A 130,418-nucleotide genomic window follows, 5' to 3' on the forward strand; every position below is an offset into this window, starting at 1 on the left:
TCTGCGTCGATCGCAGAGGGACACAACGCCTCCGCAAAGCCCTCTGCGTCGTAGGTACACAGAAGTATAAACCTTGCTAAATGCTGTGGCATGATTATCTAACCACTGTCAGCTGTGTGACCGTGTATGTGAATGTGATTTGCTCAACTAATGATCACCTAATTATCATCAGGCGTGTAACAAAGGTGTGGCCCATATAACAGGTCAGTGTACCTGTGTCTCTGTGTGATCTTGAAGTCTAGTCTATTGCCAGTGATTAGCGCCTCATTATAATTTTTGGTGTGCGTTACTTTCATATTTTAGATAGGAGCAGGGAGGAGAACTGATTTAAAGTTTGGCAGCAGTGACATAAATGGCTGAAGGAGATCGTGGCAAAGTTTGATTGGCTAACCGGAAGAGGGAACAGTCAGAGTCAGCTGAATGGTGGAAGTGGTGGGAGAGTGATAGAGAGAGAATTGTGAATGGATATCGCATGAAGAAAGTCTTCCTGATTGAACTTACGCTGAGCTGTATTAACACTCCGGTCCCCCTTATAAAAATACTTTTTTTTGCCTAAATCTTTTAACCAACTCATGCTCGGATTATACATACCAAATATTCATTGTGTGTGTCTGTGTGTGTGTGTGTGTGTATGAGAGAGAGAGAGAGAGAGAGAGAGAGAGAGAGAGAGAGAGAGAGAACAGTAATGTAACCTTGCAGCAACCTGCAGCTCATAATTTGCAATTTTTAGCTACACAATTACACACATGCACATGCACACACACACACACACACACACACACACACAATATTTTTTTAGTATCTATACAGCCACAGCCCCCAGATATCCATATAAACACTAACCTAGCATTTATTCTAATTTTTTTTGCAACAATGGCTCCCAAACCTTAATAATGAAAAAATAGGAGAAAAATACAGGCAATTTTACTGCTTATTATTTAGTGTGTGTTTGCTCTGCTGGGGAAGCAGGAGAAAATGTATGATTCAGCTGGATTTTAGTAAAAACTTCCATTTTGATCCCCTAACTCTGGAATGCATGACTAATATCATCAAATTCATGTTTCTAAGTTGCCATGAGGATGTGATGAACAAATACGGAATTTATGATTTTACATTTAGCTATATTTTCACATAGGGATTTGACATTGTGTATTTTGAGTCCATGTACACACACACACACACACACACACACACACACACACACAAAATGCTCTGCATTTGCCCACCCTGTTAGGGGCCTATAGTGCTTCAAGTGGCCAAACCAGGAATCGCATTGAAAAGATAGCAGGGCCCCAAAAATGGAAATTAGCCCCATCTTTTTTACCATTCTTTGGTCTCTCTCTAACCAACCTGACTCAGGAAAATAATCTCATGCTAGGACTCCAAGGGAAATTGTTGAGGTCCTTTATAATCTAAAGTCTGCTCTGGTCAAGTGTGACAGGACCTGGGTCCCTCTCCCTGCTCTGGCTCAGTGGCAAAAACCATTGGCAGCCATTTTGATTGCACACCTGCTGTATGTGCAGAGATGCATTTCCTTTGTGCAATTAAAGAAGAATAAAGGATTCAGAGAGCGGCTGGTGAATCTTGAGGCTGCACCTGATCAGCTTCATCCAACTCTGCTCATCAGTGAACGTGTTCCAACCACCATCAAAGCAGCAGACAATGTACCTTTGAAGTCAACACAGGGGAGAAAGACAGGCAAGCTGTGTTTGATTTCTAGGAAGTCGGTGAGAGCTGCTAGAGATGTACAGCATCGATCGTCTCATCTGACTCCGCCAAAACAGCAAGCAAATGAATTTCCCCAAATGTTAAGCAATACATTGACCCGAGGGCAATAAACCAGAGAGACTTAGATTGATTGTGTGATCTCTGTCAAGTTAATTACTTTGAAACAACATCCACATTAGCCTGTATTGACCTGTAATTAGATCTGTGATGGTAACTTAAGCCATGATTGAGACCATTATGTAACATAGTACCACATCACATGTAGTATACCTTGGCACTGACTTTCCTGAGGGGTATCTGCACCATCTTTGGGGGTCAGATTTAAAATGTTCCAGGAAATGAAGCTTATCAAAAGGTCAGTCGTCCTTGTGATAATTCTACATGATTCAAGACACTGTGTAGAGACAAGAATACACTGCGCTGCTAATAATATAGCACGGTTGCTTGGAGGATTTCGGCTCCACTTCCACCTGGTCTAACGTGTAATTTGTGGCTGAATAATTACATCAGATCCACGGTCCTTTGCGTTACACCTGGCGCTATAAGAGTCCTCATCATCTCAGTTCTGTCTGCACTGTGATTAGATGTCAGTATATGCAAATTCATATGCAAATTTGTCTACAAATGTGGTGCATCTGGGTCAAGGGTAGCAAAGCCAAGGAAAGACTTGGTAGCTACAGCTTTTATTTGTAGCTTTTGCAAGGCAGGAACATGACCTTTCAAGATCTTTTTCTTGTGGTCATACTGATGTGTTTTTACCTTATTCAGATAGGATATCCAAATTCAGATCGCATCTGATTGAATGATAATGATAATAATAATAATAATAATAATAATAACACATTTTCAAAACGCCCAAGGTCACTTTACAGAGCATAAAATAACATTCAGAACAAGAGACACATATTGTTACTGGGATAAAAACAGTAACACTGTTTAAAGGGGAGGGGGGGAGCAGAGGATATACCGAGTACGAGCTGCTGCCCTCTGCTATGAGATTTACAGTGCCTGGACAGACTGAACAGACTTTAAATATTCAGCCATAACTCTGTCTGTAAAGCTTTTAAACAATGGCAGATAAATCCAGAACTGGCACTGGATAATGACAATTTGCTAATTTGCATTTTTATGGTGGTGTTTTCAGTGTATGTTGTTATTTATTTATTTATCTGTTTGTGTTTCTCATCATTAGGTATAACGTTGATTCATCTATACACTATGTTGTATGTTATATTTCTACAGCTGCAGTATGGATGTAGGGCCCAAGACAAATTTCCCACACTTGGAACAATAAAGTTAATCTTGATTTTGATTTTGATCACTGTTAAAGTGCATAAGCCAGTTTGAACAGGTGGGTTTTGAGATGGGATTTGAAGGATATTATGTTGTCAGACTATCGAATGTGTGGAGGTAGGGTGCTCCAGAGCCTGGGGGCAGTGCAGCTAAAAGCCCTGGCACCCATGGTGCTGAGGCGTGAGGTGGGAATGGGCGCAGGGAGCGGGAGGGGGTGTACTCCTGGAGGAGGTCGGAGAGATAGGTTGTGGAGCACTTTGAAGGTGAGCAGAAGATCTGTGATCAATCTGGTGCGGAACAGGGAGCCAGTGCAGTTGGATGAGAATGGGGGTTAATGTGGTTGGATAATTGGTGCAGGTAATGATCCGAGCAGCAGTCAATGATTTGAGGCTGTTAAGGAGTTTGGTGGGGAGATCAGAGAGAACTGCGTTTCAGTAGTCAATACAGGATGGTACAAATGTATGGACCAAGACCTCAGTGCTGGACTGGGACAGTGATGGGCGGAGTCTGGAGATGTTGTGGAGATGGAAGGAAGCAGTCCAAGTAATGTTTTAATGTGTGGTTCGAATGAAAGAGTGCTGTCAAGAATGACTCTTGACTTGGCTGGAGGAAGGTACAGATAAGTTATCAGTGATGATGTGTGGGACCTGGGTGCTTTGGATTTTGGACAGGGTGCTTTTTGAACCAATAAGCAGGGCCTCAGTTTTGCTTCCGTTGAGCTTCAGGAAGTTCCTGCTCATTCAGCTCCCGATGTCCTCAAGGCAGGTGGTGAGGGAGGTGGGAGGAAGGGCAGTGAAGGGTTTAGTAGAGATGCATCCTGAGAGAGAGTGAGTGATGAAATAACGTCATTGGTCATTAGTTGTTGTTTAAATTAATAGGTGCAGCAGTGTTTCAGCTGGCAACGTCTCTGCCTCTGCAATCAATCATCTGATCCACAGAAAGGGTTTTGCAGGTTGCTACTTGCTGTAGCTCTGGTTGAGGGTGAGAGACTGTCTGCAAATAGTTTGTTGGGCGCAGGGAAACAGATCTGTGTGGGTACATGAGACCCTAAAAAAGAGGGTGGATCATGGGGAGCACCACCAGTTGGTCCAGGAGCTTTGCCTCCATGATGGATGTTTCCAGGCATATTTTAGGATGACGCAGTTTGACAACCTGCTGTCTATCGTCGGGCTGTATAGCTCTGGGTATCCAGCAACCACTACAGTTTCTCCTCCATTTTTTACCATCTGTAAACTTGTTGTCGTGACCACCACAGAAGGCCCACTGCCTCTCAAATCATTAAATTGGACAAATGGAAAAAAAGATGATGAAAAAAGAGACAACATGGGGCGCTTTCTGTGTGATCAGGGCCTTACTCAGTTCACACATGGTTGCTGTTGCTGTGATGGCACTGTTTTTTCTATATAAATGTATATTTTCTTGTATTTGTGTTTCAAACGTGGTTAAAGCAGTTATCACTTACTGGACTCAAACATGGCCTAACCATGTCACATGATATGCTACCTCAGTAAACCTTATGAGCAAATATTTCTGGAACCACTACAGAAAATCGCAGATGAGCATTTAAAATCCAGGATTTCACATTATAGATATTACAACTGACTATCTGTGTAACATCTGGCCACAGTTCAACTCACTGACAATACACATTAAATAGGATTCCACCTAATCTCGTTACATAACAGTCCATACAGTATGTACTGTCATTAAGTATCTGTCTCCAGAGAGCTAATACCCCTTTTCCATCAACATTCTCAGCTAAAGCCAACAGTAGGTTTTCCTTGACCTGAGAGTTTTGCACATACAACACCTTCTCATCCTAATGTGTGAAATACCAATGCTTGGTCATCAAAATATGATGCGCTAGACACCTTCCAGCATCACTTTTGGATGTTCAGGGATGGCTGGTCAATTTGTACTTGTTACATGCATCGTGTCATTTCAAAATACACCCCGTTCACAGTATGTACTGTGGAAAATCCTCCCGCTGTTTCAGTTTGCAGTGATGCAGGTGGAGTGCCTATAGTAAAATAAGGGGATCAGGGAACACAGATTGATGCTTCAATCGAGCCCTTCTTTATTGAGCAGGCCTGGAGAGAGTGTTCTGGCATGCTGACAGCAGCACAGAAGAATCTCTGACGGGAGTGTTTGCTATTTTTATACTTTAGCAGAGTCCCTTCAACAAACAAGTCCTCCCTCACATCAACTTCCTCTTTCACTTCCTCATGTATCTTAAGGTCAAGGACTGGTCCTGTCTGAAACACCACATACACACTAACAGGTGACCTATATATAATCCTTAAAATACGGAAATGAACACATAGGATGACGTCTTGATTATCATGTCTCACAAATGTCTTCTTTTGCTGACTGCTAGGAGACGGTCACCATGAGGACACTACATACACACTGAATCAAATGATAATTTAACCCTATGGGCCCTAGGGGTTTTGGGATATTTTTACTGCCTTTACTTTTAAGCTCAAATCACAGTCATTATAAAGGCTACATACACATGCTATATCTTGGGGTTTTTTTCAGGACAATCTGGGCTAACCAGATTTGCCATTATTTCATGTCCTTCTATGTGCCTGTATTTTATATTAATTATTATATCAATGAAAAAAAAACAAATCTGTGTTACTAAATTCTTACATTTTTACATGTATCTCAGCATAGCAAGATGGAAGTTGACATATTCTACCATATATGAAGAGACTCTCTGGAATCTGGCAATATAAGAACCATGATGGTGGGACATTCTGTCACTTCACAGTTGTCCAAAACATGTGGTTTGTGCCAGGCAGAAATGATTGCCAGTATTTTTCCATTATTGCAAGAAATTCCATTGACTCATTCACAAGTCAAAAATNTCTGTCACTTCACAGTTGTCCAAAACATGTGGTTTGTGCCAGGCGGAAAATGATTGCCAGTATTTTTCCATTATTGCAAGAAATTCCATTGACTCATTCACAAGTCAAAAATGTGTTTTATCTGAAAGAAACATATTTACATCTAAGATAACAGAAAAATAGTCAACCAAGTGCAATAATGTCCTCCAAGATAATATTTGTTTTTCAGTTTCAGTTATATACTGGGGGGACATTTTGGGCATTGGGGGGGACACATGTCTCTCTCAATGTATATGGTGACTACGGCCCTGTCATGCNCATTCGCGAGTAATCCATCCAAGAGTAATGCATGTGCAAAGCTGTATGAAAGCTCTGTTATACATAATTTTAGTGTAACTTTATCATTTTTTTTCTCTGTGAAAACATTGGACTACCGACAAGTTCTTGGTCTTGTCGGAAAGCTACAATTCCGCTGTTTCACGTGATAAGGCTTCTCGCTATGACGCACGGTCACGGAGAAAAACTATAGAGAAGAACAGGTGTGAATCTGGATGCACTATGCATCGTTCGGGCCCATAGGGTTAAAATGTGACAGCCGTTATATCTGATAAGTTTTAATCTTACAGTCCTTGTTTTCTTAAATATAATTCCATCATCTGCAAAAAATCGTAACGCACAGGCCCCTTGCACTCTAAATCGTTTTTTTTTTTTTCTACGTGTGGCAAAAATTCACAATATGAGATAAAATGGAAAGATGCATTTCCTCTCGTCCTGCTTCTCTCCACTGGAATTATTTATCTGTCACCACTCTCTCTCTCTCTCTCTGTCTGGCATTTGGCTGCATGGAGGGGCAGAGCTGTCCTCCGTCTGTGTCTACACACTGTCCCTCTCTCTCTCTGTCTGTGTGCGGTCCAGATCCTCCTCCCTGTCATCATCATCCACCTGAAGATTACTGTCTGACCTATAAAATGTGAACCGTCTGAGTTATGGAATGATGCTGTGCGCCCTGTTCCTCTGTCTTCTCGCAGCTGAGTCCCTCTGCCACGTTTTCTTCACTGATTCTTGGTCATACGTCTCAAAAGGCTCTTACTGATGTGAAAACCACAGAAAATTGAACCTGTTCCAAACACCTTAATGACAGACTAAAGTTTTGCAATCAGTGTGCAAGCGTGATTGACACAATGTGAGGTTGTGTTTATTCTTAGATGTGCAACAAAAATGGACTCAGTGTGTCTGCCTCCAACAGCTACTGACCAAGTGTTGATATTTGACGAGTTGGGAGTGAAACAGGTTTGCCACGTAATTGTTTTCTACTTGTTTTTGTCATTATTAGTTGGTCCATGCTTGTTTTGGGGATAAAAAGAAATATCTGTAATAGCAGACAAAATGCTCACAGGTAATCAATGTGTTCCACCACAGTGCTGCTACTGATAACTTACATTGTGCATAGTGCATCGCCTTGTGTTGATAACACATCCTTGATTACAAGGGCTCTACTCAACACAGGTGGAAACTGGCCCGTTTGATGTAGCACCAAGGTTCCAGGAAGCCTAAATGGAACCACTTGAAAAACGAGAGCTTATTTGGTGGAAGAGTGGTATCAGTCAGCTCCACAGCAAATATCAAGGCTAATAACAGCAGCTCAGACTGCCTCTCAGACTGAGGTCTCAAGGAGCCACTTTAGATTGGCATCACGACAAACATTAATCTCACTGCTCTCTAGTGCTACATCTCCAAAACGTTTTCCAAGGTCAGTGTATAAGATGAATAACCACAGACCAAAGCCTACACAGCAACGTGCTATATCTTTTGTATTTCATCCCTAAGCACCAGGCAGAGAGAGGGTTTGCTGAGAAAAGGTCAGGAGGAGAGGTGGTAGACTGGTTTTAAGTACTTCTTGAGAGTTGAAAACCTCGAAGAACTTTACTTCCTTGACTTCTTATACAACTGCTGTTTAGTGAGGTCATGTCGTTTGCAGAATAAGAAGTTATAAACATGACATGCACTTAAAGGAAAGGGAGCACGTCTTGCTCAGGAGTCAAAAATGTATTAATTCAGTCCACTTTTCTATTAGAAAATGAAAAACATATCCAAGAGAGGAATATGAAACAAGCACAATACAATGAGAGGGTCAAATCCAAAATGAGAACGAGAGATTAATAAGTAATCAAGAAGAAGAAGAGAAGTTAGTATTGCCTTCACTCTCTGATGAAAGGTTTGATGTATACCAAGCTTAGATGTATCTGCTGTGGTTTTCTGTAAAGACACAGAACTATAGAGTGAAAAAGAAGCAGACCTCCTCTCATTTATTCTGTATTTCATCTCCACCTACACTCAACACGTTGGCTGATGTAAGAGCAGTTAGATTTTCTATCACAGGGTAAACAGACACAAATATCTATCAGGAACTAATTAGCATTTAAAACCTAATTTGAGTGTCCTTCTTCTTCTACTCCCAACAGGATTACAGTGCCTGCTTTGATACAGCTCAGAGCAGTGAAGCAATGAATCACTTTGAACTGTTTTGTATTTCTGTTGTTTCGTCATTACCACTGACATTTTAGCTGTGCTGGCAACATGGCTCTAGAGGTGGCATTGTCAGGGTCTGAACTACTCTCGGATGGATTGTAATTAAATTTGGTGAAGATATTCATGGTTATGAGAGGCTGAATCTTTGGAGATACCCTGAATTTTCCTGGATGGTCACCATGAGGTTGATATTTGTGAGGGAAATGTCTGACAGATGTCATGTTGTCAGGTTAATAGTAATGAAGCCCGACAGCGAAAGTTCAGTGCTTAGGTCTGTTATTTATTTCTCATACCATCTGCCATTCACTTCTCATATGCATGCTCATGCATAAGTTCTTGCTGTCATTGTTGGGGCCTGTCAGTTGAGACATAAGCTGATCTGTCAGCTGATCACAGATGACTAATATCCCTTTTTAGATAGGAGTTGTGCAAATGTGCAGGAAAGCCCAATCAGTCTTCTTTCAGCATTGGCAGTATAAAAACAAAATCGGGGAGTGCAGCAAAATGCCGCCTACCTAATTTTGTTTATACAGAATGCGCCTTTTTCGGGGCAATGGGGGGCGTGAGCAAGTAACCAAATGTGTAGCTCAGTAAACAGTGACATGGGAGGGAAGCCACGGCTGGTCAGTCCTTTGGCGATTCTCTCGTAAGTTGGCCCGTTCTTCACTGTCTCTGTCATCTGACGGTTAATGGCCTCTTCGTTTGCGAGGACAAGGAGGGCACGCAATTCCTTGTCTCCCCAGTTGCTCATCTTTACAGTGTCTGTCAGGTTTGCGTTTCCCTCTTGCTACTAGCTGCTCACTAACTCCTGCTATCAGCTGTTTCCTGTTTATCCACCGCCAGTGGCTCGCACGTGCGGCATCATCAACAGCTCCTCCCACAAGTCTTCAACAGCCCCTCCCGTTGCGGAAGGCCGCCTCGGCCTTTTCAAACTAAAAGGGTTCCATCAATATGTCTACCCTACGAGGCGGAAAATTGGGCACCTCGGATCAACTCGCCAATTCAGCTCTGTGTGTCTAAACACTCGCAGCTTGACGGCAAAGCGGCCCAACATTCGCAGAAAATCTGGCAGTGTAAAAGGGGCTAATAACACAGCACACACCTTCTCTGTTAGCATATCATCTTACTGCTTCTTGTTTTAAGTATGGTTCTCTCTCTGCCTGTAGTTCTTTCATGCTTCCACCTTCTTAGTCTTCATAGATTCATCAGCCTCATCAGCCATCAGTCTTTGAGTCATCAGCCACCACCACCACCACCATCACCAGTGTCTGGACTTCATGGGTGATTCATCTTGCTGCTGCTCAGCTGCCCCTCAATTACAAATCCCTTTGACTTTCTGTCAGATCTTGGTTGGTTGGTTCTGACCAACCTACAGTGTGTTGGGTTTCCTCCTGTGTACACCTGGTGTCGGATCCTCTGCCCTTCTGACATCGCCTCCTGTCTGCTTTCTCACAGTACCGCTGAACATTATTGAACTGTTTGCTGTTTGTGTGCATCCAGCGGACACCAGAGACTCTTCGGCATGGCTCACCGAAGCTTCTAGACTAAACCTGCGCCCTGGGAAGCCTCAAGCCTGGGAGCTGATCTTGCTCACTGTTTCACTTGCCTGTTTGTTTTGTGTGTTGCAAGAGGTTTCATTGAAGACTATTACAAAGTGTCCTTCTGTCTTTGGTGCTGCAAACACTTGTGACATTATTGACATTGATAGGATGTGACTGTATTTAATGATTATAAGTACATCACAAACTAATACAAAAAAATGGAATGGAAATTTAATAATAATCCATGCATGAGCTAAAGTAGTGCAACAGTTCCAGTAAGTGGAATAAAAATGCAAGAAAGAAGGCATTGCTAATGGATTCTCTCTGTAAAAACAAAATCACTTTTAGAGAACACTATCAATGTGTTAAGCACCGTCCCAGTCTGACTGTATGCACAACTTTAAGCTTCATTCTTAAATGGAATCTACAATTCAATCATTCGATTTAAGGACTGGAGCTTTACAAATTTACCTTGGAGGATGCAGGACGAATTGATCTTTTGATTCTGTTGATAAACAGCTTAAATTAACTATATTTGTGTACTCAAATATGAAAAAGGCACAAATCACTTGCAAGTAGCTTTGGGCTCTGAGAGAACTTATTTAATTTAGTCTGTGTTGTTTGTTTCCTATTAGTCCTGCTGCAGTATTATGAGTCAGAATGGATTGAAAAGCATTTATATAGCAGAGGATTCACTGATGCAGCACCAGTGACAGGAGCACTGTCATCTTCAGTTTTAACATGAGAGGAATTTAGTGGAAAGAAAAACCAAAGAAGAATAAATACTGGACATTTATCAGTCATCTGGAACATGACTCCAAATCAATGCAAACGTTGCTCTGTGTCTGCTGGATGTGCTATGAGGCAATTGTTTGCTTTCAATTTTTGCTTTTATAAAGTAATAGCATGTCAAAATTGTGTGAGCAGCTTGTTGTTCTGCCCTCAAGTGTTGCAGCTGTAAATGGAATTGAACTATGAGAGGACTAAGCGATTGCTGTTGCCTGGATGTAAACTATCAACAGTGCTCATGGGAATAAAACTCTTTAAAGCCCCTTAAAGTTCTTTAAAGCCCCTTAGACCATGCTATATATTTTACATATATCCCCATAACATTAAATATTCAAAGCACTTTTCCATTTCATGTATTTGCATTCATTATCCAGCCATTGAAGTTGTTCATACTTCCTACTGGTCTTATAGAGGTGATAAATTACTTACTACCACTTAAAAAGTTTCCTCTTCCTTCATACAGAGGATATGGCTCAGTCTGTGAACTTTGCAAAGACTTAAGTTGGACTACAGACTGTATAACCATTAACATGCTGGCAACACCTGGAGCTGTACACAGACGTGTGTTCCTGTTTCCTTTAATAATCGCCTCCTGCAGCTCAGACCTGTCTTCCTGCCATCATCTACAGTGGAGCACACCTCCCTGTGCTGGCTGCAGGGGCTCTTTGGGAAGTTCTGGGCAGACTGGAAAGCCATTAACTGGGATGTCCTGCACGTGCCTGCGCTGAGTCAGCCATCCTGTGGAAACTCCTACTGTATCTGTGTCAAGAGTGATGGCTGAAAGAGACGAGCTGTATGTTGATGTTGTCTCTTGTTGTAGCAATTTTCCACGGAAGTCCAGCGTCAGATTCTTCCACTGTTGTGCCCTGGAACCTCCATGTTAAAACATGGTAACACTTGAGAAAACATGGTGGAGTACTCTATTGATTTCCCTTCTAAGTGAGAAAATGTGATGAAGTGCTCTCTAGGGTTCTCCTTCATTGAGCCAAGTTCAGACCAAAGACTCACAAAGAGGTGAACTGAGACAAGCAACTACTTGCAGTGCAACGTTATAGTGTGCCTTTGTAAAAATCTGCCGGTACCAACAGAGGGCGGACGGAGCACCTGCCCCAGCAAGGAAACAAGCTGTCTGCTGTCATTTTGACTTGACCAGTGGACTTCACTATGCGCCGATTGACTGTTGAAAGGTGACCAAACCCGGCTGCCTGCAGTTTGACCAACTGAGTTGCAGCCATCAGCCAACTTGAGCTCAGACAGGCCAGTTCACACCACTGCAACTTTTCTCTGCAACGTTCTAAAATGGATTTGTCTTGTCGCAAATCTTAGGTTTGAACTGTGCTTTAGAGAAAACACAATGAAGCGATCATTAGGATGCTTAGGAAGCGTGGTAAGGTGCACTTGGTGCCACCATGTTAAAAAATAACAAAACTTGGGGCGTCGGTGGCTTAGTTTTAGAGCAGGCGCCCCATGTACAAGGCTGTTGCCGCAGCAGCCCGGGTTCGACTCCAGCCTGTGGCCCTTTGCTGCATGTCACTCCCTCTCTCTCTCTGTCCCTTTCACACTTGTCTGTCCTGTCAAATAAAGGCTAAAAAATGCCCCAAAAAATATCTTAAAAAAAAATAAAAAATAAAAAATAACAAAACTTGAGAAACGTAATGATATGCTCTTTGGGGGGCCATTCCACGTGAGAAAATGTGATGAAAGGCTCTCTTGGGTTTTCTTCCATTAGATTAAAAAAAAAAAAAAAGTAGTGTACCTCAGGGCCCCTAAAATGGAGAAAACGTGATGGAGTGCCCTTTGGGGTGCCCTTCAGCTAGAGAACATGTGATGAAGTGCTCTCTAGGGTTCTCTTCCATTAGAGAAAACACAATGAAGCGATCTTAGGGTGCCCATAAATGGGGAAAACCTGATGGAGTGCCCTCCAGCATGCCCTTCCATTAGAGAAAATGTAGTGATGCCCTTACATGGAGAAAGCTCGGTGTGCTGCCTTTGGTGCGTTGGTGCCCCCATGTTAAAACCATTGTAAAACTTGAGAAACGCGATGAAGTACTCTTTAGGGTGCCCTTCCACTGGTGAAAATGTGATGAAGTACTCCTTAGGGCTCTCCTGCATTAGAGAAAATGCAATGAAGTTATCTTTAAATGAAGAAAACATGATGGAGTGCCCTCTGGGATGCCCTTCCACTAGAGAAAACATGATAAAGTGCACTTTAGGATGTGCCCCAATGTTAAAACATGATAAAACTTTAAAGAACGTGATAAAATACTCGTAAGGGTGCCCTTTTACTTGAGAAAATGTGATGAAATACCCTCTGGGTGTCCCTCCAGTGAAGGGGGGGGGGGTCTGTAAATGCTAGGTCTGGTGCCCCTCAGACAGTATGAGTACACCACTAGATTCTTCACTTTTTAAAATGATGATCTTTACCCTTAGCATATATTTTCCTGTTCTCTAATTCTATACTCAACTGTAATTAAGGGTAACCAAGTGTCTTTTGTTTGTTGATTGCATTTGATAAAGAAAATCATTTCTGTTTGTGCTGAACACCCTGAGACGCCTGCTAATGTTGCTATTTGCACTGATTCTGCAATTAGCACAGTGGGAAAAGGCGATACAATCAGTGTCTCTATTCAAACCTTGACAATGGCCACAGAGGGGAAGAATACATTGTTTTTAGACCGAGTTAAGGCCATGTTAAAATAGCACAAAATGTGCGACCCAGGAATAACAACACCGCCTAAACCTGCTTTTTTAGGCTTTATCAAACCTCTTATAAACAGCTTTCAACAAGAGTGTTAATCTCAAACAATGGGGGAAGCCGTGACTCAGGCGGCTAAAAATAATAAGAAAAAAATATCTGGACACAATCTGGACATGTGTGTGTGTGTGTGTGTGTGTGTGTGTGTCAGTAGGCCTACATGTAAATTCATTTTCTTGAGGGGAAAGGTCAGTGGAGAAAAGCTGCAAAAGGAGGAAGCACCTGTTCTCCCTCCATCCACACACACACACACACATACACACACACAAAACGAGCACCATGTTATTTTAAGCAAGATTAAGAGTTTATAGTCCTGCTCGTGGATCTGTAAGGCTGTACATTGAGCTTTAAGCAATGTTAACGTTAGCATGCTAACATGCTAAACAGGTGATGTTTACAGTGTTCCAGAGGCGGGACCAAGTCATAGTTTTGTGTCCTAAACATGACAATAATGCACTCTTTAATAAACGTTAGCTAATGCTGTTTAAATTTGCATTTATTTGTTAAAAAGTTCCATTGCTGTTAAGCTAACGTTAGCTAAGCATTAACTCGCTAACTATTTTAGTCTCGACTTACCATTCTATGTGCAACTTCAGCTGTCAAACAAATAGGAAAGTTGTTGCTTCTTCATCTGTAATTTTCAACCTGCATGTATATTGCAATTAATTATTTTGTTTACCATCACATAATTTGTGTAGTTTGTTAAGTGAATTATCTTTGGGGTCTTTTTTCCAACTGGCACTCAGTTACGTAACCTTAGTTCTTCATGATTGTCTCCTGCAACTTTGCGGACAGATTCAAACAAATGGATCATCTGGGAAATTAAGTGTCGACTTGCTGGGAACAAATAGCCTCATGTTGATGTTAGTTGATTCAGGAAATGAAGGAAAATTATTTGATTTGCGGCACACTTTATAAATAACATACTTTATAATCTTAGGACTTAAGTGAGTATTTTCAAGTCAAAAGGCTAAAATAATTCAGTCAGACTTGAGTTCAAATCATGTGGTTTGAGTCCACACCTCTGCGATGTTCACCATGTTATTGTCCTACTAATGGACCCTAATGTTGCGTTCACACCAAATGCAATGCGAAATTTCGCGTTGCGTTACTCGCGCAAGTTTGGACGCTAGAATATTTTGTGTTGACTCTACTTCATATGTGTGAGTAACTCGTGTCATACATGTGTGACATTGCTGAAGTGATGAATGAATTTCCACCGGTACGTCCTCAGTGTCATGTCCCCGGACAATCTCAATTCTCATTGGCTCAAGTTCAGATTTTTCAACTCTTATGATGTAAATCGCACTACTCGCTTCATTTGCGCCACTTAATTTGTGTAGCCTTTTTCACATTGTGTCCATCCATTGTGCTGCCCGGCAGGAATTCTTCTTTAATCACGTCTATTGACTTTACATGTAATTCACTCGCTTGAATTGTTTTAATAATATAACATTTGTAGGAACATTCATCAGGCTGAGATACTCCAACTACAAAACAGTGATAACCTGAAGGCGGCTTGGAAAACAGTAGTTAATTATCATCTGCTCTGATGTTATTAACTGTTACTTCCTGGCCTTTAGGGGTTGTTTTCTGACTTTTTACTCTTACCTATGACAGAGCATCTTTTGTTCGTATGTAGAGCCCAGAGTCATTAATGTGTTCTTCATTAAAGATGAATTTGCACACGTCTAAACATACTCACCGCAGCATGCCGTCAGGGAGGAAAAGCAAACACTCACCAGGGGAGCAGTCATATCGAGCCATTGCTGGATCTCACTCTGTTTTGTGAGTGTTCACCGCTTCACTGCAAATGGAAATAATTGGATTTATAAGCAAACCACAAAATGCTGCTTATGATTAATTTGCAAACACAAGCGAAGCTTTTCCATTCTAGCTGTTGCTGCCACGAGCACAGTTCTGTTTAGGAGACTTTTACTTTTGTGGGAAAATGTGTTAATAAGTGATACACTCCTGTTGAGGGAGCTGAGAGGCAGTTTTGACAGAGTTGTGTCTTTCCTCCACACGATCCACGTTAGGCACAAAGCCTGAGTGCTCCAGAGCAAGTAAGTTAATCCCTTCCAGCCTTGGAAGTGTTGTTCCACAGATGATAATGTTATACTTGAGAGGGGCAAAGCAAAGACAAATTTCCTTTCAGGGAGCATTAAAGAAGAACTGTTATTAGTCATCCTCAAGCTCAGATTGGTTTCCGTTGTGCTCGCCCCGAGGAAAACAATTTCCACCCATCTTGAAGAATGCACAACTTTTCCCTGCGGTGAAATAAGGGTCCAGACTCGATACATAAGTAATCGACCTGCCACTTCCATTGAAAAGTGTCAGCCTTCAGTCTCAACGTGCAATTCTCAGCCGACTGCTTGTTTGCTTGGGGCCAGTGTGGTGGAAAGGATGGAGGCTGCCTAGGTTTGGTGCAAACCATTCTGAACACTGGTGCACACCAAACATACCAAGTTAATAAGCTCTTGTCATCAAACAGACACAGGCAATAACATTCATCTGATCATTGTAAAAATGCCTTCAAGTTCCCGCTCGCTCACAACCAATGAAACCAATTTCCACTCTGAATAAACTATTAAATAAATCAGAATAAATGCATTCACCTCAACATAAAGCTGATACTTTGACTGTAAATTCAATCCGCTTAAATATTCAAGACATCACACCTGGCTGGCCACGTTCATTTATCAGCCAAAAAACCCATCAGTGAGTTGTTCTAAAAAACATAATGACTTGTCGGTAGCTGTTTAAGGAAGTGGTAACGAAGACCCTTGGAGGCCGCTTTGTTTACTGCCGGATATTTGTTTGCATTCAATTACGTTCTGGTGGAAAAGAGGAAGGCTTTGCCTAATGAAGCCTTGATTCCTGTCGGGCTTCTGCTTAAATGAATTATAATAACGAGACAAACAGGCAGCCGTCTCAGACAGGCTTCTTGTGGTTCAGTGATGATGTTTGTGTGTGTGCACGAGTGTGAGCGTTTGACTCTGTTTGTGCAATCACCCTCTTGTCGGGATTCATATGGACAAAAAACTTCTTGTTCTAATTGCATACACCTCCACCTGTGACGCACATGCACAAACACACATACACAAGCACCTTCCAGAATGATTACAGGCTTCTTGAAATAGTTTTGCCAGCTATGATTACATCGATGTATACATTTAATTTACATTTAAAAGAGACATCACTTAAAGTCAGATTAGCTACTGTTCTTATAGCTTCTGGCTCTCAGTGGAGGATGTTATGCTGCAGATAGCATCTTTAAACGAAAGAGCTGAGACATGACTCTTCTCTGTCCATATTCTGTGCTTAACTGTGCTGGGCAGTGCTGTTATATCTACTGAACACTGGAACCAAGATGAAACAGTTATTTCTCTGCATTCAACAACTATAGCGTCTATAAATAAAGGTCTGATAGACACCTGCTAACCTTTGTTAGGCTGGAATTTAGACACTGTCTTCAGCTATAGGGACAGTTATCATATAAACACACTGGCTGTTTGGGATGTTATGCCCAGTTCAGACCAAAGATTTGCATTGAGATGAGTTGAAACAGGCAACTACTCGCAATGTGCCATTCTGCAACGTTCTAAAAACCTGCCAGTTCACACCAATGCAACTAGATGAGATGGTGTATCATCTCTATGCAACAACTCTCTGTACTTCTGTTCTGATTTCCAGCTTTTCAGGTTTATTTTGTGGCTGAATATTATTTGTAGCTTCTTAAAATATGAATGAGGATAGTGATAGTGAGATACTGGAGGGGGGGCATAAGCACGTACAGCAATGACCCTCTGTCTGACAGCGCTGTCTGCGGTCATTGCGACTCAACCAGCGGACTTTACTACAAGCCGATTAGCTGTAGTGTAGAAACAGGTGACATGCTTTATGTTCTAAAACCAGCCAACGGCGATTTGACCAGCTGAGTGGCAGGCGACGCCATCAACCAGCTTGAGTTGAGCTCAGACCGGCCAGTTTACACCGCTGCAACTTTTCTCTGCAACGTTCTAAAACAGTTTTGTCTCGTCGCGAATCTTCGGTCTGAATTGAGCTCATTTGAGCTGCTCAATTGAGCTGCTCCTCAGCTCCATCAGGGCTCGATAGGCTCCCTGAATGTTGTTGTCGCTTGAAGGTTATCTGCGCTCCAAATGTGCTCGCAGCTCGCTGTTACTCCAAAATTAGGTTAGAGGTACGCGAAGCTTTGCAAAAATAGAGCCAGGGTGTGCATTTTTACAAGCAAGTGACATGTTGCAGCAGGTCAGGGCATCTTTGTTGGGAAAAACTGAAAGAATCTGATGTTCGCTGGTTTGCATTGGGTCCGGTAAGGAAGAGGTTTGATAGTGTGTTCACACCAAATGTGAAGCACGCATTTCAGAGGCCAGATTGCAAACAAAATCAATGCTGTGACGACCCTTCTCAAATACTCCAGATGGCCCTTTTGCTGGCTCTTGTTTGTTGTGTCGCAGGAGCTGAGAGGACGGTCTGTGGTTGATTGAGCCACCCCTGGGCCCAGTGTGTGTTTCAGCATAAACACTTCGCTCCATTGTTAATCTCTCTCTCTTGGCCTGAAGACAGCTCTGGGTTCTTTGTTATCCAGACACACACTGCCATGCGCCCACACATGCACTTCATCACTGATTGCTGATGATACATATTGTATTGTTTGATTTAACTTGTGCTTTTGTGAATAGATTATCATTGCTGTCAGCCAGTTCGTTTGTCTCTGGCTTTGTGTGATACTGTGTTAATACAAGCCTATCAGCTTTTAGATCTAATTAAGATTCTCCTGACATTACAGGGAATCAGAGAGGAGGATAAACCTATTGACAAACCTGTGGGCACCTGCAGCCATGACTCAACCCCAGTACTGTAGTGCGTCAATACTACGGAGACAGATCAAGGGCTTTGAGATTAGTGAAGCTATAGGACTACATGGTAAGTCCTGAAAATATGTATTTGTTACTTGTGTACGTTATTTTGTTGAGTTGCTTCTTTGCAAAATACTCATAGTCATTTAAGTTAAGCTTTTATTGTGGAAGGTAAATAGCCTCCCTGTTTTGCACGTTCACATCACTTGATTCCTTTTGGTTGTACTTTACTGCCAAACAAGTTAGCTGTTAGCTGCTTTCCATAGTTAGTTAGCAAAGCTGTTAGCAGAATAGTTGAGCACACCATAAAACAGCCAGGAAAAAATGTTGTTGTTTTTTTCAATTAGATTAAGCAGGCATTGTCATGATTTGATAATGAGTAAAAAATGCACTAGTTTAGGCCAATATAACTTCACTTCTTGTCGAGGTCATCATTTGATCTGTCATTGATAATTCTGAGCTGGCTTGGTTTTAACCACCCTGCTGCTGGCTTTCAGCATTTTTACTATGTAGCCCACACGTATCAGACGATGATGATGACCATTCCCAAGGAGCTTATCTCTTCGTACAGCAGCACATTCTCCCTTTCAACAAATGGCCAGCTGAGATGAAAACCAGAATGATTGGGTCACCAGGCGGTTTGAAGCGAGACAAAGAGAGGGGAAACAGGCAGACAGACAGCTGGATAACAGGCAAAGAAGACAGATAACAGCGAGGCAGAGAGCAAACAGACAGATGGAGGAAGTGTAGATACAGTAGGTAAAGATTGACAGGCTCTTAGAGGAGCTGTTGGCTTCGTATCCTTTATAAACAAAAAGGTAAATAATGAAAGAAAAGGCACATCAGTGTTCATTCAGTTATTCTCTTTAACCCGAAGTGAGACGCAAAAATAAAACAAGCAAAGCGAGGAAAGAAGTGAAACAGCGTCATTAATGGAAGCTGCGTGTCACCTCAAACCACAGACGGCACACTGTGCTGTCACTCTCAGATGATGAGGAAGTTGGGAGAATAAAGACACGCAAGGGAAAGAGAGAAATGAGCCGACTGTGCTGGAGAGTCAGAGATATCAGAGAGGCTGCAGAAAAAACAAAGATGAAAGAAAACACAATATAAAAAGAGCGAACAATAAAGCCAGTGAGGAAGAAAGAGAATGAAAGGACATCTTACTGCAACCTTACTGCATGTCCTCCGCCTCCGCCCCTCCTACGTCTATTATTAGTTTTATTGGAAGAAGCTCAGTGTATCGTCCCACTTATTGATTTAAGTGTTTAAGTGCCAAGGTGCTCTGATGAAGTAGAGTGCACCGCTTTATTGTTTGTGTCTGTACAACTGTACATCTTAAAGGTCAGTACAGGAGCACTTCATCTGTTTCCTGTCATTTTGATGTACAGTCTGCCAACATAGACATAAATCATAAAGTTTGAGGGACAAGTCTCCAACCAGTTCTAACATGAACCGAGCTGATTTATTGCAGGTTGTCAATGATGAAGTGTATACACGCAGTACTAAAGCAATTTTTCTAACACCTACAACATTTGTTGCAGCCAAATGTCGACATGTCTTTGAATGAATAAAAATCTACTCCAGACCTCCTGCTGTCTGCCATTGTGAGCACATATACTTATTTGCAGATTGAAGTTCAGTAAATGAGCTCAGAAAGAATGAATAAATGTTTAAAAATCATTCCATAACATGTAAAAGTGTGAAGAATTATGGCCTTGGGCTGAAAATGGGCACTATTCAGACTGAAACCTCCCAATTTATGAACACCAAACAAGATAATTGGCACTTTCTGTAGACGCTCTGCATGCTGTCTTTGTTTTCTTTTGTAAAACTGTCTTTTTTGTAAAGAATGTTGTTGAAGTCAAGATCAAAAGGAGAAATAGTTTTGAGCTTGGAAAAAGCATGTTGCATTGTAAATTCTTCTTATAGAAAAATATACTTGACCTTCTGCTTTGCTGCAAAACCACAGTTCACATTATTTGATACATAAAACAACTAATAGCTGTGTGTTTGTCCCTCCAAAACAGCTGTTCCTGGCAGATTTGAAGTACATCTGCCATATAAAATGAGGCGGCAGACAATTACGGAAATGATGAGTACTGGGGCGGGAATGTAAATGGAGTTCTTTAATGCTGCTATAATGGGTTTTTTTTAATGACAGTGGATCACATGACTACCTATGTAGAAAGAGGACAAACTCTCAGAGAATTAGCACCTGAATCTGCAGCTCTACGTAGCCAGTGGCGCCCCTAAAAGTGGGGCCAAGGGGGACCATGGCTCCACTGGTACATTTGCTGCCCCCACCCACTGCCCCCCCTGACAAAAATACTCGGAGGTCGGCATTATTGTCTTTAAGAGGCTGTGGCATGGCAACACATTCTCACTCTGACCTCGTCACATATTGATGTTTGGTCATGGACTTTCCACATTCACATACAGCGTGCAAGGTACCCTGGGTGCGTTGGTTGTCGTTCTGGGACACCGTGTCAAGTTCTGCCTGTTACATGCATTGTCTTCTTTCAAGATACACTTCTGTTTTCACGGGAAATTTACTGTTTACATACACGGCTCTCCCAGGTAAAAGTGTTTGTTGGACCCACCAACGCTAATTGGACTTTTGCCGCCTTAACTTTCATTCTTGTCCCGCCGTGTTTCCACCTGACACCACCAGCCCCCATTAAACTATAACAGTGACCAGCTGCATATCATGCCGACCTTTTTCGTCACTGCCCAAACGCCAGATTTCAACAACTTCGGAGCTCTCCTGAAGGTAGTGGTCTGCTGTGAAGCTTGACAATCAAAGATATCCATTGTCATCCATCATGTGGACATAACTTGTCAGGGAAATTTAGTCAAATTTTGACAAGGAAACAACTGGCATGGCCTTTTTCAAAGAGACACGTGTACAGATACATATTAGAACTTGAACATTAAATGTACCTATATTAGACTCTGCACATCAGATAAATAGCAATATTAACTGTAAAATATATAGTATAATAGTATATTAGTGTGCAATGCACTGGCCCCATCTGGCCACCCGTTTGAAAACTTTATGGGGGCACCACTGTTTATCACATCTTTCAGCCTAACACTGTTTTGGTTCACTCTCACCGCTCCTATTAGCGTCGTTTTCAGCTACAGCAGGCAGCTGTTTTCAGTTAAAAAGCTCTGAAGATCTATTGTGCAGCACCAAAAGGCAGACAAGGAGAGTTAATGGGTAGCTGGTGGAGCATTTAGCAGCTAAAGAAACAGATATTTCTCTCAGATATTTCTCTCAGGCTCTGGGGGAAAGCAAAACAGAGCTAAAAGGAGAATTAATGCTGGACTTCCATTTGTCAGGTGGACACAAAAAATGCTAATGTTGGACGATCTATTTCTTTAGAAGTGCTGCCATTTTAAGTTGTATTTTTTCTTTGAAATATTGATTGAGGGTTTCATATGTTAATGTCACTCAATAATACACCTTCAGTATTTTTACGTATGTGTGTGTGTGAGAGAGGTAAAAGGCTGAGAAAAAAGCATCCGGAAGACAGAATAAACGAACAAGAGTAAAAGGTCATTTGGCAGTTTAAGCCATGCTGCTAGATGTGAAAGGAGCGGGTGATGAAGTGATGGATGTTGTCATGGTGATGCTGGCTGTGATCTGTGATTGGGAGCTTTGGCCTGGAGTCAGACCAGTTTGATAATCACGTACAAACAGGGCAAGATGATTGGAAAACAAAATGCCTGTGTTATTATGTGCAGTACAGTATGACTATACACACCGTGTACAGCTGCACACACACAGATTCAGGTGATGGCCCCTGTGCATACATGAACGTGTCATACCTACACACAGGCAATCCCATGGAGCCCTGTTCGCTGTTACCACTGTTTTCTGCATTATTTATGTTAACTGCATTATTGAATATCGTCTTGCCTTCTGGTTTAAAGTCCCTCACAGTTTTTATTCTAATTTAGGATTCATTCTTTAGGTTTGCTTATACGAGTGTTTTGAGCCGGATTCATCAAACTCTCTTAAGCCTCCTACAGACTGTGAGATTTTAACAGTCATATAAGTTTAGTGCAGCTACACTGTGCAACATGGATCTAATGTACTTGGGTACTACATCAAGTTTGATGTATGGAGACAGCGCCTACTGAATCACAGGCTACGACATACGTTGCAATAACTTCCCACACTGAGCAAACAAGGATGCTGCACGGGTTATTACTTCTCCAGCTGTGAAGGACAAGCTAGAAGGTCACATTATTAAGTAACCTAAGTTTTGTGGGCACTACATACTGCGGTGTGTTTGCTAGCTGCTTGGTTGCTCACTTGGCAGCAGCAACTCTGCCTCTATTTCCTGTCATGCTTCGTCCTTCTTTGCACAGTCATAGAAAGAGCTGGAGGACACATCGTACAGGCAAGACTTCTGTTGCCACAACTCCACAAGGTGTTCCTCTTTGCTGGGATCTCGCACATTTGTGAAAGTGTGTTTTGCCTCCATAGGGAGCTGCTATCAGTCTGTTTGTTTGGGTTTAGCGGCAGTGCGTCATTTCATGCTACATTTCTGCTGACATAGGTTGTGTTTGATTGCAAGATCGTGACAACGGCCATCCTAATACCTCTCTTACTTTGCGACATAGGACTGTTTTAGAGCCATGACCAAATATATCGCCAGGTTTCTTTCACATTGGTCATCTTTTATCTGGGACAGCCCAAAATCTTACAGTGTATACCGGGCTTTAGGCCCCTGACACACCAAGCCAGTGGTCAGCCGTTGGTCAATGTTGGTCCATCAGTGAGCTTCTGTCACTCTAGTTTTTGTGTCCAGTACTGTTTGCACTTGGCAAACGTTGCCAATTTAGCAGGTAGAATCGGCGTTGGACACAACACTGCTGGTCGATGCTCAGTGCTCAGTGCACAAGAAGAGAAACAGAAGTGAGGAACGTAAACAAACAGCTAAAGTCAAGAGGGCGTGAGACTGAAACAAACTTATTATAGCAGGTAAGATTATTTTTTTAGGCACTGAGCTCTTTAACAGAAACGGTTGGTAATTGTTTCTAAGTTATTGTTCACTGGCGCACAGAAATATCCATTGTTCTTTCAACATCATGTTGTGTTGTTAATGTGCTAACCGGCTAGCTAGAGTCTTGAATCCATCCTTTGGTCTTCTAGTTTTGCTTTTTTAATGATGAATACAAATTACCACCGCCTGCTGGCATGGAAACTTAATTCCTCTAATGTTGGTGCAGAACGTACATAATACTTGGCCATTGGCTGTAGTCTTGGCGGTGCGTTCAAGCGCAACTTTTTGACTGATACATAGGCAAAGTGAGGTGACGCAACAGTCAGCCTTTGTCGCTACTAGTTTTTTGACGTCGCTTTTGTGTGTCTGGGCCTTCCAACTGGGCAGAAACTGTAATTTCCTGCCAGATCAGTTGTCATTAGATGTGCAGTTTGAGGGTCTGTTTAACAGACTATTGATTTCTGGGTAAGGCATTGTGATTCCAGGTTATCAATGAGGATAAAGGCAGATACAGTACGTACATAAAATGCTCAAATTCTCTTGAATCACTTGTACAAGCTACATGAAAACAAATCTGTTCGCACAAATGGCATTTGCATGAAGCCCAGTGGAGGTAATTAAGCATTTAATGTGAAAAGCAAGAATTGAAAAAGGATTTTTGAATCTGTGTTCATCTGTAGCACTGAACAGGGGAGAAGCTGCTTCTACTCGCGAGTATGTAATTCACAGTTGACTCTGGGCAGCGCTCAGGACACTTTAATAATAAATGTTCCTGCCAGCATCCATGATCTTGTTTGGACTTGTAATTAGTGTTGGAGGCAGTGAGCTTAAGGTATCACATGTCTATATATGTGTGTAGGTCAAAAGTATCGATGTGTAAGTCCTATAAAATGTCATGTTTCGATGCCAACATAGCTGTTGAATCTCTCTCACAGGTTTGGGCTGATGAATCAACACCAGAACTACTCACAAGCTGCACTGTAGCTCCATCAGCACGCTGCGTAGAGCACTGAGTCATAGACCTCCACTGTGTAAACACAGTGCTTGTACCCATGAGGAGCTGCAATGAGTGTGCAGGAAAGGGTCAGTGTGATGGCCATGACTTTGATTTTGGAGGGCACTTGTAAAACTTGAGACACTCAGTTTAACCTCAAGGCCACCTGGCTGCTGTGTCTCAGCATCCTTTGCATATTTTCCATCTATTTATTGTCTGCAAAGGTGCATTAAGGGAAAGGATCATTAGTCCTGCAGCGACTGAAGAAGTCTTTATTCACTCTATGACGACTCAGTTTATTCAATTTAAGGATGATATTTCAGAATATTTATTGATCCGCTCTGGGAGTCCAGCAGTTCATAACCCTTTATGTCTGATGTAACCCCACAGATCTATAAGATGAGCTCAAGCACATTCATCATGTTCCAAATGTGTTCAACTGAAAGGATTTTAAGATGAAGGTTATTAGATGTACACTTTTCATTTTTTAGGTAGTTTTGCTCAAGCTGACTTTATGCGGTAACCTTTTGCAGAAGCTGAATGTTTCGACCATTCATTTATTTTAAGCCATGTTTACACACCCATCCATCCATCCATCCATCCATCCATCCATCCATCCATCCATTTTCATCCACTTGTCCAAGGCCATGTCGCAGGGGCAGCAGGCCAAGCAAAGCACCCTAGACGTCCCACTCCCCAGTAATGCTATCCAGCTCCTCCTGGGGGACCCCAGGGCATTCCCAGGTCAGCTTAGATATCCCTCCAGCATGTTCTTGGTCTGTCCCGGGGCCTCCTACCTATGGGATGTGCCTGGAACACTTCTAACAGGTCACGTCCAGGAGGATCCTGATCTGATGCCTGAACCACCTCAACTGACCCTTTTGACGCGAAGGAGCAGCGGCTCTACTCCGAGCTCCCTCCGGCTGTCTGAGCTCCTCACACTATCTCTAAGGCTGAGCCCAGACACCCTTCGGAAGAAACTCATTTTGGTCGCCTGTATCCGCAATCTCATTCTTTCGGTCACTTCCCAGAGCTCATGACCATAGGTGAGGGTTGGGACGTAGATGGACCAGTACATTGAAAGCTTCGCCTTCTGGCTCAGACTGAGTATTTTTACTGTGTATTTATGTTATAGATGTTTATCATTTATGTTTTCTGGACTAAGTGTTGTATCATGTGCCCTGTATTTTATGTGTGCTAAATGTATGGATCCTACTGCTGCACAAACAACAAATAATATTATTAATTGATTTATATTTGTGGGTCTTTTTTCTCCTAACTACATATGTAGACATATCGACAGTATGTATTTACCAAATCATATTTTCTGTGGTTTCAAATTAGCAGATCTACTCCACAGTCTTTTGCTCACTCCCTGGTAACTGCAGAAATACCTTTTGAGGCAGGCGTCACCTTGGTTTGAAAATACTGGTCTATTCTATGTAGAAATAATGATAGTAATTTTTCTTTTTACAAGCTCTCTTTGCACCAACATCCATAATTGCAAGGATGCTGCTGTATTAATCACATCTAAATAGAAGGTCCAATTTAAAACCATTATTGTGATCTCCGACACACAGTATTATCATCTTTCTGCTTTTGCTTTTTGGTTTTATTGTCATCATAGATCATAAATAACAGAGAGATGTAATGTGTCAATCTACCACTAAACCAACTACACATAACAAATTCAACTGTGCCAGATATGTCAGTAATGGTAATGGTAGTTAAGTATGCATGATCATATCCAAAAATGATCTGGTTTATTGCACATGCTGATGTTATGACCTGGTACTGGATAGTAGGTGTTGACATGTTGAGTTGTTGCATCATGGGTTTTATCATTCAAAAACACAAATGTAAACCAGTATTTTGTAATCTATATATTTCAAAATATTCTTGTACACTGTTGTTTTCCCAGGTGTCTTTAACCTTTATAACATGTGCATTAGTCTTACACTGCCCCCTACTGTTAAAGGTACAAACAGTCCCCTCTCCTTTTTGTGAATGGAACAATTTGCCCTGCAGCAGGAACAAACTGCCCTGAGGAATGCTCTGGGGGGGGGTCGGATTGTTGAAGCCAAGATTCTGACGTAAATGCTGTAATATCTGTGAAAGACTTCAGCTCTCCTTTGGCTGTTTGAATTCCATAAAGTGATTGATGTTGTGTTTGTGCTTGTGTCATTTTGACGAGTGTCTGCGAAGACAAAGGGTCTCCATTTTAGAGAGAGAGAGACCATCTCTCCTGAGATCTGACGTAAAAGCCATTTACATGAGTGCAGAAATACCCCTAACAATCACACATCAAAGGAAGTAAATAACTTACAGTGTGAGGCTGATGAGGAGTAAGACATCATTCAGTGGCACACAGGCTGTCTAAATTTGGCACACCTAGTTAACATGCAGGGTTGATATGAAAATAGGGACACCCATGGCAACGGTATGAATATGAATTTTGTCCTTGTGTCACAAGGACATAGAACGTTTTTCTTCCTTTCTTCTTGTCGGTGGGTGTACAGGGACAGGTCAAGGAAAAATTATACACAGCACAATGACATCTTTACATTATTTTATATTCCACACACACAAAGATAATTTTCAATGGGGCTGGGTGTTGATACAAACTTACAACATTACTACCAATACTAGTAGCCTTAAAGTGATACCGATACCCGTAGAGCAATGGTTCCCAGTTGGTGGGTCGCGGTCTAAAAGTGGGTCACAGATCCATTCTGAATGGACCACAATAGACTCACAGATGCGTCAAGTTTGCAAAAAGCAAATTTGATTTTTAAGTACAGTGACTATCTGGAACAGAGCTTTTATTTTAAATTGCCGTTTCTGTCTAATGGACAGGTACTTGACAGAGACAGGCTGCAAACTAGCTTGATGACGCAAGTAGGACGCTTAATAAATTAAACTGTGTGGACCTTGAACTAATGATGAAGGAGAAATCTGGACGCCATGGCTGGAACAGTTGGGAACCACTGCTTTAGAGTACTTCATTTAATATATCCTTTGTACTTCATTCAGGACCCGTCATGTAAATGGAAGCATTCAGTTGTGTACAATACTACCAGATGCCATAGGCGTGTATTATTACCATATCTTTGAACATTTTGGTAGCATCTCAGCACGCTGACCTGCCAACGTTGCCAAATACACTGAGCTCGACTTCACCACACCATAGACTGTATGTAGCTGCTGCAGGAGTGGGTCAATCACACGTAGCATTAAAGCAAAGAACATTTGCTGTGATTGGCTGCGAGCAAAACCATACAAATGTTTTTCTAGATCTGGGTACCAAGAGGATTGAATGCAGGTATCATTTGACTGGAGAGGTTTCAATAGTTCTTAGTACTGGTTATTTTGGTTGATGAAATAGGCATAGATTTGCCTGGGAGGGTATGTCCTCCTCAATATTAAGAACATGTGCATCTGTCCCACTCAATAGAAAACAAAGTGAAAGTAGCAGAGGACAAAAGGCAGCAAAATGATACACAAGATAATCACATCCTTAAATTAATCAGAACCTATATTTTTTATTCCACACATACAAAGATAATTTTTATTAGGGCTGGGTGTTGTTCACAAAATTAAAGTACCACTACCAATACTAGGCAGCACGGTGGTGTGGTGGTTAGCACCGTCGCCTCACCCTGGTTCAATCCAGGGTGTAGGAGCCCTTCTGTGCGGAGTCTGCATGTTCTCCCCATGTCGGCGTGGGTTTTCTCCAGGTACTCCAGCTTCCTCTGTGAGTGTGAATGGTTGTCTGTCTCTACAGTATGTGTCAGCCCTGTGTTAGTCTGGTGACCTGTCCAGGGTGTACCCCGCCTTTTGCCCAATGTCAGCTGGGACAGGCTCTAGCCCCCCCGCGACCCCCAAGAGGATAAGCAGTTAGTAAATGGATGGATGGACTACCAGTACCAGTAGCCTTAAAGTGATACCAATACCTGTTGTACTTTATTTGATACAACCTTTTCTACTTTATTCTGCAACCATCAAGTAAATGGAAGCATTCGGTCAAGTAAAATGCTGCCACCACACGTGTATAACATTAACGTTTTTGGTTGATACAATAGGCATAGATTTTCCCCCTCAAAATTAAGAATAGATAGATAGATAGATAGATAGATAGATAGATAGATAGATAGATAGATAGATAGATAGATAGTTTATTGCCCCCGAAGGGAAATTTGTCTTGGACTCCATGAGCTGAGACAAGCTCATGGAGTCCAAGACAAATTTCCCTTCGGGGACAATAAGGGGAAATTTGTCTTGGACTCCATGAGCTTGTCTCATGTGCATCTGTCCCACCCAATAAAAACAAAGTGAGAGTAGCAGCTGTAGTAGCTGTTTTGACAAAATTAAAGACATTTACACCATAAAATTCAACACAATGTAGTAAATTAAGTGTTTGACACTTTTCTGGTTGAGGACCCCCAAATCCACCATTTCATATGTGTCTCCTCAAATGCTGAAACAACACCTACACCCTTTGATACCTCAGGAACTGACGACTGATACCTAGCCCATTTTTTGCTACAGACTACTCACTGGAGAATGCTGAGGCGCTGAAGTGAATTAGATATTATATTGGATTCTCATCACCTCTCCCTCCATCTGCTCAGATATAATCTAAGGTGAAGTTTAAAGTAACCTCTTATTCTTTTCATCAGGCCCCCATGACTCACCCCCCCTCTGTGCTCTCTCAGTAGTTGTCAATAATGTGGTTTACTGTTGATTTTGGCAGCAAACTCCAAACTAATTAAAACACGAAGCCATCAACAAATTAGCAGAGCTGTAATTTCTCTAATCACACAGGACAAAACTGTCAGCTGTATCAACAGCAAACCTAATACGCAAAACCAATTCAATTTCACACTCATTACACTTTTATAGAACTGATTTGTATCGCACACTCGGATATGAATTGTATTGTGGGTAACTGGGTCCAATAACAGCTCTTCTCTCCTCTCTATACAGCACAAATTACGAGTTGAACGTTTAACCAGGTGGTCAATTCAAGGGTCTACAACATATTCAGATATCTAATTTCAGTTAAAAGTATTTCAAGAGTATGGACCAATGAAATATTTTCCGCTATGGGAAGTCTGGGAACCAAGCTGATACAAATGTGTGTCCTTGTTAGGAGTCAAGATGACAGAGCGTTCCCTCCAGAGACAAGAGAAAACAAACAGATTGAAAGAAGAGAAAGACTTCTGCTTTGAAGAAACATGGATTGAGTTTTGTTACATGCCTGCAGGCTTTGGTGAGGAAATGCATTCTGTGGATATTTGCATAACGGGCATCTGTCTAGTTAGCTATTCACATCAGCAAGCGTTCAGCAAGCGTGGTTCAGAATTATGAGCACAATTTGTTTGGAGAGCAAACAGAACGATCGCCTGCGTTATCTGTGAGCCACAAAAATGTTCATTTGAATATCCAGAAGCTCATAAATACACAGAGAGTTCCTCATTGTGCATTCACTTTACTGTCAATTTCAGTGTGGAGTGTGAGACCGTCACAGCTGAAAGGGCAGAAATTGAGACTTCTATTTTTGTATGTGACTGAATTCAGCTTTAACTGGGTTGATTCAGTTGGGTTTGGCACACATGCTTGGTTGGTGACAAGTTAGTGTCTGGCCTTAATAACATTTAATCCGCTGAAAACATGAAGCAGCAGACTTTATGTTGCCAGGAAACACATCTGGCATGTGTTGGCCTTTGAAGGGCTGGTACCATGAGAAATGATATTGTGTGTTTAATTATTTCCTTCACTGTCGGACCTTTTGTTGCAAATGATTGCAATGTCACTGCCATTACAACTCATTGTGAAAATGGGAAAAATAAGCAAAACTGTGATTGTGGTTTGTGTGAACAGGATTTTATGTGTGCGTGCATATCAATATGTGTCCTTTAGGGTGTTTCTTTTCTCTCTATAAGACTCTCTCTATAAGAGTCTTTTAGACACATGAAATCACTTCAGTCACATCAACAGGTCTAATTTTCAGCATTTGCTTACAACAACAGTTATCTCACACACACACACACACACACACACACACACACACACGCACACACAGCCTGGTGATGACACTGCATGACACTGTCTGACAGACTAACTGGGAGAGTGGATTGGGGCCAGAGGGCCTGGCTACTCATTACAGATTTTACAAAGATCCTTACAGATGTGATGTATGTGTCGCACGCATGCATAAGCTCAACAGCATGTGCAATGTGTGAGTGGTAGTAAAGCCAAAAAAAAAAGCTGCTTGCTAAAGAGCTCCATCTAATGTCCAACACATGGAAGTGTCTTTTTATTCACCTTGACCTGCACTACAGATAAATCAGGTCTGTGTTCCTCTCAGAAGCTAAGTGAGCTGTTTTTAATTAAATTATTGCTCAGTACAATTGATTTAGTTGTCTGGCAACAGAGTTTCGTTTTTTCCATAAATAATAAACTTCATTTTCAGCTTTTAAGATACAGTAAGAGTGGAAACATATAGAAACAGAAAAATACAAATACAAATGGAGCATTTAGAAAACAAAAAACAATACCAAACAGAAAAGGACAACAAAAGTTAAACAAATGTAACATAAATTGAAGTGGATGTCAAAGAAGGTTCACTTGAGAATTTTAAAGATTTTCCAAACATTTATCATTTTGGCAGGTTTTTTGTTTTATGAGGAAGAAATTGTTGAGTGGGTCCATCTTCTTCATAAAATAAAATTAGATTAATAAATAAAAAAGAAGTATTATCTTTGTGACAGTCATCATAGCACCCAAATATACCAACACAGTTTAGTGTGTAAAGTCTGAATCTGCTACCTGATCTCAGATGACTTTGACTTCAAAATAAAAGCATATGTGTTTGGATCAGACATCATATGAGACAATGAGAAGTTGTCATTAGAAAAATAAGCATTTATATAAATATCACAAAGGTGTTATACTCCGTTGTTTCCACTCATGAGCAGGTATTTGACGAAATTGACCACCATTTTCAACACCTACTTTTGTTTTGAAAGCACTTCCGGAAAAAGGTACGCTGATTGACACGCTAGGTTGCTAGGTAACCTGTTAATGAAATAGTCAACTGTCGTTAGCAGGCTGCGTCTAATTACAGCGGAAGTCATGAGGTGATTTTATTGTTTGCTTGTTGTTTGACTAACTTATTTGCGTGTGTGTGAAACATAGTAAAGTTTTTTGATTAGGGCAAGATGTTAAATCCAGTGTGTAGTCTGTTTAATGTAGTTTTCAACTGTTTTATCACGACTAAGCTAGCTAACATTAATTTAATTAGAGTTAGCTTAGCTGTTAGCCTGCTCCAGTCATGGTGCCACTTAGAGTTTTATTCCTTGAAAAACGAGCATAGCATATTTCTGAAGGACTTCAGTGACGGATGAACAATTTGACATTGTTTATTGGAGTATATATCACAGCAAATAGTTATGAATTTATCAGTCTTTGACTTCTCTTGTGATCCTAATGGCATTTCATGTGATCCCATGGTGGGTTCACACCCTATCAAGCCCTGTCATATATTCAGTGTGAAACAGCCTTTAAATCCTGCAATAAGAGGGGTTTTCAGATCTTTAAAGGTGGATTCAGGTGCTGTATTTATGTACAAATAGTAAAAGTTTAATAATACTCAATTTCAATAAAACACATTAGTTGCATCAGCAAAATGTACACCTGCTTACTATATAGCATTAAACTACCTTTACCACCTACTTACTTTTTTTGACGACACCTACTAGATATTTGTATAGAGCATGCACAATAAAAATTCTCACATAGGCCGTTGAAGGGTCAATCCTGAATTTTACGTGCATATATTAAACAAATCAAACCTTTCAATCACAGCCTGTATTAGCTGAGATGATGATATTTGTATGAGTGTGCAGTTCATAAATGAGTTCGTCAAGTCCTTGTGTCATGAACAAAAGTCCTGCAGAGTGCTCCTGTAAAGCCCCATGGAGGTAAAGTACCCTTCTAGTGTACGCTACTGAACTGGTGCAGTAAGGGATATTCAAACATACCTCACTCTGGAGTGTGTGCCCAAGAGACCCTGGAATATTTACTGTAGGGATGTAACTCTGAAACTGTTGTCAGACATGATTCTGTGCCATTGTGTCATCTTTAAATTGAGCTGGACACAAAGGTTTTATTTTTTTCGGTGGCTCACACTGTATGTGTTATCTTTAAAGGAACAGCTCACCCATAAATCAAAAATACATATTTTAACTCTTACATGTAATGCTATTTATTAATCTGGATTGTTTTGGTGTGAGTTGCAGAGTGTTGGAGATGTCTGCCCTCACTCTAATATTGTGGTCTGGTAGTCTGGCGATAGTCTGGCGACCCGTCCAGGGTGTGTCCTGGGATAGGCTCCAGCCCCCTCGTGACCCTCGAGAGGATAAGTGGTTATGGAAATGAATGTAGTGGAATAAAAAGTGTGACAATGAAGTGGAGAAGAAGTTAAAGTCTAGATTGTATTTGAATACAGTGCTGGAGTAAATGTAGTTGCCCTCGACTGTCTGCCTTCTCTTTTCCTCATCATTTCTTCTGTTCTCATTTTTAAATATGCATCCAGCTTACAGGAGGAGGGTCCCCAGGAGCCCCACCAGGAGACACTGCAGCAGATATCAGCCAGAATAATTCAGAAGGCCTGGCGAAGATATGTGGTGGGCACACACACTCTTGAAAATGCACAAATTAAAGTCAACAGGCATAAACTAAAACTTTTCTTTTCCTCCCCAAACTGTAGTACAGGGAGGTCTTCAAGTATTTCAAAGAGCTTATCAGCCGTTGCAACCAGGGGGATCCACACACAATCCTCAAAACTGTCAATCCTCGAGAGGTAACAGAAACAATGATCTATAAAATGAAAACAACAAATTAAACAGTAACAGTAAGATCTGATCCTCCTGTGGCAGGCAGAGTTACTGGATGCTGCTGCTGGCGTGTTCATCCGATTTCGACTCGGAGGGGTGAGAGCTAAATATACATAAGCCGTGGTGACTCACTCAGCAGCTGTGTGAATATGATAATTCAGACATACCTGCTGACATCAAGTACCTTTGCCTTCAGATTACCTTTCCTCCCAACATCTATTATAAGATCTTCACCTATCGACCCGTCATGGACGTGTGTGCCAGCAGCCCAAAGGACTACACCCAGCCTGGCCTTAAGAGGCCTGTGGCCCGGCAGGCCAACAACAGCTGGCCTCTTGTGCAGGAGGACCGATCAGGATGGTACCAGCGCATGGAGAACAACAGCTGGAGGCTCTTCTGTTGCAAGGTGAATAACTTGTCAAGGAAAATGTTCTGTTCTGCCTGTTATATGTACAAATACAGGTGCAAAACTGCCAAAGTATGATGTAATTTAGCCTTTTATGACACGATAACATGCTCACATTTAATGAAGAACAAAGTCAGATATAATATCAACTGTTAGTCACTTAAATCAGATGTTATAAAGTCTGTTTACGTGCTCCTTCTTCTCTCTGATAGGGGCTTCCCATGGGTGAGCCCATTGAGATCAGTGCCAACACGAAAATGGACTTTCACTATTCCAGGTTGCAGCGGCAGCAGGATGTAGACAAGTGGCGGAAGAAGAGGAAAATTGAATGGCTGAAGCAGATGTAAGTTTTTAATATTTGTTTGTCCTTTGCCGTGCAACAGCCACTGCGGCCTTGAGTGGCGATTACAGATTAACAGTAAATGTCAGTCTCAGACCAGAGGATCCACTCTCTGCTAGCTAGCTGTCACTGTACCCTGGACGAGATGCAGAAGTGCACATTCAACCAAAATTGGCTATTTGTTTTGGCAGTATGGCTGAAACTGTCCAAGGGGATGCGTAGGAGGCTCTGTGTATGTTATGCTAAAAGTTTTTCAGGGTCAGCACAATGGGAATCCAGGCAGTGGAATCCCAAGTGCAGAGTGAGAAACACAAGTCGCCAAGGAGACTCGCCAACAAATGCGATGTGTTTATTTCACTGTTCTGTTCTACCCTCACCTCTGCCATGAGACAAAAATGTCACGTTTTATGTTACAGTTAATATTTGGGCCACATTTTCCCTTGACCCTTGATTTTTTGTTAGTTTGGTTTTCTTTGTTTCTTTTTGGTTATCATAAAATTGGTCATAAACTTCATTTTGAATGGCATTTAAAAAGTCTTAAAACATCTTAAATCTAAACTACTTCAAGCTGTAGAAACCGTGTTGTGTCTGTTGTGTGTTATGATTATATTCCATTCACAGAGTTGAAAGATCCCAAAGATAACTTCCTGTTAACCTTTGATAACCCTAGGTCGCTTAACAGAACACTGCTACAGTATTTTGATGATAAATTAAAAGTTGTGACTCTTTAATCCACGTAGCCAGAAATGACATATTTCCTTTTTTATATATGACACTAAACTAAAAATGGCGTATTTTGTATGAAGGTATCAAGTAATGAACAATGATTGATAAAGACAAATTGACAAGTGTTACAAAGGACCTGATGGGTTTATGTGTGCTAGTGGAGCGGCTGTAGGGAGGACAATGTTGGCCAGCACACTGTTGGATGGATTATGAAATTTTGGTCTTTAGAGGATGAATCCTGCCAACTTTAGTGATTCTCTGACTTTTCCTCTGGCGCCACCATGTGGTTGAAAATTATGGTGAGTGAATTGAACAATTAGTTTCCCTTTGGACTGTTTTTTTTTAATACTCTGCACAATTCCCCGTCATCAGATCTTCTGTCCCTTACACACAGGTATAACCAGGGTCGTGTGCAGACTCATCCCGTGCATGGACACATGGTGACATTGGTGGGGAATTCAGCCCAGGAAGTGATGGACATCACTGAAAATATGGGGGAGGATGAGATACTAGAATGGGAGCTGGATGAGCTGCTGGCTTGGACCAACACTCTCAGCTTTGAGGAGTAAGATCCTCTGCTCACTGTCAGCCAGGAATAATGATTGTAAACTTAATTTATGTTGCACCCTTTAAAACACAGTGTAGACTAAGAGCCAAACACTCAGCACACAGTAAAAACAGGGTGAATTAAAGTAAAGCACAGGTAAAACCACCAAAAAGCTGTTTAAGACATGGGTTTTAAGAAGTGATTTAAAAGATGAGACAAAGTTTGCAACCTTGATCTCCTCAGGCAGGTCATTCCAAAGTCCAGGAGTACTGACCGCAAAGGCTTTATCATCTTTCTGAATTAATCTGGACCTGGAAATGTCAAGGAGCGACGCATCTTAGAATCTCACGGAGCTTTGTGAATACAGCCCCAGATAATTATCTTGAAGCAGGGCCTCTCAGGGCTTTGTAAGTAAACAATAACACCTTAAAATCTATCCTAAAAGCAACAGGTAGCCGGTGTAAGGAAGCTCAGACCAATAAAATGTGGTCATGTTTCTGTGCCCAAGGCAAAATCCTGGCAGCAGAATTTTGGATGAGCTGAAGACAGTAAAACTTTGGGACACTGTGATGCTTCCTGTTGAATAGACGGGTACATATTTTGATATATTGCTGTTTTGCCTGTGCAGGTATATGCGTGAGTGGAGAGGTTTGGCCTGCAGCTGCTCCTCTGAGCCAAGCAAAGGTGAAAACAATCTTTTTTCATTCACAGGAATGACTTGTTACCTATTTAATGCCTCACAGGGTAGGCTGTACTGCCATGTGCTGTTTCAGTTTGAGGCTGTAGCTCCTCTGTTCTAATCCAAACCCTACTGACACTAAGCTGCTCTCATTTATTCGGTCTTCTCTCCCTTTGACCTTTGTCTTCTCTCTCTTTTCTTGTCCTCTTCTTCTTCTTACAGATGTTCCTTCATGTCCCCCCAGGTTAGATCCACATGAGTCTGCTGCTGTGGCTGATGAGGACAGTTAAGTAAAACAGAATCAAAGTATCTGTGCTGTACACAATTAGCATTCTCTAAAGTCACACTTTATCTCCACAACAGTAGGGAACACTAGTGTGTCTGTAAGATGGGACACAAACCTGTAATCATTGTTTCCTGTTCCTGTCCAAAGAACTACAGACTTATTATCTATGCAATGAAGTTATCATCGATGCAGTAATCATTTAAAAACAATAAAGTATCATCAATGTGATTATCTCATGGTGATGTGTGTTATTGCAGCAGTTAAGTAGATTTTGTTCATGTAACTATTTTTTATGACTCATTAAAATGAGTGTTTGAACTTCTGTGACCTGAAATCAGCAGATGTATTATTGAATCTCAGTGACGTCACACCGGGTCAAACTGATTATAAGCGGAGACATCTGGCTGCTCCCACAGAGTGGAGTTAATATGTCTCACAGTTCCTCTGGTTATCACAAGACCCACGGGTGTCATTTGAATGTTTTGCCTGGCTCTTATATACATAAATACAAATTCAGGTAAAGGTATCAGCAGGTGTCCTGGACTCTTCATACCAACTGTGTATGCAAAATGAGTCCTCAAAAAGCCTGTGTCCTTACCTGCCTTATGTACTGTAGATGTGATCTTGTGCCTCGTGGTTCAGTCACTGCAGCTTACTGTGAGGACAGTGTACAGTTTATCCCCATGGAGAGAGACTCTCAAATGAGGTGCAGACTTCCCTGTGTGTCACTGATAATGAGGAAATACAGCGAGTGCTGGATGGAGCAGTGAGTGACAACAACTCCGCCCACATTTAAGGGTACTTTTTGTGGTGGAAACACTAGAGTCTAGGTCTTTGGTTCTAAAGGTACCATACCGAAAGTGTTTGGTAGAGACGGGGTTGAATGAGAATGAGTCGTTATTTCTACAGATGGAGTCCACGGTATCTGCCATATTGTTTCTCCAGTAGTCCAGTGCAGACAAACCAAACCCGGCTCTACAAAGGGCCACCTGCATGTTTGCATCGGCCACTTTAGTTCTACACACTTGGCACACAAGAGAGGTTTCACTTCTGTAACCTCACCGGTAGATGCGACTGAATCCTACACACTGGACCTTTAAACAAAATTAATAGACATTCAAAAAAGCAGCACAACATCATAATGTTGATTTAGAATGCTAAAAACATTACGAATGAAGCCTCAAACTATTTGGTACAGCTGTTGTTTATGTATTGGTGTATTTGTTTTGTAATTCTCTGATAATCTACCTCTTCATTGCATTTGTTTTCATGTGTCAGTGTATCTCTATAGAGGTGTCCCAAGCATGGCCCACTGGTAGGAGGCCCCGGGGCAGACCCAGAACATGCTGGAGGGATTACATATCTCATCTGGCCTGGGAATGCCTTGGTGTCCCCCAGGAGGAGCTGTCACTTGGGAGAGGGATGTCTGGGGTGCTTTGCTTGGCCTGCTGCCCCTGCGACCCAGCCATGGATAAGCGGATGAAAACGGATGGATGAATGTATCTCTATACATCCTTGAGGGATAATCATAGGCTAATTGTATTTTTTAGAAGCCTATAGTTATGAAAGAGAAGGGAAAATGTAATTGACTGAAATAATAAGACACAAACTGAACTCAAAGATGTCTGTGGCTCGAGTTTGGGCTAAAAAAAAGTTATAAATTACACAGTACATACAGTGCTACAATATAGTTATTTTAATCATTTCAGTTATGAGCCGTTAGAATTACGGTTGGGGTTAGATCAAACGGATCGTGACCTCAAACGACTGACTTCACCCAGAGAATTGGCTCCTGGTGAAATTTGACTCTTTTGCATTGCTGTTACCCAAATCTGTCACGCAAATGTGTGGTAATTTTACTGTATTTAAACTGCCATTGACTTCACTCCTTTCACACCTGCACAGGTAAGGTAAAGCTGGGTTACAACACTTGATTAATTCATCTGGCTATAGCTTAACTAAATTAACTGTAAATGTATAAATGTTTAAAAAGCCTGATACAGCCTGATAAATAGCATCTCTCAAAGTATTGTCTCCACTAACTAATCTCCTCCCTCCATCATCCTTCCAGAAACAGCAGCTGAAACCCGGCAGCACTGAACCAAAGCAGCTGAAATGGCAAACCTGAAGACTGGAGACGCAGCCGACTGGATCAAATCTCTGATTCAAGAGTCCCACAAGGCCAAAGAGTTCTCCTACTGTCCTTACAGCCAGCTCCGAGTGGGATCAGCCCTGCTCACAGAGGATGGAAGAATCTTCTCAGGTAAAACATGATCTACACTCGAAATAGTATGAGTGAGAGAAGCTGGTAATCTGGTTGTTGAAATAAGTAAAAACTGAAGGTGATATTCTTGGTTTTTCTGACAGGTTGCAATGTTGAGAACGCGTGCTTCTACCTGGGTCTGTGTGCAGAGAGGACGGCCATAAACAAGGCTGTCTCTGAAGGATACAAGAAATTCAAGGCCATCGCTGTGTCTAGGTGCCGTATTTATGTTTTTGTTTTGGGCATTTTTACAGCTTTTAAGTGGACATGTTGACACGGAGAAAATATTTTTAACTAGAATGGCTTCAATAAAATGAAATGTCAAATTTGTTGCTAAGTGAGGAGCCAGACTTTCATTAAGAAGTCTCTTTCTACAGTGACCTGGAGGACCGGGTGATCCCTCCTTGTGGCGCCTGCCGACAGGTCATAAGAGAGGTAAAGCAGCTCTAGCCCTTATGTGAAAACAACACTTGCTTGTGGTGTTGCCTTCATCTTCCAAACCCCGTCTCTCCCCTCTCAGTTTGGTGATATACCCGTCTTCATGACCAAGGTGGACGGATCCTACACCATGATGTCACTGGAGGAGCTGCTTCCTCTGTCATGGGGCGCCGAGTACCTGAAGAAGTAGGAGATGGACTCTCTGAAACATTAAAGCATTTACTAGATGTCATCAAGTATGAAGTGATGAGCACTGTTTGATTTTTGTGACACCTAGTTTTGAATCTTAGAAGTGTATAACCAGTCAGTCATTTGATTTGAAATAAAGACTTGTATTTTTAAAGGCTCGTGTCCGGAGATTTTGTCTTGTGACAGAGAGTCTAGCTGCCTATCTGACATTATCTTGGATTACTTTACATAATACATTACTTAGTATATTTCCACCTCTGTAACATTTGAATGTTCCTTTCTATATAATAAGATAATAACAACTACTACAAGCTTAAATATGTTGGGTGCGTGCTGTAAATATGTGAAGGAATCATAAGGTAACAAGCTGTGGTAAAATGATTGCTCATAATAATACAAGTAAAATAGGGAGATAGTTTAAACCCAGAATAAACTATACTTTTCTTTTTGTCAGTATCACAATTTAGTTATTTTCTACCGCTAACACAACATGAACTGTCACACACAGCCTATTTCCTGTAAGACACTGTACAGATATTATTCACATTTGCAGGATTTAGTATTTACAGGTTTATACTGGAACTACAAAAGTATAACACAGTGCAAAAGTTGTACGAAAAGAGGGGGCACCCGGATTTGAACCGGGGACCTCTTGATCTGCAGTCAAATGCTCTACCACTGAGCTATACCCCCGTGTTCAGTACATTAACTTCGCAGACATTTTAAAGATAACTACGAGTACAGTGTACGCTATTTATTTGTTAATATATAATGTAACTAAGATATATTGTAGTCATTAATAAATAAACATACTCCGCGTACAGTTTTTCGTAATACAACGTTTTTTCAAAATGGTAAATTGGACAACGGCTTTGTACCGGATGTGTCGTCATGAAAACCCGACTCAACCGGATATTCAATTGAAGGGAAAAGAAAGTGGAAGAAACGGCATCATAATGGTGAGGCTACACTCTTATCTCACATCATTTATCACATCTTAACGATATTGATTATCGTGTAGTTGTTTTCTAGGTGAACCCATATATATATTTCACCCACTCGCATCTTTGTCCTCTGTGTTTTACCCTCTGAAATCCAGCAGTTGTGAATTTGATTAGTCACCGAAGCTAATGCTAACAGCGGCTAGCTATCAGGCTCCTAACCTAGCTAAAGATGAATGTAGCTTTCAGTCTTTGTAGCTGACGGTTGTTAACTCAGTATTAACAATAGTAGAGGGTAAATGTGAATTGTTTTGTGTGTGTTACAGAATACTCGAGGACTCCGCTCTCAGCTGAAAGACAGCGTGCCTGTGGCAGGATTATCTCCGCAGGGAGCTTATGGTGTGCAGGACACTCTGCGGAGCGGGTGAGACACAAACATAATGAATCAGGTTTAACCTAACTCTGTATTTATAAACCTTCTCCAACCTGCTGGTTGTAGTTGTATTTTGACACTACATTGATGTGGACACCTGTCAAAACATGATTTAACATCATCTATTAACATTTACATTTCATTTATGTTTCAGTGTTTATTCTTTTGCTTTAAATAAAAAATAGTTTGGACACACATGAACACAAACTGTTCTACTAATTTGGGCAGGTAGTCCAGTAGCTCGCTGAAATTTCTGAGTTTGTCAGTGTGGTCTGGTGGCTTTGACCAGAGCATATATGGGGAACTAAGCACCTCATACAACCCCACTTCCAAAGATCCAAACTATTCCTTTAAGTTGCCTGATTATCCGTTTCATTTACAGCAGTAATCCAGTGTGTTGTTGAGCCAGACTGATGAATCACTCAGGCCGATATTAGTTTATCACCGATATGAACTAATATGTGTAGTGTTAAGTAAGAAGAAAATTCCATACATGTTTGAAATCATTTTGAAACACCACACAACAGTTTGTCAACCAAAGAGAGCTGAGCTTATTTTTCAACTGTGAAATATCCTCTTCACGTGACTTGATATTAATATCTGTGTCTGTAGTTATTGGTCTCAAAGATTCATTTTGTTCAGGCTATGCTGGATATTTGATTGTAGAGCGACCTCTGCGTAAAAGCTACGGAAGTTTACTGTTTTTCATCATAACTTTTAATTGTCCCACCTCTTTAAAACCAAATTACAGGCACATAATACTGATGTTCATCTGCTTGTTGTATTTCTTCTTCTGCTTCGCAGCTTCACCAGCGTAAAGAATGAGCTCATTCCAAGCCACCCGCTGGAGCTGTCAGAGAAAAATGTGAGTAATATGAAATGTACTGGAAGAAATGAGCATGAGTCATTTCAAACATGGTGCACTGTGGACTTTTTGAGAATGGTCCTTTTGACTTGTTATAAAAGGAGAAGCACAGCTGCTCAGTTACATGTAGGTGTCCCAGTGAGAAAGGCAAACCTGACCTGAAACACACAATGAAACAGAATTACCTGTAGTATTACGTTAACATAGCTCCTAACTACACAACAGATCGCCCTGTTTTATTAGTCAGAAGCTGATCAGTAGCCTGGCCCATCTTACTCCAGATTAATCAGAGCAAACAAAGGAACAAGTGAGAGTTTAATGTCGTATATGATGCTTGTTGTTGTCAGTGAGGGTCTGAACATTTTTGTGTGTTTCTGTGTTGTGCAGTTCACGCTGAACCAGGACAAGATGAACTTCTCTACTCTTAGAAACATCCAGGGTCTTCATGCTCCACTCAAACTACAGATGGAGTACAGAGCAGCCAGACAGGTAACACAGAAACTTCATGTCCCAGTAAATCATCCCCAGTTCTGTTGCCCTCCTCCTTTCTCTCCCCTCTCCATAACTCCGCGTCTCTCCCTCCGTCTTCCAGATCCAGCGTCTGCCCTTCTTACCGAGTTCAAACCTGGCTCTGGATACACTGCGAGGCAGCGACGACTCCATCGGCTTCGAGGACGTCCTCTGCGGTGAGTGACCTCGTCCCGTTATCACAGAATCATTCACTCCACCGTCTGACTGTGATGTCTAACCAACACGCTGTGTTTGTGTCCTGTCACCTTGCAGATCCAGCTCAGAGTGAGATGATGGGCGAGCCACACCTGATGGTGGAATACAAACTGGGTCTATTGTGAAACAAGATGGACACACACATATAATACACAGCTGCACACATAGGTTTAGGTTTGTTATTTGTCTGCATACATTCATCGTTCATTAGCTCAACAACCAAAATCACCATCTGAGGTGTCTGGTTTGTGAAGAACTGAGTCGACCATCCTCGGGCAAAGGAAGGGTGGGGCGTGTGTGCGTGGGGTTGTCTTGTACACGATGAAATAAATCTGGAGTGTGACCGGGTCATTCAGACGAGCATTCAGTGCTGCTTTTATATGATTCCAACCCATCTGGTATTTCTAATAAAATTCATAACCTTCCTCATCACGTGGGTGCATGTGTTTTGGGATTTAGCTTCCTGTGTCGTCACCTTTTCTGTAACAGCTATCAAAATAATGTAAAATACTTGTGTGGCATCATAGCATAACCTTTGATCAGGTTACAGAATGTCATCTAGAATCTTGATGCAACAAATTTTGGGTCGTCTGAAGATGAAGCCAGTGTTATTTAGTAGCTTCTCTTTCTACTATTTGATGCTACACTGTAATACTGTAACACTGTAGCTGCTGCAGGTCTGTGTTTACACTACTGTAATAAGGAGCCACTTAGAAGCCGAACATAATTAGTTTTTCTGTCCATAATTATTTTGGTTTCTGATCATCTACATGAATCCATTACTAGTCCATTACTCTACATTACGTCCATGGGATAGGTTGTTAAACTACAAGATAACTGCTGATTGGTCATTTTTAAATTGCCACATACTTATATTTTCCAGTAGGAGTTGATTCAACATGTCATTTCTTAGAAACTAATGAAAATCACAGAAAGAAAAAAAGTAACTTTGTTTTTTTGTTATTTTTGATGGGACAGTTATACCTCCTATAAAGGATGGTAAATAGGCTACTGCTGATTGAAGTGTATTATGTTTTACTGCTCATTGTCACATTTGATCATGTGAGAGGATTCATGTTTTTCTTCCTCCTCTGGCCTAAGTAGACAGGAAATAGTCAACTGAATGAGTCTGCATAGTGACTGATATGGCCAGATAGCAAGGTGTCAGGGTCTCAGTGGTAGACTTCTTCATAGATTCATAGATTCTTCACCTTAGATAGTATTAAAATTACATACAGAACAAGAGACATGAATTGGGCAAACAAAAGGGGCGGTGGGGTTAGATGCTGTCAGACTGTGAGATGTACGGGAGCAGGGAGTTCCAGAGCCTGGGTGCAGTGCAGCTGAAAGCCCTGGCACCCATGGTGCTGAGGCATGAGGTGGGGATGGTCAGGTCATCAACATGTCCATGGAGGACAGTTGAGATTCTCCAGGTGAGATACATCTGTCAGGAGTAAAGTAGTTACAATGGGCCCCAGTGTACGCTGTTGTGCACATATCTTGTCACATGATCAGAGACTTGACATTGGATAACATCAACATACATATTACCCAGCAATCATCACTGCATATATGTATGTAACAAAAAATACCAACAAAATTAAAAAAATATTGATTTAATTTAACAATTTAATAGTTGATTTACAGTTATAGAATAAGCATATTATTATGTTATAGGTGCTACTGACTGACAGAGATGGGTTTGCCTTTTTCAAGGTTATATAGCTAATGGTACTATTTTTAATTTAATGAGAGTTGTTCTTTAAACACAGACATATTTTTTAAACACAGACATATTTTCAAGGTGACATGAGGGCACATTCTCCACCCAACACATTGTTGGAGGGCCAACAATCTCCATGGGCCCCTCCACCTCACAGGCCCCAGTACAACTGCACTCCCATATTTCTCCACTGTCTATATTTAGGCCCCTGTCTGAAGCATTTAACAACTAACACAAATGCACCAAGAGTGCAAAATATTTCTTGTGTTTTCAAAATTTCAGCTTCAGTTTAACCCGTGTAAAAACATAGATAGATAGATAGATAGATAGATAGATAGATTTAAATCATTAGGTTTACCTAAGTACTCAGGGATCTTTCATCTCAAGGGGGAAATTAAATGACCTATGACGTCATCATGGGTTGATTAATGATTGAGATGGGCATCAGTGCATCTGAGTATACTGCTGTAAACACATCTACCTTGTCACAGATGCACTGCACCACCCGGCCAACATGCCAGCAAGTGTCCCAAATCAAACACACCCACGTGTAGCAAGAGGTGCATGCTGGGTGCAGCTGAAGTATCAATTGAGGACGACGGATCCGCGGGGCCTGTTGCTGCTCCAATGTTTCTGAATTTGAGGCGTGAAGTGATACAGAACAACTGGTGCTGAACTGACTGGTTATACTGGGACACAGAGGCCGAGTGGACTGGTTATATTTTGCACTGAGCAGAGAAAGTGAACCTGGAGCAGATTGTGGAGGAGGTCGAGGTGCATTGGACTCAGAGAGACTTCAGCCAGGTGAGAACAACAACACAGTCTGACTCTGGTGATGTTCAATCTGCTGTAAAGCTGCAGGACATTTAAATGATGTGACCTTTGTTGGTATTAATTGTTAGTTGTGTCTTCTTCTCTGGTTAATTGTAGTGAGGCTGTAGTGTCAAAGAGTTAACCAGTGCATTTTACTGACCTACTTTCACTTACATCTGACTCAAATTTCACCCAAGTAGTTTTACTTTTTTGTTTTTGTTGATTTAAAAAAAAAAAAAGTCCGCGTTTGTTTTGACTATATAAAAAAAACCACTAAAGCTCACACAGTCAAAAGGCTAGTCAAGGCCGGCAGTGAGGGAGGGGAGAGAAGAAACGTAGAGGTTCTGTAACTCACTGTAGCAATCAATTGAAATCTCACTGCCTTCGGACCAACCGATGGAGAGTAGTGGGACTTCTGGTATTTATAGCACTGCCACAGTAATTGTGTCTAAGTCAGGGTGTTATACTTCTTCTAATGTTTGTCTATACACATGTATGGATTGTACAGACATTGCTGAACAATATTAGTGGCAATGCAATAATCGATTGATGTTAATAACACAGATTTTGCCATATAAAGAGAAAACATCCTGGGTTGCGCAGCATGCTGGGAAAATACGTCATGCGGAAGTAGTTTAGTTTAAACAAAGCTTATTTACTAATGAGCAGCAAGAGTTATATTTTAAATAAACTGTAAGCGAATACGATGTGATCTAAACTATGGTATGATTAAAAAAATCGATATATTTGGCCTCTGTGTGACGATAAAAAGATAATTCCGTTGCGAGCGCGGCTGACTGGATCTCAAAGATGATTTAAGTGTCGAGAGAGAAATCGGTCTGCTTACAGTTTACAAGGATTGTACAACAACAGAGTCAAAATAACAGTCGTTACGCTACAGCTAAACATAATAGTCAATAGTAGTAATAGTAAGCTGATGGTGTCTTTGTCCAGTATGCTGGAGGTTCGCTAGTTTAATTTTATACAGCACAAAGCAGTGGGCAGCTACACGACGCATGCGCAAGGTAACGACTCTAAAACCGGAAATTGTTTTGCCCGATTCTTTAAAGTAAACAATAAGTTGCAAGAGAAACATGTACCACTGTTATGAGACAAACAAAACAAGCACTTTAAAGGATATTTATGTTAAGTTTTATGAATTCCTGCACTGCTGGCTGATACAGAGGCTGTCTTGTCCACCGTTACCGAGTTTACTCTCACTCTCTCTTCCTCTTTGAGCGAGGCGTATTTAAAGGGACAGTTCACCCTTAAATCAAAAATATACATTTTCCCTCTCAGCTGTAGAGCTATTAATCGATCTAGATTGTTTTGGTGTGAGTGACTGAATGGCGGCCATAGAGATGTCTGCCCTGTCTTGAATATAATAGTGTTGGAGCCACAGTAACATTCTTTGTATTTGTTTTGATTCATGTTTAAATAATAGTGACTATATGTACATAGATGCAGTTTTGTTGTTTGTACACGGGGTGGCGCACTAGAACAGGAAAACACAGGCAATATAGGTAACCGTGTTGAGTGTGGCAGCATGAGTGTTGAAACTGAAATTGATGAATGGAAACTTACCTTTAACGTACACTTAACTGTTGAATAGACACTTACCTGTGATGCACTCTGAAACTGTTAAGTGGAAACCTACCTGAGATGAACTATGGACATACAGTGTTTTACCTGTGTGAAGGTGAGCATGTGTTAAAATAAATGGGTCACCACACTCTAATAAACCTGATGAATTGGACGTTGGTTTATTGTTGTTGCCCAGAACACGTGTCCAAACAAGTTCTCCTTGTTCGTCTCTCAGAGGCCTTTATCTTAACATTTTTTATTGAAAGACTCCACACAGATAAGATAAGATATATAAAGCCTTGATGATTCTGCACTTCTCTCAACAATTCACACCGAGATGACGAAACCTAAAAACTCAGACACCAGCGATGTCCACCCTCCCCCTACCTGCATTCCTTTCCATCCATGTTGTTTATTCAAACCCATTTACTGCCTTCTTTATAACTTGGCGTATTGCTTCAGTGGTTTTAATGACGAACCAGTAACGGATCCATTTCAGACCCAAACTGTTTGCTGATGCAAGTCTGATGCAGCATGTCTATAAGGAAGCTTCAAACCCGGTGATAGGATTTGTTTTTGGGGGAATATATGTGAAACTTTCCCACTGATTAAAAATTCATATAACACACTTCCCCTGGGAAACGCTGAATCAGTATTTTCCGACATAAACAACTCACACTTTAAAGCTACTTTGATCATGTCAGCAAACAGCCTGGAGAAGATGCACCACAGCCAGCAAAGATTAGGATGTGATTTGTGTGCAGTGTAAGGAGTTCCTGAAACAGTATTTCTTTATAGGCTTCATATTTGTTGTGTGATAATGTGATGATTAAAAGTAAAGCAGTTGACCTTATTGTGGTAAAATGTTGTTGTTGCTTTTTAATACGGACTCAAGAATCAACAGTTTTGTGAAGTCCAACCCTCTTACTTTGTTTCATGCAGGCCATTAATACTAAACATAACTTACGCCAGTTTCGTTGATAGGCCCATGACACCTCCAGAGGGCTCACAGGCGACACTTGGTGTCCCAGGTGTGCTCTCCTCCACTTTTACCCCTCATGTTGGACATCTTGCAGACCAGTTGGGGTCTGTCCTCTTCCTCCAAAGCCAATTGCTGCTTTGCTCAGCAGCCTCTGATAGTGACTTCCTGGCTTGTCTTAAGGCCTGTCCTCAAACCCCCATACTCTTCAGGGAGCCCCTGGGTACGCCAGCCATGTTGTTCTGCGTCAGCTGCTAGGTCTGTGTACTTCAGGCTTTTGATTTCATAAGCCTCCCCAACTGCAGCCACCCATGGTACAGTTAGTTCCACGAAGTACAAGGACTTCTGTGAGGTTGACCACAAGATCAGGTCCGGCCTGAGATTAGTTGTTTCAGTCTCTGGTTGAAAGTCTCTGATCCAGGTCAACCTGCATTTTCTAGTCTCAGACAGTATCCAGGAGGGATGTTTCCACTCTTGCACTTCCACTCTCTTATGAAGGGGATGGTGTTTCGGAGTCCAGGCAAAGGGGGGTTGGGGCATTGGTGATAGTTCCCCTTCCTTCCTTCCAGGACGATTGCCAGTTGATGAAGGACCTGATTGTGCCTCCATGTGCCACGGCCTTGAGATAGACTGGTTTTGCAGCTGGTAAGGATGTGCCTTAACGTTGCCTTTCAAAGGAGTTTGCCTTTCAAACTCCATCATCTGAAATTGGCATTGTAGGCTTTCTCTTAAAATATCGTAGTATCCAAGTATCTAAGGTTGAGCCGAATACTTGGATGAAACAAGTATCCAGATAATGTACTTCATACAAGCACGAAAATCATACAAGTAAATTGTGTCATTATCTGTACTCCTACTCTTTTGATTAAGAAAGTGATCTGAAGCTCAATTCTGAGGCTGTTCTGTAAATACTTTTCTCATAGGTTAAATATTGCAACTTCTGAACAATCCATATACATTTACAACCTCTGATTAGGCCCAACGTAGTTTTGATTTAAACTCCACCCACTTCTGGCATAAACCCCGCCCATTCGGAGTACAGATACAGATAATTCAGTGACGTGAACAAATACAGACACAGATACAGATAATAGTCGCTCATCCCTAGTATCCAAGACAAAGCCAAGAAAACCTTGGTGACATTCATTCATTCATTCATTCATTCATTCAAACCTTTATTTAAGACTCAAGACACTCCAAGGGTGGTAGAGTGTCAAAGTCTTCCAAGTCTTTTGCAGATTATTCCACGTATAAGAAGCACTGTAAGGGAATGACATTCATCCTAGTTCTGCTCTGATCAAGGGAGTGTGAAGCAGTAACCTCTTCTGTGAACGAGTGCCAAGATTTTTTGAGGTCGGAGTTAAAAGGGATGAAATATAGGGTGGAAGCATCTGCATCAAAGCTTTATAAATGAACAAATACCAGTGCTGTTCTGGCCGCACAGCCAAATCATTATGACATCATCAGGGTTGAAGACATTATAAAACTGTATTTACAAGCTGAGCAAACTGATCCTCATGTGTAAAACTGATTATCCCTTTAATACAACAAGACTATTATATAAATTACAGACATCAGCGGATGTTACCACGCCTCATCTTTGACTTTCAAGAGTTCAGAATACGAACAAAACATGTCTCTTATTTTGTTCAGATTAAAATAAAAATAAGCCTATAAATGGTTCTCATTAATGTCCTGATTTCACGTCCACTATTTAACCACAAGATGGCAGTATTAATCCACACGGCGCTGCTCACTTTGGCCCACACAGTTCATTGCTAACCCACTTTCTGATCCAGCACACAATTTAAACAGGTCCAGTGTTTGTAAAGGCTCAGCTATGGACATTTAGTCTTGGTGCCTGAGGGGACTCAGCTGAGAGCCTGATGTCACTTTCATACATGGCTGGACTGAGCCCGAGGCTGTTTAAGACTCATGATGCTGTCTTTGACAACAAATAACACTCCCTGTAGGTCAGTTCAGGGCAGCCGCTAGCTATGACACATACTGTAATACACTAGAGCCGTTTGCACCCACACGTCAAGTAATATTGCATGTACTGTAATGGAGCAGATCCAGATCATACGGCATTACTGAAAGTACACAGCATGCAGAACACAGTGCACAGGCCCAGTGATGTATACCAAAGTAAAAATATATGTGCAAGACAGAATTTAAAAATAGAAGTCCAGGTCCTTGAGCTTAGAAGTGATTAACATCAGGATGTTTTAGCAAACCGTCACTGGCGAACGTTAATGAACACAGTTTACAGACTTCGACAGAGTAATTAGAACTAGTTATGAGCTTGTGGGCGAGGTTTGAAAAGAAAGAAGTCAACTGAGGTGATTCCTTCGAGTGAGTCATATGTAATGGGTTCTTACTAAACATGTGAAGACATTAAAGTAATAGATGTGTATTTGATTAATTATGATGCAGAGACAAGTGTTTATGCAAAGATCTGTACCTCCGAGTTATTTTTCTCAACACCTACAGGATCTCTATATCGAACATGCACAAGGTTTGTGGATTATCTTCAGTAACCAGATCGTGATTTCTTAAGAGACATTGCTGTTGAGTTTTTTAAACTTGTTTTTTTGGCGCTTTTAGAGCTGATGCCATCTAGTCCAATTATATTCAAGAGAAGGCAGACATCCCTACAGCTGATATCTCCAACACATGGCAACTTGAACCAAAACAATCTAGACTGATAAATATCACTACAGGTAAGAGGAAAAATTTAAATGAATATGAACTGTCCCTTTAAGTAGTTGCGCTGTGGTTGCAGCATCCAAGAGTGGTGTTTTAAACACACATGACTGGAGGAATGGCCGTGTTGATAGATTGTTCGGTTCCCAACATTGGTCCACACTGAAGTAAATGGTTTTGTTGCCATGGCATTGGGCCCAGGCATTCATTGTCGCCGTAGGATGAATCTTTTTGACTTGAGGTTGACATTTTTCCTTTTTAGTTAAATGTTTGACAGTTGTCAGATGGATTACCATTAGCACTGCCACATTAAAAGGTACATTATAACAACCTTCTTCACCATCGCCACGTTTTGTTGTCAGAAACTTTTGACTCTGCCCTCTAGTGGCAGCCCTCTGTGGCAGTTGTGGCTCAGAGGTAGAACCGGTCTGTGGTTCGATCCCTGGCTTCTCCAGCCCGCATGTCGTAGTATCCTTCGGCAAGATACTGAACCTCAAATTGCTCCCGATGGCTGTTCCATCGGTGTGTGAGTGTAAGTAAATGGCACCATTTATGTCCTAATACCCCCCCTTGGCCCTACCCCTAGCCCTTGGCCCTACCCCTTGGCCCTCAAAATGAAGCAACGAGGGGGTAGGGGTAGAAATCTTTCCCTAGGAATTGGGACACCACTTACTACGTCACTGCGTCGGTTACGTTCATGCATACATAACTATTTTAAACAGGAAGCTGCGAGCCATCTACATTTCCAACCGGCATCTACAATGGAGTCTCATTCATCCTACCGATCGCGTTTGCCGCATTCATCATGCTTCATTTGATGAACGACAGATAATAGGGGACTTCTGCTAGCTAGCTAGCCAGCTAACATTACGAGGCAGCATAGTTATAGCAGCTGGCGTGTTATCGTAATGTGAAAAGTCCGACAATTTTGCAGAACAGGACAGATGCCAGACGCCGGATAGTGCGAGCTAGCTAGCTAGCTAACAAGCAACCTGACGACGGTAACGTTAGCTATGTATGAACTTTTTTCCCCGTCTCTTGCTCGGTGGTAGACATGGCGACGTCTACCCCTCGCTGGCAAGTCAGCATCTGAAATCCCTCGCTCTGAAAGGCTAGTTTCATACCCACTACCCCTCGTTATGCCCCCTACCCCTACACGCAAAAAGGAATTGAGACACCACTACCCCTTCGCGGGAACGCGCAAATGTAGGGGTAGGGCCAAGGGGGGGTATTGGGACAGGCTCTTAGTGCCATCTAGTGGATGCGTCTACGCCAACATAAAGGACACATGGAAGTATGAGGGCAGTGACGGTCACAACATTTGAAATGAATCTATCTAATTACATATGTAAAAGGAGTATAGATAAACCTTTGGCTGCAGTTTGTACGTACTGGCAAATGTTAGCATGCTACCAAAATAAACTACGCTAATACCGGCCATACCTGCAAACAGAGTACCACAGTGCCAAGTACAGCCTCACAGAGCCACTTGTTTGGCTTTGGACTCTTGTTTGGGTACAATGCAACCCTGGAGATACTGTGTAACCACAAGAATTTCATTTGACATAATTAGTTCAGTGAATAAGGTGTTAACTTTGTAGGAACAGAAGAAAAAGAGAAATGAAACCACAACATCAACAGTGTATAAAATATCAGACTATGACTGTAATATAACCTCAAGACATTACTATTAAGTATTCATCCTATAACTAGTCAGTCTCAGGGTGGACACTGATCAGTTTGAGTTTATTTTTATTAGCAGCAGTTACCCACCTCATCCCTGCAGTGACAGATCATGAGAATAAAGGACGGCAGTTTAGACATAGTTATGATGATGTAGGGAGATATGTTTATTGGGAGGGATTTCGACTGAAACACAGTTTGTTCAGAGGGTAAAAATAAACCTTGATTTCCCACACACTGCCACTCTGATTTGGCTATTGTTCCAGGGCACTGTACACTGAGCTGCGGTGCTATTTTTAAATCCCAGTTAGTAAACCAACTCACTCTCAGCTTGACTTTCATTTTGTATCTCAGCTTCGGTGCCCTTCTTCTCAGGACACTCGTCAAACAATGCCTTTTAACCCAAAGCAAAGCTCCTCCATCTCTTTCCAGCTTCAACTGACACATAACATGTGGTTTAATTTCCACTCCAGACTCAGGTCCTTGCCATCATGAGTGAGTGCGCATGCTAGCAGACACCGTGAGTATGTCACGCATTAGGCGGGACACCGACTTGTCTCGCTGAAGTGCTCCTTCTCCTCTAGCTGTGTGGTAATTGCTCCACAAATCACAATGACTGCCGGAGGAAGTGGAGAGACAGCGGGCCTCACCGCCACTCACCATTTGGGAGGGAGTGGGTTGCCATGGCCACAGATGCACTTAAACTTGCTGGGAATGAGATTAGTCTTAATTAATGTTAACGATCAGCCGACACGCATGCATTTCACTCGATACAGCCACGCCAAAGCACACACATTCTTTTTCTTCTTAGCAGTATATCAATACTCTTCCTTAGTATTTAAGATTTAGATTTAAAAGCAGAAAAAGAAGCTTTTTCATTTCTATGTGTGACTAAAAATCACCCATTATCCTTGTTTTTTAAATTTACAACAACATGCACGTTCAGTCCTGTGCAGCAAACAACAATCAAATGTTTTTTCCAACTGTCTTGTTTCACAAAGGCTTGAACCCACACTCTGTACGCTACCGTCTTTAAATAGCTGTTGATTGGAGCTGTTGCACCAGAATGGCTGCGTTCCTGCGGAGCCTCAGTGGGTGGTAGATGCTATTCTCCACGCTGGCTCTCTCAGCCTCTTTATTGACGGCCTGCGCCTCAGCAGCACCCACTGACAGGAAAACTGGAGGCTTTTTTCCTCCTCTTGTGGGCAATATGATCATATAAAAAGCTGCTTGAGCTGACTATTTCCAACATCTGAAATCGAAGTGTCAATAAGCAGAAAAACAAAGGTCACAGTGCAAATGCTTTGTGATGGGAATGTTGTTTCAAGGCATACAGGACGTGTGCGGTCAGAATGGGCAACTTCCTGTCTTCCTTTCATGGGATTTTGACTGATGGTGCGCAGCCTAACATCAATTTGTTGTGGGTGGTAAACTCTCCCTCCTTCTCTCTCTTCATCTCTCCCTCTTAGTGGGTGGTGGACGTCTCTCCATCAATCCCAGTGCAGTAACACAATTTGAACCTGCATCCCACACCTTGTAAAGGACAGCCTCCCCCCTCTCACTCTATCATCAAATGCCAGACACCCTCGCAGCCTTGCTTTGGCTTCCATGCTGCTTCCGTCTGCCGCTTTGGCCACATCTCGCAGATGGATAAAATGTCACGCTATTTGTCTCTCACCTGCCCCTTCTTTTCTTTTCCTATTTCCTCCTTTATCTTGTCAAATGCCATTTCACGTCAGACGGGTCCTGTCTTGTACAGACTGCAGAAATGGTCCAAAGTGAGTAGAGACCATGGGCGACCCATCTCCACTTACCCCCACTGTACAGAGGCGTAGCTAAAATATCCCAGATACAGCTGCTGCTGTCGAGCCGGAGTCTGCACAGTAGCAATCTCCGCAGAATCAAGTTTCCACCTATACACCTGTCGGACCAATTGCAAGCAGCGCCACCCAGCCAGCATTTGTATGTGGGTTCCATGTGGGTCGTAAATGGGCTGAAAAATGGGTCCCCAATGGAACTGTCTCGTACCCTCTTGGTACCCAGGTAGCACTAGCATAACCCATGTGAGGCCAACTTGGGTAAACCCACCCATGTGGGCAATTGTTCTTGGGCCAATATGAAACCAGTGGACAATCCCATAGGGGGGCCATTTTCAGCCCATTTACTACCCACATGGAACCTACATACAACTGTTGGCTGGGCACTGAGTGCTAGCCCATCGATTGGCTCACACCGTTGTCAGTCATGGTGAAAAATCCCAGTTTTATAGCATTCAATAACTAATCAAAACCAAACTTATCTGAAAAATGAAAAACTACCCTGAATGACAGAAACCATCTTTGGGGAAAATTCATTTGATGTATACACTGAGTTTTTAGTTTGGCTCATGTTCCATTCTCCAACATGGAGAGGACAGGCCTTTTGTCCCATACTGCAGCCAGCCACCAGGGGGCGATCGAGATGTTTTGGCTTCACTTCTGGGGAGCGGTCATGTCTTCCATCTTTAGATACCGTCTATGGTACAGACCAACTCAAACCCTATAGAAAAACAGGTCGAGTTGCGTTACTGACTACGATGCTGACCGACAAAGTGACTACATATTTGTGACTTACATATTTATACATACCACCCAAACTGGTCTGCAATCCATTTTGTTAGCTGGTTGGTCACAGGTAGACTTACTCAGTTTACGTCTGAACGCCTGGGTGAGTGTGGCTTGACAAGTCAGACTGCTAGCACTTGCGTCTCGTCTCCCTCCATCATGTGACAAAGCCACTGTGGCCTTCAATGACCAACCAACATCAAATTCTAGCAGATGTCCATGGCGAAAGTTTTTCTTTAAAAATGAAGGTTATCTTATTTTGTATATTCCTGTTCCGACTCTAAGGGCCAAGAAGACATTTTAATTCTGGGTAAATCAATCGTTTCTCTCTGGTGTCCGCTGTTTTTCTCCATTCACCATTATGCGCACGCAACTGCTGTGACGAAACTGTGACGTCCACTTAAAATTGGTCTGTAATTATTAGTATCAGAAAGAGCATAACAGATTTTTATGAGCTACGGACAAAATGTGAAATAAAGCTAATATTAGCCTCTAAGACCAGACTCAAACACTGCAGTGCGTCTTACGTCTTTTCATAATTGGTTTGACTATTTCTTAATTATGACAGTTTCTCTGTCACATTATACGGCATGCAAACCAGTAGAGTTGTAAAGGCGTGTTCATTCATCATGACAGATATTGCTCTGCTTCACTTGCTGACACTAGAAAAGGAGACACGTGAATGTGTGCCACACGCAAAAGTGTGCTTTTAATAAAATATATACACAGAAATTAATTTGGGGCAGCAGTAGTGCCATGACCACTGTGCCGCGTGACTCCAAGCCTTCATATAAAACACAGTTAGGAGATGAATAACCCAACATGAATCTCCGTGACACTGGAGGATGTTCCTATTCTCATCGAATGTTGTCTTTTTAATGAGATGGAGAAGAGAACTGCTTTGCCTAATGTTATGTGCTGATCCATCTTTATCAAGCACGACATCGAGAGCCACACCGGCATCCTCCACGACTGAACCGCTGCCAATAAAACCAATCAGAGCGTGGAGAGACCCCCCTCCGGCGGCCGCGAGATGGTGGGAGGCGGAGAGAAGACAGGAGGGAGAAAGAGAGAGATGGAGAGAGAGAAGAATCGCATAGAGAGACATAGAGGGGAGGAGGAGGGGTGAAATGAGGGAGCGGAGGAGGAATAAAAAGTCTTTAAGTTACACTCCATGATGCCTCTCAAGGACACAAGGAGAATTCCTCCGAGGCACAGCACTTGTTTGGAGAAACTTCTTACTTTATTCTCTTTACTACCCACCTCACATAAATGCAGCTCAGCAAATCACAATCAGCCTCCATAAGTCGAACACTGAGGGGAGGGGAAAAAGTGCTGTTGCATACGTTAGAAACACCAGTCTTTGATATATTGCGTTCTGTTGGGAGTGTGTTCAATTTTGAGGAAGTGTAATGGTTCACTTGGGGGCCTTTGTACTTTCTAATGTCTTTACATTTTGTAATTCAAGGCAACTCTATTTTGATCTGTATGGATTTTCAAAGGCAGATAAAGTCTTTGAACTCACCATTTTAATACCAAAGCCTTTTTCACTTTTATACATTTATTTAACATTAAAAATTGACCACTGTAATAAAGAACAGCACACTCTGCAATAAACCTTTAACCAATAAACTTTGTGTCTTGATTCTAAAGGGGTCGGCGGTAAGCAGGGGTCGCGCTAACCGGATATTCTCGGTCATTGACCGGTTTTTTACAACAATGACCGGAAAATCTGAAAGCCGTCGGTCATTTGACCGGTTGCAATTACCACCCCTGCCCACTTGGTGGCGGAGTGCACAGTCAGTGGTTTAAGTGGCTGCCGTTTTCACAGAAAAAGTCATTCATCTGCTTCATGTAGCGTTGTTAACATAACGGCCTGGACGCACCAGATGCATTAGTGCCGCAGAAATCCTGCGAGTATACTCGCAGGCGCTTGACTGTCCACACAGGCAGCGCTTTTCTTCTGCGCTCTCCGCGCCGGTTAAACATCGACTCCACTCGTCTGTTCCCGTCAGTACTCGTTTTTTATAACGTAATAAGTTAATGACAATTTGTCATTGCATGTCCATGTATTGAGCGTGTTGGATAAACACTGAATGAATAGGGCATATTGTTCTGACCATTTTATTTATGTAGTCTGTAGGCTCAGTGACACAAAATTAAAATTGTAATGAAGTGATTAGGGTATTGAAAAATGTGTTCGATTATGCACTGTTGTGTTATTTTAAATTATAAACATGGTATTCCCTCAAGTTCCACAGTGCTTGCTGTTGTTATTTTATTTTGAAAATTGGCCGGATTCTCTCGTCTTTTCTGTGTCCGACTTCCTGTTTGGTACGATCCTCTCTATCCAGCTTGACAGAAGCGCTCGCGGCTTGCGTGTAGACCAGACGCCGAACTGAAGCACTGCGGTGTGTGGATGTCTGTTCATCTTTTCGTTCATGTCCTTATTAATGCACACGTTATAACTTGCTTGTTGGATTTATTAAAAACGAACGAATGAAAACTAAATGTCTTTGAATATCTTTATTATCATTTAAAAACGAAAATTAAAATGACTGGTAAAAATAGATTATGACCGGATTTTTACGACCCTGACGGTCAAAATGACCGGCGACGAAAAAGTCTAGCGCAACCTCTGGCGGTAAGTCACTTGAGTTGAGGCACAGGATTAAGAAGGGGTTTGCAGTTAGCTGATAAAGTAAAATCACTTGACTAGAGTAAGAAAAAGATTGTGGTTGACGTTAGTAACATTAGTCAACTCATAGACTAAGGACTGACATGACAGAATAACTCAACATTGACATTTAGTTTGGGACATGAACACAGGTCTCCTTGGTCAAAGTCCTGTGCTTGTTAGATCCATCCACGCTCAGTGGACTTATGCTCTCTGAAATCTACATCTGTTGCTCTGAACGCCTGATAATATTGACTTTATTGAATTGAATATATCTTTATTGTCCATCATAGGTGGAAATTTGTCTTCGGCTCACCAAGATACAAAAGACAACTTAAAAAAACACAGACGAATAGTCGGTAAAACAAAGTCATTACAAAACACTTCACACATTAAATCAGCTCGTTGTCTGTCTGTGGTTTAAAACTCATCAGTCACGTTATTGAGTTCAGGATATCGATGCCACTTGGGATGAAGGACTTCTTGAATACATTTTTTGGATACCAGAGGGACTCTATAGCGCCTCCCGGAGCTCTGTAAGACCTATCTGCCAAGATACTCCTCTTGTAAAGAGTTTGAGACTTTTGAGGCTTGCCAACTATTTTAGGTGCCATTGTCACAATCCTAGAAAGTATATTCTTGGATGTACAGTTAAGGGACCGTACCAGACAGGAAGGTGACATGTTAAAACACTCTCAACCATAGTTTCTAAGAAGATAAAGTCACTGTGAGCATCTCTTGAAAATATCCTCAGTATTTCCAGAGAAGCTGACATGGGAGTTCAGAGTCATACCAAGGTATTTAAAATTTTCCACAGTTTCAACACATGTTCCGCTTTCTCTGCTTTTTTCTTTGATCTGTTCTTTCCACATTCACCTGTTGGTTTTGGCCCCTCTTTGGCTCTTTCTTCAGATCTTGTTTCATGCAAATGATCAATTCTTTAGTGTTGTCCATATTAATTTCCAACTTGCTGATGTGACACCATGTGGGAAGGGCCTTAGTATGGACTAGGTAGGCAGCTTCACCTGATGGATTTGCTGTAAAAGACCAACTAAGGCCATGTCATCAGCATATTTAAACAATCTAATCTTTAATTTGGAGCTGCTTAAAAGCCTGGTGCGTCACATACAGACGCTAAAGGGTGCCACTTAGTGTCCCTGGTGTCACTATACAGGCTGTTCTCATGCACTGTTTGCATGTTTTCCTATGAAAAGTAATACACCACAATTGTTTCATATGCCATGTAATAATGAGCCGGTAATTCGAGCATACTCCACAAATGTTGGAAGGGTACAATCATGTGACCAGTGTGCTGACGGGAGTAAAGAAGGAAGTGGTCCTGAGCGATTAGGAGGCAGGTTGGGGTGGTGGAAGGGTCACAAAACACAGGACTTTCCCCAGGAGACTAGTTTTCGGAACCATGTGAACTCTGAGTGAACTTTAAATCATTTAAGGTACGTCCTCATCATATTTTTCTTCCTAAACCTAGCCTCCGTAACTTTATGATAAGGTGCTGTTGTTGTATAACGATAGGTTGCACTAACATGACTCTGGGGACACCCACCAAGCAGCGAATTTTGACACCCTGGGAGTGAGTCCTGGCTGAATAAACAAACTGCAGCTTATCCATTATACAGCATAGATCAGAGGTTTTCAAAGTCTGACTCTGTGAACTGTATTTCTGAAGTTGTGGATTCCTGTGAGAGTTGACTAGAACCAACATTTTTTAGATCGCAGCAGGAGATGTGTACCTGGCCCCCCTCCCTGGGCTCCCCTCTGCTATCTGTCCTCCTGACAGAGTCTGAAGGACACAAAGCAGTCCCCAGACTTCACGGGGAAGTCTGTTCGCGAGGAGGAACTTTTATCACAGTCAGAGTACACGGTCCCACAACCTCCCTGTGGATCTCCACGATAACTTTTCACCTGATATGAATTGTGCATCCGCAGAACTTTTGGAATTCTTTCACAGGTCATCCCATCACACATGTACAAGAATAACACGTGCATGAAAACATTTATGGAAATAAACTTATCATATAAGAGACAATCATTCAAACCTTAGAGCTATATACAAACAGTATTTTATTTGTGTCCTCTTTTTTGGCTCTCTTACTCCTTGAGTATCCTAAAACATCACTGGAGTAATGAAATTTTACTGTGCTTAAATTTCGACTTGCTTCGTCTATGCAAAACTGCAGAATGTCCACTCAATGACGTGCGCATGGCTACATCAGTGCTTGATTTCATGGGACTTAAAGGTACAGGTCTCGTCTAGTGGTTGAAGTAGTGTTATTGAGCTCAAATATAGAAGTTATTGTGTCATTAAAGAGAATTATTATGCAAAACCAGAGTTACACTGCATAAACCAGTTTTCTTTTGTACATTAAGAAGGGAAAGCCGTATGCTTTATTGTAGAAAACTGCAAAAGGCACAACAAACAAACAAACAAAATTAATTGCTAACTTAAGTTAATTTAACAATGTAAATAACATTTTCCCCCTGCAGAGCATCATTAGCCCACTCCATGTCATTGTCTCTGCATGTGTTAGGAGCAAACACAGATTTTTCTCTGTCAAAGATTTATTAAATAAGGTATAAGCAGCCTAAATATGGTTTCCACAGACTCATTGCTGCTTGCTAGACAGAGTCTGTTGCCAAAGCTGCTGCGCTGAATAAAGCTGCTAGTAAGATGGTTTCCCTTTCAGAATTGTCTAATGTTTTACCATTCATTGCCTAGTAGCATTTCTTGAGATGCTGACCTCAACCTGTTTGATATAGCAAGACAACAAAAACACCTGTCAGCACATTAAAACGTGTTTTTTAAGCCAATTTTGGTAAGTTATATTAAATTAAAAAAACAAAAAAATGTCTGTAACTGTATTTGCTTAAAATGTATTGAAGGAGAACTATTATGCTTTTCCTCTTTTTTGACCTATAAATGTTGTACAATGTTGCATACTCGTGTTAAACGATGCCAACGCGTCAAATAATGAGGTTCGTGCATTTGGAAGTGAGCCCTGCAAGCTGTTTTGGATGGCTCTGCACGCTGTGTTTTACAGTCTTTTTTTAAACAGTGTAGACCATGTGACGTTAATGCGTGCCGGACTTACTTATATGGGCATGCCCAGGCATGCCGGCAGCGCTTGGCAGCCCTTCGGAAGTCCTCGGGAGTGTGACCAATCACAGCGGAGTGGGCTCGGCGGGAGGCGAGAGTAAATTGCACAGACCGTTTTCGCGGGATGCAGGAAATACAAGGAAGCAGTGCAGCGAGAGGCACAGCATCCTGAAGATCTACAAAGCTTTGTGTGCAGGTAATCGTGTGTAGCTGCTCTATAGGAGTCCAGACATCAAATACAAAGGCCCGAAAATGAGTATAATAGGTCCTCTTTAAAGAGTGATTAGGGCCATGTTAAGGAAAAGACAAATCTTAGATTTCGAGAATTAAGTTGTAAATCTACGAGAATAAGGTTGAGCCCAGCCACCCTGCGAGGAAACTCATTTCGGCCGCTTGTACTTGCGATCTCGTTCTTTCGGTCACTACCCAGAGCTCGTGATCGTAGGTGAGGGTTGGAACGTAGATCGGCCGATAAATCGAGAGCTTCGCTTTCTGGCTAAGCTCCCTTTTCACCACAACGGACCGGTTCAGCGCCTGCATCACTGCTGACGCCGCCCCAATCCGCCGGTCAATCTCCCGCTCCATCCTACCCTCACTCGTGAACAAGATCCCGAGGTACTTAAACTCCTCCACCTGAGGCAGGACCTCCCCCCCGACCTGGAGTGGGCAATCCACCCTTTTCCGGCTGAGGACCATGGCCTCAGACTTGGAGGTGCTGATTCTAGATTTACATTTTACTCATGAAATCTAAGTTTTTCTTTTCTTTAACATGTCCCTATTCCTCCTTCGTAAAATTGTCATGACATCCATACAATAGTACATAAGTTGTTCCTCAAAATAAACAATCAGAGCCGGTGAGTCTCTTAACTCAGCTGTCAATCATGTCAGTCACTGCTTTTGAAATCCTGTCAAACTCCCAAATTAGGAGGTGCTGTTTAGTTGTAAACTGTGAAAGTTTGCTGCGGCCAGTGCTTAGTTTTGGCTCAGCTGTTTTCAACATGGCGGCGGAGTCACAGACTTTCTCATTTTACAGCTAAATGATGAACAGTGCAGTAACAGAATCTTTATTCATATTTGATCAGCGCTGCCTAGTTCAACAGTTTGACTACAGTTCAGTTCAGTTCAGTTCAGTTCAGTATACTGTGTGGTAGGGATGCATGATAATATCTGCACATTATCGTTATCAGCTGATATGGGTTTCAAAATGAGCTATCGGAATCCGTCAACATGCTTTTTCTTATTTTGCACAATGAATGAATATTTCATACATTGAAAGTAATGTATGTCATGTCTCCATCTGCTGGTGTGTCATCACGATGAGAGCATGCATGCATAATATGATGTTAATTCCACCACAGAAGAGACTTGATGATCACTGAAATTAGGCAAGGAAAAATGTGTATATCTACATCAGTTATCGGTCAAATGAGTTGTTACATATCAGCATACTGGCGAAATATCCAATATCATGTATCCCACTGTGTGCATATAGTGACAGTTTCAGCAAATATGATAAAAAGTTATTTTTATAAAAGATACCAACAGCTTTAAGGACACTTGCACTCTGCTTTCTAAAATCAAACACTTCCTCACTGTCACTCACACATAATGGTTAAAATGACTCTGCAGTAGTTTTTCCTTTTGCTAAAGCTCCTCACAGCTGCTGCGTCATCAGACCATTCCTGCACGTGGCTCGCTTTACTGTTATGGATGAAGCCATTAAATTATACAGAATAAAAAGAGGAGACTGTGCTGCTCTAAATGTGGTCAGAGTTTAATGAGCCCTGTCCATAAGACTGCCCGACATCTGTGTTGTCATGTCAGGGTTAAATTGTAACTCCATCATGTTCTGTTCCATCACATTGAATCAGTCTTTTCTTTCAGCATCTGTTCCAGTGTCTCAGCCTCGCTCTGTGTTTAGAGCAGGGTATTAACCCACTCTACATACTGATCAGTTTGTACTGCACGCTGTGAGCTCAAGTGCTGATTCATCAGTATATGATTACCAGAAGATCTCAGCATAACATGAGTCACCTTTAACTACAATAATTCCTGCTCACATACCAGTAAGATTATCTGACTCTCCTCGCTCAGCTGTTCGTACATCATATTATAATTGCCCCGGAGGAATAAATCTCAAATGTGTTCCTTATCAGTTCACATATAAATATGCAAATAAAAATCAAGAGGACACAGAATTATTCCTGTTAATATCTTTCTATGAACATTTGTAATGTAAATGTAATCAGCAGATTTTTTTGCTGTGGAAACTAGAAAAGAAACTCTTTAACAACCCTGCTCTCACCTGAGGCTTGGCTGCAGAATTAAAAACAATGTATAGACTCACGACTAGTGAGTTATCCCTCTAAAGCATCACTTATGATCCATCAGTAGTGTGAGGGCGGTGTATTTTCCTCTTATTTTGTCACATTTAGGACATCACTGGGCCCAGGAGGTGAGGTCAGGACTTTATAATGACTGTATCAGGGAACACTACTGTTTAATAAGATGTGCTCTCTTTTATTGTTTATATTATGTTTTGCTCCTACCTGCCTCTTTACACTGTTGTATAAATTATATGTTTTTAATGGTGTATAGTGTGATGTGTCTGTATGTACCTTTGATGTGTTTGAGAGAAGACAAGGAAAAATATCCACAGAGATGGACTATACACCTACCTACTTACCAACTGATCCGCCCACCCACTGATCGACCTACTGACTGACCTACCTACCTACCGACCGCCCGGCTGACCGACCGATCCACCCCCCCACTTACCTACCTACCCACCCACTTACCGACCAATCCACCCACCCGGCTATCTACCTACCGACCAACCCACCCACCTTCCTATTGACCTACTGATTCACCTACCTACCTACCGACCCCACCCACCTACCGCCCAATCCACCCACCTACCGACCAATCCACCCACCTACCTTCCTACTGACCCACCCTCCTACCTACCTACCTACCTACTGACCTACCTACTGAACAACTGACTGAACCACGCAGCCACTTACCTACCAACCAATCCACCCACCTACCTACATAACTACCTACCTTCCTACTGACCCACCCACCTACTTACCTACTGAACAACTGACCAAACCACGCAGCCACTTACCTACCAACCTACCGACCAATCCACCCACCCACCTACATAACTACCTACCTTCCTACTGACCCACCCACCTACCCACCGAACTGACAGATCCACGCATCCACTTACCTACTGACCAAACCCCCCACCCACCTACCTACCGGCCATCCACCCACCCACCTACCTATCGACCTACTGACTGACCCACCTACCTAACTACAAAACAACTGACCAATCCACCCACTCACTTACCTACCGACCCATTGACTGACCCGCCCACCTACCTACCTATTTACCAACCTACCTACCAACTTACAGACCCACCCACCTACCTACCTACCGATTGACTGACGGACCAACCGATCGACCGATCTACCCTCCTACCTGCCTACTGTTTGCAAACAGCAGTCGACAATTCGTGCATAGTATACCTTTAATATAAGTTTATAGTTTAAAGTTTTAATGTATGTAAATCAACCAGCTCAGCTATAACACAACTGTCTTCAGTAGTCCGAGCACTGTGGACCATGGTGGGTCTGTGTGTGTTTAACTGGTCCTATCAGGGGGATGTTGGCAGCTCTGGTGAACAGCTCAGCTCGGAGTGTATGGAGCCTTCACTGATTACAGACTGATTAACACTGATATTAGCGTCAGCTCCTTTATTAAAAAATGCCTTTTAATATGCATGCCAAGAGAGAGAGAGTGCTTAAATGAGCAGCACTTTCCTTAATTTCATTGATTGCCTTTAATATGTGTGGTAAGTCAAAGACGAGGAGAGAGTAGGTGGAGGTTAATGCATGCGATCTGGTCTCACTCCCAGGGCGTCAAAAAATGCTGCTTGGGCAGTGAAGCCACATCAGGTATGAACGCAAAATGCACCCTGTCGTCTGTATGAGATGCACCAGGTTTTCATCCAACTCCAATATAAACCCATCCGCATCATTATGGCAGTTATTAGGGGCGGCAGTAGCTCAGTCCATAAGGAGTTGGGCTGGGAACAGGAAGGTCACCAGTTCAAGTCTCCATCCGGATAAAATGTGGAGCGTGGACTGGTAGTTGGAGAGGTGCCAGTTCACCTCCTGGGCACCACCAAGGTGTCCCTGAGCAAAGAACCAAACCCTCAACCGCTCAGGGCACCCATCCATGGACAGCCCCTCACTCTGACATCTCTCCATTCGATGCATGTATAGGTCCTGTTTGTGCATGTGTGTGTGTGTATTTCAGGCCTGTGTGTATATGACAACAGAGTGAACAAAAATGAATTTCCCCTCAGGGATTAATAAAGTATACCTTCTATTTCCTCTTCTTTATAAGATGTTCAGAGTAACAGATGTAGTATAAAGAGCGGAAAAGTCTGTTTAGGGTCGGTGGAATGTGGATGGGTCCAACAAGCACTGGACCCATCATGACCCCTTAGCGGCTTGCGGACATTTCCTCTTCACCCTGTATTGTTTCTTATCTGTAAAATGAAAGAAAATAAAAGCTTAATTTCCACTGAGGGAAATGGCTTTCAGCTTGTGCGTCAGCTCCATGCAGAGCCTATGCCACAGCCTAAGCACGTGGCCTACGGCGTTCTTAGCATTTACTTGTGTGGTGGTGTGTCTGTGTCACTCTGCAGGTAGGCTACACCTCCAGTGCACTAGTCTGTGGCGGGGTTTCTGAGAAGTGCTGTAAAGTTTAGTTGATTCAAAACACACATTAAACACACATTAACACACAGTAAACAGCTTAATAGAGACAATTGTGCTGGACACATTTTCCCCACAAATACAACATGCTAATGTTTTTAGCACAAGCCTATGGCATTTTACATTGTATAAATTAGCCTAGCAGCTAGCAGACTTTTCCTCTACTCATATAAAGCCAGGGACAACAGCAACATTTAACAAAGGTAACTTTACAAAATTCGGCTCCATTACAACTCACAAGGTTCACTGACAAAACAACTGTCTTATACTAAACACATTGTATAAATTAGCCTAGCGACAAAGGGAGATTTCCTCTGCTCATATGAAGCCAGGATAAATCACACACAAGACATAAAATTCTATTTTTGTGGAGACTTTATTGTCTTCACAATTCATTGTTTCTTATCTGTGAAATTAAAGTAAAGTAAGACTCACGACTAGACTAAGATAAGACTCAATTGAATTTCATTAAAATGTCTTTCAGACAGTTACAACCATGTTTAAAAAGGTCCTTTTATGCTAATTTTCAGGGTCATATTTGTAATAATTGAGCCTAGTGGACTAGATTTAGGTGCTTTAATGTTCACCTAATTTTTGTTATGCTGCCCACTTCTGCAGCTAGATAACAGTTAACTAGATAACAGTTGACAGTGTCTTAGCAATATTCTTAATAACAGGGACTCCACCTGTTATAATATGAGATAGATGAGAGAGGTTATAATAAACATGTTTCCTTTAGTTTACAGAGATGTTGTAGCAACTGGTGAGATCTGAGTGGCTGTTACCAAAATCTCGTCCAGTATCCAGGCTGAATTATTGTTCACAATCTGACAGCCAATTGCCGGGAAAAGTTCAGTTGAGGCAAACTATTCAGTTGACAGGCCTGACATCGACTGCCGTTCCCCCCAGTCCCTCGGCTCTGTAGGAAATTAATGAACTTCCTGTGAATTGTTGATCGTGTTTCTCACAGTGCAAATGCACAGCTAGGGTTTAATGATTTGTCACTCCTGTTTGAATCAATGCTGCTTCTGCATCCTTGCCCCATACTTCAGATGTGTTGTGTTGCCCTGTGTGTCTCCAGCATGTAGTGAGCTCTCTTTACTTGTGCTCTGTTTGTTTTTCTTCTCTCCTCTCAGGTATGGTGTCTGTGTTTGTCCCCCTTTGGGTAGCTGTGGGTGTTGAGCCGTTATTCTTATCACATTCTTGCTCTGAAGTGTCCCCAAAACTTGCCATCTCTCCAGGCCCTGCAACGTCCTCACCTGATTTCACACCGGCCCACACTGTGAGGGGCCTCGGTCAGTTCTTTTAATTCTGGCTCTTTCTGTCAGTCCGTCACTCCTTCCCTTCCTAATTACTGTTCGACAGTGGTGTTTAATAGTCAACACAATGCTGTTACAAATGTTTTTGACAAACCATGTAACAATAAACATTTGACAAGGCCTTTATTATTTCGTTACGTTAACAATGCTCCTTTCACACAGCTGATTTGCTTGTCAACATGAGCTGTTTTTATTAGCGTCACTCATCCCCGTGTGCGACACCTTTTAATAACCCGCCGCATTTGACACTCTCAACATCTATTAAGGGAACAACCTGCCGTTTCTGATGACGCGACATGTGAAAACAAACTCCAGCATGCAGGCTGAGGAGTCGAGGTGTGCGTCGGGGGAGGGAGGGCGAAATCGACCCCCTACTGTACACTTTAGTGATTCACGTCTGCTGTCGCCCTGACCTTTTATGCAAATGTGTAATTAACTCATCAAAGACGTCAATAACAACATTTTGAGTCAGTGTATCAGTACATCTAATCTGGCTGAGCTGGAGAAGAAAAAAAAAACTCTAAATGAAAAGGGGAAAGGAATGAGCCAGCACGCTGGAAATGCCAGCATGTTCCTGAAACTGCGGAGGCGAAAAGTTTAACTACAGGGCTGATTTGATTATTGCGATTCCTTGAGCACAAGTCTTAGTCAGGAATCAATCATCCTCAGCACAGTCAGGCCGCCTCACACCGGCGGGGTATTGTGTTAGTAGATTTAAAACCATGGTTACAGCAGTAGATGATAATCCTGGTTTAGTTCATTATGATATCATTTACAATTCAAATCACTGCTGTGGTTCTAGTAGACAAAGTATTTGCAGCATTGGCCACAGCAGCAGAACCAGAGGTAGAAGTAGGAGCAGCTGCAGTATTTCTGGTAGTTTAAGTAGTAGTGGAACCTATAGTATGAGCAGGAGTAGTAGTAGTCAGGGCTGGTGCCTGCTTTAATGTTAAAAACACTTTATATTCTTCACACTATCTGCCTGAATAACCCTGTAATCATCCTCCAGTTGAAATGGAAACTGTGGAATTACAACTTGCAGGTCAGGCAGGTGATTCCTTTTGGCCCAAAAAGACCTTTTCCCATAGTCAAGTGATTTATTTGTTAACAAGGCACCGGTATAGTAGTGACCATGAGAGCGTCTGTTTACTGATCACATAAATGTATTCAGTTAAAAGCCCTGAGGTTCAGCAGTATGGAGCCGTGGAGGTCACCTTGCCACGGGCAGCCATGAGATATGTAACAGCATCATAAAAGAAGCCCATGTCACTGTGATTAGTGTTTTCTGCTCATAGGTTCAGCTGCTGTGTCATGATGTTGAGTGTTGTGCACAGATATTTTTTTTTATGGAGTATGGAGCACGCTAGCCCCTAACCGCCTCCACCTCCACCACCATCACGGACTGCAGTCAGGTGGGTTCGCAGGTGTAAGGCACCCCTCGGCCCACAGTGAAGGAATCTAAACTAACACAACCGGCTCTTCAGAATAAAAGTCCTCTGCTACTTTTATGTATTTACTGGTGGGTGCAAATGCACATGTTATAAATACTGAGGGGGTCATGTCCTCTGAAGCCACCAAATACCAACGCCTATGCCACATGCTTTCAGTTCCACATTGTTTGCCATTTTAGAGAAATTGCTGCGATGGTGGTGTCAAAAGTCACTGAGTCCAAGTTGTTGGCAGCAGTTGAGGTTAACAGTGTCAGCACAGCAGTGTCACAGTAAACTTTATGTAGACACAAACTTTTTTTTACTCAGTTCGTCTGCACCTAAACCACATGCCTTCTGTTCCAACATAGCTCTTCAATCAGCAGTAAAGCACACACACACAGTGTCGCCCCCTTTCCACTGTGGTCACCTCTATCCTGGGATCCCCCGGCGAAATGGAGTCTGTCCCCTGCCAAGCTTCAGCGCCGGGCCAAATCAACCATTTGTTTCTGTTTAACCTTTCACATAAATGTGACATACAGGAGCTGGAATTGATGCTGGCAGGTAATTTGTGTTTGTGGGATGCATTTCTACTGGTGTGTGTGTGGTGACTATTTCACTGTGTGGTGCTCTACTCCTCCATCCCTCTCTCCCTAATGCAATGAGGTCCCTGGCCCATCAGTCTGTGGCCAGAGAGACCGCAGTGCTGCATCAGGCCTCTCGTTATTCTCTTTGCTCGCTATTCATGCTCGGCTTGCTAACAACGTGAGCTTGTGTGATCACGTTTGGAGCCATTGTTTGTCTGGACAAAAGAGCTCTCATAAAGTTCCATATTTTTCTCCTGACACCTGAAGTGGCACGCAGCATTGTTGATTTATACGTGCTATTAATTTGTGTGCCAAATACCCCTGGCAGAGGTGAAGACAGGTGTATGGATGGGAGACAAAACCCAAATGAACACCATGGCAGGCCTTTTTAACAAAATCACATCACACACATGAAAGAAAAATTATGAAATTCCTTCCCCATCCCTGAAATATCAATTTGTGTGGCGTTTTGATTTTTTTCTTTATGTTTTTCCCCCCCAGGATCCTGCTTTTAATCTGCCTGTGTTTCCTGCTTGATGCACCACAGTTCCACCGCCTGCAGATGCAAACTGTGCTCAGTCCCTTCTTGGCTTGGCACAGGCACTACTAGCAGATTGGCGGCAAACAAAATAAAACCTGTTGCTTTTTTCCCCCTCACCGCCTCTGAAGAGCCTTTCTTCTGCCTTATAAGGAGCTCGCTCGCTCGAACGTCTTGATGGTATGGCAAATTGTGAAGGCATCAGAAAAGGCAAAGCCAGCCAGGGCTGCTTCCATCTGTGGTCCTGGAGTGAATCACCGGGAAGTTGGATGACACTCTAACTAGCAAACGTCAAACACGGCTTCGAATAAAGACCACCGTAGCAGAAGACGGATGGTTTAGGGCTGGAGCTGTAGCTGAAAGAGAAAGATAGGATTTTAAACGGTTTGTGGGTGTGCATATGTATGTGTGCATAACTGTTTCTTTCACCATGTGGGCACAATTGTGTGGGCACACTAACAGGCATAATGAAAGTTTTTGGAAGATGTGCGGATGACAAGCTGACAGCCAGCACATTAAGCAAATCTGACAGGAATTCAATTACAAGACACATCACTTGTCTCCGTGTTGCAAACGGATGTCAGTCTTTCGTCTGAGCAGCAGAAGCAAAGCCCTATTTTGGGCTGTTAGCTTTGCTTTTTACCATTTTTGTGTTTTTTATTTGCTGAGGAAGTTTTTAAATGGGAAGGTGTGTGAGGAAAAGCTGCAGATTAGCCTCTTTGAGAAGTCTTCTCCTCACTTGGCGTGACACATTTAGACACCTGCGTTAATTTTACGTCTCCTGAGAGTCCAAACACAATGATTAGGGTCGAGAGGGGAAAAGAGAAACCCCTTCCCCCTGGTTTAAATGTCTTTGTTTTTATCCGCTAACTGCTGATGCAACTCCAAACCTACTGTTGTTTGTGTTTGCAGACACGCTCCTTCTTAATATGACGTGCAAACTCACCACCACATCAGCCGATTGGAGGGTAAATCCAGGATCTCAGATATGCTTGACGTGTCTGAAATAAACAACAAAACATGCTCATCCTAATGCTAATCTGCAAACCAGATCAGGGATTTGGGTGTGTTTTCTCACTTCTTACAGTTACATGTTCGTCAGAGTATCATTAATCAGGCTTGTGGCGCTGTCTTCTTCCCTTTAGTGATGTAATGCCAAATAAGGTCAAGTGGAATCGGAGGTTATGTCAGGGTAAAGGGTGTTAGAAGGCCAAATGTGTGTGTTTTTGCATCAGATGCTGAGGTGAATCCAGGTCAGACTCTTGATTGTGTTTGTCCTAATGACACAGATTGCAGATACGCCGGCATCCGCTCCGCAGGCTGTTCAGGGATCAGCCGCCAACCCCCCAAAGTGTTACTCTTAATCTCCCCCACAAGTCTTGATGAGATTTAAGTCCCCCACTCTTCAAAATACCACCAGCAGCAGCTCTGAATTGGGAGATGCTTAAAAAAGAAAAAAGAAAAGGGAGTGTCTCCATATAAATAGATTTCAAATCAGACGGGGATTAAAGTCCATGGAAACCTTCTCTTGACTTCGGACATCAGGGCGTAATCCATTGGCAGCAGAATGGTCGTATTCTTCATCTCTCTTGTTTGGAGAGTTCATTTCTGGTCGCAGCCATCCACTACAGCTCCTCTCTGCCGTTTGTTACTTAGGGAGGGTTTTCCAGGACACGTAAAGCTTAGATACAGTAGACTGACTACTCCTCCATCCATTTGTAACAGCTTTTTATCAGCATATTCACAACCCTTTCTGCGTGTTTTATCAAGAACAAAACTCAGATGAGATAAGATGAGCTGTGGTGTGTCTTCAGAGGAAACCTTCTAGAGGGGAATTGGCTAAAACAAAGTCTTACTATGTTGGCAGGTGGTGATTAATTAACAGATGTTACCAGTTTATTACAAAATTGCTGCTACAGTAAGAATGTATGCATCTTTTATCTTTAAAGCATTTTCTATATGAAAGTAGGCATGTAGGTGTTTGAGTCTATGTGTTAGTGGTCGTTTTGTTTGCTCTGCAGAGCCATTGAAGGGTTTTAGACCTTCACACCATTAAATTCCTCCTTGCTACATAAGAGACAAAGGCTACTTCTTGCATTGGACGAATGTAAACTGAATGTAATAACTTCTGAATCGTCCAACATGAATGTGATTCCAGGAGATACTGAAGGACATTTCATATCCTCGCATGTTTACCAACACAAATCTGTCTCTCTCTCTCCCTGTTCCTCAGTGCTAATATGATAAATAGAGGTGTTAGTTTAATCAGCAGAAAGCCCACACACAACAGGACTACAATAACTCATTGACGCAATGTCCTCAAGTGACAGAAGGAACGGGAAGGCCATAAAACAACAAGCAAAGTCAGATCTTTCCACAATAACAGAGTTTTATTTATACATACATATATAATTTCTACATTTCTGTCAGTTCATAAACTTGCTCTATGCAGACCCTACGCACATGGCCTATGCTGTTGTGAGCATTTTTATTTCTGTGTCACTCTGCAGTTACACCTCCAACACTAGTCAGCTGCGGGGTTTCTGTGAAGTGCTGTAAAGTTTAGTTGATTCAAAACACACATTAAACACACGTTAAACACACATTAAACGTGGCTTAATGGCGACAATTTCAAACACAAGTACACAAATCAGCTTCACTATAACTCGCAGCATTCACAGACAAACATTTGTCTTTATCTGGACACATTTTCCCCACAAATACAACATGCTAACGTTATTAGCACAAGCCTATGGCATTTTACATTGTATAAATTAGCCTAGCAGCTAGCAGACTTTTCCTCTACTCATATGAAGCCAGGGACAACAGCAACATTTAACAAAGGTAATTTGACAAAATTCGGCTCCATTACAACTCACAAGGTTCACTGATGAAACAACTGTCTTAAACACGTTGTCAAACAAATATAACATGCTAACATTATTAGCGCCAGACTATGGCATTTTACATTGTATAAATTAGCCTAGCGACAAGCAGAGATTTCCTCTGCTCATATGAAGCCAGGATAAATCACACACAAGTCTTACAATGCTATTTTTGTGGAGGCTTTACTGTCTTCACAATTTATTGTTTCTTATCTGTGAAATTAAAGTAAATAAAAGTTTGTTTCCACCGCCACGACATGTAGTTACATTTCTGGGGAGGTGTAAGTCAGGCTTAGGCGTCGGGTATGGTTCTACGTTGACCGGTCGTTACACTGAATAAAGCAGTTTCACATTAAAAATCAGTGTTTGGCTGGTCGGGGACAGGCTGTTAGCCTAGCACCTGCTAATGTGTGCTCACCTTTTCTCTCTGATAATTTAAAATCCAGATGTTTAAGATCTTTAACCAGGAGCTGAATTGTCTGCAGAGGTCTCTTCCTCTCCAAAACAAACAGACTCAGTGATGTAAAGTGGTAAAAACACTGAATGAAGAAGTTTCATGTCAAAATAACTGGTGTTTTTTCAATGTACATGTGGCAGAGGGGCTGCTAACTATGGTGGCCAATGCAACAACACAACTGGCCCTGTCAGTGTTTAGTTTCTGTTTTGGCCTATAGACACATGGTGGTGCAACATGGCGACCTCCCTGGAAGCTAACCTGCTCACTATGTAGATATAAATGGCTCTAAGGTAACGAAAACACAACATTTCTTATTTGCAGGTGATTAAACAGTACAGAAAACTGCTAATATATCCCCCTCAAACCTACACACTAGACCTTTAACACGTCTCTGTTATTGAAGTAGAGTTATGTTCAACATCAGTGGCTCTCTGGGGTCGTATTACATCATCCAATAGGCAAACCTGATTGGTTATCTGTTTCCAGTAACCCTACACACAGTTGCCGAGATGTGACCATTAGTGGATGTGTCTTGAGGGAAGACGGTGTAGTAGAGAGTGGACACCATGTCAACAACTGATGGTAAAAGGAATAAAGGTGAATTCAATTATAACAGCACTTGAGGGTAGCAGCCGACTGCTGCCCGTATCAATACTGCACATTTCTCTGAGTCTAATGAGAGGTTTCATTTTCAGAGAACCGTTCGATTAAATTCACCTCACGCCAGCAGAGCTCACGTCAGTGGAGAGAGGACAGGAGAAGCTTTATTTAGTTAAGACATGACTGGTCAAAGCTCATAAAAAATTCAAAATTCAACTGCCAGCAATTCTTTTCCCCGAATATGAAGCTGACATTTAGAATTCATAAATGACTGGATAACGATCACATGTTCTTAAAGTGAGATGTGTTTACTGAGGCTTAAACTGCCTCTTGAGCTGCGACCTCACTGACCTGCACTCCGACTCTCCCAGGATTCACAGGATGAAGTATTTCCAGCTGATGCAAGCTGAAAAGCTGGGGCTCCACACTGTTTCACAAACTGTTGTAGTGTTATACTGTTTACTGTGCCCTGACTAGTGTTGAATGTCAGTTGTGCTGTGCGGGATTTTCCTGAAAACAATGTATAGACTCATACAAAACTAACCAGGGCATCTTTTCATTATCTGGCTTGACTAACTCTAACACTGGCCATCTGGATAACCGGTGCCACAAAGCTGGGGTTGTTAATTACCAGCAACATCATCAGAACCATAAGTGAAGGAGGCTGCTTCATATGATAGTGACTGCGAGACAGTAAAATGTCACTGACGAGGGACGTAAACGATACTCCGTAATCTTAGGGCGCATTCATTCGCATTTTCCCCCGTTAAAGGGTCTTTTTTGGGTAGTTTTTCCTTATCCGCTGTGAGGGTCCAAAGGACAGAGGGATGTCGTATGCTGTAAAGCCCTGTGAGGCAAATTGTGATTTGTGATATTGGGCTTTATAAATAAAATTGATTGATTGATTGATTCACATCTGGATATTCCGGGTTACTCGGTTCGATTGGGCGGGGAATGTCGAAAAACTTCACACCTTTATTTGGTCCGGTTCACTTTCACACTGCACTTTTTAGAGCGGATCAAACCACCTGGACAAGGTCACGCAGTTACAACAGCTGCTCCTTTGGGGGCGGTATTGCCCGAAACGACCACTGACCAGGAAGAAAAAAAGCATGGGGAACAAGAAAACCCAGTTTATCAATTGGCCAGGACCGAAAACGGAAATCCAATTCAGCCAGCTTGGTCACCACAAAAACAATGGAGCAACACCAACTTTATGCAGTCTTGGGGTAAGCACCTGCACCTCCTCGCTACTCCACGTCTGCCCACGAGACATTTTCCAACTTTTTCTTTTTTTTACCTCTGCTTCTCCAGGTTCATGCTGTTGGCTTTGTTTTTTTTCTACCCAAAATGCACTGCGATCTACGTCACTTCCTCTCTTTGGTTCACTGGATAGTCTGTTTGCATCTCCCACTGTAAGCGAACCGCACCATTGTTTGCTCATTTGGTCCACACCAGAGTTTGAATAAGCGTTCACACCGCTCCAAACGAACGGAACAATCCGTAGAGGTGGACCAGGTTTCGTTTAAAGTGGACCAAATAGCGCCAGTGTGAATGCGTCCTCAGAAAGGAAAATGTAGAACCATTAAAAATACTACCCAAAAGTTCACTGTCAACAGAGACTTAAATTACGTGTAAGTATCACTAGACTATATTTGACATTAGTATACAGTATCTTTTGCTATGTAGATGGATACCAATGAATATGCCATATAAAACACTGCATCGTAATGCCAGACTGTTTCTGCTACCAAAGTAAAGAGTGGAAAACTAGCCTTCCTAATGACCGATGATGACTATCTGACCCAAATGTTGCCTTTCTAATAACGGGGGCCAATTAAGTATGTGTGAATTATTTTCCTAATTAAATATATCTTTTCTCCCCAATTCTCACGACACAGGTGTCTCATGTTATTTTCAGGTGCAGTGATGGAATCAGAGTGTAAAATAGCAACACTATCACTGCAGACTAAAATAAGTTAAAATACTGCGGCGCTAACTGCTAACTGCTAACAGCCACCGCTGTAACTAAGAAATTCAAAAAAATCCATTTAACACTTCCACCATGCATATTCAGACACACACGGTTCATTATTTACTGCTGAATTACAGCTCGTACCAATCGCTGATGCTGCTCCGCTCTGGGTGTTTTAAGGGGTTAGCTAAACATCCTGGCGCCGACTATTTGCTGGAGTTTACCAGCCTGTCGCTCATGCAGCATTTAAAGATAATTATGTCACAGCCCTTCCCAGCTTTCAATGTCCGAAAGTCGACCACTAACATTTTCTTCACATCTCGTCTCATCAACGAAAATTAAATGTAGATTTCGTCTTAGTTGTTATTATCAAGATCTGTTTTTAGCTTGTCCTCATCTTGTTTTCGACATAGAAAAAAAGGTTGATTATCATTAGGATGAGCATGTTTAGTTGTTTATTTCCGACACGTCAAGAGATCTCGGATTTAACCTCCAATCGGCTGATGTGATGGTGAGTTCGCACGTCATATTAAGAAGGAGTGTGTTGAAATACACCAGCAGTAGGTTTGCCATGGTTTTCGTCAACAAAATGAACACTTGCTACAGCCCCTCAGTTTGTTTATGTTAAAGTTAGTTACAGAAATAACGAATAATCAATAGTAAATTGTTTGAACAAAATCCTTAAAGGAAACCACATCTGAGTAACGCCATGTTGTAGGACTGGACTTTTTATTTACGCATAGATGTCAGTGTGGTTTTGAATGATATTTTCCTCTGGAACAGAAGTTTCACTCGAGCTCTGTATGTCTTTCATACTGAACACATCAGTGCTCCGTACAACAGATTCTGGCTGTCAATCACTTAGCCATGTTGCTGCGCGGGGAAAAACTAATCAGTCGGACCTGTCCGGCTGCTGTGAGCTGATAACAAATGGAAACAATAACCATAAACACATCACACAAATAAAAGATCTCCTTCCCAAACACTTTGCACTCCCCTTCATCATTTTAAAAGTGCTGGGGCCCAGTCAGGCATAAACAGATCCTAAGGAGAAACAAAGACTATAAAAACCAAAGAGATGTGCTGCTGCAGATAAACATAACAGGCAGACCGTGGGGAAGCAAAGCAGCTTTGAGTGCCCTGGGGGATTTATTTAAAAAAAAAAAAAAAAAAGAGAGAGGGAGAAAGAAAAGGGTTTTCCCATACGGAGTGAAGTGGTGGTTTTTGTGAGCTGTTGGACGTCCACTTAACTGAAGTAAACAGCATCATAAAATAAACATATCCACAAAACAAACAACGCCATAAAACAAATGAGCAATGCAGATAACTAACCTAATTGCTGTGGGGTATATCATAAAAGCAGGCAGTTGTGCTTTAAACTTCTAATTCTGCTCGACAGGAAGGTGAATGACTCTGTCTGTTAGTCTCCTCTATTCATTATTAAAATTTTGTTATTTTAATTTGGCCCCGGAGTTGTTTACGCACACTCCAACACACATTATCCTCTGCAGATAAGCATGGATTATTGCCAGCTAATCGAATCAATATTAATTACAGCAGAATTAACGATTCAGAATGCTGCTTATCATCTTTCATTCCCAGCGTGTAGCTTTATATCTCTTTTCAAGCCGTACAGTCATTTCATCATCAGAGTGAATCATCACGCTGGAGCTGTAAGCCATTTTTATAGAGGGCCAGACGAGTTCTTAAATTGAAGATCCTGCAGTGCAAAATTGACTTCTCTTCCCTTCTCTCTTCTGCTGAATGCCATCTTGTAGCTAAATGTCCAGTTGAGCTGACCTTTTTCTGCCGATGACTCATGGGCCTCTCTCTGAGCTCCTGTTGTGGTGAGTCAGCAGACAATCACCACTGATCGCTCCAAATATCACATCCTGTCAACTGAGACAACAACAGAAGCTTCACTTAGGTTCAGAGGAAGGAAGGGAGGACGGTTGTTTTTCTTTGCTGCGCGCTCGCAGACTGTATATTGTGTTGTGGCATGAATTAAGAAACAAGCCGTTCTATCTTATACTGCACATAAATGCCCTTTTGGCAATTTTCTATCATCAATTCGTGATTCAGCATATTGGCAATTCAAGAAAGCTCTGTGAACACCTGGCTGCTGCAGTCTTACATGAATAAACAGAGGAACAACTATCATGTAGAGCGTGCAGTGATACTAGTTAAAATTCAGATGGAGGGACATATTTGTTATTGAAAAACAGTGAGGACGATTCTACAATTCATGGAGGAAAATATATAAATACATTTGCTTTTATACTTCAATATGATACAATATGAGATGTGATTTATACTGATGCTTTGTTGCAAACAAGAGCATGATTTATGTCGGTGAACCAAATTATGGCAGTGTCGGCAACTGTCCTGATTCTAGGGCATCATTCATTCACAGTTTCAGCCAAGTTGGGCAACTGGATGCATCCTGATTTATTTCTTCCACTGTGCCAAGTTTGGGCCGATGCTGGGCCACGTTATTTTTATAAATAGCCCAGTGATGGTAGTGTTGGCAGCCAGAATCGGGCCAGTTAACTTGACCTGGTTCTGGATCATCTTTCATCCCGAGTCTCAGCCTAGTGTGCAAATCAGAAGTGGCCCAATTTATTTATTCCGGCGTGCCAAGTTTGGGCCAATGTTGGGCCACGTTTTTTTTTTAAATAGCCAAGAGATGGTAGTGTCGGCAGATAGGATCGGGTCAATTTGGACACGATTGTGGGTCACCATCCATCCCGAGTCTTAACCTAGTCAGGCAATGGGACGTGACCTTTAGCCCGATTTATTTCTTCACCATGCCAAGTTTGGACCAATGCTGGGCCAGGTTATTTTTCATAATAGCCCAGAGATGGTTATGTCAGTAGCCAGGATTGGATCAATTAGTTTAACACAGTTCTGGGTCACCATTTATCCCGAGTCGTAGCCTAGTCGGGCAACCAGACATGACCTGACTTATTTCTTCAGGTGTGCGAAGTTTGGGCCGATGCTGAACCAGGCTATTTTTGATAATAGCCCAGTGATGGTAGTGTCAGCAGCTAGGATCAGGCCAATTAATCTGACACGATTCTAGGTCACCATCCATCCTAAGTCTCAAACTAGTCAGACAACGGGACATGACCTTTAGCCCAATTTATTTCTTCCACCATGGCGAGTTTGGACTGATGCTGGGCCAGGTTATTTTTTAAATAGCCCAGAGATGGTAGTGTTGCCATCCAGGATCGTTTAACACAGTTCTTGGTCGCCATTCATCCCAAGCTTCAGCCTAGTTGGGAAACCTGACTTATTTCTTCCGCCATGCCGAGTTTGGGCCGATGTTGGGCCAGGTTATTTTTGATAATAGCCCAGTGATGGTAGTGTTGGCATCTAGAATTGGGCCAATTAATTTGATGGGGTTTTGGGTCATCATTCATCCCGAATCTCAGCCTAGACTGCAAACCGGATACTACCCAATTTATTTCTTCGGGCATGCCAAGTTTGGGCGGATGCTTGGCCAGGTTATTTTTGATAATAGTCAAGAGATGGTAGTGTCGGCAGCCAGAATCACCCCAATCAATTTCACACGATTCTGGGTCACCATCTATCCCAAGTCTCAACCTAGACAGGCAACGGGACGTAACCTTTAGCCCAATTAATTTCTTCCACACTGCCAAGTTTGGGCCGATGCTAGGCCAGGTTATTTTTGATAATAGCCCAATTAATCTGAGATGGTTCTGGGTCATCATTCATCCCGAGTCTCTGCCTAGGCTGCAAACTGGACGTGGCTCAATTTATTTCTTCTGCCATGCCAAGTTTGGGCCGATACTGGGCTATGTTATTTTTTTAAAATAGCCAAGCGATAGTAGTGTCGACAAAAGTCAGTCAAAGTTGTCGTATTGAAATTTAAGGTGTGCTAATGGATTCACCTCGTCAGCTCATGCATTGAGTAACATTACAAGTTAGCATTCCACCTTAAAAGTTGCCAGCAGTCGGCCCAGTGAATTAAGTATTTTTTTTTCTCAGACAACAGCTGCTACGAGAAGCAGCAAAACATCCTGTCATTTTATAGCTATAGTCTACTAATGTATGTAAAACTCTCCACGGTATGAACAGTGGTTATAAACTAGAAAATCAGCCATTCTCTATTGACCAATCAACGGACTGCAGTGTTCACAGCTCCACCTTTTAGTACCACATCTGTGTGCTGGGTACCCCAACAGAGGGGGGTACCAAATATGGGAACGGTACGGAACGGTTCTATTGGTACCATCCACAACTTTTCACAGTGGAAACAGAAAAAACGCATCCCGAACTGAACTGTACTGCTCGGTGGAAACGGGCCTATGTAGTCCCAAAAATGACTAAACAAAGGTCAGAATGTCATTTAAGTTTCAAAATCTCTGAAAGCAGATATTCTCGATGTAGCAGCATGAAAGTTTTCTTTAAATGTATTTGAGGCCAGTCAGTGGAACTGTACCAGAGATACATTAAAAGATGGGGGCATTTACAGTCAGGTGTATTTATATGCACATGCTGTCTACATGTGAGTTTGTGTATGCAGTGTGTGTACTGTGTGCGCTGATGTGTGAGGTCAGTTTGATTGCATGTGCTGCAGCTTTAATGCATTTTATTAAGGTAAATGAAAGGCAGCAGGGGCCCTGGTGTCACCATGGTTAACATAGTGTCTGGGTATCGGGCCAGAAGTTGACGTGCTGAAAGGTCAAACTCATTGTGGTGCTGCTTTAATATGTGTTAGAACGACGACCTTCACCTCTCCACTTTCCTCCATCTCTCACCAACAAGTAGACACGTGGCTGCGACAAGCGGAGCGAGTGTTTTTCAGAGTAATTCCTGTAGAGTAAAGAATTAAGTTGTTGAGTTCCTGAACAACTATCTGGGGAATTACAGGCTTGTGTACAACCCAGTGGTTTTATTGATTGCCTGATGGAGATATTTCAAGGTCCTCACTGGCTTCTTTGAACATATATCTGCCAGAGTCTTCGAATTGTGTTTCTCTCCGTCTTGGCGCATTTTTGTCAGTATTTACACTTCTCAGGTGGTGTTTGTCACAGCTCTTCCTGGAACATAGACGCTCTCCCCCTACAGTTTCTGTTTTCATATGTTCTGCTTTTCTTTACTTGCCACTGATTTCACACCTGTCTACATGCAGCTCATACTGACGTCAGCGTAGTATTTTTTTTCCCCTGAGAAGTCCTTCAGGGACATGAAATGCCACATGTGAGATAATGACTGTTACATGTATCCCTCAGGTGTCATTCTTCTGTTCTTTAGCTCTGATGTTCTCTTTTCATTGCTGTCATTTTTCTGTATTGATCACTTTTTCTTTCTTTCTTGGCATGTCTTTACAGTTATTGTGCTAATTTCAGTTCTTTTTATTACCACCACAGAGAGATATGACAAAGCAGAAATCACCAGAAATGTATTGGAAATTCAAATAAAAAATGAAATTAAATCCCATCACGAAAGAATTCGGGACATCTGTTGATCTAATACATAATTTATCACAATAATAATATCTCGCCAGTTATCAGTTGTTGCTCCAATGTGCTCCAAGAAAGAAAAAATTAACATGGCAACAACAAGAAGGCTTTTAGAAGGCATGACTCATTTGACATTTAGAGATTCTCATCACCCAGTGCAGCACATGTATTTGACAGTAACTGCTCTCCTGGCTGTAATATCATGTTACTGTGAGGAGGTGCTGTATGGATTCATGCTACACTCAGAGAGCTGTTGGAGTGATATCATCCAAAGACTTTCTGTGGGATGATTACACCTCTGATGTGCCTGTTTGGCCCTGGAGTTAATTACCTGATACTGGATCTGAAAATTACTGTAACCTGAGAACACATAGGTGTATCGCAGCAGCATGACATCACAGACCATGTAGTCACTGTGAGAAAGTTAGGAGTCCAGAGTTTTAACCCTTTATAACCCCAGAAAGTAAACTATAAATGATGGGGGCGCCATAGGGTTCGCTGAGTAGAGGTCTTCATGCGTCCGAAAGCATAATTTGATCCGATCCAAAATGCAGAGAACCCAGCTGGGTTAATTTTTTTTAGTCTGAGGGTGCTTTCACACCTGTCCTGTTTGGTTCGGTTCAATTGAACTCAAGTTCATTTGCCCCCTAAGTGTGGTTCCTTTGGGTAGGTGTGAACACAGCAATCACACTCGGTGCGCACCAAAACAACCGGACTGAGACCTTCTGGAAGAGGTGGTCTCAGTCCGGTTACAAACAAACTCTGGTGCAGTTCATTTGTGGTGAGAAGGTGTTCCGACCTGGATGTGAACCAACTGCAGTCACATGACACATTGTTTGGGTTAAACATGAGCATGTTACAGTCCTGGAGGATTATTAATGTGCGCCTCCTCCTGTACTGCCTTAATATGCACATTCAGCACATCCAATGCATCAAAACATTGTTTTCTAGTTGGAGCCGCGCCTCGTTTTCAAACTGTATGGTTTGACTAAAATGAACAATGACAGCAATATAGTCCACGATGAGCAGCGCTAAAATCAACCTGCGTAGTTGTCCCTCCATTGTGACATTAGAAAGTGTCACATTTATCTTGCAAGTGTACTCTTCTTCAACGTTTGCTTTACTTCCTGGATTTTTCCCACATGGAAATTCTGACCAATCAAGAGCAGCTTTCTCACACAAGGCATTTGATCTGGTCCACTTGTAAATGCTGCTGTGAGAACATGAACCAACTCTAGGCAATTATACAACTTTGGAACAAAATGTGTCCCTGATTCAGACCAAAGCAAGACAACTCTAGGTCTGAAAGCACCCTGAGACTTCGTCCTTAAGGAACTAAGCATATTTTAAAATGCCTTCTCCTTGTGAAAACAATGTGTGACCATATTAGCCTTTCCATTGCTTTTGTAGGGAGTTTTATCCACCTGGTATCACCTGAACGTCATGAAAACGGCTAATATCATCTTCATCAACCTCTACAAACAACAAACTGCACATCAGAGCCAACATCTGGTAAGGAGTGAGACAGACCAACATTTTCTTATCCCAAGTCGTCACATATTGCCACTTTGTCAGTGGCCTTTCATGTCTACATATTACACACCAGGTATCCTTCTGCGTCTGCTGTGGACGTTCCAGGACACCGCTACCAATGCCAGGACAAGCATATAGTTAGATTTAGAAAAAAACATCATGGTTTGGCTCTACATTCACACCAGAAGCGTACACCGGGCTCCTGGGTGAAAGTCCAGGGTTTTTTGGACCCATACACCACTCCTCCCGCCCACCCTATAGGGACTTTCCAGCTCCTAATATAGCTAATAGCTACTAGTACTGCGGTCTTTTCAGTGCCAGAGACAGTGCACATGATGATCAAACAAATGGAGAAAAATCTGTCGAGCCACCTCTTGATGTTAGTACATTTATACTAGTACATAAACACTTGAAGTTTAAACACGAGGAAACCCTTCACTTTTATTGCTGTAGTTAAATCTCTTAACCATGTCTTCACTTTGGCTTTTTTCCACCATGTGTTTCCCACTCGAATGAATCACTCTTTCTTTGACCTTGGTGGAATTTAATCAACTCTTTAAGAATGGGAAGAGAAAAGAAACAGAATGTCTTCCCTCAAGGAAATAAATAATCGACTCAGTAAATGATGGACTATTATATTGTTAATTTGTAGAGTGAAAAAGAAAAGAGTGAAAATGAAAATGATGTCTCAGTCATACTTATAAAGATAACTGGCATAATAAAACTTAATATGTGAAGACATCAGCTTTACATTAAACCACATGGGAGTCTTCACCACTCGGACGCCTTTAGGATGTTGGACAATATTGACTTTCACATGGCGGGTTCTTTCCACAGCCATACATATTTAATATAGGAGCATATGGTTGTCATCGGAGGAGGTCAGTGCTAGAGGCAAAGCTGTGGCTGCGTCCTGTTGGCTATACATCCATCCTCCCCTCCTCGGATGGGACGAAGGGGGGAGGGAGGTAAAGTACTGTAGGAAATGAGAAAAGAGGAGACATACTTGAGATGCATGTAGGACAGACTGCTGAGGAAGCTATGAATACAGTTCAGACAAAATAAAATTTCAAGCTACTGTATTATATCTTAAAGGGACATTTTTACATATGTATAAAGCTCAGTTTAGTAGTCATGAGGAGAACTACGTTCTGACAGGGGCTCTGAGAAGTTTGAGTCTCTTTTGAGTTCCCTTGCATTGTGGGAGTGCAATACAAAATTGTTGGTTTCAAAACATCAGTGTTTCCATGAAGAAAATGTGAGTATATGGCGATGCTGCTTTGATTTTATAAAAACTGAATCGTGTCCTCTTCAGAAACATGACAGCCAAAGACTGTGGTCAAATTGTCAAAAAATTACAACAGTGGCAAGCGGCAACATCTGGGGCTGAAAAATGAGGCTAACACAAAAGTGCAAAAAACTGCAGTTCCTTGAACAGCCACTTGAGGCTGGCTCAAAGACCGAGTCAATCCCTATAAACACCCATGTTAAAACAGCAGTAATAAACATGTTTACAACCTGGTACAAAAACAGTTTTGGCCTCTATAGCTAATGTTCCCGTTCATGACTGTAGCAGTTTGTATTTTTATATAACTCACCCATTCACATTTTATTAAGGCTTAAAGTTACAAGTAATTAAGGTCATGGCCACTTTGAGTGACAGGCTGGCTGCAGATAGTGTCTATAGGCTCTCAGTCAGATCCACCCCTCACTCCTATATGGCACCATCCTCTCAGCCAAATATGGTCTCTTGTGGCTCTAAAAAAGAAAACCTAAGTTGGCGACGGCCAAAATGCAAGGCTTTAAAATCCTCGTTTCCACTAAGCAGTCCAGTACAGTTTAGTTCAATTCAGTAAGCTTTTTTTCTGTTGCCACTGTAAAAAGTTGTGGATAGTACCAATGGAACCGTACCGTACCGTCCCCATTTTTGGTCCCCCCTCTGTTGGAGTACCTAGCACACAGATCTGGGACTAAAAGGTGGAGCTGTGAACACTGCAGTCTGATTGGTCAGTAGAGGACGGTCACTCTGCTCAGGGCTGAGTTGTGGCTGGTTTTGAGGCTCATGTAACCACTGTTCATACTGTGGAGAGTTTTAATAATAAACTGTAACTATAAAATGAAAGGATGTTTTTATTTTGTTCTGAAAATGTCGGCATGCAGCCTCATTCTGTGGACGATAAACGAGGTGCAGACTTCCCTCTGTGTCACCAGTGATGAGGAAATATAGTGAGTGCTGGATGGAGCAGTGAGTGACAACAACCCCGCCCACATTTAAGAGTACTGTTTCTGGTGGAAACGCTAGGGTCTAGGTACCATGTCTGAAGGGTTACTTTGGTTCCAAAGGAACCATACTGAAAGTGGTTGGTGGAAACAAGGCCAAAATGGCTGACGTCACAGTTGCTACATCCATTATTTCTATAAAGTCTATGGTCCTGTGTCTTTTCCTAAACACTTTTTTTTGATCACGATGGAAAACTTTATGAGGTCAAGTAAAAGTGCGAAGGAAATTTGATTGCACTCACACTAGGCTACGTAATTATGCAACAGCAGATGTTATTTACGTAGATCATTTGAAATGTTGCTGCCACAAGGGATTATGGGAAGGTATTTCCTCCTTGCCTTTCGTAAAGGATGGTCCTGTGCACCCTACTCCAAAGGAGATAAGAAAGGAAGCACTGAGGCACCTTTCCTTAGCATTTAGAGAATTCAACCAGCTCTTACCATCACTGCCACTTTTGGGTCTTTTCACTCAGCGAGGAACCTTCCTAAGCACAAGAAGACTATTCCACCTCAGCCCTGGCCTTTTATTTAAAAGCTTAAAACTCATGTTTTTTTTCTTCTGACAAGCAGCCTCCTGCAGTCAGGCTAATAATGACCATCACCTTTAGAAAAGTGGCAGCAATAGTCGCTTGCTGAAATAACAGAAGTTCACATTCAGTTGCAAAAGCTGACATGAAATAACGGTGTCACTGAGCAGCAAGTCCGAGGGAGGAGGTGAGGGTGAATATGTTTGGATGTATAACCCATGTAGCTTCAACACATGATTGAAAAAGAACAATACAGTCTTTGGAATACCTTATCCTGCGTTATGCATCTGTTGAATAATAAGACAACCAACTATTTAAAGCCATATAAGACCCTGAAATGCTTCAAAAAGCTGCACAAACTGGCTTAAATTTCATTAAATATTTTCTCTTTCAAGCTGTTTTTAAGCAAAAACACAACCAAAACAATCGACTTTGATGGAAGCCAGCACTGCTGCATGAAAAGTCTTCAAAAAGAAAAGCATATGTACAGTTATAAGGAGACATGGAGCAAATTTAATGTACTTAAGGTTTAATTGAATGCACATGCTCTCACACACACACACACACACACACACAGTATATATAGCGATGCATTCTTCTGCCTTCTCATGGCCAGTTGTTGCAGCATGGCAGAGGTTGACGTGGCTGATCTTCCTAATGCACCCTCCTCTGCAGAGGTCATAAATTAGTCTGAAATACGGAGCGGGCCGCCGCTGCCAACCTCATCTGCAAAGTGAGTGAAGTGAAGCAGAAAGAGACAGCTCGAGATGCAGCGTCAGGCTGTTCTCAATACAGAAGTCTGGCATGTCTGCAGCGCCGGCCCTGCGTTTCTGACTCAGAAATGAGATATTACATTCTGTCATGTCAGAGTCCTCGTTTTGCTGCGGAGCTAAGGCTGCATCCAGCTCCGACTGTAGATAATATTGACTGATTGGCCTCATTTTATAAACCCAGCATTAATTAGAATTTCTGTGAGTAATAAAATGTATTGGATTTCCATTATTATGGAGGGAGCAAGATAAGGAGCTCTTTTTGTCTGAGTGGATTTTCTTGGCTTTGCGCTGCTTAAAGTGACTCTTTCAAAGTGGAGAGCGAAAAAGAGATACGACATGAAGCAGACACTGCTTTTTCTAATTTTCGATTGTAATTTCATTTCTCTAACCTTTTGGACCATTATGGAAATTGAAAATCAGGCATTCCAGAGAAAATACTAATTTCATTTCGCCCCAAAAAGCAACCTTTTATCTACATCTTTCCATTGTGCTCATAAATGGTGTCTTTGTTTGGTTTGATTGGAAGGTAATTGTGCGCTGATTGATATAAACTCAACAATAGTTGCTTTTATTGCACTCCTACACCAAAACGTCTGCTCAAATCATTTTTTCACCATCAACTACGTATGATAATTAAGAGGCAACTAAGCCTAATTGATTCTACATCTGCCCACTGCCAGCAAACATCACTGTTTTAAAACCAATTTAAATAAGCTGTTGTGGGTCACGCTCTTCCATTTGAATGATTTGTGAATATTTAAAAGCCTCCACATAAAAATGAGGATCTGTCTGTCTGTGTATCAGCACTTCAGTGAGTTTAAGGAGGAGTACCAACTCAGCATCCAGCAGTCTAGACTGTGTGTTTATCCAGATTTGTTTCAGATTATAAACCACTCTGAGAAAGAAAAGAGACAACTTTGGCTGCTGTGACATTTTTTTCCTAGAGTTGTACAAACAGAATTGATTAGCTTCCCTTTCATGTGCCTGAATAACAATTCATTTTGATGCTACGTATAAATCAAACATGTGTCTGGTTGGTTGGCTGCAGTGCTGCTGCAAAGGCTTTGAGGGAACCACCTCCTCTCATATGCAGACTTATACCAATAAACAGTGACATTTTCAGGCAATAAAACATGTTCACCTCATTTGACTGCAGCTAATATTTTTGTCACAAAAGTTGAAAATACATTTGTGTGAGAACTATTGTTCTGAAACTTAGCTTATACAATTTCAATGCTGCATCTGAATATCTAAATAGCCGTCAGTTTTCCTTATTAAACACTTTACAAAGTGATTTTACAGTGCATTTTTCTGCACAATGAGTACTTTTAGTACTCACATACTTTTACTTAAAGCTGGGGGAAGCAGAAATCCCAAAAGGCAAAAAGGCAAAGGCAAAAAAAAAACAAGCCCTTGGCAGAATTTGAAAATACACCCTGCAGCTCTCCCTTGTCTGTCCTAAGCCCCTCCCACCAGACACCACAGGTATAACATGCTTGGCTTCATACAAGAGTTAGCTAGGTAATGTTAGCCACCCCACGGTCCCTGCACCCTGGTCCCCACTACTGCGGACTGCTTCCCAAGAGAGGAAAGCAGGCAGCAGTCCTGGGACAGACCGTTGGCAGCTGTAGGGGCTCCGAATCAATCCAGTGCAAAGGCCCCAGCACCAGGTGTCACAGTGGGCACAGGTCTAACCTGTGTGACGGCAGCAACAGAAAGTTTGTTGATCAGGTGGGGAGTCAGGACAGTTTGGTCCCCCGGAGCTGGGGTTTGCTGTGGCTGGATTTGTACTGATGTAGCTGTGGACTGAAGGTCCATCTCCAGAGCTGCTGCCCACTCTCCTCCTGGCGAGGTGGTCTGCAGTGGTGGGGAGTGAGACAGAGGACAATTTGTAGGCCCTTTTACACTGCCTGTTGAAGGCGGGAATATCGTGCTGTTATGCCACCTTGTGGTACTGTGTATAAGGTACAATCACGGAATGGGGGGCAGAGTGGTTTCGCCGTTAAGCCGCCATGGGAGGTAGTAACAGCGCCTTAACAGTGTCTGTACAAACAGGACAGCTGGCAAGACGGGTGTGGCGTTTTGATGACATGTTATGCATGCAACCCACTGTGGGAGACTTAAAAAGTAGCTGTTAGCGGTTAGCAGGTAACTCTAAGGAGAAGAACAGCAGCCGTAAATGTCCTCAATTCAGAAAAACAACGAGTAGAGGATGAGATAAGCTGCTCTATAACAGAGATGGTAAATGCTTGTTTTTGCCATGTTCGTTTTTTCTTTGACAATTAACACGTGGTTGGGTTTAGGAAAAAAGAACAGGGTTTGGCTTTATAACCTTTGGGGTACGCGAACACTACTCTCCTGGGTGAAAGTTGATGTATGTTGGACCCATACTTCTTCCATCACTGTGGGGATGTTTGCTGGATGTGTAGGTACACACACACACACACACACACACAGCAGAGTTCCTCTTCCTGTCTCACTCAAGCAGCAGCAGCAACCATTTAACATTTATAGTGTTTAATCAGTCGAAGATGAAGGAAGTCAGTTACAAGATTAGTTTAATCAGCCTCTTCCTGCTCCTCTTCCTGGCTCATTACAGTAAAGACATTAATAGGTTGATATATCAAGGTGCACATCAACAGGTGAGGCTGATCAACCTCAGAAATCCAGACATCAACTCTGTTCTGTCTTCTAATATTTCCCAGCAGAGGAGAACGAATTATTTCAAACTTTTAAAGGAGCAACTCCTGTTGAAATCCAAACTATATATTTCTCCTCTTACCTGTAGTGCTATTTATCAATCTAGACTGTTTTGTCAGAGTTGCATAGTGTAAGTTAGAGATGTCTGCCTTCCCCTGAATATAATGAAAGTAGATGGCACTCAGCTTGTGGTGCACAAAGCGCCAAAAAAATCATTTAAAAAAAAATCTCAACTGCAATGTCTCTTTTTTTCAGAAATCATGACCCGGGTACTCAAGATAATCCACAGGACTTGTTATTTGGCTGAATATTGTCAGATCTCTCGTTTGCGGCACAACGTGCTTTTGCCTTTGTGCTTCTTCAGAGATAAGCTAAGTTTCCAAAATAGAAGTTAGTACAACTGAACTAAATCCCCAGTAACATTGAACAAATACTACAAAGCTACTGCAGGGTTAGCGAGTTAGCTTGCTAAGTCTGCAGCAGTTGCAGCACGGCTAGGTGCGTTAGCCTCACCCTCTGCACTTTGCCGGTGGTTTCTGAGGTGGAGGAGGTTTCCGGAGGTGTGTCAGAGTCTCATGCTGGAAAAGTGGAAAAGTTCCATTATACTTGAGAGAAGGCAGACACCTCTACAGCCGATATCTCCAACACACAGCAACTCACACCAAAACAATCTAGATTAATAAATAGCACTACACGTAAGAGGAAAAATACATATTTTTGATTTTGGGCTGAACTGTCCCTTTAAGAACGAGAGGCTCCAACCACAAAATCTTATGAATGAACAGAAAAAAGATAATGAGTTGTGTAACCTGCCTCTGGGAGAACATTTGTGGAGCTATAATCAGACTTTATAATGACATTACACTTGTAGAATACCAAACGTAATATTTTTACAGCAACAAGCAAACAGGTTGGGCACACCAGCCATCTTAATCAGATGCATCACATCCTCTCATTAATTAACAGTGTCCTGTGAGATCTCCCCTTTTTGAAAAGCTTGTTTCAGCAGTCTTTCCCATCATGCATCTGAACGCTCCCTGCTCACTGTCTGCTGCAGACACACTTAAGATAATGAATAGCTGGAGGAGGCTGGCGTTCTTTACTGCAGCCCAGTAAAAGGCCACCCTGTCTGGATCCACCAGGCAAAAAAAAAAAAAAAAAAAAAATCTTTCCAGCAGCAGCATCTGGTCGGACTGTGCAAATCAGCACGCTGAATCTCTTTGGGTTTCAAAGAGTTCAGATGGTTGTATTTAAGATGCACTCATGTAATCATTTAGGTTGCTATGGGAGATTTGAGAAGGCCACCTGAGAGGAGATCAAGACGTCTTTATTCCCGTTCTTTACCTCTTTTCCACAGTGACTGTCCATGACTCTCCACAGGAAGGTCAGCTGTATGTGCTCATGCCAATACCTAAAATAGGTAAAGGTCAAACTGAGACAGACTGGGGGTTTTGGAGGACCTTTAGAAGGGGGTGATGAAACCATCGGCTTTTAATTGTCATCATAATCATCTGCCAAGACGTTGTTGGCAGCATCTTTGAAACCTATTTCAGCGTTTACTAATGAATTTGTCTCAAATGAGCCAAATTGTGAATATTGGCACTTTTAATTACCCTTTTTTTAACCACAGGGAAAAAAAGGAGTTGCTACACGCTGCTGGGTAAATAGGTGTGAAACATGTTTCTTGAGATCTTTTGTGTCAAATTTCATTTTAAGTTCCTACAAACTCAAGTTACATAGTGATGAAGGAAAACAACACTTTCATTAAACTATGACAGCCTCATTTACTAAACCCCCAAGTTTAATTTATTTAATCATAATTATCATAAAAAGTACAATTAAGTGTAATTAATCATGTCATACAATCACATGAACTTATGATTTTTTTCCTCAATATGTTTATCATTTTATGTCATTGACAAAACATCAAAGAAATGCAACAATACAGTTGAAACTAAAGTAACACATCTTCAAACACTCTTGCACAGATATCAGATACAGTACCATCCATCTATTTTTGCCAGGCCAAGCAAAGCACCTTAGACGTCCCCAGCAACGCTTTCCAGCTCCTCCTGGGGGACCCCAAGGCCTCCCCAGGCCAGATGAGATATGTCCTGGGGGACCCCGGGGCCTCCTGCCAGTGGGATGTGCCCGTAACACCTCCAATGGGAGGCGCCCAGGAGGATCCTGATCAGATACCCGAACCACCTCAACTGACCCCTTTCGACACTAAGGAGCAGCGACTCTACTCCAAGTTCCCCTCTGGATGTCTGAGCTCCTCACCCTATCTCTAAGGCTGAGCCCAGCCACCTTTCTGAGGAAACTCATTTCGGTCGCTTGTATCCACGATCTCATTCTTTCGGTCATTACCCAGAGCTCATGACCATAGGTGAGGGTTGGGACATAGACGGACCAGTAAATTGAAAGCTTTGCCTTCCGCTCAGCTCCCTCTTCACCACGATGGTTGATGCATCACTGATGTCGCACCGAACTGCGGTACAATACCAATAAATCTAATTATGTCCTTACCTCTTTTACAGTTTCCTCCTTTTATAATATTCATATACCGTTCCCAGAGCTGAAAAAGTCTTTCTGCTTACCCTTAGAAATGTAAGTTAGTCTTTCCAGACCTGTACACTCTCATAGCTCCTTTATCTACGTTCTCAATGATGGGGCGTCCATACTCTTCCAACATAATGCAATAGCTCTCCTGGCCTGGAGAACTCCAGAGTCCAGAAGTTTAGTCTGTTTCGATGTTTGAATGAAGCCCCCTTCAATGTATTCCACGCACACACAGTTTGGCATTTAAAGGGACCTTGGTGTTAGACTTCTCTGACAAATATTTTATAGCATCTTTCCAGAAGTTCTGAATTTTTGGACATTCTCATAGACAGTGAAATTGACTACCTTTCTTATTCAAGCACTTGGTTCAGTTATCAGGAATATTAGCAGACAGATGATGAAGTCTGACAGGAGGTATGTACATTCGCATTAACCTTTTATATTGAAGTCATTTAAACCCTGTATTTATTTTAAGCCTCATTCCAATCCGTCACATCAATGTCTTCATGAAAGCATCAATTATTATATAAACAGTTTAACCAGGCAGGTTTTACGTCAGCACAAGTTATGTGTAAAAAGTTCTATCTAAATAAAGTCGCCCCTAAATAAAGACTGGCACAGCATCGACTCCATATTGCATGACTCCTATGGGTGACTGGTGGTGAATCATTCCTTTGCTTCTAGAAAGTATACTGACTTACAGCCTTTAATCAGTTATAAATCATATTAGACCTGCATAGCAAACTACATTCAGCCTACCAATGTTGCAGATGATTTTAGGATAAGAGACTGGACAATCAGAATTATATTATTAAAGGTTCAGGCAACAGAGTGAAGTTAAGAAATAGTTATCCAACGTTATTCATTATGCATCCTCTTTACTTATTGTCAGACAAGGACATTTAAACTTAAATGGGATTTATACTTCTGCATCGAATCCATGCTTAACCTACGGCAGAGGCTCTGCTTCAACGTAGCCTGACGTGCACCTCCCCAGAAATGTAATTACATGCCTCCTGTATTTTTGCGAACTGAAACCATTTCCCTCAGTGAAAACGAAGCTTTTGTTTACTTTAATTTCACAGTTTAAAAACAATAAATTGTGAAGACAATAAAGCCTCCACAAAAATAGCATCTTAAGTCTTGTGTGTGATTTATCCTGGCTGAGCAGAGGAAATCTCTGCTTGTTGCTAGGCTAATTTATAGATGTAAAATGCCATAGGCTTGTGCTAATACTGTTAGCATGTTATATTTGTTTGGAAAACTGTTTAGTATAAGACAGTTGATTTGTCAGTGAACCTTGTGAGTTGTAATGGAGCCGAATTTTGTAACGTTACCTTTGTTAAATGTTACTTTTGTCCCTGGCTTCATGTGAGTGGAGGAAAAGTCAGCTAGCTGCTAGGCTAATTTATACAATGTAAAATGCCATAGGCTTGTGCTAATAACATTAGCATGTTGTATTTGTGGGGAAAATGTGTCCAAATAAAGACAAGTGTTTGTCTGTGAATGCTGCGAGTTATAGTGAAGCTGATTTGTTTACTTGTGTTTGAAATTGTCTCTGTTAAGCCATGTTTAATGTGTGTTTAATGTGTTTTGAATCAACTAAACTTTACAGCAGTTCACAGAGACCTCCACCGCTGACTAGTGGTTTGGAGGTGTAACTGCAGAGTGACAAAGACACACCACCGCACAAGTATAAATGCTCACAAAGGTGCAGGCCATGTGCATAGACTGTGTAGGGCTGAGGCAAAATCAGTGTGTGTTGTAATCCAAGCTTCTCCATGTTCTGTTGTGGAAAGCAGGTCCAGTCGTACATGCATGTTAGTGTATGTGTGTATCCCACTGGCTAGCTCAACGCCGCTGCTTTGCACTGCACTTACACAGCAGTTACTGCTAATATCGGTATCATCATGGAAGCATGGCATCCGACCAGCTGCCATTGTTAAGCAGTGTTTATGAAGCAAGGACTGTTAGTTGCTAGCTGCTGGCTCAGCCAACCTCCATCTTGAGAGCCATGTGGAGACAACTCATACAGTCTGATTTCGCATACAGCCCCTTTAATAACCCTACACAGATGGCATCTATGTTTTCAGTTGTTCACATTTCTATACACAGCTTTGTTAGATGAGCCCCTCAGACTGTTGACGCCATCACAGCGACTCCCTCAGACTGCCTTTTAAGCAAGACGGTATAAACTGTCTCCAAGAACACCAGAAATGGGTCATGGGATATTTAGGGACAAGATGGTGCTTTGGGAGTGAAGAGGGGACGATTCTGAGGGACTGGAAAGGCTGTTTGTTTCATCACCATTTGTTATCGAAGTGAGGGGGATTATGGTGCTGGAGCGTAACTGGTTTTAGCATTATGGAGTGTGGATGTTTTGCAAGCTGAATTAGGCCAAAAGGACAAAGCATTGTAAAATGCAAAAGAGTCTTTTAAGGTCCCCAATTTACTGTAAGCTATTTACATAATGAGCTCCCTGGATAGTTGGTGCTCACAGGCTCTTTCAGGGTATCTCAGGCTACACTGCATACGCTGTGCGCATGGTTAAATGTGTCCTGCGCTGGTATGAGCATACTGTACAAATGTGTATACGGTACAGATCTACAGTCTGGTGTGTTTGGTGTGTTTATTTGTGTTTATTTGTCATCTACTTTGAAATGTAGATGCAGTCAGTCAGTGTCACCACCTCTGATCTGATGAAGGTGCCATCATAAAGCCACAAAGGTTTTGGTTTTCAAAGAGTACACGATGCTTTTCAATTTGAAACAGGGCGGAGGAGTGAAAAATACATCAAGCATCACTGAGATGAAACAACAGTAAAGCTCATTAGCTCTGGTCTAGTTGGAGAACAATCACCACATATGTGCATCATCCTAAACCATCAGTAGTGCTCCTGTCAAAAACTGAACCAAATGGACTCATCTTTGTCTCTGCACATTATTGGCACAAGATAGCAGAACACTACAAACATGACCTCTCCCGAGTGGAGCTTTAATAAGGGAGATGATTGCAATAATTCACACATATGCTGAGAATTAGGCTTACAGCGGGGGTGTTCCAAAATAAATCACGACACAGATCACAAGCTTCTTAGGAGAGAACATGTGTCCAACACTCATTTAAACAGTTTTTCTCATGAAATGAAATCAAAACCTTAATTAAATGAGGTTACTGTGAGAACAGAGTGATATTTTTATTTAAATAAAGCATATACATTACACTTACACAAATAGCAAAATAAATTATAGTTGCATACAAATATTAGAAGAAGGGCTAAGATAAAGTGTCTGCAGTGGGTTTACATTTTTGAGAGGGAAATACAACGTTTAAAAAAAGGTTAAGCCCAGTTCAGACCAACGATTTGCAACGAGACAAAACGTATTGTGGCGTATTTATTATGAACACAGTCCATCTGATGCTGGTTTTGTGTCTGTTTTGCGCCATTTCATCACAACTACAAATGCAGCTGTAGTCAGTATCTCACTATCACTATCCTCATTCATATTTTAAGAAGCTACAAATTATATTCAGCCACAAAATAAGCCTGAAAAGACAGAAGTACAGAGAGTTGTTGCATAGTGATGATACACCATCTCATCTAGTTGCATTGATGTGAACTGACGTTGCAGAACGGCGCATTGCAAGTACTTGGCTACTGAGCTTTATCCACAGAAATAGTGAGTTAGAACGGACATTCCTGTTAGGACAGACCCTCATGCGGTCAGAGCGGCAGCCATTTTTGTGTACCGTTGCCATTGCAATCGCTGTAGCGGGCTAACTTCTTACAAACTTCTGTAAAACAAACCGCGAACTCACTGAGGTGAGGTTTTGCCATAACGACTAAATGAGCAGTGGAGTAGGACATTTTCAAATACGCAATCTGTCATTTGTAAAATATAACCGTGTGTTGAAACATGACGTACGCCAAATTATCTGCAGAGGTCTCTTCATCTCCAAAACAAACGGACCAGGTGATTAAAACTGGTAAAAAAAAAAAGAAATGTTACATGTTTTTTCTATGCCGTTTGCTACTTGCAAATGATGCCCAGTGCCTGCTACGTGAGCTCACATTCTTTCTCTGCTAACAAACAAATTTCAGATTCAGACATTCAGGGTTTTTCTTCAGTGAGCAGAGTGTCTCCATCTCCCCAAAACAAACAGACCCAGTGAGTTACACAGTAAAAACACTGACCAAAGCAGTTTCACGTTACAGATCAGTGTTTCTCCGATGCCGTTTGGGGTGTCGTGAGTCATTAGCTTCGCACTTTCTAATGTGTGCTCACGATTTTTTTCTCACTTAAGATCCAGATGTTAAGGAGGTTTTTATCAGAAGCCAAATTATCCACAGATGTCTCTTCATCTCAAAAAACAAATGGACCCAGTGATTAAAACTAGTAAAAACTCTGAGTAAAGCAGTTTCAGGTTTTTTTTCACGAAAATGCAAATGGTCCTATCTGAAGCCAGTGTTTGGTTTGTCCATTCTAGGCCACTGTAGAAACATGGCAGTGCAACATGGCAATCTTTATTAACAAGGACCCGCTCCCTGCTATGTCAATAGAAACGGCTCTTTCTAAGTTAAAATCTAATCTAAAATCATCAAGCAACTATGAGTTAGCTTTTGAGACGACCATAGACTTTCTGAGCATTTCAGTGAAAGAGAGAAACTTAGATTGGTGTACAGCTGTATTTTTTTGTTTGGTAAAGGAAGTAGGTGTAAGAATAGGCCAAAACTGAGAACTGAAGCTAGTGAGTGTGGCACACTTAACGGCCAAACTGTTACAACTAACAGCAATCGCCATTTTCTTTTGCACCAGTCAGACGACGATAGCAAACAGTTGAATGTCCTTTCTGTTCATTCTGTTTCTTTGGTTTTATCTCGCCTGTGCTTTTGCAACGAAAGCTGTTAGGTAAGAGACACTGGCACATGTCCTTGGTATCTGTCTTCAAAAACCATGTCAACAAAAAACGTTAAAAGTGAAAAGCAAACAAAGCTCAAATATTATACACATATATACATAAGTTGAAGTTTTTCACCCACTCACTAAGTTCCTCCGGGTGTCTTTAGCAGCCTCGTGTACAGCCAGTATCACAGATGTGTCCCCATTGACTTATTTCAGTCCCTGTATACAGGTCAGGCAATGACACACTGTAGTGCTGAGGGGCTGTGGACGCTTCCATCTTCGCTCTGCTATACATGAACATCACGTCACACGCAAACTCACACACACACACAGACCGTAGGCATGCATGAACCCGCGAGCGGCATGTACTCACACAAAAACGCACATATGCAGCCTCGCGCTTACATACACAAACACATATACGGGGTCATTTCTTGCTCTGGCGCGCTTCCACTCACTGAAACACACACACACATGCTGAGCGAGGAGGCCAGATGGAATCACAGCGTGGGCTGTTGGCCTTTCACACTCTGGAGACTTGATTTCTCACTGTTTCTTCTCCTTCACCGGCACTTTTTCCTCTCCTTCCTCATCCCACTTACCCCGGTTCTTCTGCACCGTCTCATCTTTGACAACACGTCTTCGCCTCGATTTCACCTTTTCTTTTCTTTCCATCTGACCTTTTTTATTTGTTCTCCGATTGCCTTTCCATTTTGCAAACAATACATGACAAAGGTCGATTGTGTTGAGCAGATTGTTCAATTCACAATGAGGCAAGCTGTTTCTGAAGACACTATTTGACTCCAGAGGTATAGTGGAAGGTCAAGAGTTATCACATGGTGATACTGGAGGAATAAAAGAAACCACATCACCCAGTTGTCCCGAGCTATAACCAGAAGCGCACTTTACTCTGGCTGCAGTCTTCCTTAATCAAATCAGGCAAGAGAAAAGAGGGAGAAATGCTTAGTCCTACAGGCCTTTGGGTTGTCTGTGCCGTAAATATTGATTACAGGTTAAAGGCAATTAGAATAATGGAGCAAAAACCTTGCAGCCTCTGCCAAACCCTCTTGGCTTTGGTGTGCAGTTTAAAGAATAAAGATAGTGGGGAACGCTTGCGAGCCGGCCGAGTTCTGATTTAAAGAGCTCGACTGTCTTACCGAAATAAGCCCTTAATACGTCTTACAGAGGATAATGCACATTATACACCACCGATCAACATCCTGAGCAAGGGAAATCGCTTGCCAATGCCCAAGAGCTGAACTTAAAAGGTAAACTCAAAATTAGACAAGGAAGTGTTTAAGGAGATCGTCTGCCAGAAAACACTGAAGATTTAATTAGCGAAAACAAGCAAAGGTGTTTAAAGTCCCAAAAGTCTCTATTCAGAAGAACAGGAAGCCAGATAGAGGCAGACATACTGTATCCTGTAGACGACTTGTTCACAGGCCTTAATGCCTAATGTTACCCCACAGCCCTATCACATGATCTTAACACCACCCATCTTGTTCATTTGAGTAGGTTTTGAATCGGCAGCCCTGTCTCCTAGAAACTACATGTGTACGTTACTAAACTGCTTCTTAATTACGTTCTTGTGGCAACAAAACACTACATTCATGTACTGTGTAGGTGATGCAAGCAGGTGGTTGGGGAGGATGGTGGCTGTACAAATTTCAAGACCTTGACACTAGAAGTTCTGGCTCACGTCCAGACTTCTGTCTCAGATTTAGGCAACAGAAGCACTTTGGATTGTTCCGTTACTTACCGTAAAACTTCAATTAGTAGCCTGGGCCATTATTTGCTTAAATCACTGAACTCAACAGACTTATGTTTGGGACAGGCCTTTACACAAAACTGTTGCTCATCAAAGATGGGAAACACGATCAAATTGTTTATTTGAATCAATTATGGTCTTCTCTGGTGCTCATAGTTCCAGTAAATTAATTTAACTATTGACTTGTAGAGAATTTTACTGAGCTAACGATGTGTAGTATCTCAACACTGACCAAAGTTTAAACATAGATATGTATATATTCGTATGTGCTAACTAACGTTACCTTAGGGGGTTAGCCAACAATCCAGTCTTATATACTTCAATAACTTTTATAAAAATGAAGTGCATGGCAACCAGACCAGGCATCTATTTGAGACAGGCCTTTATGTGTCAAAATGTTTAGCTACACTGGGCTAGTAAAAGGGACTGGGTGTTTAATTGGGACTAGGACTGACTAGAAAGTAATAAAAAAAAATGATGCTGTTGTCAATACGATTGGTCACTGTGTTACTAGATTGCATATTTTGGTGTAAAGTAACTGAAATGCATCATCAGTGAACATTTTGCTGATTTCTGAAGTAGGTTGTGAACATTTTATTGAACCTAAAATATGTTTTCAGAGACCATTTTGCTGATATGTTCAGTATCAACATTTCTGAGACTTGCCAGGTACATTATTTATCAACATTTCCTCTTACGTTAATAATTAGGAAACATATTTACTGTTTCACATTAGTTGTATATAAATGTAATTTCTAGGAGACAGGGCTGAAGTTGTTTTTTATTTGATACATTAGACTGTTTAAAAGAAGATAATGTGAAATATTTTCTTCATACTATTAAACCGTCTCCGGTTTTACACCAGGCTCGGGTCCTTTCAAAGACTCCTTGACCTAATTGTATTGCGGAGTTTTGCACAGCAGCGACCAGATCTTTGCTCTCAAACCACAAAAAAATGTGATGGCACAACAGCCTCCTTCAGTACATTATTCTATGCTTTCTTTTGATTTTCACATTGGCTAGTCATCCTGTTTAATTTATCTTCTGATTAAATTGGAGCCACTGAAACAAGTTGTAGGAAGCCTCTGCAAGTAATTGGTTGCTGGCAGACACTCTGTGCTGCAATAAAATGGTTAATCAGCAGTGCCGTGCACTGTAGAGCCGATGCGCTGCTGGTTCTGCCGGCCTGAATAGAATATAATGTCTATAGCCTTACTGTTGTGTACAGCATTTATAGACTGAGCTGAGTAGTGATGCACGGGTCGACCCGTAACCCGCGGGACCCCAAATGGACCTGCGGGTCGGGCAGCAGTGATCGTCTGTTAAATCGGTCTGTAAATGATATTTTGACATTATTGGCTATTACTGTCATGGCATCCGAAGGTACTGATGCGTTGAGCAGGTGACAGTCCGCGGCCGTTTTCAAAACACACTTGTGTCAGTACTCAGGTGTTTTTAGTGAGTGACACTGATGACAGGAAGTAAAGATGCCTGCTTTCAAAAAGAAGACAGTAAAACTTAACATATGATGGTGGGAGATGTCTTCAGTGGGACAGTGACCGTGTACCTGATGGCATATCATGACATAATCTGTATGAGGCCTCTTGATGCCAGGCTGCAGATGGCACACACACCAGGATCCTGATTCAAAGCAAAGCATGGGGAGCAGTCCAGATCTGTCTTAAAGCGTGCCATACAGCTCTGGGCAAAGTCAGTATCACACACACACACACACACACACACACACACACACACACACACACTCCCTCTCTCTCTCGACACAGGCTCTGTGTCAAAATGTCATATAAATATTTAAAGTCTGATCAGGGGACAGTCGAGCAGCCAGAGATTCCTGGAGGGTCCAAACTCCCATTTCTACCTCTAAATGCAATCCATTTTCTGGTCAGACTCCGTGTGTTCCCACAGGTCGGAGTGCGATCAACTCCAACACACACACACACTGACTTTCTTTATCAATACAACCATTCAATCAGCAGCTCAGTGGGAGCGCTCTGTGGAATATGCTTCAACCCCACACTGGACTGAAAAAAGTCTGCACTAGATAAAGTTGAGCTCTATACTGAAAACATTTATTTTTTCTTTAAATTGAAAACTCCTTCCAGAACTGCACCTATTATCCTTACAGCTGGCTCAGAAATGTTCATCGACCAGAGCTAAATCACAGACTCTTGATTTTCTAGGTCGCAGCAACCTTAGGGGGCAAATAACGGCACTGCCAGTGAGAATCACTTTACTGTGAGTTACTGTAATGTTATTTTTTCCAGCTGAGACCAAATAAAGTGAACTATATGATGATGATTTAGTCTCTGTGTCCATAAAGATCCTGCAGCCCAGCTTAGCTCTGGTTTTACAAATAAATCAGCCCTGCTTGTTCATTCAGTCCCACTGAAGGCAGGAATGTAAACTGGGTGACGGTTTCACCTTAAATAAACATGGGGACCTCTGTGGCCCCTCCACTTTCCCCCATAACCACCATCTTGGACTGTGAGGAGGTTTTTAAGGATGGTCGGACACATGGCTACTCTCAAACTGACAAGGGAGTGTTCATGCGTGCTTTTTCGTATGTGCAAGTGCAGGCAGGTGGGGGCGTGCATGTTTGCTAACATGGGTAAATATACATGTGCAAACATGTCCTTCATGTGATTGATATACCTGTGTATGTGTGTGCATGAGAGGGGGGTGGTGTGCTTCTTTTATGAAGGCTAATGCTTGGTGGCTCTCTCAGTGGTCTCATTAGTGGTGCGTCATCATTTAATGAAACTCGTTTAACAGGACAGGTTGGCATTTTGGTAAATTTGCTCATTTGTTGTCGTGAGTTGAATTAGAAGATTAAGGGGCCGCACACATGCCACGTCATTAGCCACCTGGAAAACACGAGGTTGGACACTGGGCGCTACTTTTGTGCTTTTTTTGTGCCAGCTTTCAAGAAGGCAGCAGGTTGCATCTGAGGTTTCTAAGCAACCTTAACAAGCATCATATAGGCTTTGTACCTGAAATCCTGAGTGCAGAGCTGATCTTCTTCCAGGAGCTGTTTATAAGTGTGTCGGCCTATCGTCCATTGGACAGATGTAAAGCTCTGGGTAGCCCTGCATTAACATGATCAACTTCTCCATGTTTATCACAGTCTCATTTTTACGGAAGAGGGGAAAAATATTTGCTGGCTGTGACTGGGTGTTCCCCGCCACATGCCATGCGATGTGCGCTGCTGCGTTCCAAAAGTTGAACTGTATATCTCAGGGCGTAGCCTTAGTACCTTGAAAAACAGGCGTTCGGGAGCGCCTGCACACCACAACAAAGTTGCTCTGGCGTTTTAGCGCATCTGCATTAAAAAACTAGAAAAGCACTCGGAGAGCGCAGACCTCCGCCAAGCAGCTCGGATTTCCCGCCATTTTATTATTTTATCCACTTCGCTTCAACCGATCACCAACAAAATTTTATCATCTGTTCCTTGTCCCATTATCAACCTTTCCTGAAAATTCATCAAAATCCGTTCAGAACTTTTTGAGTTATTTTGCAGACAAACAAACAGACAAACAGACCAATGCCAGCGAAAACATAACCTCCTTGGCGGAGGTAACAATGAATTTGAGGGCACAAAAAGCACAGCATGTGTACGGCCCCGATACCATTCTTACATTTGTCTGATAAATATGGAGCTTAAGCTAGCAGGCGATTAGCTTAGCTTAGCATTAAGACTGAAAACAGGGGTCCATGTCATTGGTCCGACAGCCCATTGGTCCGACATCCCATTAGTCCGACGGTCCGCGGTGCTGAACGGCTCCTGGCGGGCGTATTTCTGCCTTGATGGTGCGCCGCGACCGGCTCTGGGTCAGCTGGGAAAGGCTTGAGGCGAAGCAGGCTCACGGCTTATGTGTTTGTCACTTTCTTTTTCATTTTAACCCACACCATGATCTTTTCCTAACCCTAACCAAGTGGTTTTTGTGCCTAAACCTAACCAGACCTTAACCACAGGGCATCATGATGATTTCGGAACGGACTTCGGAACAATGGGTTTAATATGGTCGGACCAATGGGCAGTTCCCGAAAACATAACCTCCTTGGATTTTGAGGGCACTAAAAGCACAGCATGTATACAGCCCCGATACCATTCTTACATTTGTCTGATAAATATGTAGCTTAAGCTAGCAGGTGATTAGCTTAGCTTAGCATTAAGACTGAAAACGGGGAAACAGCTAGCTTGATTCTGTCTGAAGTTTTAAAAATAATCCACCTGTCAGCTCCTCTAAAACTTATTTAGCGTGTCATTTCTTGTTTGGTAAATCCTTAAAAAATACTGAAATAAAAAAAAAAACGTCTAAGCTCAGCTAATCACCTGTTCATCACGCTAATCACTCTTAATATTTACTGTACAGACATGACACACATATACATGCAGGACACACATGTTCCTGCACATGACCCTCCTCTGTGCCAAGTGGAAGCCCACACTCCCACAGTAACTGGTCTAACAGTATTTCACCAGAAATCAATGAAACAAAATGTAGGTATGAAATATTCAGGTTCAGTCCCTGCCAGCACTGATTTACAGCAGCCTGATGACTGATAAAGGAAGCTGATCGGTCCCATGAAAACCAGACCACACTGAATGCTGATTCATAGATATTCACAGCACCATGTGAAACATAGCAAGACATCGATTATGCTTTTTTTTCCCAAGTTAAATAAGGAAGTTCTTTTCAACTCCTGCTGCTTTGTCTGAATTTTGGAAACTACATCTTAATCACAGCAATCCTTTTCAGGTGCATCTGTTCCCCTCAGGACGTAGCTTAAATGTGTGTGCAGACAATTGATGGTCTGTTGGGTCTGTAGCTAAGACCCAATCACAGATCTAGCAATAAGGTCTCGTGTTTCCATTAACATACTGATAATGTACGTTTATGGATCATAAAGTGATGTTTTCACAGCAACAGTTTGACAGTGGCTGTCAATGAGCTTACAGTGTTGGGCAAGTCACTATCAAAATGTAATTTATAACATATTTAGTTATCATCATCTGAAAGTAATAAGTTACTTTACAATATTACTCTCTGTATATAGTAGTGAGTTATTTATTGCACTACTTTTGCATTACTTTGACCAAAATGACCTCAGAAGAACTAATAGGTGACTAGTTAGCATCATTGCTTAAAGGAAGCGGGCGATGCTCCATGGAAGATCGGCATGCTTCGTGGCGCTTCCATGTCCAGTGTGAATCTGGTGTCGCACACTGAGTGATCAGATCAGATCAGATCAGAGGCAGCATTGTTAAACAAGCTTCATTCACGCAGTTCAAAGCCCCAGCAGGGGTGGGATCGTTTGACTCTGCATAATCTAAATGAAAACAGCACAAATGGATCATCTTATAACTGACAGGAGATCATCCCAGATCCCTGAACTGATCCCTAAACCTCTGAGTTCATTCACTTTGATCCGTGATCCTCCTCTATCCTCTCTATCTCACTCCAAAAGCCCCAGAGGAGTTTGTGGAAAAGAAACACATCAGGCAGATCAAGCAGGGACCCTTCAATACTGAGACCATAAACGGGCTGAGAGGAGAGGCTGTGTGTGTGTGTGTGTGTGTGTGTGTGTGTAAGGTGAGATTTTGGAAGTGAGATGAAATGCTAGAAACACTAGTAGAGGAGAAATGTATGTGTATGTATGTATGTTCCATATTTTTGCATGTCCGCATATTAATGTGGTCTGTGTGCTTTCATGTAGCCAAGTTTACTCTTGTATCCACTTTGTGTGTGTGTGAGTGTGTGTAAAAAAGTGTCTGCACTGTAAATGTGCACAGCGTGTGTTTGTGTTTGCACAGGACAAAGGTTGTTGGATATAGGATATGACCAGAGTGTGTGGAGAAAGAGAGCTGGCAAACCCACTTGGCTGAAATTGCTTCCAGCTTTAAAAGAAAAGAGGAAATACCATTCTTGGAGAGCGATCCTCTGCGTCTGTGTTAAACATCATTGGCATTGTTCATGTCTGCAGAGTTTAAGCTGAAACACCTGCTCAAAGAGGCCCCATCAAGCTGAAAAGCCCGTTTGACTGTGTTCATTATTGAAGTGCGTCTTTCATACAGAAAGATTTGGACTGGAGAGAGCTGTCATATAATGGCCTCGGTTAACCTGCTGGGGCCATTAGCATTTAGTCCGGCTCAGGAAGGCAGAAATGTTCCGCAGACTAAAGCACACCGGTGGTTTAAGGAGAAAATCGGGAGGATCTGCTGAACATGTGCGGCAGACAGAGTCTTGAACATTTAACTGCTTTTTCAAGGCTGCTCCAACAACTTCTGTTCTGTTTTTACAACTCCATGTAGCAAGGTGGGCATGCAACGGGCTTACATAATCCACAACTGCTGAGCCAGTTCTTTACAACTACTGCACAAAACAGGCTCTAAAATCCAACCTGGACTGGTTAAGAGGATCTGATAGACTGCGTTAACATGCCTGGTTTTAATTAATGTGCTTATTGAAAAGGACATAGAAAGAAATCAGTGCAGGCAGACACAGAAAAACTCAATCATGAATACATTTCTTCACAACTTATGAGGCACATGTTTATGATACAAAAACAAATCTGCAGGGCGGTAGCTACGGTAGGTACATTAGGGTCATGTCTTCAGTATGTTGGTGGTTGTGGAGGTGTTTGCAACCTGTTACCATGTGCATGATTCAGTTTTGGCAGAAATTGGATTGTGATGTTTAGTGACTACGCCAGTGACAACTTTCAGGTAGAACTTTAGGCTTTAGTATGTAATATGGCTTTATAACCATGTTGTGTGCGTGTGAGTGTTGCTCTGTGGGCACTGTGTGGCCCATTAAGTCAAGCACACTAGAGACTACCTCCAGTTTAGCACTGAGCTAACCTGAATGGGGATAAAATTATTTAATCTCACTGCTCTTCTAATGAAGGGAATCATTTTGCAGGCATTGTGACGCGTATAGAAATGTACCCACTGATTTACAGACGTCTCATTCATAATGTTAATGTATGAGACAAACTGTTTTTGGGAGCAATGGCATCACATGACAGGCTAGGAAGTTGTTATTCTCCCATTTGGCCACTACAAAAAATGGCTTCGAAGCTCAGTGCATTTCCTGGGAGCCTGGTTCTGGGCTACTGTAAAACAACGTGGCAGACTCGGTGTTAATTTCGCTGACGAAAACTGTGATGAAAATTTTTCGTCAACACCCTTTTTTCCCATGGGGAAAACAAGACGATGATGAGCTAAAAATATATCTTGCTAATAAATACAAGGATGAAATGTATGTTTCATTTTCGTTGACGAGACGAGACTTAGTCGACTATCAGACATTGAAAGCCGAGAACAGCCATGCCTGTAATTATCTTCAAATGCTGCATGAGGCTGGTAAACTCCAGTTCTGGAGTTCGTTAGTTGCAGCAGTGGCTGTTAGCAGTTAGCTCCACTTGTTAGCGGCTAAATGGCAGCGGAGCAAGCAGCCACCAGCCGCTAGACTTAAAGCTGATCCCTGTGGGACTCCACTCAGTCCGGACTGTCTCAGGAAGGTTTGTGGGTAGATGGTGTTTGACAGGCAGGTAGGAGGCTCAGTTATCTGTGAGTGTGACTGTGCTGTAAGTAAAGAGTCTGATTAAAGTTTAGTTTTAATCACCAACTCTGTCAGACACGAGTTTAAACCTCCAGACTAACATGGAGTAACTGGATTAGTATAAAGATAAAAAAATATATATATATATAGAGAGAGAGAAAACGTATTGAAGTAATGACTAAAATGTCATGAATTTTTGTCGACTAAAATTAGACTAAAGTTATGAAGGATAAAAATGACGAAAGTGTGACCACAACTAATCAGCATTTTCATCTTAAGACTACAACTAAATCTAAAATAGCCGTCAAACTTAACATTGGTAGATATAAGCGACTCAATCTGAGGTAACGAAAACATCAATTAGTATTTTCAGATGATTAAACAGTAATGAAAACAGTTCTGAGTATTATATACCTTTTTCGCCAATAGATGGCCCTAAATCCTACACTCTGTACCTTTAAGACATCTGTTCCTTTATAGACTTAAACTTTTAGGGGAACCCATTGTGCTATAAACGTTGTGTCTCACTAGGAAAGTGGAAGGTAGTTGGCCTTGTTTGCTGACATTAGGGCTGATTTCCACTAGGCGTTACTTTTGGTTTGTTATTTCAACACCTGCTGAGTCACCAGCAGCTATCACACACTCAGTGATGCGTTTGTCCTGCATTATAGAAAGGAACAGGTCAAGCCTGCTGTAGCTGTCTCTCTTTAATGGGTCCAGAAGTGATGATGGCAAATGACCACAACAAAACTCAACACAAAGTAACGTAAGGAATGCTAAAATCCTAGATAAGTGACAAGTAACAACAGCGGCCCCCAAGCTGGTTAACCGCACCGAAGGAATATTACAAACAATTTTTAATAACCTCCAATACAGGTATTACACCAAACAATAATAAACAAATCAAAACAGTCACCAATAATGCTGCATGAAGGACTTGTGACCATATTTTGAAAACCCCTGGCTATAGCTGTGCATATATGGAATTTAAACCCCGAACATATTGTGTTAATTATTCAGCAAAGCGGACACTGATTGAAAGGATCCGTGGAAGCCCAGTGTGCAGAATGTGCTGTGAATGGCTGATCCAAAGTACAAATGCATTTTTGTGGTAAAACATATAGAAAGCAGCTGAAAGGCAAATCCCATTAAACAGCTCCATATATACGCCAAGAGGAAAAAAAGTCTGAGACGTTTCCTGAAAAGGGGCTTGTTGCTGATAAAATCAAACACACATGTTGTGCATACCGTGCTAGTGATCAAGTATAGACGTATGACTGACAAATTTAAACCATTTGGGGAAAAAATCTTGTGTGTTTCTGTCTTTTGATGATGATCAATGGACAGGTTGTGATGCCTTATGATAATCACTCAGTAGACGACATAGTTCACCCACCCACCTCGTCTTATGAATGTTTCTTTGGCTCCTCGTCTCTTTCTTCCTCTCCGGGGAGTGCACAGTGCACACAGTATCTCGTCATCGGCCATTTGGGCCCAGACTGCCGCGCCAGATGGATAAAACAAGAACCTTTAAGACTGTGAAGGGAAAAAGAACATTTTCTAACTGGTGAGATAAGAGGCAGGATGTTTTGACACATCAAACCGCTCTTTACCAAATGGCTTTTCATACAGCCAGCCTCATCGATCATAAAAGATTCATCTTTCCACAATATTAGTCAAAGATGTACCTCAAGGGGCAAGGTCAGTTTGTGACTCTCTGCAAGGGAAGGAGGTTAATTATAATTTGCTGAGTTATTTATTGAATAATATGACGAGTTAATCACAATGAGAGTGTGCGCTGACCTTAAAAGCAGAATTTAAGCTGCAAAGATAATAGCATTGTCTCAGAAGTCAGTGGTGCTTGTGAGAGAGACAAATGAGGTAAATAATGAGACATTATCATGTTTATCTTTGAGCTTCTTACACCTCATTTCCACTTACAAATGTGACTGGTGTCTGTAGAGCCATAAATATATGGATGATGCCCCTAGTGTCCAACGCAAGGAAGTGCATTTCTTTACGGATGGATACAAACCTGATAGAAACTGCTAAGTTTTATCAAATGAAACTAGAGTAAAACTAACAATGATCAGATGACTGAAATGTTACTAGAACTAAATCGAAATCAGGTGCCAAAGCTGGTTTAACACAATCACACAACCTCGGTCCACCTGGCTAACACACAGTTCCAGTTCTATCCCAGGTTGCTTCTATTAAGAGCTATCACCATGTTGCCTCAAACGCAGCTCCCTTCTGTGACTTTTAAATAGATCTATAGCGTAATATCCTCAGCTGTCCTCCTGTTCACCCCAAGGGGCCTCAGAGTAGATGGCATTCTTCAGTTTCTCATTGAGCCAATCACTCATATGACGAATAAGCAGTTCGGAGGTAGTGATACCCTTGAGGGGCACAATTAACCCAGTGAGTCTGCAGTTATAAGCAAGGATACGTATATGGGAGCACTAACCCTTTGGCTGGCCTAATGAGACCGTTGCTTGGTGAAGTCATCATTGATCACCAGAGACTGTCATGATGATTGAAGTGCTGAGATTCATTTTGTGTTTCCGATGAGTTAGGTAGATGCTATGCGGTGCTTTCAAATGCAGCTTTCAGCCGAGTTAATGTGAAACGGAGGCAGACAGGAGAGAAAAGGTAAGAGCATTGGAGAGTGAGACGAGATGGCGATGACAGGTCAATGGAAACCTCATCAGGGGTATGTCAGATATAAGTCAAAGGCAGGACACGGCTGTTGACAGGACCGAGTGCCGTACACTGCTGTCCAACCCTCCCACTCAGATTTACAGCTCCCTTGTCCTTGACACACCAGCCTTGAGGCACAGAGGATTGTTGGGAGAAGAGTTTGTACTGAAACGTCGATGCAGCTACACAGACAAGACCTCTCCTCAACGAAAGAAATTGTGAGGCCTCAACTTTCAAGGCACGGTTAACTGCACATATTGAGCTAAATTGTAAACTGTCTCAGTTGACCTCCCTCTGAGAGACGGTGTAGCATTTCCTGCCCGGTGAGTGCCATGAAGTTGAATCAAATTCTACTCAATTACTTTCTCCTATAAGTGCATCATGACCCAGGTGAAAATATACAGTACTGCAGGGCTCTCAGGAGTGGAGGGAGATGGGACTCATTCTGACTATCTCCAGCAGAGTGTCAGGGGTTGATAACACCCATAACCCCCCAGTGTGTCCAATTTTTCAAGGTTTCACAGGGTTCGGACATAAAAACACTCCTTTGAGGCAATCATACCGGCTTGATTTTTATGCCACAGTATTCTCCGACTCCATAAAATCATGTCCTCTCTTAACTGGCATTGCTACACAAGCAGCAGTGTATTAGGTTTTTATTGATCATGATTAGGTGTTTTTCTTTTCCTCCAGCCACTTCCTTGGCTCCTGCCTGCAGCATGCGACACAAACAATAGGGGGTTAATGTCTTTTTTTAGTAGTGCCTTCATAACTCCTCTCTGCGTATTAAGATTAGGTTTATTATTATTGCTCTCATAGGTGCACTGTCATCGTAAAAGTTTCCCCAATTCAATCATGCACAAGCAGCAGTGATGGCCACAATGCAGGGTTTCAGCAAGTTCTGAGCGCACCTCAACCGCTTCGCCTGAAGGAGAGATAAAAAATAATTGAAGAGCAACCTGTTGTTTTATGATCCTTTTCATATTTGACAGAAAAGAAACTTTGGAAGGCTTTCAGCTTGTACTAATAAAATATTTTCCACCACACGCTACATAACAAATACTGCTGGCTGCTGGCGAGCAGTTTTCTGGTTCGGTGGATCTAATGTCTAACTTGAGATTCTGTTGGAAGAGCTCTTCTGACATCTTAAAAAAGTATAAAGCTAATTTACAACCATGCTTTTGAAAATGCACTTCAAGAAGTTCTGTAATGTTGTCTTAAAGATAAAAATGACATTTTAATATATCTGTCTGGTAAATACGAAGCTACAGCTTTAGTCTAGCACAAACGCTGGTAACATGGCAAACAGCTAACCTGGCTTCGGTTTTCGTACATATTAAACAATGATTCCCCCTAAAATGACAGCTGACAGGAGCAGAGAGGAAAACAGATTTAAAGTTTGGCAGCAGCGACACGAATGGCAGATCGTGGCAAGCGGAGAGGGAAAGACTTGTGAATGCATATAGCATAAAGAAAGTCTTCCTCATTGAACTTATGCTGAGCTTCATTTACCTGTTTGAATACAGGTAGTCTCGCTCACCAGACCTTTCTCAAGAAAAGAAAGGTCTGGCTGGGCCGACTCTCACTTTAAGATTGGAGAAAAAAAACAGCCCGGCTGCTTGTATTTCTTTCAACCAATCACAATCGTTCTTGTCGGTGCCACAGCAACGGTGCGCTTGCAAAAATATTGCCGGGGGGAAACAGGTTTTGGTGTAACACGCCCACAAAAATATCACCTATAGGACGCGAACCATGGCAGAAAAATGGCTACATCCCCGCAAGATCAAACACTGCAAAAGTTAGTAAAGAACGTGTTGAAAACGGTTGAAAACTGCTACACAACCAGAGGTGGTAGGGCGGGACTTGAGCGGGTGGCTCGTTCCGCCCAATGAGAGGCTGATCTCTGTAGCGAACTTCCGCCCACTCAGACTAGAATACAGGTAATAAAAAAGGTCCTCACTTTCCCTCAACGTGGTCTTTACTTCAGTTTTTTTCTACATTTCCTTGAGATTTTTTGGACAACTTGTGAACCTTACTTACCTGTGTATTTATGTAGCACAGTGGTAATGAAGCTTGACTCTGATTGTCAGACTCTTGCCCCTTCGGAGATGGATTTTTCTTTGTATTGCTGTTGAGGGTTGAGCCTACGTCCCATGGCAGCTGTAGACTGATTTCAATTATAGCTGTTATTTCTAAATATTAACCGTCTTTTCGGGTGATATAGCAATTAATTGTCTGGGTGTTTTGGCCACTATCTCTAGGTTATCCACACAGTCTCCTAAACGGCCGGTTAGATCACTCATGTGGATCATTGGATGAAGGATATTGTCAGCAGTTCCTACATTATCTTCCCCCAGTAGACTGTTTATTACAGGCACTAAACCAGGGAATAATTCAGGCCAAGACTTTTATAAAATGTTAATGAGAACCTGTTTAAACCAGGTGCTTTGCCAGAGGGCATTAACAGAATGGCCTCCCAAATTTCCTCTTTGGTAAAATGAACATTTGGAAGAGCGGGTGTTCATATTCTGACACAGCGGGCTGGGAGCTCCTCTCCAACTATGTCATAAATCTGCTCCTGAGCTCTTACTTCACTTGGAGGTGAAGAGGGATTTATAAAAATCATGAAATGTGCTATTAATGATCAGGGGAGCAGTGCCTAAGTAATAGTTCTCTGACTTTTTATTCTGCTCCTTTACAGACATTTCGTTCTACATTTTATTGCCAGTAACTCGTTACATTTAAGAAAGCCCTGTTCACAACCAGCACACCCACTGTGTGGGAGCCAGACATAGATGCTACTACATAGTCGCTACTATACTGCTTCATTGGATTTAATGTTATAGTTTTATGTTTCTTACGTTTATATTCCAGCACTTCAGCCAGACTCGTTATCCAGGATAGCCTTACATTTGCAAAACACATCTTTTCTCTATCCTCTTTCTCTTTCAAAGTGAAACATGCTGTTTGAAGAAAGAATAAACCTCATCTCTGATCTGCTTGTCTACTTCTGTAGGCTAAGCAGTTCAAATAAAACAGCCAAACTGACTGATCTTAAACTTTTCCTTGTATTTCTAACACTAGGATGAACAACCCTTTCCTGCGACACTAAAACAATTCTGTTCCTTTATGTGAGGGTGCTAACTTTTTGGCTGGGGCAGCTTTGGGGACTGCCAATTGATTCGACGGCTCATTATTCCAAACCCCCAAAAAGTCTGATACATGACCCTTTGGACTTACAGCCCATTTGTCTGACAAAGGATTGAGTACTCTCACTTACTTAAAGAAGCAACAGACAGCATTTTTGACTATCAGCGTTTACATAGGTTACTTAATGGCTTTGCAATAAGCTTCTGCCAAATCTGCTTTACGGCAGGAAATGCGTCATGTATTACCAAACTGGTCGGTCAGCCAATCAGGGACTGGAGCTGGTCCTTATGAGGAACTGGCCGGGGCATGAGATAGTTGAGTCATGAGCACAATGGCAGATGGACAAAGTTTGGAGATAAGTGAAAAACGGCCTCCCAAAAGAAAACAAGCTCCTCTGTCTGAGGAGGCGAGGATGCACAAAAAGGAGAGTGACAAAAGAAGAGGAAAAACAAGAGTAAACCTCAGTCAGGCGTTCAAGAGATGGAGGGAGCTCCGTGACCAAAGAGGCTTCCGAACCGGTGTCCAGCTAGCTTTCTTTCTAATGGATCAGTAAGTAACACGGCTAAATGTTAGCTAGCTGAGAGAGGACTGTACTGTACTGGCTGCTAGTTCATTCCTAGCTGGCCAGCATCGCAAACCGCCGCAACCAGGGACCGTGTAGCGAGTGTTGGTCGGCTGACATCCTCGTTGCCATTCTACGGCAGCCGAACGAACGCACCATGTCAGGTCACTCACTCTCCGGTCAGTATTACTTGAATAAGTAAACAATGACCACAGAAAGCCAATCTTACAAAGGAGGACGACACTTGAACAGTTTCCTCCAGTTTGCTTTGCCATCGAAGCTAACGTTAGCTAATGAGCTAAAAAGTTAGCGTTGCAGGGAAATCCAATATTCCTCTTAATCTCTCCCCAGTTTCTGATGAGGTGGACATGATAACCCTTCATACACATAATGTTATTCATCCCTACAACAGGAAATACTTTTCCCCTAACCTGATATGAAGTGTGCGCTGCACATGTGAGCATTTTTGATGATGGCCTCCGTCCAGTCCTTTGGTCTTATCACATTTAACCATAGTTGTCTTTGTTTTTGTTGACGGGCAGTAGCGGCTGGTTTTGAGCTATGACTCCTTCTATTCTGGCTCCCAATAACACAACAAGACAACATTTTATCATTCTCGTATGTAGCCGACAGCCCTGTGGGGGAGAGTCGTGTTTTGTCTCCAGCTATCTAACTGACGTCGTTGTGACAGCGGCTGTAAAAGGGTCTATTCATTAGTTAGAATTTTTATTAGATATCATATCCAACCATAAAATGAAGACATGTTGAACCAAAATGTTTTATGTATTTCTCATAGTGCATTCATTTTGTGCATGTAGTGAGTTTCTTTCTCAAACCAGTGTTCTTTATTAAAGAAATACACATGGCAGGAGAAATACCAAGGAAGTCCCGAGGTAACTTTTTCTATCCACCCATAGTTGAGAGAGCTCTTTCCTCCACGGCCAGATGTTTGGCCTTGGTTTAATCTTGCATGTTGTTGAGTGAGAAGAAAACTCTGCAGTGCACAGTGCAGCACCAGTTTTCTCTGAGAACCTGGGAAGTGTAGCCTGAACAGAATGTGAGGGAGGATATGTTTTGAAAATGACCTGTAATCCAATCCAAGCTCCACACTTCCTCCCTGATGGGACTCCCTCGCCAGCTTCTGTTGTTTTCATTTTTGACAACATGCTGAAGCACATTTCATCTCCGCAGAGAGCGACCTCCTTTACAGGATCATCCAGTACATGTTACGCTGGTGTTGCTGAGCCAGGTGCCCTTGTTCAAAGCAGAGCATGCATTTCAGCATGGCTGTCTCCTGTGGTGAGCAAACCACAGGCTTTTACAATAACAAGCTTTACCAACTGAGCTGCACAGGAACAGAGTGCTCATGGCTGGATACTCTGGTACTGTGCTGCATCACTGTGATCACACTTTCATACCAAAACATAAATGAGTGGAAATACAGAACTTTAATAAGGTCATGAATGAGCAATGGCAATATAGTCTTGGAGCTCTAAATATTCTCCAATATATTGACTTTGTATTCTGGTAAAGTTTGATGTGAATTGCAAATATTACAGTCATGCATTCACACTTTCAACAATTGACCTAGAAGTGTGTTTGAACAAGCAGTGAAACATTTAGTCATCAAATCTAATTCAGACAGTTGAATCACTGAGTGTAAATACATGCATTCTAACTGTAACATTTACTCCTCCGAGAAGTGAGTAATGTAACTGAGAAACTTAAGACACAGCTGGGATGTGATCCAGTTCCTCAGCGACTCCCAACAGAATGAGCGGTTACGAATGAATGAATATTCCTGACACCGAAATGGGTTCGGTACCCATTCCTAGTCATGGTAAATTAGGCAAATGTTGCATATCCTAACTAACTTTCATTGGCGATTAAATATATTTTCAACATCCTCATACAGTACTTCTCATCTCTCTCCCTCTGTCTCTTTTATTTGTATTTTTAGATGAAGCAGGGGTGTCAAACATACGGGCCAGGGTCCAGAACCAGCCCAGCAAACAGTCCAATCCAGCCCACTGAATAACTCTGGACACCTAATACTGATGCACTTGTGAAGGCTCAGAGTTGCCAGGTTTCAGGAGCAAGTTAAACAGTGAGTACTTCATTTAAAATGCAGCTAAAGAGGCTTTTCCACCCTGACCAGAATACAGCTCTCAGAAAAAACACTGAATTCCTTTTGTGGTCATATTTAAAGATAATTACCATTGTGCAAAAATATTGTCAACCAGCAGCCTCAGTACAAAATGACCTGTATCAGACTTCTATCTTAAAACAATATTGGTGGAACCTTATTTATAAGGCGCTGCCAAAATATTTGATCCATAAATGATTTGTAAGGCAGGGGGTAACCTACCCTGCTGCTGCCAGTAGCTTCCACTTCACTTTGGTGTGGTGATGCCAGCATTGATGCACAGGAGTGGAATAATGGATTGGTAATAATGCAATGAAAAAATGCAAGTGTAATGACAATGAGTAGTAAACTGAATGAGAAAATGAGTAAAAAAGCAAAAATGAGACATATTGTTGAAATTTCAGTTATTTCCTTAAGACATTTCAGGCTGTGTTTTGTAAATGAACATATTTAGAATGCACTTCTTTCACTGAAGTGGTAATTATATTTCTGCGTCAAACGGCCTACGCCGTAGCCTGACATGCACCTCCCCTGATATGTAACACATCCTAGCGATGCAGACCTCCTGTCTGTTTATTTTAGCTTTTATTTACTTCAATTTCAGAGATAACAGTCAATTGTAAAGACAATAAAGCCTCCACAAAAATAGCATTTTAAGTCTTGTGTGTGATTTATCCTGGCTTCATATGAGCAGAGGAAATCTCTGCTAGTCGCTAGGCTAATTTATACAATGTAAAATGCCATAGGCTTGTGCTAATAACGTTAGCATGTTGTATTTGTTTGGAAAACATGTTTAGTATAACGCAGCTGTTTTGTCTGTGAATCTTGTGAACTGTAACGGAGCTGAATTTTGTAACATTACCTTTGTTAAATGTTGCTGTTGTCCCTGGTTTCATATGAGTAGAGGAAAAGTCGGCTAACTGCTAGGCTAATTTATACAACGTAAAATGCCATAGGCTTGTGCTAATAATGTTAGCATGTTGTATTTGTGGGGAAAATGTGTCCAGATAAAGACAAGTGTTTGTCTGTGAATGCTGCGAGTTATAGTGAAGCTGATTTGTGTATTTGTGTTTGAAATCGTTGCTTTAAAGCTATGTTTAATGTGTGTTTAATGTGTGTTTTGAATCAATTTAACTTTATAACTCTTCACAGAAACCCCGCTGCCAACTAGTGTTTTGGAGGTGTAACTGCAGAGTGACACAGACACACCACCACAAGTATAAATGCTCACAACAGCGTAGGCCACGTGTGTAGGTTAAAGCGTAGGCTCTGTATAGACTTGACGCACAAGTTTAAATCCTGCTTAAGAAAAGGGAACAATTTAAAGGTGTTGGTATTGATACACATACAATAATTTACTGGTCCAGCCCACTTGAGATCACATTGGTTTATCTTGATCCGCGTCCACACTCTTTGTGTCCAGGGTGGCGGGCATACAGCCCATAACAGCCCTAAGATGGAGTCAATGTTACTACAGTTCATTTATCTGCCTACATTATTATGATACAAAGCTGGTTGAAAATGAAAGTATCCCTTTAAAGCAATCGACCACGGTTCGGTGCTCCGAGTTCTGCTTACTCTACTGGACACCGATTACAGCAGAAGGTGTTCATTGATATTTTTTTCCTCCCCTTGCCCTGCAGCAAATTTTTCTGCAAAAAGTAGGGTGCACAGCTAAAGCTTCCTTCGCCTGCAACGGCTCCATCTGGGCACCAAATGACGAGTGGGTGGAGAGAGGGGAGAGAGAAAGACAGAGAGAGGGAAAGAGAGAGAAAGAGAGAAGGAAAAAGAAGTGTGCAAAGTGACCGGAGTCCCTCCCCAATGTCAGCTCTGTAACAGAGACAGATTGCGGTGGGAGGGACATGTCCCATTTCTGAGTGTGAGTAACACTGAAAGCAGATGACAGCATGATCTCAATCAAAGAGGCTGTCAGGGATGGAGGGATGGAGGGATGGACGGAGAGAGACAGAGACACAGAGCCAAAGAGTTTGATGTAACACTGCACACACACTAAACAAAGAGCTGTTTTTGTTTAAATGGGGCAAACCAAATCTGAAACTACTTAGTGGGATTTAGATTATTTGACAGCTGCTTTGCAAATTAACTATTCTGGTCTGTCAAATAAAACCTTAAAGGTGCAGTCAGCGAGTCTGGCTCTGTAAATGGTAACAAACAGTGGGACAGACAGAGCCACAGCCACCGGACTGTTGGAAAATATTCACTGAATTTAACAGAAAGTGTATAAGATTAGAATCGTAGACTATCCCTTTAATGCATTTATTTATGTTTCAACCCACAGGAAGTTTCTCAAAGTCAGGGAAGGGTCCTTAAATGGCTGAATTTCAAGGACGTCATCAAATCCCGCCGAAGGACTGTTCCAATGTCAAGGACCCTTCAGATTCTACCGAGGACTGAGTCCAAGGATGCACATGTGTATCCTCAACAGGTAACCACAAAGTACCCACAATTCTTTGTGCACATTTTGCTGGATTTATTTAGATTAATATCTCTAGGAGTTTTTAATCATACAAGCGTACAAAAATAGTGACTGAAACCTCATAATTTAGGCTTCCCAATGCCAAATAATGAGATTTCAAAATAAGCATGATTAAGATAAAACATGAAAGTTAAGTTAATCATTTACAGCAGTGATAGAGCACTAAGTGCCACAAAGTTTCATTTACCGTTTCTTCAAGCGTTTTAATCCTCACTTGGCGAAAAAAAAAAAAAGCGTCGCAGAGCGTTTTTCCTGTGGGCTCCGGCAGCACTAAACCCCTGAGCTTGCCTGAGAAGGACTAAATGCACCAACCTGCTATTTTTAAATTCCCTTTTGGGAGAGACTCTCACTGCAGCCTGTTTCATTTTGTTCTGAAAATGTCGGCGTGCAGCCTCGTTCTGTGGACGATAAACAAGGTGCAGACTGATAAAGGAGGAAATACAGTGTGCTGGACAGAGCAGTGAGTGACAACAACCCCGTCCACATGAAAGAGTACTGTTTGTGGTGGAAACACTAGGGTCAAGGTACCATGTCTGAAGGGTTACTTTTGGTTCCAGAGGTACCATACTGAAAGTGTTAGGTGCAAACGGGGATATTGTCTCTGTGCTGACTGTGTAATGTGAACGTAGCGGCGGGACGCACTAGCAGTGGTTCAAGGGTTGCTTCTGGGGTTCAGGGATACCTGGCGTGTCCTCCTCTGCAATGGCCATTAACCCAGCTGTTTTCCAGAGACCATGAGCCTCCTGTTTCTCCTCGCTTAGGCATCCATGCCCTGGGGGTATGTGGGACAGGGAGGACATCCAGCTGTAGCCTGGCCTCCCTCTGTCCTCTTGGTACACTGCTGGAGTACCAGGGTCATGGTTTCAATTCGTTCCTATTTTCGAGGACTCAAGTTAGTAAACCCTGTTACCTCAGTGCTCAATGTATGGAGTGCTAAATATGAATATATTAGCGAGCAGCCCCAATTCAGAACCTCAGCAGCTGTCTCCAGGTCAAGTCTCAGACTATGTTTGCATGTTCTGAGCCTCTCTCACCTCCCAGTAACCCACCACACTGGCACCCATGTGCCAGCGGAGCGATTACTCTGTTCCCACTTGGAACATCCACCCTGCAGCTGGCCACAGCGCTCAGTACCCACCCAGACACATCATAAGCGACCCAATCAGATAATCCAATTCCACCTGGCTGTCCAAATGACAGGCTCAGCTGCCTGGATGGTTATTAGCCATTGATTACAGCACTCACAGATTGCCTATCATAGCTTTAGATAAAGCTCCAAGCACCCATGTGCTGAACGCCCATACTGGGTCAAATGGATAATAATGCAGATAGTAATGTGCGGCACTGATAGTAAGATAGCAGCTGCAGCTGTTGGGCTCAGCGGCAGGCCACCGACGGAGGACATTCACTGAATTCATTACACAATGCAATGAGAGCAATTGAGCACTATTACTGTCAAATATCATTGTTTGCTTTCATAATGGGGATTAATGATGATGAGAAGCTCAGCCGGCCTTGTAAGTCCATCAAGTGAGCACACAGAGAACCACACGCCAGCACAACAAATTGATAGAGGCTGCATATTGATGACAATCAGAATATATTGTCATCTCTCATCTGTCGCATGTTTTCTGGAAAAAAATAAAGACAAATAACGTAACAGTGCAAACTTTGAGCCGCCATCTGCATGTAAACACCTACTTGTTGATCGGCTGGACTAATGCCTCCAGCTTCAAAATATTCTATACATAGGTAATGTAATATTTGCAGATATCTTCAGCTGTCTGTTCCAAATGAATATATCTTCTTATCATTTATTTGAACCTGTGCTGCTGCCACGCTGCACACAAACAACAACGCTCCCCTGGGCTGCTTTCATTCGGTATGGCATTATGTTGCGCTGTGAGCTGTTCATCAAGGCCAGCTCATCATCCTCCGGGAGAAGAGATCGCTGACCCGCGCAGCACACTGGAGACGACCCAAACGCAGGATAGAAATCTGCTCTCCCACCTGGGGTCAATAATCCTCACTTGATCCACAAACCTGCCTGCAGTTACATAATGACAAATCCACAGTGTGAAATTTACTGTGTGTGTGTGTGTGTGTGTGTGTGTGTGTGTGTGTGTGTGTGTGTGTGTGTAAACACATGGTTCAGTCTGACACCATCAGCTGCTGCCATGGTGCTCACCTCTTCCATTTACCCAACATTGGGAATCTACCAACATCCCACATATGTAAGATAGATGTAACAGTCTCAAACTGCCAATAGTAAATATTCAACATCTACAGTTTGTATTTCCTGGTTTATATTTCTCTTACCCACAGTACTCTCCAATTAAACATGAATAGAGAGTCTGTTTGCTCATTAATTTTGTTGTTAAAAAATGTGTGAAGTTGCCTTCTCCTCTGCCAAAGTATCTTTAAACTCTGTTGAGATATGTACATGAATAGAGTGAAAGACCTTCACACTTGAACTGATCTGTGTATTAAAGGCAGGGCTTTCATCAGTACAGGCTTTAGTGAAAGAGAAACAGTCCTCGCAGTGCCTGAGATGGAAAATCTGCTTGATGTGCATGACGATCCATTTGGGTTATGTACTCAGATTGAGCAGACATAAGGATCATGTCATGAACTCTCACCTGGTTCAAGTGATTTATGTTTCTACTGTGATCATTTTTAAAAATATCAATGCAGGCTGTGATCACGTGATCCATGTGCTACAGTCTGTCCTCCATCACATGATGGGAGAAAAAAAGGAAGTGAGGTCACGTCGTATTAGGAGCGAGGAGGAAGGAAGGTCAGGGTGGTGGACGGGTCAAACAAACCAGCCAAGTCACCAGAAGACAATTATGGCATTATATGTTTCTGCAAACCACAAACATCAGATGTTATGAATTATGTTTTATGCGGGATTTATACTTCTGCATCGACTTGACGCCGTACCCTACGCTGTAGCCTGATGTGCACCTTCCCAGAAATGTAACTACATGTCACGGCGATGCAATTTAATTTCACAGATAAGAAACAATAAACTGTGAGGACAATAAAGCCTCCACGAAAATAGCATTTTAAGTCTTGTGTGTGATTTATCCTGGCTTCATATGAGCAGAGGAAATCTCCCCTCGTCGCTAGGCTAATTTATACAATGTAAAATGCCATAGGCTTGTACTAATACCGTTAGCATGTTGTATTTGTCTGGAAAACATGTTTAGTATAAGACAGTTGTTTTATTTTTGAACCTTGTGAGCTGTAATGGAGCCGAATTTTGTAACATTACCTTTGTTAAATGTTGCTGTTGTCCCTGGTTTCATGTGAGTAGAGGAAAAGTCTGCTAGCTGCTAGGCTAATTTATACAATGTAAAATGCCATAGGCTTGTGCTAAAAACATTAGCATGTTGTATTTGTGGGGAAAATGTGTCCAGATAAAGACAAGTGTTTGTCTGTGAATGCTGCGAGTTATAGTGAAGCTGATTTGTGTACTTGTGTTTGAAACTGTCGTCATTAAGCCATGTTTAATGTGTGTTTAGTGTGTGTTTTGGGAGTGTTTTGAATCAAGCAAGAAATTAGTAAAAAGAGAAAATTAAAAACAAGAGAATTGGTGAAAAAAACAAAAAGTTAAAAACAAACAAAGAACGAAAAGACCTTGAAAAAGTGCTCAAAAATTATAATAATTCTATAACATAATTTTAAAATGTAATAATAATAATAATAATAATGATAATTATAAATATATTTTTCCCTAGCTTTTTCATTTCCTCCCCCCTTTTTTTTGGAATTTGTGGGACATTTCTGACCGAGTTACACTCTGATCTTTTTCCCATATTTTTGATAGAAACTGCACCAATTTGCTCAGAGTTCAGGTTTCAATACTTGGGAAAGGCGTCTGAAAGCAGCACAAGAAAAGAGATGTCGCTCTGGGTTTCAGAGGGTTAAACAAACACAGGACTTTGACCCAGGAGGCCGCCGTTTGTGTCCCATGTGAAACCATAAGTCAGTGTTGAATTATTTTAAGTTATGTACATAACATCACTATGTCATGTTGTCATGTAACATTACGTCATGTTGCACATTGTGTTATCAACCATGATTCTTGATCAATGGATGTGTGTGTTGATACTTATTTCATCTTAAAAATTCCCATGATGTTCCCATACTGTTGACTACGTCTGTGCTAAAGTCTGCTCTACTTCTGCAGAACAAAATGAGTCAGATTGCGTGGTACTTTATGTTCTGGAGGAAGATCACACTAACTGGATGTGACTTATACTAAAAGGCCAACATACAGTAAATATCAGAGGGTGTGACCTATTACATCCTCTCACACTCATGCAACACACATATAAACATGGTGTACATCATTCTCACCCCACTTGGCAGTTTGGTTTATGAGTCAGGGTCAAGAGCAGCAGGTATACTTCCTGTGATGCCGTCACATGTGTGCGCAGGGGGGGCTGCCAGGAAATGACACATTGTCTAGGAGGCAATGCTGCCAGGTTGCTCTCTGAAAACACTTTGTCCATTTGTCTGTGCATCTATCTGTGAGGTTCCCATATGTTACACAGTCCCTGTTTCTTAGGGCATGAGGCTTGATGTTATTTTATGCATGACCACATGATCTCAGGTGTCTTCTGATTGTGTATGCAGGCAAGGCGATGGTGCAAGCCTTAAATTTATACATTTACTTTTCATAGTTGGGGATTTGACATACTTGTGGAACGAAGGCAGCATGGTGGACTGAGAATATAGCTTCAACATTTTTCTGTCAGGTTAAATATTCATGCTTTAATGAGCAACAATCAAACTTTTAAAAAAGACTAATTCTACAGCTACGCTAGCAGCTCTGGCTGTGCTTTGACACAGCTGTGCTTTGAGCTAAATGCTAACGTCAGCATGCCAACACGCTCACAATGACAATGCTAACATGCTGACTTCTAGCAAGCATAATTGCCATGTTTGCCAGCTCAGTTGAGCACATTATATAACATTTGCTAATTAGCACTTAGAACAAAGTATGACGGAGGCTGACACATGTCATAATTCTGCAGGTATTCGGTCACAAACCAAAAGCACTGGACACATTTACATTTGGTCTTTATAGCTGTGCTTGAGAGTATTTGGAGGATCACCAGAGGTTCATCATCCAACATGGATTCTGTAAAACATTTCATGGCAATCTATATTTCAGGCCGGACCAAAGTGGCCGCTCAGTTCATGCCGCTAAAAACAACTTATTATTATTTTAAAAACTTGTCTCAGTCATCAGGACTGTGTAGCTGAGCTGTAACGGATTGTCTGACATCACTCTGCTCCTTTGGCAGTCTTATGTCAGTTAAATATCTGAGCTGCAGGTGCTCTGTGAAAAAGAAATATTTCCAGGATTGCATTATGTTGGTGTTAACAAGCGCAGCGAGCCCCCAACTCCTTTCCTTTTACTGCTCCCAGTAGTGCTTCCACTGCTCCGCTTTCATCCATCTGAAGGTTGGCAGTGATTTCAGGAGTATGTTCTTGTGTCTGTGTCACAGTGAGACACAACACCAAACCCTCTGTACTCCGTCTGACTCATCACCAGTGTGACCAATTCACCCAGCTCATTAGCAAGGCACATTTCCCTTAATGATCGCAGTCTGAGAGTCTGTCTCTCCGTATCAGCTGCACATCTGTAGCATTTCCTCATAAAGTGTTTCTTAACTGTTGGAGCAATTTTGCCTTTGAAAGCCCAGGGCCTTTTGCTTACAATTAACATTTTTAAAGGCCTCTCATGTCATAACACCTTTGTTTTAATGTGATCATTCATCTGGGAAGCATCTGCAGGATAATGGTTTTCCCATGGCATATTCTCAGCTCACGATTATTCTTGGCCCCCGGCTAATTTAGCCCATTATAGTTTTCACATTTACATGCTAGACATGTAGCTAACACTTGTATCTTGAGCTGCTGACAGTGAGAACTGGAGTTGACTTCCAGTTCAAGACCACCAGTGCAACCAGCAGTAAATGCATTGTTTAATTATTGTGTAATTGTAAAGAACATGCTGGATGCTTCTTATTAGTCGTAAACTTTTCTGCCACAGTCGAGCATTGAGCTTAAGAAAAGCCTCCTCCTGAGACCTGAACTTTTGTTTGGTATGCATTTTTTATTTCTCTCAGCTATTAGGGATCAGCAGGATCAGATAAGTATAAAAAAACTAAGCATTGTCTTTGAACAGAAAGTAGTTTTTGAACTTAGTGATGTCCTTATCTTGTTTTTACATGCACTAGTGTATTGTGCTTTTGCTACCACTAGATGGCACAAAAAAGCGTCCACGAATGAGGACAACATGTCTAAGTTAAGGGTCTCAGGAGGATAGTTACCAGCACGATAAAAGGTAGGTATTAGAGCTAAAGCTGCTATAGGCCTACTCAATATTATTAAATTAACAACAGGTAAGATGACTGTGTAATGTGAAAGGTGACACTATACGGGTTCCTACCCAAAAGGAGTTGCTGACCCCTGAGCTCTGTGAGTGTTTTAGCATCTTTCAGCTCATTGCTTTGGTTTTAAATTCCATAACTTGAATAAAGTGTTTTGGATAATTCTCACTGCTTTTGTTAGCGGCAAAAGTAAAAGTATTGATTGGCAAAGCTTTTGATTTACTGGTCCATCTACGTCCCAACCCTCACCTACAGTCATGAGCTCTGGGTAGTGACTAAAAGAATGAGGTCCTGGATACAAGCGGCCGAAATGAGTTTCCTCCGTGAGGTGGCTGGGCTCAGCCTTAGAGATAGGGTAAGGAGCTCAGACATCCGGAGGGAGCTCGGAGTAGAGCCGTTGCTCCTTTGTGATGGAAGGGGTCAGTTGAGGTGGTTCAGAGCATCTGATCAGGATGCCTCCTGGGCGCCTCCTGTTAGAGGTGTTTCAGGCACGTCCCACTGGTAGGAGGCCCCAGGGTAGACCCAGAACACACTGGAGGGATGATAGAATTCGTCTGACCTGGGAATGCTGTGGGGTCCCCCAGGAGGAGCTGGAAAGCATTGCTAGGGAGAGCGACATCTCGAATACTTTGCTCAGCCTGCTGCCCCTGCAAACCGGCAGGATGGATGGATGGAATGTTTCCTGTCAGTGTTTTACTATCACAAATGATGTTTTAGAATAATATTACTGCTGCATTAATGTGTATGTTGCTCTCAGGTGAGGGAGGGGCTTTATATAAATGTAGCAGTTGCCAGACTGTTAGCAGTTGTGATGGGCAAAACAGTTCTTTAGATGTTACTGAATCACTAAAATCAGTTCATTAAAAAGATTCGTTCAAAAGATTCGTTCACCGAATCGTTCAGTGCTTGGTGGGAGGAGCACTGCATAGTCCGACTCACTGAACTGATACACAGCTTAACTGCTGCTGCGTCTGCCCTGCACCGGTGAGCCTCATTACTGGCCAGCCTAACGTTTTAAGTTTGTTTATCTGGAAACTAATTCTGTTAAAACAATGGGAAGGTGTGTGATTATGTTCATGTGGCTTGACTCCTGGCTACATTAGCCGTTAGCTTGGAGAAAACGGTCCCTATGAAAGTGTATCGTTGAGAGGAAATGATTTGAATCACTCAGGGATAGGGGTTACGTTGTTCATCGAGTGATTCGTTCACTGAGTGATTCGTTCACCGAGTGATTCGTCACGTGGTAGGCAGTCCCTCCCTGCATCCTGTCTGACTCGTGAGTGATTCATCGTTCGCACGGACTGAATCGGCAGTTCCACTCCCTGCCTGCAGGCTGGCTGCTGAGCTCAACTGAACTGAGAAATTAACGAATCAGTTCCGGAAGTGATTCAGTTCGGTACTTTCACTCAACAGATTCACTTCACAACACTAGTTAGCAGCAGGCATCCAAGACACACAGCACAGAAAAAAAAATATATAATGAGATGAAGTGCCAATGAGAGTTAATGTGGGGTTGTCTTTTACTTTTACTTTTGCTGGCAAGCATGTAACTGACCTGTCCTTCATAGTATACCTTTAAGCACGTTTTTAGTACTTAAGTGACATCATTACAAGTAAAGAAGGATGAAGGCTTTATTTTATGAGACCCCCCATCACAGTAAGTCATTTTGAAATAGCATGAGTGTGAAATTTAATTCTGATTTAATGTCACTTTAAATTATATTCAGTTTTCTTTGGAGGATTTTAACATTTGTCCAGTGCAGCTTATCAAGAGTGGCGCATCTGGAGTTGGTCGATGACCTGATGTAAACTGTCAGTGTAAGTGGGTATTGTTGTTCAAAGTGACTGTAGTTCCTGTACATTTTCTTCTCCCTCCCTTGAGCTAAACTGACAAAAACTTTCTGTCTGCTAAGTCTTGCACTGCTTCACACTACATGAACTTGGCCAGTCTGGGCCAACAATTCAGACACATTTTAAAAATCATATGGGGCCGCGACTGCAGCCTGGAGCGTGCTCTGCAGTCAGGACGTTCTGGGTATTCACTCTTCAAACCATTCAGACTACAGGCTAATCTGTGCCGACAGCTGGGCTACTGCAGTCACACTCGGAATAAGAATAAAACTCATCTGGCGTAACATAGCATTAATTCATATGCTAACTATGACAGGTCTAGGCTAACCCACTTCTGCAGGCTACAGTCTGCTTTAAAATGTGCCTGTGTGAAATGGTGCTTTGCCCAGAGCCAAGAGCCAATTTAGTGCACGGAGAGGACCGGTGTGAGAAACGCTTCAGGGAGCTATAATCAATCATAATTTCTCAAAGTAGGGTGGTAAGTGCATTGCTCATCTTTCTGCTTTGGCGTTCCCCTCACTGCTGAACTTGCACCATTCAGCTTTTATTCAGCCGTATGTTGAGGAGGACGACAGGCGGTAAATGGCAAACACGATGCTGGAGGTGGTTGATCCATCACTGAGAGTATTCCCACCTAACACCAGCTGTATTAACGCATATCGGCCAACGTCTTATGTCATATTACTCACGCGAAGCTTGTGTGTTTGCTCAGAGCCTCAGGTCACAGCCAACTCCTTATCTCTTCATCACACACTCACAAACACACACAGACATTTGGAGAGGATGGTGCAGATATCATTAGACCCTGACTGGTAAATTATAGATCAGTTGGCAAACACAGCACTCTCCCTCACTATGTAAGAGCATTTTGTGCTTCTTCACCACAACATTTCACAAAAAATTACACTAACCATGAATAATGTATTGGTGGCAGTAATTCATACTCTTTCATTTCTGTCTCGATACAAAACACATGTACTGGTGCTGCTTCTGATATTACTGGATCATTTGGAGTTGTAGAAACAGTAATCATCACTGCCAGGGTGGGAAAAATTATTAAAACCCACGAATGTTACATTTGGACATTTCATATGTAGTAGATATGTTTAGTGGTTTATGTGTTTTAGGCACAAAGACCACTTAGTTTGGGTTGGGGAAAAAAATCATTATTGCGCTTAAAAGACCCAGTTTGGTTGCTACAAACACTGCAAGACATGTCTCAAAGTGTTGTTAGAAAACACCCACTTTGTTGCCACAAACAACGCTGGACATGTCATACACCTGCTTTTATAGCTAAAATAACCACTGGAGAATTCCCAAGCTGTCCTTTAAAGGGATAGTTTGGGTTTTTGGACATGAAGTTGTGTGAAACGCTGACCATCTGTAGCTCTGATGTGACGGTGTCACTACTGTCAACGAGCCTCCTGCTCTGAGAAATGGCCCGTAGCTTACCGGAGAAAAAGTAGTTCTGAAGATGTACGGGGGACACGTAACCAGAAGGTTTTAAGCTACAAAAAAGTATGCATATGTTTTGTTAGACTATTTCAATAATTTTAAAACATCCCCGCATTACGTCAGACCTTGGTATCAATTGGGACTATTTTCTGGCCAGTATCACTCCGCCGTGCAGGCCCGCAAGACAGCACGGCAACAGAAATCAATAAGACAGTTCATCACCACGCCGTGCAGGTGCGCAGGATAGCAACGGCTAATGAAAACTTCATCGGCTGTTTCCAACAGAGAACCAGTAGGCTATTATTAGTGAGGAAAAAGATGTACTACCCCTATATATACCTACTACTACAGCGCAAACACCGGCTCAGACTCACGACACACCCTCGTCTGCTGCTGTAGGTAAACAGAGGAATACCAAAATGGTGCGAACTTGTGACTTCCCCAGCTGTGGGAATAAAAACATCGCCGGCTCCCAATTCCATCGGTTTCCGAGCAGCAGAGCAGGAGGCTCGTTGACAGTAGTGACACTGTCACATCAGAGCTACAGATGGTCAACGTTTCACAAAACTTCATGTCCAAAAACCCAAACTATCCCTTTAAAGGACACCCATTTTTGTCACTACAATAACCACTGGAATTTTTTTTAAGCGGTCGTAAAAAAAAAAAAAACACCCGCTTTTGCCACTACAAAACTTGCTGGACATGTTATATACTTTCATTAAGAAATACCCGCTTTTGTCACTACATAAACCACTGGACATGTCCCAGACTGCTGTTAAAAAAACACTCACTTTTGTTACAAACACAACTGGACCTGTCATATTCTGTCATTAAAAAACACCCACTTTTGTTGCTACAAACACTGCAGCACATGTCCCAAACTGAGGTTAAAAACACCCCGTTTCGTCGCTACAAACACTGCAGCACATGTCCCAAACTGAGGTTAAAAACACCCCGTTTTGTCGCTACAAACACTGCAGCACATGTCCCAAACTGAGGTTAAAAACACCTGCTTTTGTTGGTCTTCAACAGTGGTCTGCAGCTGACTCGTCTTAGTGTCATATCCACTAACCCAACCCCCCCTAGCTGAAAACCTCAGCTAATATACGTATACATATGTAATGTGAACAACATCATACGTATGAAACATACAGATGTAACATTTGTGGTTTGCATAAATGTACAATACCAATGTTTTATTCTGGGCTGGACTTTAGCACTGAAGGTTAATTTGAAATGATGTGGAAAAATGCACTGATTACTATTTCTTGGCTGTAAAAACAAATATTTCCGGACTAAAATACACTCACTGCAGAAGATAGACTCCAGGACTCCACACAAACTGCATTTTTTTTTTTTTACATCTTGTCATAAAGGGCAGGAGATGGGAAGTGCCATTGCCTTCTTTAGTGTTGCACTTCCCCTCCAAGTTTCTCCCACTGAAGTTATTAACAGCTCTGTTATGGCATCAGTCTGCCTTATTCCCAAAAGCACGAGTTTGAAAAAGAAACTGTCGGCCACACTGAGCCAGAGAGAGTGAGAGTGAGTTAGAGGGAGACAGTTTGCCAACAGCGCCAATCGACCTACTTCCGATTTTGCGGTGCGGATCAGTTTCAGGTTTTTGGCCAATGGGTGGCTGCATGGTACGAATGTTTACCCCGTACAGGAAGGGTGGAAACATTTTTGGTGCAGAGCAGACTCTGGGTTTCAGAGCCGCTGTAACCACAACCAATCACTAGGGAAAATCTCCCCAAAGCCATTTCTGCATGTGTGTGTATGGAATTAGTTTCCATTGCCCTGACTTTGAAGCTTACAGTTTCTACTCTTATCAGATCTACAGGGAGGTACTGCATAACTATTTTTGGCATTGCAGCGGCCGTCTGGTAGGTAGAGTCAGTATAATGCTGTATGATGACTGATACTGTCAACAGTTTTGGTATAAAGTACATTCACTGACCGTGCTACTTCCCTTTCTCTCTACTAAAGTATTTTAAATCCACATTATCATCAAGCTTTCAGGTTCAAACACCTGAATGATTATTGCATCTTTACTTTATGATTCAGCTCAGTATCCCAAAAGGACTTTGGTTCATATTTTGCTGATTTACGTCACTGCCAATGCTCAGTGCCAGTACAGGAAGTAGTGTGTCCTGTATATAGCAACATGAATTTTGTGGCCCGTCACAACCAACAATTCAAGTTGGCCTTTTTTCTCCTTCAACCATAACCATTCTTATTCTTTCATTTGCCAAATTACAGTATTTTTCAACCTGTGTTTTATTGTAATTGTTGCTGTTGTGACTATCAGTCATGTTGGTGGAGATTCAGGAGACGCTGGAAAACAAATCAGAGTAGACATTTGTCCCCTTGTTGCCTTCCTGCCTCTGCCTTCATTCTTTTTTATTTTTCCTCCATTTGATTCAGCTCCTCGACTGTTCACTCGGGTTGGAATAATTATGGTGGGGCCACCAAAGTGATATGACTCACAGTCACCCTTATAATAGTCCACTATTACCACAACCACCACCGTTATTAGCCATTGCACTTAGTTTCCTCGAATTTCATTAGAAGACAAAATGCTTCCTGTGTAGCAAGCAGCCACTCTGGAGGTAGGGCCCTATTCAGTTAGCTACAGCAGCCATCCAGGGGGCTCCTTTCTGTGTTTCCTTGCAGTCCAACTCAGAGAGAAGAATTTGAAAGTGTTTATTCAGACTGGACGTTTGCTTGGAGAGACTCAGAAGGCTGCTCTGCCCTGAGGGCAAAGTTAGCATGACCACCTGCAGTGGTGCTACTGGGCGCCCACATATGATTCTGTTCTACTTTAAAAAAGAAACTCCTCCTGTCTGTGCAGATTCAGAGACATGCTCTGTTAAACCAGACCTGCAGTTGCATCTGTACATGTATTCATCCAAAGTAAAAGTGTTGAAGAGAGCAACAAGTCATCCTACTGTGCTAAAGACAGTGCCAGACCGTGGCATAGGCAGTCTAGGCGAATGCTAAGGGCACAGTTGTCCATAATGGGCGCCATGAATGGGAGAAGGAACAAGGCACAAGTCACAAAGAGACTGTTATAATGAAGGCTTGACTTCTTTTTTCTGTGATTTCTTAATTTCTGGATCCCAAGTGTCCTCAGAGGGAAAATTAGGAGCATGGAGGAAGGATTTAAATAAGGAAATAACGGAGGAGGTTTGGAACATGGTTTGTGGAGATGCACAGAATATTCTATAAATACTCGTCTAATACTATTGCGACATAATTGGCTCATACATACATAATTGGCTACTACCCATACATAGTTATGTAACACCAGTAGAATTAGACTGTTTTGGCCACAACATACCAGACAGTTGTACTAAGTGTGATGAATGTATTGTATTTGGGAAAGTAATGTGTAAGAAAGTCAAATGTGTGATGTAGCGAATCACCACACTTGAGGTCTCTCTCCAACCTTTAGTTTATATTTTAAACTTGAACCCTTCAAACTTTAATCTACAAGAAAAAGCATAGACACTCACAGCTGTGTGTCTTGCAAGCCAGACTGCTTATCGCACATTATTAAAAGAAAACAAACAGAAGTATTAAAGAATGGATTAACAAAATGGTGTGATGTAGTCAAGAAGATAACAATTTGAAAAACTGATTTAATAGTCTAGCAGGAGAAATAAGGTCCTGCGCACATGCATGGCATTTTTTGTAACCTGGTTCTTTAGGACCCTAATGGTGTATAGTTAAGAATTTTTTCTTGTTGTCACCTCATGGTCAGAGATGGGCAAAAATACACCAAAATGTATTTTGATACAAAATACCCCTCAAATAAATGTATCAAAATAAAATACCAAATACTGGTGCCAGAAAATGTATCAAAATAAAATACATGTATTTTGTATTTTCAAATACAGAAAATACTTTTTTTCTTTTTCTTTTTAGCAGCGACCCACAGCTCTATAGGTCACTCTGTCGGTCGGTTGGTCGGTAGGTCCACAAAGCTTTTCGTGAATAACTCAAAAAAAGTCCTTGACCAAAAATGCTCAAAATTTGCACACTGCAACTACAGACCATGAGTAACTATACCAGAAAGAACAACTGTGATTCATCCATTAATGGCGTGACAGTAGCAAATCTGGTCGCAGCTGTTGCAAATTCGTGCTTGTTTTCTCACAGTTTGGTGTAGGCTACCCTAAAATATTATTTATTGATTCAGATTTAGATTCAGACAACTTTATTGATCCCACGTGACGTGAGGCAATTCATTTGTAGCATCCCAAGCATCCACAACATACAATTCCTATGTTATGCACAGTCCAGTGAAACAGACCACTAGGTCATTGAATGGCCCAAATTAAAAAAACATATAGATAAAAATATATTTTTTTAAAAATAAGTAAAAAAAATCGTTACATCCAATATTATAAGAATGTGTAGCCTATTATTTTTGTTTTTTGATTTGTGGAGAAAAAAATGTGAGTATTTTAAATACAAAATTACTCCACTCGAAGGTATTTTGTCACAAATTACATTTGCTTTTTATCGGCCTTATCAAATACAAATTACAAAATATTCAAATTTAATTGAAATACGTATTTTAAATACTAGTAATAGAAATACTGCCCATCCCTGCTCATGGTCCATGGGATTTGTTTGGCGGCCATCTTGAATTGATGTCCATGCTAATGGAAAAAATGCCGATTTTCAGAACTCCTGAACCAGACAACATACAAAGACAACTGACTTTTTCATATAATTTGGAAATCAGAAATCAAATGGAAAGCTCATTGACACGAAGTATCCACTCGCCATTTGTCACTGCTCTGCAAAGGTTTACGAGTCTTCTCACACTTAAAAACACGAACCTCAAAAGTGATATTATATACAGTGGTGTGAAAAAGTGTTTGCCCCCTTCCTGATTTCTTACTTTTTTGCATGTTTTCCACACTTAAATGTT

At 42.0% G+C, this 130,418-nt stretch overlaps 3 protein-coding genes, 1 long non-coding RNA gene and 1 other non-coding gene across 7 annotated transcripts; 4 read left to right on the forward strand and 1 right to left on the reverse strand.

Moving 5' to 3' along the window:
• Positions 1–31,464: 31,464 nt before the first annotated feature.
• LOC126397904 (protein MFI-like) lies at positions 31,465–36,480 on the forward strand. 3 transcript variants are annotated; one of them, XM_050056974.1, is made up of 9 exons: positions 31,465–31,524; positions 32,982–33,072; positions 33,156–33,248; positions 33,325–33,378; positions 33,479–33,688; positions 33,901–34,031; positions 35,149–35,319; positions 35,930–35,985; positions 36,203–36,480. In XM_050056974.1, the coding sequence occupies exons 1-9, from the start codon at positions 31,520–31,522 to the stop codon at positions 36,268–36,270; spliced, it is 879 nt and encodes a 292-aa protein (XP_049912931.1). In that variant the 5' UTR covers positions 31,465–31,519; the 3' UTR covers positions 36,271–36,480. The 3 variants fall into 3 exon arrangements, with proteins under 3 accessions (XP_049912931.1, XP_049912932.1, XP_049912933.1); XM_050056975.1 differs by having other exon boundaries at positions 36,225–36,480; XM_050056976.1 differs by lacking the exon at positions 35,149–35,319.
• A 1,587-nt stretch (positions 36,481–38,067) lies between these two features.
• Positions 38,068–39,258, forward strand: LOC126397907 (cytidine deaminase-like). Its single transcript, XM_050056980.1, has 4 exons — positions 38,068–38,529; positions 38,634–38,745; positions 38,907–38,964; positions 39,050–39,258. The coding sequence occupies exons 1-4, from the start codon at positions 38,382–38,384 to the stop codon at positions 39,155–39,157; spliced, it is 426 nt and encodes a 141-aa protein (XP_049912937.1). The 5' UTR covers positions 38,068–38,381; the 3' UTR covers positions 39,158–39,258.
• Positions 39,259–39,777: 519 nt separating this feature from the next.
• On the reverse strand, positions 39,778–39,849 carry trnac-gca (transfer RNA cysteine (anticodon GCA)). Its single transcript has one exon. It is a non-coding gene; the product is annotated as a tRNA-Cys (tRNA).
• Positions 39,850–40,047: 198 nt separating this feature from the next.
• pomp (proteasome maturation protein) lies at positions 40,048–42,553 on the forward strand. Its single transcript, XM_050056979.1, is given in 7 exon segments — positions 40,048–40,075; positions 40,078–40,115; positions 40,424–40,521; positions 41,335–41,395; positions 41,783–41,884; positions 41,988–42,081; positions 42,179–42,553. Coding segments are annotated over 7 exon segments (489 nt in total). The 3' UTR covers positions 42,247–42,553.
• A 1,896-nt stretch (positions 42,554–44,449) lies between these two features.
• On the forward strand, positions 44,450–115,703 carry LOC126397908 (uncharacterized). The gene is made up of 3 exons (XR_007570721.1): positions 44,450–44,648; positions 113,078–113,224; positions 115,563–115,703. It is a non-coding gene; the product is annotated as an uncharacterized LOC126397908 (long non-coding RNA).
• The last annotated feature ends 14,715 nt before the right edge of the window (positions 115,704–130,418 follow it).

Source organism: Epinephelus moara, chromosome 11, assembly GCF_006386435.1.
Source record: "Epinephelus moara isolate mb chromosome 11, YSFRI_EMoa_1.0, whole genome shotgun sequence".
In the NCBI taxonomy this organism is placed as follows: Eukaryota; Metazoa; Chordata; class Actinopteri; order Perciformes; family Serranidae; genus Epinephelus; species Epinephelus moara.

Coding starts and splice junctions, on each gene's coding strand:
- LOC126397907 (XM_050056980.1), top strand. CDS start 38,382: ATGGCAAACCTGAAGACTGGAGACGCAGCCGACTGGATCAAATCTCTG. Junction 38,530..38,633: donor GGATGGAAGAATCTTCTCAG/GTAAAACATGAT, acceptor TTTTTCTGACAG/GTTGCAATGTTGAGAACGCG. Junction 38,746..38,906: donor AAGGCCATCGCTGTGTCTAG/GTGCCGTATTTA, acceptor CTCTTTCTACAG/TGACCTGGAGGACCGGGTGA.
- LOC126397904 (XM_050056974.1), top strand. Junction 33,689..33,900: donor GGAGGCTCTTCTGTTGCAAG/GTGAATAACTTG, acceptor TCTCTCTGATAG/GGGCTTCCCATGGGTGAGCC. Junction 35,320..35,929: donor AACACTCTCAGCTTTGAGGA/GTAAGATCCTCT, acceptor TTGCCTGTGCAG/GTATATGCGTGAGTGGAGAG.